Source organism: Zootoca vivipara, chromosome 8, assembly GCF_965207765.1.
Source record: "Zootoca vivipara chromosome 8, rZooViv2.hap1.1, whole genome shotgun sequence".
Classification (NCBI taxonomy): domain Eukaryota; kingdom Metazoa; phylum Chordata; class Lepidosauria; order Squamata; family Lacertidae; genus Zootoca; species Zootoca vivipara.
Genome location: NC_142591.1, coordinates 50,721,817 through 50,841,665, shown reverse-complemented (window position 1 = coordinate 50,841,665; position 119,849 = coordinate 50,721,817). Strand labels below are relative to the sequence as shown.

The window sequence follows — 119,849 nt, the reverse complement described above, 5'->3', positions numbered from 1 at the left end:
AGAGTGACCACCTAAGGGTAAGGTTTGCCTGGCTAGATACAGAACACAATCAAGTATTCTGAGTAAGATTGCCTTCCATTTTTCAAATGACCTCTGTTGTGCAAGCTGGGCAGCAGCATCAATAGTCTCCTGTTTATGCAGCCGCATTTCTAATTCTTTCCACATTGTAAATGCACTCAAGTGATATGAACTGCGCTCATGCTCTAGCAATCTTAGGGTTTAACTTTCTCCATGCATTAAATCCACTTGACTTTCCAAATGAACTTTTCCCTTTAGCCTTCTGAAAAAGCATGCAAGGAAAGCAATATGCAGCATTGTTTACAGGAGAAAACACCAACCATGTCCTTAACATAGTCTCACCATTCTCCAAATGTATGTAGAACCAATCCTTGGAAAATGACCTGCCATTACTGTCTCTTGGAAACCATGCATCCTTATTCTGCAGTTCCTCTGTCCCTCGCCTGACAAGTTCAGTTTTCAAGGTTTCATCCATGGTTTCAGGCCAATAGCCAATATCAGTATAAACTTTTTGGTCAATATTTTCTCGCAGATTTGGCTGAGTATAAACATCCCTAGATGAAACTGTCCCTGCTTCTAATGCAGGAACAGGAATGTCCACTGACACAGGATCAGGATTCCGAGTCTCCTGTGCTGCTGCTGATGGTCCTGCTGTAATTTCAGCAGTACTCACCAAAAAACGGTGAAGGCTTCCAGCTAACTTAGCTTGTTGCTCTGTCTCTATCTTTCTCCTTTTCCTGCCTTGTGCACCAGATTCTTTTTTGTATGGCATGCTATAGGTGTAGTATTCTGCTAAAATTCTTAAAAAAGAAAAAAAAGAAAATCACTTTCTTGCCTTGCTGCACTTTTAGCACCCCTTCATTGTATAACCATTTCTTTACTCTTAACATAATGTTTATTCACCTTCATGCCTATTGCCTTACTCTTTCAGCAAAATAAATAAATAAATTAAAGGTTGCTAGACCCACTGGCTTACATCAACTTATGTTGAGCTGGATCAGCTACATATGGATCGAAAGCGTGCCCCCCTTTCAATGCGGAATGACCAGCGTGCCTCCTTTCAATGCGGAATGACCAGCATGCCCCCTTTCAATGCAGAGAGACCAGCGGGTGGCACTGTGGTCTAAACCATGGAGCCTAGGGCTTGCCGATCAGAAGGTCGGCGGTTCAAATCCCTGCGACAGGGTGAGCTCCCGTTGCTTGGTCTCTGCTCCTGCCAACCTAGCAGTTCGAAAGCACGTCAAAGTGCAAGAAGATAAATAGGGACTGCTCCGGCGGGAAGGTAAACGGCGTTTCCGTGCAGTGCTCTGGTTCGCCAGAAGCGGCTTAGTCATGCTGGCCACATGACCCAGAAGCTGTCTGTGGACAAACGCCGGCTCCCTCTATAGAGCGAGATGAACGCGCAACCCCAGAATCATCTGCGAACTGGACCTAACAGTCCGGGATACCTTTACTTTTTTATTGGCCTCTTTGGACTCTTCTTCGGAGCACAAACTGTCTCCCCACTGGGCACACCCCTCACCATCAATGTCTATGGCTTAAAAAATAAAACCACCATAGGGACAGAAACGCTACAACATGATCTGGGCAACTTAATCCCGTGAGAGAGAGACATTGTTGGTACAGTTAGGAGTGCGTGAATTGGGGGGGGGCACCTCTGGGAGTTGTATTTTTGTAGCCCAATCTGATCTATGCAACTTAACTCAGGAGGAAATCCTTATTGAGCTCTGTGGTGTTTACTTATTATTATTATTTAAATTTCTATACCTACACCTCTAGTTCTAATTGTGGTTCACAACATAAAAAGCCAAGATAAAAACAAAAAATACACGATAAAAAGGCAAGAACAAAATACACAAACCAATCAACCCACCCCCCCCCCCAACACATTTAGAAGGGGTATAAGGTATTATTTAGCCAAAAGCCTGGTTGAAGAGGAACATTTTCGCCTGGTGCCTAAAGGTGAAGGCACCAGGCGAGCCTCCCTTGGGAGAGCATTCCACAAATGGGGAGCTGCTGCAGAAAAGGCCCCTTTTCGTGTTGCCACCCTCTGGACCTCTTGTGGCAGAGGCACACAAAAATGGGCCTCAGAGGATTATCTCTGGGTCTGAGTAGCGGGAATACCAAATTGCCCCTGTGACCATGGGTGGCATGCAGCGTGCATGGCCCTGGCACCGAAATTTGGGGGTGCATAGCATCTTCATGGGGAATTTTGTGGGTGCTCGGGCCCCAGGGAGCTGGCACCTATACTGAGTAGGTTCATATAGGAAGAGGTGGCCCTTGAGGTTTTGCAGTCTTGAGCAGGGGGCCGGTCCACTGTCCCTCAGACATTGTGGGGGGGCAGACTATATTTTGAAAAAAGAAAACCCTAAAAAACCAAAAAATGAATTCCTATGCCCCACAAATAACCTAGAGGTGCATTTTAAATAAAAGCACACATTCTACTCATGTAAAAACACACTGATTCCCGGAAGTTTCCACCTAAACATTAGGAAGAAGAGAGGTTGGAAGTCACATGTGGTGGAGGGGGGTGGGGATAGGGATTTAATTTGGAAGAAGTATGTTCAAATTTATTTTGGGAGGGTAGATTTTGGTTTGTTGTTAATTTGTGTTTATATTTTATTGTTAATTTGGGTTATTGTTAATTTGTGTTTATATTTTGTATTTTCTTTATATTTTGGTCATTTCTGTTTTTTTTTGTTTCATATTTGTTATTGTGTATGTTTTTAATGAATAAATAAACTTTATGTTACACACACACACACACACACACACACACACACACACACACATATATATATATATGGAGTGTGGTGGAGTCTCCTTCTTTGGAGGCCTTAAAGCAGAGGCTTGACAGGCATATGTCAATAATGCTTTGATGGTGTTTCCTGCTTGGCAGGGGGTTGGACTGGATGGCCCTTGTGGTCTCTTCCAGCTCTATGATGCTGATGATTGCTAAAGACTGTTAATGACTGCAATTGGTCTTGCAGGAAAAAGCAAGGGGTGAGGTGCCAAAGAAAGCTTTATCATGTATCAGCAGGTTTGCCACTCCTGTCAGCCAGTCACCCATTCCCACCCCCCTTCTGAGTAATACCCCCACCCCCACCCTCTGACTATACATAAGGGTCTGGTGACCCTCAGTGTATCTGAAGAAGTGTGCATGCATGCACACGAAACCTCATACCTATGACAAACTTAGTTTGTCTCTAAGGTGCTACTGGAAGGATTTTTTTATTTTGTTTTGACCTATTCACTACTGGCCTTTCTTTTGTCTCTGCTAACTATCTCTCGGTGGAAGGAGGTAGAGGGGACATACCCTCTTGCTGTCTGGCAGAATCTCTGCTAATGGCCCATATCTCTTTGCCTTTGTTTGCCTAATAACACAGCCATTCTCGGCAACTGAATCCATTGTAATGCTTTCCTGACTCAAGGGGAATTGGAATTCACCCTAATCAAGGAAATTGCCTACATAATTATACTTTGTCCATAGTAATTTTCACACACCCATCTTAAGAAATCAATCTATGCCTCCTTTAACTTGAACTCCTCACAGAAATCATCACCTAGCTGCCCAAGCAGGTGTCTTGCACAACCAAGCGGAGCTATTGAGTGTGTCTGGAGATCTGTAGTGGAACTCTTATTCTGTTCTGTTACAACCATGCTTCAAGAGCAAGCAAGTTCAAAGGGAAGCCCAGGCTGGTAGCCACGCTAAGTCATTTTCTTTTGGATGCTGTTTGGACAGCAGAAGCAGCCTCCCTGAGATGCACCCTTGAGGGACTCCTGCTCCCTCTCGGACTGAGCCTAGTGTCATACAGACCAGGTTTCAGGGGGTAAAGGGGCATACTCTGGGAGGGTTACAGGAGGCAAAGGGGCATATTCTGGCCAGGTTTCAGGGGGCAAGGGGGCATGGTCTGGGAGGGTTTCAGGGGGTAAGGGGCATATTCTGGGAGATTTTCAGGAGGCAAAGGGGCATACTCTGGCCAGGTTTCAGGGGGTAAGAGGGCATATTCTGGCCAGGTTTCAGGGGGCAAGGGGGCATGTTCTGGCCAGGCTTCAGGGGGTAAGGGGGCATATTCTGGGAGAGTTTCAGGGGGAAGGGGGCATATTCTGGGAGAGTTTCAGGGGGCAAGGGGGCATAATCCGGGGCTGGCTGAAGGGAGAGGGAGCAAAGGATTGGAGCAATTTCTTTTAGGGGGGCTCAGGGGAGAGGGGGATGTTTTGGGGGGAGACCAGCAGGGAGGCGGATATAGTCTGGTTCAAGGACGAGGGGGACATATCCCAGGGTGAAGTCAAGGAGGAAGACGACTGCTTTTGGGGTGGGCTCAGGCCCACATCCCGAAAACATTCCTCCCCATCCCACAAAAACCCCAAAGTGTCCACCCTCTCTGCACCTCTCAAGAACCACCACCACCACCCCGTGCCACATCTGCACCCAGCGGGTCTGTGGAGCCAACTGACTTCTACTCAATAGGAAACTAACTCACAGAAATAAATGGACCTAATTTAGCCATGTTCATTAATGTCAATGGGTTTATGCTGAGTATGACTAACACTGAATACAACCCCCCCCCCCAATTTGGAGAGCCTGAGGTGGCATGAGAGAGGTATTGATTCCTTGGGCCTCATGTTTCTTGGGGGGCGGGCAGCTTCAAAAGATAAGGAAACACACACACACACACAAACACCCCCCAACCCTCTGCAGATCCCCCCTCCCTCACATCCCCTGGGTCCAGCCCAGAGGCGTACGCAGGGGGCAGGGGGGCAGTTGCAGAGGGTTGGGGGTGTTTGTGTGTGTGTTTTGCTTATCTTCCTGCCCCCCCCCAAGAAACTCGAGCCCCAAGGATCAATTGCCAAGCGCATCCATCAGCTTTGAAGGGTGGAAAGGGAGAATATGGAGGGGGAAAGAGCCAGGTCTGGGGGAAAGGCCAGGGATCCAACAGAACACCCAGAGAATGAATCAGGAGCAGGGCAGCTTGTGTCTCACCATGAACTGCAAATGCCCCTCCTGCAACCCCCTCCCTCACTCGGCCAGGCTCCGTCTTCCAGGGCTAGCAGTAGCGGTGGCAGAGAGGGCCCCCTCCAAGCACATGTGGCTCAGACTCACCTGGAGGCCGACAAGGCAGGGATGAGGGTGGATCCAGCCAGGCAGGGAATGGATCCGATTCCAGCCAGGTGAGGCAGGGGGGCCACGACAGCGAAGGAAGGGTCTGGACTCTCTGGAGGTGCCTTGCAAGGGTCTGGAGGCTGGAGCTCTCTGCAGGCGCCTGGCAAGCTGCGTTAGCACGGCGGGTCGGGAAAAGCGCAAGTGGAGAGGGAGACTCCCGGCTCGTGCGCTAGTTTAAAAGTGGCCCGGCCACGCCCCCACCTCCAGCCACCCGATTGGCTGGCTGGCGATGACATGGCCGGGATTCCCCAGGGGGCGTGGCCAATGTCCACACACCCCCAAGGGGAGGGGGCAGTCCTCTGCTCTTTTCACTGCCAAAGAAAGACGGAGGGAAAAAAAAGACGGCAGCTGCTTCAGAGTCTTGGAGGAAAAAAAAAGATGGTAGCTTCTAGGGGTGCATACCCCCCCCTGGGTACGGTAGTGTTCTAGGGGGGGCAACTGCGCCCCTGGGCGTCGTGATCCTTTTTGGAAGTGGGTTTTGCGTGCGTGCGTGAGTGAGCCAGGCAGGGGCAGAGAGCTGCGAGTGCGAGCGCGCCCACCCAGATGTTGCGCCCGGTGCGACGGCCCCCCCAGCCCCCCCACGCTACGCCACTGCCTGTAACATGTTATTAAGGTTTGTGTGTTACATCATGTTCTTATCTCCTAAACATTTTATAGTGGGAGAAGCCAACAGCAAATGGAGATAACACACTTGTCACAATACCTACCTTTAACCCTTAGTCAATAACTGGTTTTCTGTGGTGCAATATATTGTTATGTGATCAGGCTGCTAGTGTAGGTGTGCTTTCATAATCTTTAATTACAAATGGGCACAACCTCTTAGCAGCGGGCTCCCTAGGCTTTCTAACTTTTTCACAATGCTTGGTTTCTTCATGCAAATGGCACACTCATCACAGCCTCTTTAAAGCACCACAGAAAGGGACGTGTCTCCATACAGGTTCAAATTGGCCAATGAAAAAGTGCACCAGACAGGACTGCTGCTGCATCCACAGAAAAGTGACTGAAGCAAAGGCAATTTAGACTTACCAGGAATGTAAGTAAAAAAATATGTTCATAGAATCATAAAGTGTAGAGCTGGAAGGGATACCAAGGGTGATCTAGTCAACCCTCTTCAATGCAGGAATCTCATCAAAATCTCTCATTCAGTTTGAAACCATACTAGACCCTGCTTTGTTTGCAAATGTCCTAGTAGTTGTGTTATTTGTCACTTCCTGTGCAGGAGTCAGCAGAGAGAGAGAAATGCTGTCCGTCTCTCTCTCTCTCTCTCTCTCTCTCTCTCTCTCTCTCTCTCTCTCTCTCTCTCTGTGTGTGTGTGTGTGCGTGTAAAAACTAGTTGTATGAACATCTTAGTCTGTCTCCATACTGTCAACTTAAAACACAGCTAGGATGTTCGTTTCCTTCAGTCAGGGTTGATTTGAAGCTGGGATTGATATGGATGGTAGCTAATGTCAAGAGTATACTACTGTCCAAACCAACAGTGGGAAAGCATTGCATGCAGACTCAAATATATGTGAGAAATTTTTGTTGTTGTAGTTGAAACAGTGCCCCTCTGGAATTCATCATTCCTCAAATACCTGTGATGCAGGCTTCCCTATTCCTAGCAAGGGTTGGAGGAAAGGATCTTTCATAATAATAATAATAATAATAATAATAATAATAATAATAATAATAATTTTTATTAATTTTCCATTAAGAACATCCAATTAATAACCAATCAAATCATAATCCAATTCAAAAATAAAACCAAATTACAATCTGAATTATTAATTATTAAATTTCACATAGACTTCCCATATTCTGGACCTCTGAAGAACTCATCTCACATAATTATATTTCTGCCCTCTTCTTGTTCTCATATTTTCCACATTCTGATCTTAAACTCTCAAAGTCCTCAGTCACTAGCTAATTGATTCCCAATCATGTTAAACAACCATATATCATTTCATCTGTTGGGTACAGTTTAGTGTGTGTGTGTATGTGTGTGTGTGTGTTTGTATGGGGCACGGGTGGCACTGTGGTCAAACCACAGAGCCTTGGGCTTGCCGATCAGAAAGTCAGTGTGGTTCAGTCCCAGCTCCTGCCCACCTAGCAGTTTGAAAGCACATCAAAGTGTAAGTAGATAAATAGGTACCGCTCCAGTGGGAAGATAAACTGCATTTCTGTGCGCTGCTCTGGTTCACCAGAAGCAGCTTAGTAATAGAGAAGCAAGGTTCGTCACACACACTTCTTCAGATACACTGAAACAGAAGACACCAGAAGTCAGAAACAGACTGGAAAAAGAAGTTGCTGAATTGCAACTTATTAGCAAACTTAAAACCATGGAGAGAACTGGTAAAAGACATTGGATTCTTATCTCATTATAGATGATAAGGCTATTTTTAGCCATCTCACCCCTTGCTTTTTCCTGTAAGACCAATTGCAGTCGTTAACAGTCGTCAACAGGTTCACCACACCTATCAGCCAATCACCCATTCCCACCACCCTTCTGAGTAATATCCCTCCCCATCCTCCCACTATATATAAGGGTCTGGTGACTTCTGTTTCAGTGTATCTGAAGAAGTGTGCATGCACACGTAAACTCATACCAATAACAAACATAGTTGGTCTCTAAGGTGCTACTGGAAGGAATTTTTTCATCATATCTTCCAGTCCAGGCTGTTGTCCAAGCCTGCCATTTGAAGTTTTATGTTGCAGTAAATTCCCAAGTTGTTGAGTTGTTAAGCATACTGTTTGCAAATACAGTATATGTAGCAATTAAAATGGAATATATTCCACAGATATAAATCATTTGGCACTTGATCAGCTTTTCCAGCGACCATGCAAGTCTCCCCTCTGGGAGTCTCCACTCTCTCACCCATAAAGAAGAAAAACCTGCAAACAGATGCACTGTATGTTGTGGGATATTTCCCAAATTGTTGTCTCAGATTGTTGGAATCCGCTTTTTCCACCCTGTGTCACAGCTATCAAGTGCCATCTTGTTCCGCTCATTTATCTTTGTCAAGTCTGATTAAAACTGTGCAGCTGAATAATCAATTGCAAATAGAAGTCCATCTGTACTCCGTTTAAATTTTTGTGAGGTCTTTCTTAATGAGGCTTGGCATATAAAAGCAAATGTAGATATAAAAGAAAGAACGTACTGATCACCTCCGTAAATCCAAGCACCATGATGAAAATCTCTTTGAAGTCCAAACTTAGACACCAGCAACTGTGCAATTCCACAGATTGTTTCCCTTATCTCCATCAGTCCAGAATACACTTGTTTTCAGCCAAATCTCATTAATCTTTAAGAAACAGGTGTCCCTGATTGAGAGAATGACTCTGGAAAGTGCCCAGTTTCCGTGCCAAGGCTTGGTATCTTGTTGTGATAACGGACTCCGTGGGTGAGACAGCCCTCTCTTACCCTGGAGAGGTCTGCAGGACTAATTACTCCCATATTAGTCCTGAATTTCTGGCACTACTGGGGGTCCAATCTCATGGGAGGCAGCCATTTCCCTCGGCAGGAAACAGGAAGTCTGAAAGGATCTGGTAAAATCTGAGGCACCTAAATCTCAGGTGAAGCAGTAAGGTTTATAGTTGTACCATGTCTGTTCGACTTCTAAAACATTTGAAAACCAAAGCTCCTGCAGCCAATTGGAAGCCACGGAAGCCCCGTTGGATGTTCGGCTTCCCAGAATGTCTGAGAACTAAGCTGTTTGAAAACCAAGGTGCAACTGAAATGAGACAAACCACAGCAGTGAAATTTAGTTTTTCTTGGCTCTCAGGGGTGAGGAACTGGAGCACTTACGGCTTTTTTCAGGTATTGATTCATCCCTATCACACACCTATTATAGGCAAACCCCCCCCATCAACCTTGTCTATTTTCTCATACTATTAAGTTGAAAGATGTATTGAAGATAGAGTAGAATCAAAAATATACAATTTGAATATGAAAAGCTAATGGATTTTAAGATGATTTAGTAAGATGTAGACAAAAATGCAATGGCATGTATTGTGTATTGTGGCATGATCTTCAATAACCCAACTGGAAAGAAGTTCTAGAGGCAGTGATAACAGGGTTTGGCCATTGGCATCTGTCCTTATATGGCAGCAAAGCTGCTATTCCCCCTCACATCCCCAGAAAGAGGCACTTTGCGGTGAATCCCAAAATGCTGTCACCCATTAGCTCACTGTTTTCCCTACCCTCCCTCTTGTTCGGTGTTGTGTGTGCACCACAGAATTTAAGTCAAGCAGTTAGGCCCAGTATAGGAAACAACTGTGTAGCAAAGATAACTTTTATTTTGGGGGCAGAAACAGAAAAAACCCCAACACTTTACAGTTGCTACAAGAAGTCACCACTCTCTGAGCCCAGAGAGCGTATTGATTTATAAAGTCCTTGCTGAAGCAAAGTCCAGTTGTTAACGAAGACCAGCAACTGCCAGAGTTCTTTCAGTCAAAAGTCTTGCAATGTGTCCAAATTCCTTCCGACAAGATCTTCACAAAGTCCTCCACTTTTTAACCAGATCATTCCAACCATCTCCATGTTTCCAATGTTCCCCAACAGTGAATGCTGTAACTTGAGCTTTTATCTATCCTGAGCTATGTGTCAGTTTGCCCAGTAACTCAAATAAGACAGTCACAAGTTGCATGCAGCTGCATTTTTAGGGGGCAGGGGACCATTTCGCCCGACTCAAAGAGAAGTAACCCTTTCTCACTTTCCCTAATACTTCAGCAGTGGAATGAAACCAGCTTGCTTTATATCAAATAAATGATGGAGTCATACATTTGTAAGGTTGTACATCCCCATGATGGAGGTTGGAAAAACAATACGTCTACTTGGCAAGTTACAGTGGGGAAAACTAGGAAAACATTTAAATCACATGAGATTTCATGTAATCATGAATGCTTCTGGGATGACAGTTCAAACTAATGTACTGCATTTTCTGTTTTCCAGGTAAACAGTTGAAAAAATAACATCACAACAGAGGAAATTTTCACTTCATATATTTCCTTCATTGGCATACACGTGGTGCTTCAGATCAGGAAACCATGAGCTGGTTTTCTCAAATTCTGGAAAACTGGATCAGTTTTCCTTTTTTGGAAGAATATCTGACCTCAGTGGTTCATCCTTTGTGGTTACTTAAGCTTCTGATTTTACTTTATTCACCAGTGATAGCTCTTTTTTTGTTTATCTGGCCTTTCTCATTTCTGTTGCATATTTACAAGAAGATGAATAACCAGCAAGAAAGTGATAGCAAATTTTGGGAGAAACCAAGGAAACTTGTTGCTCTAGTTACTGATATTGTTGGAAAGATATTGTTTGGTGAGTAAAGGTTTCTTTCATTCCAATCATTCAGTCTTATCAGCTACTATACTTTCTTAGGACTAAGCATCAGAATTTCAGACTTGAAGCACTAGAACAATAGTTGCTACAGTGCATCAGGAATGGACCTCTAAACCAGCGTTTCTCAACCGCTGTTCCGCGGCACACAAATCAAAGTTGTGGAGAAACTAAGGAAATTTGTTGCTCTAGCTGTTTCTATAGGTGGAAAGATATGGTTTGGTGAGTAAAGGTTTCTTTCATTCCAATCATTCAGTCTTATCAGCTACTATACTTTCTTAGGACTGAGCATCAGAATTTCAGACTTGAAGCACTGGAACAATAGTTGCTACAGTGCATCAGGAATGGACCTCTAAACCAACTTCAGATTCACAACAGCTACAAGTTGGGGGTCGGCTCCATAAGGATCAAAACAAAGGAATGGAAATTTATGTAGCTAGTAAGCAATCAAAAATAACAACAAAACATTTTATGAGGTATGAAATTAAGATATATTCCAGAAGAAAGGGTCAGCTGGTGGCTGCATAAAACCATACATTTAATCACATTTAAAGTATGTCTCCTCTCCAGAAGAAACCTGGAGAATGCTGTTTACACCTCACAGAGCTATAATTAGCAAAGCTCTTTAAAAATTGTTTCATGGATTGTGGCAAGAGAAGGGAATTGGGTTTAAATGTGTAGTGAGTACGAAGCGAATGTAATGAGAATGTCATCGTGCAGTGAGACCTTGAGGGTGCAATTTTCCTGAGCATGGTAACCACTAAGTAACTCTGAAACATAAACAAACAATGGACACTGCGGGAAACAGGATGATGGGATACAGAGAGTTTTGGCTTGATCAACAGGATCCATCTTATCTTCTCATTGCTTCCCAGAGTGTGATGTTGCTTTAGATGTTGAAGCATAAATCAGAAATTCATTACTGAAACCAAGTTTGGGTGATAAGGATGAAACCCTGTGGTTGCTTATGACATGGTCAAAGTTGCATCTGTCTGGGAAACTGTTTTCTCACTTTGCATAAATTGACTCAGAGAATGGTCTGAAGATATGAGTATTCTAACTCATACAAATGCTTAAAGGAGATTAAAACAGTGTCACAGTTTTAGCTTACTCAAAGACTGGGAAAAAATGTTTCCACCTGCACCCAAAAGTAAGCAAGGAAGGAATATTCCAGCAGAGGACAAATACCATTCATTCTGGGATCATAACAGAGAAAGTTTTGATCCATGTGGATGACAACCTAGCATCCAGAACGCTGCAACATATAGGAGAGCTTTTTAGTTGATCTTAAATTTCAGTTTTTTGAACTGCACTGTTTTCTTCAAATAAAAGATTGCAATATTTCATTTATTTTTCAACAAAGTAATATTTATTTGTTGCATTTTGTATCATTTCCAGGTTATGAAGTTATTAACATGGAACATATCCCTAAAGGACCAGGGGTTATTATTTATTATCACTCAGTCACTTCTACTGACTATTCCTTTTTAGTGGCTAAACTTTTTAAGGAGACACAGAGACACTGCTATTCAGTAGTTGATCATGTCGTATATCACGTACCAGGTAAATTATTCAATTTAAATCATGCTTTTTTTTACAAAAAAGTATGTGAAATATGACATAAAACAATGCTATAAAATATAAAACCATGTTATCAGGCAAACAGGTGAAAAACAACAGACAAATAAAATATCAGCAAGAGGTGAAAGTTGGTAGAGAGGAAGGTTCTTTCTCACCAAGTCTTTACAGCATGAATGCAGGATGAACCATTATTTCAAAAAAAAAAAAAAATTCCTTCCAGCAGCACCTTAGAGACCAACTAAGTTCGTCATTGGTATGAGCATTGGTATGCATGCACACGAAAGCTCATACCAATGACAAACTTAGTTGGTCTCTAAGGTGCTGCTGGAAGGAATTTTTTTATTTTGTTTTGACTACGTCAGATCAACACAGCTACCTAACTATAACTAGCATTATTTCCAAATCATTCCTTAATTATTAAATTTGTATTTTTCCAAACACAGTTCAAAGTGTTGTTCTTTAAAGCCCTAAATGGCCTCAGTCCAGTATACCTGAAGGAGCATCTCCACCCCATCGTTTTGCCCGGACACTAGGTCCAGTATCGAGGGCCTTCTGGCGGTTCCCTCATTGCGAGAAGCCAGGTTGCAGGGAACCAGGCAGAGGGCCTTCTCGCTGGTGGCGCCCGCCCTGTGGAATGCCCTCCCACCAGATGTCAAAGAGAAAAACAACTACCAGATTTTTAGAAGACATCTGAAGGCAGCCCTGTTTAGGGTGGCTTCCAACAGAAAAATGGAATAAAATAATCTATTAATTTTAATCTAATCTATTTTTCTGTTGGAAGCCACCCAGAGTGGCTGGGGAAACCCAGGCAGATGGGCGTGGTACAAATAATATTATTATTATTATTATTATTATTATTATTATTATTATTATTATTATTATGATCATCACCACTATTATTATTATTATTATTATTATTATTATTATTATTTAGCTTGCTTCAAGGGTCTGTAAATCAAATTAAATAAGCCAAATAAAAATATAGTTGGAAAGGAAATTCCCTAAGACAGGAAGAATCAGGTCACCCCATTTTCCTGGCCATGTTTACACTGCCTTAGAATAAAGGACTAGAAGGAATAGTTCTTCCTTGTTCCTAGAATCGTGGGCACTTGACTTGACAAGCACACAATGGCCCAACCAGCTCAGTGTCCATACTAATGTGCATGTCAAGCCCAAATGGTACCGTCAATGACCCAACACAAGACACTGCAAGGGGATCAAAGAATGCCATTAATTGAATACACTATTGTTCTTTACCCCACCATCTCTTGACATGTTTCCTGCCTGGACTAACAGCCACTGGAGGAGAACAGCACCAGCTAGTTCAAATCCAGCCGAGAACAATCATGAGCTCAAAAAGAGCTCTTTGCAGGGCTATTTCGCCCCCGGGACGCTCTACCCAGGGTTCTTGTGGGGATCCGCGTGGCTCCCGCAGAATTCCCCCCCCCCTCCGCGATGCCAGAAACCTCAGAGCTATTGTGACATCACAATAGAAAAGAATGTGTCTGTTTGTGAGCCTGAGACTGAGAGCTGTAGACAAATAAAAGAGGAACTTCTAAAAGCAAACCTCAAGGCTACTCAGTGCTGAATTTGAGTTTCACTGTTAAGAGAAAAATGTAAAGAAATAGAGGTTGGATCCAGTTCAGACCGGAATTTATTCCTTCTCCACTTGGAAAATATAAAACAAGGGCAATAATAACACCACTTCCTGCCTGCTACAATCATGGAAGCAGAGAGCACCAATAGGTTGGAAGAGAAAGTTCTGGACTGTGAGGAGAAGTACTCACAGTGGGACTTGATTCTGACAACAATCTTGGAAATGACAGAACAGATTCGCAACCCTAAAGTTGTTCTAACATGCATGGAAGAGAGGATTGATGAATCTACTGAACTGAATTTTGAAACAGATGATAGCTTTGAACTTAGAGAGGAAGAAAAGGGAGAAGAGGAAAGACCAAAAGAAGACGCATGCTGTGATGTGACTTTTGGGGAAACTTTGGAAATGGTAGAGGAGAACTATAATTTTGAAGGAAATGCAACAATTAAGGGAGAACAGATTGCTGAACCAACAGAATGGATTTTTGAGATAGAAGAGGATGAAGAAGAAACCACTGTTCCACCGGTGGGAGGGGTGAAACAGGGAAAGGTTTCAAAAGCCCCCTCAAAAAGGGAAAAATAAAAAGGTTGTTACCCCAGTGAGAGAGGGGGAGAAGGAAGTAGGAGGGGGGCAGAAAGAGAATGAGATCGAAAATAAAGTATTGGATATACAGCAGGGTGGGGGGGAGGGTTCTGCAAAATTTAGATTGGGACAGAGCAGGAGTAGGATGAGGGGGAATTATGCTAATTTTTATTGGTTGGTAAAACAGGATTTGAACTCGGAATGTATTAGGGAGTTGGCTGAAATCTCTGGAGACACCGATTCCAAGGAAAGGGGGTAGATTTAGTTTTGAGAGTGGGAATAAAAAGGGGGTAAAAGATTTTGAAAATTTGTCTGAATATTTCTGGATAATAGGGTAGAGAATATTGGGTAACTAAGGTAAAGAGAAGCATGAAGGGTTAATGGTTTTAAAAAAGAAATTATAATTTAGAAGAAAAAATGTAATTTTAGAGATGGAAACTGCAATAATTAGTGAATTATAAAGAACTCAAGGAAGGGGAATGAGGAAGTCCGAAATGTTTAGATTTGAAATTGAAAAATATAATTATGTCTTTTTAATATTTCGATGGGTTTTTTCTTTTCATTTTTCTTCACCCTTTTATATAAACTGATTAAGAATTATATATAAATAAGAGAGCTAAGATGTATCTTTATGATGTTTTGTTAAGATTCTAGAAATGCTATGAGTTAACTATAAAAGAATGGTAAGGAAGATAAGTGAAGAACAATAAAGAAACAAGACGTGATGATATTGTTCTAGATCTTTGTATTTGTTTTTTCTTAAAGTTTTTGTATCTTTTTTCTTATTAAACTTTTTTCACTTTTTTCTTGTTTTTTCCCTTTTCTATGAAAAATCCAATAATTTTTTTTTAAGAGCTCTTTGCAGATCAAGCAAGAAAAGATTGCAGGGGCTTCATTTTATAGCGATAAAAATTAGGAAAATCATGATGGATGTGACCATAGGGAATGTAAGCCAAAATAAAACTCTTAACCAGGTGTTGATTTTTCATTGTACCATACCCATGCTGTTGGGGCAATCCAATCAAAGCATGCCTCACTTCATTTCCCAGTGGCAAGTGGCTCTGACAGATTCCCATTTGAGTTACAACAATGGATGAGCCCAGAATGAGATGGAGTGTCCACACAAAAAAGGGAGTTGGGAACTGCAGGCTTGCTTTTGGCCATTTAGAGCCTCAACCTCTTCTTCCAATAATGTTTCAGGCATCTTATTTGAATCAGGCTATGTTTCCAATCCCCTTCATGGATCAATGCCTTGTCGTGGCGAAGGGGCTTGAATAACTGAGAGAAGCTATGAGCTATGCCATGCAGGGCCACCCAAGATGGACAGGTCATAGTGGAGAGTTTTGACTAAACGTGATCCACCTGGAGAAGAAACTGGCAAGCCACTCCAGTATCCCTGCCAAGAAAACTCCATGGACAAAGATAACAGGCATATAAAAGTTATGACGCTGGAAGATGAGCCCCTCAGGTCGGAAGGCGTCCAACATGCTACTGAGGAAGAGCGGAGGACAAGTACAAGTAGATTCAGAGCTGATGAAGCGGCTGGGCCAAAGCCGAAAGGACGCTCAGTTGCGGATATGCCTGGAAGCGAAAGGAAAGTCCGATGCTGTAAAGAAAAATATTGCATAGGAACCTGGAATGTAAGAACCATGAGTGGAGGTAAGCTGGATGTGGTCAAAAATGAGATGACAAGAATAAATATCGACATCCTGGGCATCAGTGAACTAAAATGGAAGGGAATGGGCGAATTCAGTTCGGGTGACTATCATATCTACTACTGTGGGCAAGAATCCTGTAGAAGAAATGGAGTGGCCCTCATAGTCAACAAAAGAGTGGCAAAAGCTGTAATGGGATGCAATCTCAAAAATGACAGAATGATCTCGATACGAATCCAAGGCAGACCTTTTAACATCACAGTAATCCAAGTTTATGCACCAACTACCGGTGCTGAAGAAAGTGAAATTGACCAATTCTATGAAGACCTACAACACCTTCTAGAAATGACACCAAAGAAGGATGCTCTTCTCATTACAGGGGATTGGAATGCTAAAGTAGGGAATCAAGAGATAAAAGGAACAACTGGCAAGTTTGGCCTTGGAGTTCAAAATGAAGCAGGGCAAAGGCTAATAGAGTTCTGTCAAGAGAACAAGCTGGTCATCACAAACACTCTCTTCCAACAACACAAGAGACGACTCTACACATGGATATCACCAAATGGGCAGCATCGAAATCAGATTGATTATATTCTCTGCAGCCAAAGATGGAGAAGCTCTATACAGTCAGCAAAAACAAGACCTGGAGCTGACTGTAACTCAGATCATCAGCTTCTTATAGCAAAATTCCAGCTTAAACTGAAGAAAGTAGGAAAAACCACTGGGCCAGTAAGATACAATCTGAATCAAATCCTTTATGAATACACAGTGGAAGTGAGGAACAGGTTTAAGGATTTAGATTTGGTGGACAGAGTGCCTGAAGAACTATGGATGGAGGCTCGTAACATTATACAGGAGGCAGCAACGAAAACCATCCCAAGGAAAAGGAAATGCAAGAAAGCAAAATGGCTGTCCAACGAGGCCTTACAAATAGCGGAGGAGAGGAGGCAAGCAAAATGCAAGGGAGATAGGGAAAGATACAGGAAACTGAATGCAGATTTCCAAAGAACAGCAAGGAGAGACAAGAGGGTCTTCTTAAATGAGCAATGCAAAGAAATAGATGAAAACAATAGAATGGGGAAAACCAGAGATCTGTTCAAGAAAATTGGAGATATGAAAGGAACATTTCGTACAAAGATTACCATAATAAAGGACAAAAGTGGTAAGGACCTAACAGAAGCAGAAGACATCAAGAAGAGGTGGCAAGAATACACAGAGGAATTATAGCAGAAAGATATGGAGGTCTCGTACAGCCCAGGTAGTGTGGTTGCTGACCTTGAGCCAGACATCTTGGAGAGTGAAGTCAAATGGGCCTTAGAAAGCACTGCTAATAACAAGGCCAGTGGAAGTGATGATATTCCAGCTGAACTATTTAAAATTTTAAAAGATGATGCTGTTAAGGTGCTACACCCAATATGCCAGCAAGTTTGGGAAACTCAGCAATGGCCAGAGGATTGGAGAAGATCAGTCTACATCCCAATTCCAAAGAAGGGCAGTGCCAAAGAATGCTCCAACTACCGCACAATTGCGCTCATTTCACACGCTAGCAAGGTTATGCTTAAAATTCTACAAGGCAGGCTTAGGCAGTATGTGGACCGAGAACTCCCAGAAGTGCAAGCTGGATTTCGAAAGGGCAGAGGAACCAGAGACCAAATAGCAAACATGCGCTGGATTATGGAGAAAGCTAGAGAGTTCCAGAAAAACGTCTACTTCTGCTTCATTGACTATGCAAAAGCCTTTGACTGTGTCGACCACAGCAAACTAAGGCAAGTTCTTAAAGAAATGGGAGTGCCTGATCACCTCATCTGTCTCCTGAGAAATCTCTATGTGGGACAAGAAGCTACAGTTAGAACTGGATATGGAACAACTGATTGGTTCAAAATTGGGAAAGGAGTACAACAAGGTTGTATATTGTCTCCCTGCTTATTTAACTTATATGCAGAATTCATCATGCGAAAGGCTGGACTAGATGAATCCCAAACCGGAATTAAGATTGCCGGAAGAAATATCAACAACCTCAGATATGCAGATGACACAACCTTGATGGCAGAAAGCGAGGAGGAATTAAAGAACCTTTTAATGAGGGTGAAAGAGGAGAGCGCAAAATATGGTCTGAAGCTCAACATCAAAAAAACCAAGATCATGGCCACTGGTCCCATCACCTCCTGGCAAATAGAAGGGGATGAAATGGAGGCAGTGAGAGATTTTACTTCCTTGGGCTCCTTGATCACTGCAGATGGTGACAGCAGTCACGAAATTAAAAGACACCTCCTTCTTGGGAGAAAAGCAATGACAAACCTAGACAAACCTAGCATCTTAAAAAGCAGAGACATCACCTTGCCGACAAAGGTCCGTATAGTTAAAGCTATGGTTTTCCCAGTAGTGATGTATGGAAGTGAGAGCTGGACCATAAAGAAGGCTGATCGCCGAAGAATTGATGCTTTTGAATTATGGTGCTGGAGGAGACTCTTGAGAGTCCCATGGACTGCACGAAGATCAAACCTATCCATTCTTAAGGAAATCAGCCCTGAGTGCTCCCTGGAAGGACAGATCGTGAAGCTGAGGCTCCAATACTTTGGCCACCTCATGAGAAGAGAAGAATCCTTGGAAAAGACCCTGATGTTGGGAAAGATTGAGGGCACTAGGAGAAGGGGACGTCAGAGGACAAGATGGTTGGACAGTGTTCTCGAAGCTACGAACATGAGTTTGACCAAACTGTGGGAGGCAGTGCAAGACAGGAGTGCCTGGCGTGCTATGGTCCATGGGGTCACGAAGAGTCGGACACGACTAAACGACTAAACAACAACAACATGTTTCCAATAAAGCATGTCGACCTAGGTCTTTTGGGCCATGATCACAGATTGCAGGAATACCTTATCTGACCTCAAAACAGCTATGTCTACAGGGATCTAAAAAATGGGGCCATCTAGATATTGTGACATTTGATTTCTGTGCTGTGTTGTTGTTGTTGTTGTTGTTGTTTAGTCGTTTAGTCGTGTCCGACTCTTCATGACCCCATGGACCAGAGCACGCCAGGCACTCCTGTCTTGCACTGCCTCCCACAGTTTGGTCAAACTCATGTTCGTAGCTTCGAGAACACTGTCCACTGTCACTGTATCTGACTGCAACCCAAAAGGCATGACCAAGTAATCGAAACTGCCGTAACTGCAGAATGTTGTCTTCCAATCATCTCCCTCCCTCATACGTACAGTCGCACCTCCGGTTAAAAACGCTTCAGGTTACAAACTCCACTAACCCAGAAATAGTACCTCAGGTTAAGAACTTTGTTTCAGGATGAGAACAGAAATCATGCTCTGACGGCGTGGCAGCAGCAGGAGGCCCCATTAGCTAAAGTGGTGCTTCAGGTTAAGAACAGTTTTAGGTTAAGAATGGACCCCTGGAACTAATTAAGTTCTTAACCAGAGGTACCACTGTATCAAATTGTACGCCCCCCTTAAGTCCAGCTTCGTGAAAATCTTTGCAGACCACAACCTCTCTAGCAAATCCCCAATGGGGTAGCGATTGGGCACTATGATGCGGATAATCTGGTAAAAGTCCACACATCTATGCCAAGAAAAAAAAGGGCTGACAATAATATTTATATTACAAGCAGTCCTTCCAGTGAGCACACAGGGCTAATTTCCTTCAGAATGGATAGGTTTGATCTTCTTGCAGTCCATGGGACTCTCAAGAGTCTCCTCCAGCACCATAATTCAAAAGCATCAATTCTTCGGCGATCAGCCTTCTTTATGGTCCAGCTCTCACTTCCATACATCACTACTGGGAAAACCATAGCTTTAACTATACGGACCTTTGTCGGCAAGGTGATGTCTCTGATTTTTAAGATGCTGTCTAGGTTTCTCATTGCTTTTCTCCCAAGAAGCAGGGGTCTTTTAATTTCATGACTGCTGTCACCATCTGCAGTGATCAAGGAGCCCAAGAAGATAAAATCTCTCACTGCCTCCATTTCTTCCCCTTCTATTTGCCAGGAGGTGATGGGACCAGTGGCCATGATCTTGGTTTTTTTTGATGTTGAGCTTCCAATAAAGCATGTCGACCTGGGTCTTTTGGCCCATTATCACAGATTGCAGGAATTCCTTATCTGACCTCAAAACAGCTATGAGAGTACTTTTTTTTTACTCTTGTAATCACAAGGCATTTCCTGTGCTTCCATGCATAAATTTTGTGTTTAGTTGTATCACTGTCTACAGGGATCCAAAAAATGGCGCAATCTAGATATTGTGACATCTGATTTCTGTGCTGTGACTGCATATAATTGCTGCTGACTTTAATGCCAGAAGAGGACAAGGTGTAGGAAATAGGATCTCTAACTTGATGATTTCTTCAGATACAAAAATACCAGAAAACATGGCCCCACCCGAACACATGGCCAATCAAGCACTTCCGCACCCATCATTTATGCCCCCATGTGACACTGCAATCAAACACATGTGGCACCCTTGCTGTAGTGTTCATGGCCTTCCGCTGCCACTCCCCCCACATCATCTTCCTCTGTATGCACGCAACCACACCAGGAAACCATGGCATCACAGAAAGGTCATTTAAAGAAGGAAGGAAGGACAGAGCCCAAAGAGGCCCAGTAGCACAGAGTGCTCTGTTTGGGGGGCATTCCATTGGGCGAATTAACGCAGCATATAATCTCCACCCACTTATATGTGCATGAAAAGATGGACTTACGTTGGTGTAGGTAGGATTCAACCAGCATGGGCTCATCAGTGCCATGTGTGTGTGTTTGTCTCTCTGTGCATGGCACTGTGGTCTGTATTTTTTATCATAATGCAAGCTTGTATATCATTCTGCTGTACTACAGACTTGACTTGTGGAACACATGTCTAAAAAGGTCACCACCTCAGCACTTCCACGAAATCCTACTTGAAAAGGATTGGCAGAAAACTATGCTTCTGATCTGTAATAGTGCAATATCTTTGGAATAATGACACCTGTATAGCGTCAACAATATTTCCTAAATAAGAGTTATATAAAATGATTTTTTATTATTATTAGGGGCTTATTTTTTCAGGGTTGAAGATATTTTTTGATACCATCGGTTTGAAAGATTTCAGTAAAGCTGAATGTGTCGAAATTTTGAAGAACGGCCATTTAATGGGCATTTCACCTGGTGGAGGTAGAGAAGCAAACTTTAGTAATGACTACAGCTTAATGTGGGGTAAACGCACAGGTTTCGCTCAGATAGCTTTGGAGGCAAAAGTGGTGAGTGATCTTTGGGCAACTTGCATTGTCTTCACAATTATCCTAGATAAGTCATAATGTGCTTACATCCTTGATCTACCGGCAGCATCCTAAATGGTTGATGATGGTAAATGTTTGGGGGTCAAATGATATCTGGAGTTCCAAGTATTTCCCACCCGGTTTTTTTAAGCTATTGATCTCAATTACATTTAAAAAGAAAAAAATAGCTTTCCCCCCCTCTTCAATTCTTGAAAATCTGCATGTGCAATTTGAAGTCAATTACGTCTGGCTTGTCATTGTAATGCCAGGTGCAGAGCACTATTCCTATCCTTAACCAAAATAAAGGTGGGGCGGTTGGGGTGAAGTAATGCTCCAGTTATCAGCTTCCTTTTGATTTTTGATTTTATTCTTTTAGCCCATCATCCCTATATTTACACAAAACGTTTGTGAAGCATACAGGAACATTGGAAAGACAAGTGAGTACCTTGGTTGATCAAGAGATCTGCTTTCAGGCAATAAACATATTAATAATATACAATTTTTTTAAAAAAAACAGAATATCTTTTTACTACCTTCTAGTAGAGTTTATTCAGGGTACGCTGATCTGCAAAGCTGTGCTCCCTGTCTCAGGACTGAGTGAACATGCATTTGCTTAGTTTTTTCATTAGATTTAAAAGATAGCGATAGTCAATATAAGTGGTAGAAACCCCAACATGGAGGGGAACTGAGCAGGAAAAAAACCATATGCTGCAGTCTATTGTACAACTTATGACCTTGATTTATAAATGGCAGAGAAGAGCTGACAGAATATGTTGCTTTTCCTTTTCCAAAGGACTCATTCTATTAAACTCTTCCCCTCTGGGATGGATGGATTGGAATTGCTAAAAACTCAGAATGCCAACTAATTTCAAATTTTGTATGGGGTCGTTCTCTTTCAGACTCTTTTCCCTTTCATACATTATGTACACTTATCTGCAAAAGTTGTGCTTTTCTTAAAAAATATGCACTGAAATTATTTAACCTCAACTCTGGGATGGATTGATTGGAATTGCTAAAATTCAGACTCTTTTCCCTTTCATACATAGGGTTGACAAGATGGTTATATGAGAAAACACGATTTCTCTACCTTCCCTTATATGGACCATTTCCAGTGAAACTGAGAACATATATTGGAGAACCCATCCCATATGATCCAAATATAACAGCTGCAGAGCTGGCTGAAAAAGTAAGTTAACTCTACACTTGGAAATATAAAATCCGAATTTTCCCCCCTGTTGGTTTCTCTCTTTCAGTTCTATAAATTGTATTATGCCTACTGGCTCCTCATTCTATACAACCAGAGATAGGGTTCATCATATAGACTTTTGTGCATCATGTTCATCACTCAGCTTTCCCTCTCTGTAACTTGTTGAGACCATGAAAAACCTGTGCATTTTATGTAGTGCTGCACAAAGAACTGTTCATGCAATAGGACTTCTTCTCCCCACCATGTGCCCCAGAGGGTCCCTCCAAGCCCCCTACCCCAGTGGGGGACCCAGTAAGCACTGTACACTCTTAACCCTCACTAAAACTACTGTATTACTGAAGAACTTCTGATGTTTGTGTGATTTATTGCAACTCCGCAAGTGAATGGGACTCCATGCTACTCTGCTATTTTTACCCCTGCCCTGCTGTGCTGTTTTCAGGCATGGAAGCAGGAGGTGACTGTTTTTTGTCACCAGCCATTGTCATTCTAAGAGAACAAGGGAGGTGTTCATAATGAGTTCAGGCACCTCCTTTTCTGGAAAAATAGCACTGAGTATAGTGAAATATAACTCAATAGCATTTCTGCAGTTTTCCTCATATAGCTGGACGTAACAACTGTGCAGGAAAACTAAGATGTACCAAGCAGCCCAAGGCACTTATGTTTGGTTGTATCTCTGCCATACTCATATAGTGCTCTTCGTGGAAAACAACAACCGTAAAGACAGTGGGCTGGATTCACAGAGAGATGAACAGTTTCCTACTGGAGTTTCCTGGCCCTGGCTGCTCTTGCCCAACCCTCCATGCTGAGGATTGAGGCACAAGGACGGTCATATTGTGTCTGTAACTTGAAAAAATGGGATTCTTTATCCTGCCTGGTTCTGATCCCTTTAGCTTTTTCCTCACAGATATGAATAACTGTGAATATCCATTTTGCAACATATTGATATAACACAATGTATTCCTTTGTACTTCTTTCAACAGACAAAGATTGCAATTGAAAATCTTCGGGATAAATACCAAAAAAGGCCAGGAAATATATTAAGAGCTATCTCAGAACGATTTGATAAGCATTACAAAGCCAACTAGTTCATATAATAATTATGTTATTAAAGCTAAGTTGATATACACAGAATTGTGCTGGATTGTCTATTAATTATCTGGAAGGGACCCTAGCTCAGTAACTCAGCACCTGCTGGGCATACAGAAGGTCCGAGGTTTTCGAAGACATACAAGTCTTGCCCTATCCTGCAATACTCCCAGAATGTCCCTTTTATAATGGGAATACGAGTGCTTAACTGAAACACGAAATAATATTACACATGAAAGAATAATGACTATAATTCACTTGTATTAATACAGTGAACCTCTTTTATGGTTATAAATGGTCGCTCCAAGATTTGAGCCCTATAATGGCTCAACCTTTCTAAACATATAGCAAAAAAAGTAGAGAAAACAAAAAAGTAACCAGAATTGGTGGAAAAAGTGACTGACCTAATGAAAACAGCCAACTAAGCAATGAATCTGGATCTGGGCAATCCAAGTGCCGTTAAACAGCTAAAGTAAGCGTCCTCAATTTTACAGCTTTTCCTTGAGGATTATTCAAATTGGGATCAAGGGACAGAATCTGAGCTGGATGGGGGTCCCAGAGTAAGAAGAGGGGACAGACATGGCTGCGTTCCTTGCAAAATGGCTGAACAGTTTGAAAGTGGAACTCATCCCATATGTAGATGTTCTTGTGCATGCTCATAGAGTCTCAGGACCTAGACAACATAATTATGATACTATATGAAATAGAACATCAGTCAAATTTTACAGCAACGACTTTAGAACACTACTTTTCCAACTGCCAAGTATCACATAGAAAGCATTAATAACATCAGAGAAAGTGCAACTAAAATGCTTTTTCTCAAAGGATAAGCAAAGGATGATGTAGGAAACAATACAGTCAACATTGAACAGTTTTAAGCCCTGTTGACTGTAACAAGAGAGATGAGCTTTCACTTGATATGAACCTGAGGGCTGCACCCAAGGGGTCAACAAAGCAGTTGTGGCTGGCAGGTCCTTGTCAAGGGCCCAGGAACTCAGAGGCCTGTTCTTCTAGCACTCCTTAGCTGGCTTTCTCCCAATAGGATGTCTGCGGAAGAAGGCATGTGGAGCATCTGCTCTCCAAGAGGAGTGATTTGGCTTGAAGCGGGTTGGCCTAGATGACCCTTGTGGTTCCCTCCACTCTATTATTCTATGATTCCCATGAGGCATCCCAAAACAAATCTATATAAATGTTTACTACATTGGGAACAATTCCACATTATCCCAAGGGGTCAACAGTTATCCCAAGGGGTCAACAAAGCAGCCATGGCTGGTATGCTTGGGATCCTTGTTCTGTTAACAGCATGACCCAGTTTTGGTCAAGCTTCAGCTGTCGGGAAAATTGCCTCACATTTGACTCTAGAATACTTCGGTATACAGAAGAGTTCATGGTTGACTCAATGACTACAAGGTTCCCAGCTCCTGTGCTTGCAAAACAAGCCCAAATCACCACCCCAAGCTGCTTGTGCCGATATGCTGTTTGGGTTTTGCCAAAGATGGTGCTGTGCATCAGGGCCAGACATCTCCACTTTGGTCTCATCTGTCCAAAGGACATTGTTCCAGAAGTCTTGTGGTATGTTCAGCTGCAACTTTGCAAACCTAAGCTGTGCTGCCATGTTTTGAATAATAGGATTATCCAGAAGGTATTGAATAATCAGGATCAGGTGCACAACCTTGGGGTCATTTTGAACTCACAGCTGTCCATGGATAATGTTAATTCTGTGCATATGTTGATTCTGTGTTAATTCTGGTAGCTAGATAAGGTAGCTAGATAAGGAGCAGCTGCTGGCTCCATATAACACCCAGCCTGGAAGATATATTAGCTCCCTTTACATTTCTGAGCACAATTCAAAGTGTTGGTGTTGACCTTTAAAGCCCTAAATGGCCCTGCCACTGTATACCTGAGGAGTGTCTCCACCCTCAGCATTCACCCCGGACACTAAGGTCCTGCTCTGAGGGCCTTCTGGCGGTTCCCTCACTACAAGAAGTGATATTACAGGGAACCAGGCAGTAGGGTTGCCAGACTCAATAGAGGACAGGACTTCTCTGCCTTTAATTGCCCTGCTCTCTTTTGAGTCTGGAGAAACCTGCAGACCCTTTGCTTGGAAATTAAAGGCTGCCTTCAAAGTCAGTAGTGGCACCCGCCCTGTTGAACACCCTCTCATCAGATGTTAAATAAACAACTACACAACTTTCTGAAGACATCTGAATGCAACCCTGTATCAGGAAGTTTTTGACTGATGATGTGTTGCTGTGTTTTTATTATGTTCTAAGCTGCCCAGAGTTAATGGAGCAACCAGACTTACACTTACACTTACACTTACACTTACACCCACCCACCCACACACCCCTTTATCTTTTAGCTCTTGAAAGACTCAGGTTTTCATCTTAGCTGATTTCTTTCTGCCATAGCCTCAATCATGAATACAAGAGTAGGCTGATCAGGATTTAAGAATTTGTTAGGCATTTGTTCCTGAAGATGATGTGAACAAAGGCCCAAGCTTTCGATCTGAAAATCATTGAGTGTGTTGGGGAATGTTATTATAGAGATGGGAGGTAGATATTCTCCATGATGCCTGATAGTATTGGTGTCAGGGACTGGAAGGAAGAAGCAGAGGGATGGGAGGAATCTCTCCCCCCCCCTTCCTGGAGCTGACAGGGGGGAGAAAGACAGCTTTGAATTGCAGCCAAACTATGAGGGAGATAACCAGACAGAGATGGGAGAGCAGCCAATCTATGCAGAATTAGGAAATTTAAGAGAGGGGGGAGAGCAAATAGTAGGAGATCCTCCATCCCCTAGGATGCAATGGTGGCTGAGGATACTAGAGCAGCATACGCAACAATGTTTGGCAATGGAAAGCATCTGTAGGAGTCGATACTGCTGGGGGAGGGGAAATGAGGAGGAGTCAGAGTGAATAACTCCATCATGGTGTAAAGACTGGAATTCTTTGTGTTACAGCAGTGACTGAATAAATCATACTTAAAAGCCTTCTTGATTTCTCCTGGCTCCTTGAAAACATCTGGAAGAGAGGGAGAGATTCCTCAGGCCTGACAATTAGAGTCATTTGCAAAGTATCATGAACATAGATTGTGCCATGGAAATAATAATTTGTTGAAAATTTAGTCACAATATGTTGTTTCTTAAATACAACAACAACAACAACAACAACAACAACAACAACAACATCGTTTATTGTGAGGACCATGCCTGTACACAAATATCAACACAACAATAATTAAAAATGTTAAAATTCATTACATACTATCCCAACAAAACCTTCATCCCACAAAACAGAAAGAGAAGGAAAACAAGGCCCTCGAATTGTTTTGCTGTTTGGGAGGATTGGAGTTCGTGAGTAGTGGGAAGAGCGACTCTGAGACCCACTGGAATGTTGAAAAGGGGTCAGAATTAGATAAAATACACTGGTCTCTCAAGGCCAGTAAATCTGATGAATGCAAGTGTTGTTTGATTTTAGATTCCAGATCGCTGTTCCATTTACGCCTACGGAGGGCCAGAATTGGAGGTAGGTCTGCACAGTGATGGTGTTGCAGATCCTCCAAACCAAGGGGAATTAGTGAGATTGCTATAGGAAGATGATCACTCTCAATTCTATTGAAAGTCCTGAAGCCCTGTGACCTCTCCAAAAATTTTGGGGAGACCAGGATATAATCAATAACACTCTCACCTCTAGGCCCAAGAAAAGAAAAGAAACCCCCTGACCTGTCCATATAGGTACCATGCAGATTATACAAATTATGTTTGAAGGCAGTCTCCATTAATGTAATGCCTGCCTTATTCAAGACCTTATCGTCAGAGGACCAGGGAATAAACCAGTCTGCCTCTGGTAGGAACTGAGATTTGGAGCAGTACATATTAATGTCATTTCCTATCCTGGCGTTGAAATCACCTGCCAGCAGGATATCCATGCCAGGGAGTTCTAGTTCAGCCTTCTCCAAACATAGCTCTAAATCTTCCCAGATTTGTGACGACTGGGGAGGGGTGCCCATGGGAGGGATATATATATATTAAAGCAAAGGAAACCTCCTCCATCACTGCTAGAAATGAGTAAGATTTGTAAATTGTTACTCTTCACCCACTGCTGTTGCCGGACCTTGCACTTTAGCTTGGTAGAAATAAAAGTGACTAAACCACCACTAGGTCGGCCTCGGATATTTGGTTTTATCGCAGGGGTAACAAAGGCTTCGTATCCCTGTAAAGAAGGGATATGGAAATCTAGACACCATGTCTCCTGTAAACATATAATCTGAAATTTTGTAAGGAAGTCCAGAAGGTCGACATCACCCTGCTTAGATAACCACCCCGCCACATTCCAAGATAGAATGTGAAAATAGGGTGATGGTGGAAATAGTGGCAGTCAATCTCTTTTCCGATGGTTTGAGGCTCCTGGGTTAGGCTCATCCTCTTTCCGCGCTGCTTGGTGATTCCAGGTTTGAGGTCGCTGGTCCCTAGGTAGGTGTGATAACTTTAACTGAGGGGCCAATAAGTTGATATGGCCCAGGGGATCTTTGATGACACTATTGTAAATATCAAAATGTTCAGCTGATTTTTCCAAAGCATGGGCTTTGCCGACCTGTATAGGTTGTAAAGATAGCAGGTCAACAGCTGTATCTTGCGTCGATGCTGCTAGCAGGTCAGAATTTGACAGATGTTGTGAATCTTGATTGCATATTGGGCTTAAAATAATGGAAGCCTCCAAATCCGGCATCGAGGCATATGAGGACGAGAGCATTTCAGACTAGTCTTGCTTGGGTAGTCCTATGTCAGGCTCGTTGCACGTAGAGACCAGGGTACCAAGTGGGTGTGTGTGTAGGAAATCAATTAAATCATTTGCAGGCAGACTTGCCACTTCCTGTGGGGTAATAGATTTGCCCTTGTTTGGGGTCCCCGGCTCCATTCCCCCGTCTATTTGTTCTCTGTGGCACACAGGCCCAGCATCAACACAGGCAGCGTCTATCCTGGTGCATAGCGGTGTACAGGTCAGATTGGCGAATACCCTTGTAAAATAGATGTACCATTTTCTTGTACGGTTTTTTTATTTTAGAATCTTTACAACGAGATGGACAGATCTAAAGTTAATAACCATACGTCTCATATAAGGTCCAGAGGGCAGCCATGAGATGTCCACGATATCTACGGGGCGTAGTGTCTGCCCCAACAGTTGGGTCAGGGAATTTGTGACCGAGTGTTTATCCACCCATTTGTTATAGTTCAAGGGGTGATTTCCCACCAGTACTGCAAGTTTGCTGTTCTGGAGTTGCAGACTTGAGTTTTGGACTTGGTTGGGCAGGCATCTTACTTGTTTTTGTGCAAGGTTGGCCTGCATACTAGAGCAGGGATGAGTGGAGTTTGCAATATTGTTAAGCTGAGGAAGTGAGGGGGGGGGGGCGACTGAACAAGCCAAAGACTTTTTCAAGCTTCTTTTCGATCCCATCCAGCCTTTTATATAAGTTGGTGATGGTATGTGTTATCAGCTCAATCTGGCAGATTAACAGTTCCAGTGCCTCTCGGTCCTCGTTTAACTGGGCTGGTGACTGGGATAGTTCAGGTGAAGTTTTTTGCAGGGACTCATGAGTCTGTTCCTTCTGTTCCTTCATACACAGGCTCGGGGCTAGTTGTGAGCCATCCACAATGCCGGCAGGCTCCTCATGAGTAGTACTGGGAGCAAGGACATCATAACTGTTTGCAGTAGGAAAGTTTCCACAGATCTCATTTAGGTCATTGTCAGGCAAGAAATCCCTGATGTTTGTCTGTTTTTTGGCAATGCTCGTAGCTTCATTGGAATGCTGCCTGCAGCGTTTCTTCCCTCTCATATCGGCAAAAAAATAAGGAGAAAATTTCTCAAAACCACAGGGTCAGGGCAGGGCAGGTTGTGCTGTTAATGAGCCCTGCTCCCTTTAACAATCTTTATCTATAGCATTTTCTTGCAGATTTATGGGAGAAGTAGGAATAATCTGAACCTTAAAACCATAACTCTTCTAAAATAAACGCCCTAAGGCATCTTAAAGCCCTTAAAAACCCTTCAAAGCAGAAAGTAAAAACAAAAGCTTTACCAAGCATAGAACAAGGCTACTGTTCACGTCGCCATCTTTTCTCTACTGCGTGTAGAAATTCTTGCCGAGACCAATTTAATTTGTTCTGTGAGTCAATTCGTTTTGCTAAAAATTTGTCTTGTGGATCCCATAGGAATGCATTGACCTTTTTTTTGCCGATAGGAACGCATTAATTGAATTTCAATGCATTCCTATGAGAAACCGTGATTCGCTAGATGAATTTTTCACAAAACAAATTCATCTTGCGAGGCAACCTACAATCGCAAAACCCATTCATCTAGCAAAAAATTTGTCTAGCAGGGCATTCGTCTAGTGCAGTACCACTGTATTTAGATCTATATCCTGCTTTTTGACAAACTTTTTCCAAGTGACTACAGTACTAGTTCATTTTACTACCGTAAAATAATGATGCTAGAATAATGGAATCTGCAGAAATATCTACAGAAAATATCCAAGTAAGCAGTCATGGGGGAATCCATCACACTTGTTGCAATTTTTATGAGATATTCATTCAGACGTGGCTCCATTCTTGTCACCCTGTTAGCATCATTGATTGAAGTTCTCACTGCCCACATAGTGAAGAGTTTCCACAATCAAGGGCGGAGATCACCTTAGTGGGGTGTGCCACCCCATTTCAAAACCACACCAGCTTAGTTGGAGGTGTGGGTGTACCTAGCCATTAAGGAGGCACAGCAATTGCAGGACACATTTTCTTACATGCTACTGCATTTCACAATGATGGGTTACGGCAATAGCAGAGTGTGATGGGGCACTGCTGCTCACCTGACCTCTGACTGGTCACATTGCTGCTGCTTAACAGGCGGTAGAGGGGGGAAGGCAAGTTGGGAGTGAGGTCAGCATGGTATAAACAAACAAGCAGGATCACTGGAGTAGCTCCATTGATGTGTTTAAATCACACCCACCTTGCCACCATCTTCCCCACTCTCTCTATACCTCCAGATACGTAGCAGAGATGTGATGTACCAGAGGTCAGATGAGTGATACAGGCGGTAGAGGGGGGAAAGGCAAGCTGGGAGTGAGGTCAGCATGGTATACGTAGACAAGACGAATTGGCTCCATCAATGTATTTGAATCACATCCACCTTGCCACTATCTTGCCTGCTTTCCCTCTACCTCCAGATAAGTGGCAGTGATGTGATTTACTGGGTGAGTGGTGCTCCCCACAAAATCCTCAGCTGCTGAATTACAGAAAGTAACCCCCCTGCCCCAGTCAGATATCTGCTGCATCATGATGAGTACTTTGATCCTGACTTAAAGTAACCAAGTCAAATACCAGGAATGATTTATCCCCCTTGTACAATTTTGAAGCAGTTATTTCCCATATTCTTTCTGTTCCTTTCACAACCATCTTACCTCCATAATGAAGGAGCAACTGGCTTCTCCTGAATAGGCTGCACCAAGGAAAGGAAGGAAAGGGAAAAGGGAAAAAGATAAAAGAAACGTGATCCTTTTGCAAGCCCTCATTTTCTCAGTTGCTTCCCTATACAATGCTACTAGTTCTAGGCATTCAGGTGTGTTGAGATAGACCATTTGGCAATTGGAGCTGTTGCATTAGGATGGATGCGGCAATTTCAGGCTGTGCAATTAAAACTGATAAAATGGCAATCTGCCCTCTGCCAGCCCCTTCACACTTATGCCATGGGGATGCCACTGCCTACCAGTTTCCTCCTCCTCAGTTTCTGTTGCCATTGTAGTACTCAGCATGGATGAAGACTAGGGGCATAACTACAATCAGTGGCTCTGGGTTTTCTTCCGGTTGCCATTCCTGCCTTCTGCACTACCCATCCCAACAGGTGCCTTTTTTATTTCCTCCACCCACATGCCAAAAGAACCTTTACCTAGTCAGCCTTTGCAAGGGCTGGTGGGCTTCTGTGGCACATTTGCCTTGGCTAGTTTCATATCACTTTCATGTGGTGTTTTTTTAAAAAAGAAATAAACATTAATACCTTCTTCCAATGATGTTGTCTTCTTGTTTCTTTAAAGGTGCAAGGAAATTTTTATGTGAGGGGAAACAATACATCTGTCAGCAAGGGTTGTTTGGCTACATTACCCCATGGTGTCACATAATCTTGGTCAGATGCCTCCATCAGCAATCTAGGCACCCTATTCTATGCTGACTGGTGCTTCTTCAGACCCGAGAGCAGCTCCACAAAGAACACATGACAGTAGTACAGACTCAAGTTTCCAACCAACGCATGGACCACAGTGCTCAGGTGAGAAACTGGCCCTGCAGTTGGTTCCTTTTATGATAAAGGTAATTCATCAAGGCAACAAAGGCTGATTCAGGTCTGAATTCTGGTCTGAACCTAGAATTTAATGATTCTAGAAAATAATTTTCATCCAGAAATGCCTACAGTTGCTCCACAACCACACTTTTTCTGGTTTCTTTTACTTTTCTACTACTCCTCGTTATAAACATCTTTTTAATCATCCAATCTGGTATCGACTAAATACCCTATTTCAAATTTTCTGGATTTACACAAGACCTGCTAAGCTATGTATTTGTCTTGAAATAGTTTTCAAGACAAATACATAGCTTTTCAATGGAAAAGTTCGCTTCAGGTGAAGTACGCTTCAGTTTAAGTACTCCACAGACCATCTGCAAGGCATTAATCCACTTTCCATTACTTTCAATGGTAAAGTTCACTTCAGGTTAAGTACAGACTTCCGGAACCAATTGTGTATTTAAACCGAGGTACCACTGTATTCCAACATTTTACACTACCATTCTTTGTTAGCGGGTACTATACTTGTTCTCCAGCTTTGTGTCAATAAGGTTCTAGCTGCAGTAGTGGCATAAAGTAGTAAACTTATTTGTTTTTTTGGGACCTCCGCTGTTACCATCCCCAAGTGTAAAATCTCATGTTTTGGGGATATTTTTGAAGTATCTTTTAAAATTTATTGCGGGACTGACAGTTTCCAGATGGGGGCAGTGAGCAAGTGTGCGCACTCATAGATTCAGGAGCGTCTACAAATTTTATAGACTTGGAGTTTGTGGAGTGGCTGGAGTTGGCCATGCAGAGGTTGAAGCCCCCTCTGGAAGTATAGAGTACCAACGGGCAGACCATGCTAGCTGCGTGTGTCTCTGAGGCCACAATGCCGATAGGCCTGGGGTTGCTAGGCCACCGAGAGACAATCACATTCCACATCAGAAGGTTGGCAACTCCCCCTGTGGTGCTGGGAATGACGTGGCTATCCCAGCATGATCCTGTGATTGCTTTGGGAGAAGAGATCCATAACCTTTGCCTCGGCGTATTGCCGCCTACACTGCCTAGGTGGAAGGGGGCCAGAGAGGGCAGAGGTCGGAGAGGAAAGAGGCTCTGGGACCCCTCACGGGGGACGAAGGACAGTTACCCCCACCCTATCAACCCCTATCAAGATGTGTTCTGTGAGAAGGAAGCTGATAGATTGCCACCCATAGGCCTTATGACTGCAAAATCGAATTGCTGCCCACCAGTCGTCTTTATTCCATGTCAGAAGCAGAGTTGGCTGCACTGAAGGAATTTCTGAAGAAGAATTTGCCGCACAGCTTTATCCATCCTTTTAAGGCTCCTGGGGGTCCACCTGTGCTTTTCATGAAGAAGAGAAACAACTCTGAGCTGCGCCTCTGCAATGATTAGAGGAGGCTGAACCAGCTGATGGTGCCCAATTGCTACCCCTGCTACATATAGGGAACTTGCTGGAGTGGTTGAGGTCAGCAAAGATCTTCACAAAGCTTGACTTGAGGAGGGCCTATAACTTGATAAGGATAAGAGGAGGAAATGAGTGGAAGACCACCTTTTGTACCAGATACGGCAGTTTTGAGTATTTAGTCATGCGTAAGCTAACTCCATTAGAGCAGAACTACAACATTTGGGAGAAGGAATTGCTTGCTATATGGGACAATCTGGAGATGTGGCGACACTTCCTGGAGGGGGCACAACATCAAGTGGAGTTGCGCACCGATCACCATAATTTAGAACACTGGCAGACAGTTTGGCGTCTTAACCTGAGGTAGATACGGTGGGCACAATCCTTTGCCAGATTCAACTTCAGAGTGCAGTATGTGGTGGGCCCTCAGAACCAAAGAGCATATGCTCCTTCACGGAAACTGGAGTATCTGGAAGAGGAGGCTACCCTAGTGCTGAGGCACATCCTCAGACTGGCTACGGATAGCAGCGGTCTCAGCAGCAGATGCTCAATTTCCAGAAACAAACTGCCGAGGATGAGTTTGCAAGGGGGAACATAGAGGCAATACAGAGAGGGGATAGTGCTGCATGTGGGATGCAAAGGGTTAAGTGCAGTCAAGTCACAACAATCCCTAGATAGTCCTCTTGGAGGACTGAGGAGGAACACATGACTAAGCCTAGTTTCCTGTTCCTCCAAATAATAATAATAATAATAATAATAATAATAATAATATTTATACCCCGCCCATCTGGCTGGGTTTCCCCAGCCACTCTGGGCGGCTTCCAACAGAAACATTAAAATACACTAATTTCTTAAACATTAAAAGCCTCCCTAAACAGGGCTGCCTTCAGATGTTTTCTAAAAATCTGGTAGCTGTTTTCCTTTTTGACATCTGATGGGAGGGCGTTCCACAGGGCAGGCGCCACCACCGAGAAGGCCACATGCTAATTGGATGGGAAAGGCGGTAGATAAATTCTGAAGCAAGCAGCCATTTCCCTCTCTTGGACTCTGACTCTCTTACTCTCTCTTACTCTTGGACTCTTGGATTGCAGTTACTCTCTCTCAAGGCTTCCAGCCAACAGAGAGAGATGAGATGGAGTCTCACTTCTTATAAGTGAACTTCACAATGTATATATTACTTTTTACCTAAGCAAGTCTACCTCTTGAGTATGCTGTATCTCAGGAAGATTGTAAGTAAACATCTTTTATACTTTTAAGAGCATTGTGTCGTGTGTTTTCTTTTAAGAGGGACAAAGGGGAAACACCAGGAAAATACACTTTATTTTACAGGCTTAAATCAAGCCTGCACTAATGCTTTTCTGCTGTGCATTTTGCAAAAGGGGAATGTTTTTACTCTGCTAAAGTTTGGTGCTTGCTAGCGCAAGTGGGGATAGGACATATTAAACAATATCTCCTCATCCACATTCCTAAACATTCCCACACTGCAGACGGCTTTCCTGAAAGAGGTGGATTGTTGTATAAGGGAACAGTGCTATATGTCGCAGAGGAGGAGCTCCGTGCCTAGGTTTTGAAGCAGTGTCATGACAGACCCATTGCAGGGCATTTTGGGCAGTACAAAACCTTATTCCGAGTGACGACTGTTTTGGTGACCAATGATGAAGGGGGAAATGAAGGAGTATGTGAAGGCGTTTGAGACTTGAAATAAATGAAAGACAAGAAACTGACAGGAAATTAATATGGGAAACAAGTAAAGCATACATGAGAGGTTATGGGATTCAACAAAATGGGAAGGATTAAAAGGGGAAAAGGGGAAAATATAATGGAGATGAGCAAACAAATAAGAGAGAAAGAGAAAGATCTAATAAAAAAAATCCAAGAAATGAAGAATTATTGCAGCATATTAAAAGATTGCAAGCCCACTTATCTGATTTAATAAATAGTGAAGTTAAAAATAAAATTATTTGGACAAAACAAAGATACTTGGAACAGGCAAATAAACCCGGAAGAATGCTAGCTTGGTTGAATAAAGAAAGGCAAACTGAAAGAGTAATAAATATGATCATAGATGAGGGTAAAGAAATTACAGACGACTGGCAGATGAAGCTGATAGAATTCATGGAATTGTCTGAACTGACTGGGAGAATCCGAGATCGGGGAGAGGAGACGGTGGAAGAAGATTGGAAGAAATTTAAGATTTATCTGGAGAAGAAATATAAGATTAAAAATGGATAATGAGGGAAGTGGAAGTACAAAGAGGCTGTAGAAGCAACTAGATATAGTAAGAAGGGACTATGTTTAAGTGAATCAGAATTACTAAAATTTTCAGATCCAAATAAGATTTTGAAATATCGGGAAGGAGTGTGTAAAATGGATCAATTAATATTTTATAATAAGTATTTTAGAAGAAATGGTATAAGAAGAAGAGAGCGCTATATTAGTCATTAATAGAAATGTGGAGGGGGGGGGGGAGGAAGCCAACAGAATAAGAATTATATATGATATTGTTTTAGAAATACTTTTTTCTTTTTTGTTTTTTGCTGTTGGGGTTTTATTTTTGTATTCCTTTTTTGCATACCCTCCTTTTTCTTTTTGTATCCTTTATAAAATCAATAAAAAATATATATATTTTAAAAAATGATAGCACTGCCGAAAAGTTTGTTTTTATTTTAAAACATCCCTATAATAATTGGAACAAAGTATCTTAAGGACTGGCAAAAAGATCTTGTGGACTTCATATGGCAAGGGAAGAAAGCAAGAATAAAAAATGAAATATTGACAGGCCCAAAAGAAGCCCTTCCAGACCTGAAAAGATAGGTTTCCAGACCTGAAAAGATAGGAAATGAAGGTTTTGCCCTTCCAGACCTGAAAATATACTTTGAGGCAGCCTGCTGGACCTGGTTAAAAGAATGGCTAACATTAAAAACCAAAATTCTAGACAGGGCAGTCTCGAGCAGGTCGGCCGCCCTGGCGCTGAGGGGCAGGGATCACTCCGGCGCCCCCGCCCTCGCAGGGCTCAGCATGGCTTCCGTGCGGCTTCGGCGCGCAGCGCCCTGCCTACCAGCCCGGTGCCCTGGCGCAACCGGGACTCTACCTAGAGCCGGCCCTGATTCTAGAACTGGAAGGATGGAATATAAAATATTTGGTTGGCATGGGTACCTGATATATGAGAAGAACAAAATTCATTAAGATTTTAAAAACCATCTAATAAGGAAAGCCCTAGTTGAAGTATGGGAGAGAACAAAAGAAAAGGTGATAGACAAAGTCCCCTGGTGGATATCTCCCCTAGAAGCAAATTCTACCTTAAAATGTAATAAAAAGGAAGTGTGGTTAACTTATAGAGAGATAATAGAAAGTACAATTGGAAATACTAAATTAAAGGAATATGAAGAATTCAAAACAAAGGGGATAAGTTGGTTGGAGTATTTTCAATTGAAGGCAACATATGAAAAAGACATAAAAACAAGGGGGGTTGGAAATAAAACCACAAGATTTGAAAAAGAGGTTCTTCATAATAATGAAAAAAACCACTCTCTAAAATGTGCAGGCTTTTAGATAATGCAGAGTCAGAACAAGGCTGACGAGAAGTTTCATAGAGAATGGAGTAAATTTGTAGACTATGGTAGGACGAATTACAAAAGAATGAAAATGTTGGCGGTTATGAGTTAAATCCTATATTTGTGATTTTAAGTGAAACCAGAAATATGCGAGAGGACGGAACTAATTTACCTGCAAAGGGGGTGGGGGTGGAGGGAAGTCAGAGCTGGGGAAAGCTATGTACTGTTTTGATCAATGTTTAATGTTTAAGCTGTTAAAAATTGGAAAAATCAATAAAAATTTAATGGTTAAAATAAAATAAAAAATAAAAATAAAATTATACATTTAAACTAAAAAGAAAGAAAGAAAGAAAGAAAGAAAGAAAGAGGGTCAGTTCCGATAGAGGAACACAGTTTACCTCCCAGTTTTGGAGGAAACGAATGTAGCTGCTGAAGGTGTAAGTCTGCCTCGCATCAGTGTGGCACCCACAGACCAATGGAAAGTCGGAAAGGACGAATGCAACCTTGCAATAGTATCTGAGGTGTTATGTGAACTATCAACAGGATGATTGGGTCGACACGCTGGCTCTAGCAGAGTTCGCATATAACAGCGCTGTACACTCATCTACACAACAGTCTCCCTTTGCCTGCCTGGGAAGACACCCCCGCGCTTCTCCAGGACAGGAAGACAACATGTCAGTCCCAGCTGCGGAACATCTGGCAGAGGAATTGGCGGCTCTACACAGCTTACTACGAGAGCAGTTGGAACAGGTGAATGACGCATATAAGAGGGAGGCAGATAGAAAACAAGGCAAGGCGATAAGGGTGGGGGACCAAGTGTGGCTGTCTACAGAAGATTTGCCTACAAAGGGATGGTGCCAGAAGTTGGACCCTCAGAGGGTGGGGCCATTTGAAGTAGTGGAACAAATTAGCCTGTGTCATTCAGGCTTTGTTCGCCCACCTCCATGAAGATACACTCTGCATTCCAAAGGTCCTTATTGTCACCCATGAATCCTGCACACCCGTATCAAGAGCCCAAGGAGAAACCCCCACCCCATAACCAATCATTGTGGAAAGTGAAGAGGAATATGAAGTGGAACAGTTGCTGGACTAGAGGGGAAGGAGACTGCAATATTGAGTATCTTGGAAAGTTTATGGGAAGGAAGAAATTTTTTCAAAAGGTTATGGGAATTAGGAAAATTCTTGGGATGATTCCAAAAATGTGCATGACCCTAGGTTACAGTTAGAATTCCACCGCAGGTACCTCAGCAAGCCCAAACCAAGAAGGGTAGAGGGGGGGGGAGCAGTCGAAGAACATGGCAAAAGTGAGGGTGAGGGGTGGGCATAGTAGGGAACTCTCAAGAGGAGGAAGAGAAATAAAAAAATTCCTTCAGTAGCACCTTAAAGACCAACTAAGTTTATATTTTGGTATGAGCTTTCGTGTGCATGCACACTTCTTCAGGTATCTGCTTCGACTCAGACCAACACAGCTACCTACCTGTAACGAGGAGGAAGAGAGTGAGGATGACTGGTGGGAAAACAGACAGGGAGCCTCTGGAGGAGGGGGGAGCAGGAGCAGGAGCAGGAGGACAATTATAGGGGAGGGGGTAGTGTTGTGAACACACCAGCCCAAAGCAAAGACGTACTGCCTGAAATAGAATGCAGGCAGACGCAGAGAGCAGAGAACCTTGCATACTTCTCAGACAGTTGAACAAGGGGGGTTGTCAACCCCTCCTCTTTCGAGAGCTGGCAGGAATGCAGCTTATCTGCTTCGGCAGAGCGGGCTGGAGAGCAGCCAGCTCTCGCAAGAAGCACAGTCATGCCCAACACAAAGGAGAGTGAGCAGTTCCAAACAGGATGAGGAGGCAACTAAGACCATTATTCCCAAAACTAGTTGAAAAGGGAACTTCAGGATATTCTTCAGAAACTGGAAGGGCTCTTCAGAAGGGTCAACTTGACTGTGATGAACAGATACTCCAATAGAGAGGTTGGAGACTAATTGCTGCTTGCAACAAATCCACCAGTTAAGTAAGTCTTGTGTCCTGTTTTCAAGCTGGATGCTGGTCCACACCTGACAAAGGCACATGGGCACAGCAGCGCTGTAGGAAGGGGGGGGCAGTCTGCCCCGGGTGTCATCTCAGAGGGGGTGACAAAAAGGCACACTGCGGATTGGCCCGCTGCCATGCATGATGGATTGCCCCGCAGCCACACATGGTGGATCATCCCGTCCACCCACCCCCACGCAGCTTGTTCTGCCCATGCAGCTAACTACGCCACTAGGGCACAGATCGCCCATTCCAGTCTTCTTGAAGCAGCACCACTCCCAACGCCCTATTGAAGGTATTGGTCTCCACCACCACCAGCTGCCGGGGGTCGGAATGGGCTAGATCAGGCATCCCGAAACTGCGGCCCTCCATATGTTTTAGTCTACAACTCCCAAGATCCCTAACAAACAGGAACAGTGGTCAGGGAAGATGGGAATTGTAGTCCAAAACATCTGGAGGGCCAAAATTTAGGGATACCTGGGCTAGATACTCCTCTGATGTGAGTACGGCCTTGAGTTGCTCGAATGCCTGCTGACCACTGCTGTCCACAGGAAGGGTTTTATTTTACCCTCAGTCCGTAAGAGGCGCTGTGAGCCTGGAGTAGCCAGACATGAACTTGTGATAGTAGTTCGCGAACCCCAAAAACCTTTGCAAGTCCTTCTTGGTTTTGGGCTCCTTCCACAACACTACCACCTGCACCATGGCCAGATCCATGTGCATTCCACTCACCGTTATACGGTACCTGAAGAACTCTACTTCGTGGAACTGGCATTTCTCCAACTTCATGTAAAGGCAATGCTCTCTCAGCCTTCGTAGCACCTCCGTCATGTGACGTACATGCTGCTCTGGGTTCTCAGAATAGATCAGAAGATAAGAAATGACATGCGTGTCCACCAGATTTCCCAATACGTGGTTGATGAATGCTTGGAATGTCACTGTACCTGACTGCAACCCAAAAGGCATGACCAAGTAATCGAAACTGCCGTAACTGCAGAATGTTGTCTTCCAATCATCTCCCTCCCTCATACGTACAGTCGCACCTCTGGCTAAAAACGCTTCAGGTTACAAACTCCGCTAACCCAGAAATAGCACCTCAGGTTAAGAACTTTGCTTCAGGATGAGAACAGAAATCATGCTCTGACGACGCGGCAGCTGCAGGAGGCCCCATTAGCTAAAGTGGTGCTTCAGGTTAAGAACAGTTTTAGGTTAAGAACGGACCCCTGGAACTAATTAAGTTCTTAACCAGAGGTACCACTGTATCAAATTGTACGCCCCCCCCTTAAGTCCAGCTTTGTGAAAATCTTTGCAGACCACAACCTCTCTAGCAAATCCCCAATGGGGTAGCGATTGGGCACTATGATGCGGATAATCTGGTAAAAGTCCACACATCTATGCCAAGAAAAAAAAGGGCTGACAATAATATTTATATTACAAGCAGTACCCTTAGTTGGGAACCAGGTGGCACTGTGGTTAAACCACTGAGCCTAGGGCTTGCTGATCAGAAGGTCGGCGGTTCGAATCCCTGTGACGGGGTGAGCTCCCGTTGCTTGGTCCCAGCTCCTGCCAACCTAGCAGTTCGAAAGCACATCAAAATGCAAGTAGATAAATAGGAACCGCTACAGCGGGAAGGTAAACGGCGTTTCCATGTGCTGCTCTGGTCTGCCAGAAGCGGCTTTGTCATGCTGGCCACACGACCTGGAAGCTATACGCCGGCTCCCTCGGCCAATAATGCGAGATGAGCGCGCAACCCCAGAGTCGGACACGACTGGACCTAATGGTCAGGGGTCCCTTTACCTTTTTACCCTTAGTTAACCACCAAATGCCGAGGGATCCCTATATAACACCAAGTATTGCTGCTTTTTGTTTTATATATCCTATTGTTTTCTTTTTTAAAAAAGCATTTTATTAAATTTTCAAATAAACACATTAAACAATAACAAAACATTCAACAACATGCAACAACAAACACAACAACACACAATAAACACAAAATTTTCTCCTTTTAACATCTATCTCAAATTCACCTATCTCAAATTCCCTATGTTCTGCCGAGCTTTGACTTCCCTCCCTCCCCTCTTTTGGTTTTCTTGTTGTTGTTGTTTAGTCGTTTAGTCGTGTCTGACTCTTCGTGACCCCATGGACCATAGCACGCCAGGCACTCCTGTCTTGCACTGCCTCCCGCAGTTTGGTCAAACTCATGTTCGTAGCTTCGAGAACACTGTCCAACCATCTTGTCCTCTGTCGTCCCCTTCTCCTAGTGCCCTCAATCTTTCCCAACATCAGGGTCTTTTCCAGGGAGTCTTCACTTCTCATGAGGTGACCAAAGTATTGGAGCCTCAGCTTCACGATCTGTCCTTCCAGTGAGCACACAGGGCTGATTTCCTTCAGAATGGATAGGTTTGATCTTCTTGCAGACCATGGGACTCTCAAGAGTCTCCTCCAGCACCATAATTCAAAAGCATCAATTCTTCGGCGATCAGCCTTCTTTATGGTCCAGCTCTCACTTCCATACATCACTACCGGGAAAACCATAGCTTTAACTATACGGACCTTTGTCGGCAAGGTGATGTCTCTGCTTTTTAAGATGCTGTCTAGGTTTGTCATTGCTTTTCTCCCAAGAAGCAGGTGTCTTTTAATTTTGTGACTGCTATCACCATCTGCAGTGATCAAGGAGCCCAAGAAAGTAAAATCTCTCACTGCCTCCATTTCATCCCCTTCTATTTGCCAGGAGGTGATGGGACCGGTGGCCAGGATCTTGGTTTTTTTTGATGTTGAGCTTCAGACCATAATTTGCGCTCTCCTCTTTCACCCTCATTAAAAGGTTCTTTAATTCCTCCTCACTTTCTGCCACCAAGGTTGTGTCATCTGCATACCTGAGGTTGTTGATATTTCTTCCGGCAATCTTAATTCTGTCTTGGGATTCATCTAGTCCAGCCTTTCGCATGATGAATTCTGCATATAAGTTAAATAAGCAGGGAGACAATATACAACCTTGTCATACTCCTTTCCCAATTTTGAACCAGTCAGTTGTTCCATATCCAGTTCTAACTGTAGCTTCTTGTTCCATATAGAGATTTCTCAGGAGACAGATGAGGTGATCAGGCACTCCCATTTCTTTAAGAACTTGCCATAGTTTGCTGTGGCTTTTGCATGGTCAATGAAGCAGAAGTAGACGTTTTTCTGGAACTCTCTAGCTTTCTCCATAATCCAGCACATGTTTTCCAAACTTGCTGGCATATTGGGTGTAGCACGTTAACAGCATCATCTTTTAAAATTTTAAATAGTTCAGCTGGAATATCATCACTTCCACTGGCCTTGTTATTAGCAGTGCTTCCTAAGGCCCATTTGACTTCACTCTCCAAGATGTCTGGCTCAACCACACTACCTGGGGTGTACGAGACCTCCATATCTTTCTGGTATAATTCCTCTGTGTATTCTTGCCACCTCTTCTTTTTTATTATTATTATTATTTTATATTTTTTTTAAAGTTTTTATTGAATATCCATCATCATACAATTAAACATAAACAATAAGCAAATAATCTATAAACCAATGAACATAAATAAATAATAATCCGTAATAATAATAACAATAAATAATAATAATAATGATGAAAGAAAGAAAGAAAGAAAGAAAGGGAAAAAAGTTCACCAAATACCAATCACCCCCCGCCACCTTTCCCCCCTCCCCCACAAACTTGCCTCCTTTGTTTACTCGACTTCTGTTTTCACTTCTAGTCCAATTTTGTAAGTATAATCAATCACATATATTCTGTGCATGCATTCTGTCTTTCCTATATTCCTCTATCTCTCTTATCTTATACCTCCACTCTTTATCTTTTGTATCCCTTCATATCTTTTTATTCTAAGCATGTGAGTATGCTCTATTTTAAATAATTTTTTAATATATTCATCATAACATTCCCATTCGCTTCTTAATTTTTGTTTCGATTGATTTCTCAAAGCTGCTGTCAGCTTGGCAATTAATAGATACTCACTAAGTTTATTTATCCACTCCTCTTTTGTTGGTGTTTTGGATGTCTTCCAATATGTAGCTATTAGAACCCTGGCTGCTATGCACTCATATAAAAACACTGTCTTATTCTTTAGGGGAATCTCTTCACTTAATAAACCTAATAGATAGATCTCTGGTTTTTTCTTTATCGGTTTTTTCATCATTTTCTTTAATTCTTCATGAATCATTAACCAAAACTTTTTTATATCTTGACAAGTCCACCACATATGTATGAGTGTGCCAGGTTCCCCATTGCATCTCCAGCACAAGTTATTTTTTAATTTATATACTGTGGCCATCTTTACAGGTGTTAAATACCACCTATGATACATTTTGCTGAAATTATCAAAATGTATCATAGGTATAAGAAGCCGTAAATCTTATATCCTGCTTCCACAATTTCTCCCATTGGTCAATTTGTATTACCTGATTGAGATCTTGGGACCATTTAATAATTGATTCTGTCGTATCTTCTTGAATTAAATCCCACCCCAGTAGGAGATTATATGTTCTGGATAACAGATTACTTTTATTTTGAATGACTTCTCTTTCGAATAAAGAATTTTCTTTTGCAAAAGCTATCTTTTTGTCTGCCCTAAATATGCTAATCAACTGTATGTATTGCCAATTGCTCATACTATAACATTTTAATTCCATATCTTTCTGGTATAATTCCTCTGTGTATTCTTGCCACCTCTTCTTGATGTCTTCTGCTTCTGTTAGGTCCTTACCACTTTTGTCCTTTATTATGGTAATCTTTGTACAAAATGTTCCTTTCATATCTCCAATTTTCTTGAACAGCTCTGGTTTTCCCCATTCTGTTGTTTTCCTCTATTTCTTTGCATTGCTCGTTTAAGAAGGCCCTCTTGTCTCCTTGCTATTTTTTGGAAATTTGCATTCAGTTTCCTGTATCTTTCCCTATCTCCCTTGCATTTTGCTTGCCTCCTCTCCCCCGCTATTTGTAAGGCCTCGTTGGACAGCCATTTTGCTTTCTTGCATTTCCGTTTCCTTGGGATGGTTTTCGTTGCTGCCTCCATCCATAGTTCTTCAGGCACTCTGTCCACCAAATCTAAATCCTTAAACCTGTTCCTCACTTCCACAGTGTATTCATAAGGGATTTGATTTAGATTGTATCTTACTGGCCCAGTGGTTTTTCCTACTTTCTTCAGTTTAAGCTGGAATTTTGCTATAAGAAGCTGATGATCTGAGTTACAGTCAGCTCCAGGTCTTGTTTTTGCTGACTGTATAGAGCTTCTCCATCTTTGGCTGCAGAGAATATAATCAATCTGATTTCGATGCTGCCCATTTGGTGATATCCATGTGTAGAGTCGTCTCTTGTGTTGTTGGAAAAGAGTGTTTTCTTTCTGTTGGAAAAGAGTGTTTTCTTTGGTTTTCTTATCCACTCTTATCTCACAGTTACTTTACTCCCTCTACTTAAAGTCATTTCGTAGGATTTATTTCAGTCCTGCAAGTGTCTTTAAACTTCTACAATTCCTCTCCATATAGTCCACAAATTTACTCCAGTCTTTTTGGAACTTTGCCTCTCCCTGGTTTCGGATCCTGCTAGTCAGCCTTGCTAGTTCCGCATAGTCCATCATTTTTGTCTGCCACTCTTCAATCGTCGGTAACTCCTGAGTTTTCCATTTTTGGGCTAACAAAGTCCTAGCTGCGGTTGTCACATACATAAATAATACTTGGTCTCCTTTTACAATCTCCTGTCCTATATGTCCCAATAAAAAAGCCTCCGATTTTTTGGGGAAAGTGTATTTAAAAATCTTTTTCAGTTCATTATATATCATTTCCCAAAATCTTTTAATTTTTTCGCATGTCCACCACATATGATAAAATTCACCATCCTTCTCTTTACATTTCCAGCATGTTTTACTACTCATCCTATACATCTTAGCTAATTTTACTGCTGTTAAATACCATCTATACATCATCTTCAATACATTCTCTTTCAGGGCAGTACATGCAGTAAATTTCAATGTTTGATTCCACAATTTCAACCACGCATCGTATTCAATATTGTACCCAAAATCTTTTGCCCATTTTATCATCACATCTTTTGTCAATTCATCTTTCGTATACCATTCTAACAACAAATCATACATTTTTGACAACAAGTTTGTTCTGCCTTCCAACAATTCTATTTGAAATTTGGACCTTTTATCTTCAAAACCTATTCTTTTTATCATTTGTAAACACATCGTTTACTTGGTGATATTGCAGCTATCCAGTCAGAAATTCTTTAATTTCATCATAGGGGTTCAACTTCCATCCCTTTTCTGATTTCATCAGTATCTCCTCCTAAGTGGCCCTCCTCCCCTCCATATTTATTTTTTTGACTGTTAACACCTCCACTGGTGAAATCCACCATGGGGTCTTCGTTTCTAACAGTGATTTGTTTCTTTCCCACACCTCATATAAAGACCTCCTTATCACATGATTTGTAAAACCTTTATGAACTCTTTTTTTTATCATACCAAAGATATGCGTGCCAACCAAATCTGTTGTCGTATCCTTCGAAATCTAATAAATCTGTATTTCCCAATGTTATCCATTCTCTTAACCAACAGAGACAGGACGCCTCATAATATATCCTCAGGTCTGGCATGGAGAATCCACCTCTTTCTTTTCTATCCACCAAAATTTTATATTTTATTCTTGGCTTCTTCCCCTGCCAGACGAATCTCTGCAAAACTTTTTGCCATTCTCTGAATTGTCCTGTTCCCTTTATTATAGGTATCGTTTGAAATAGGAATAACATTTTGGGTAATACATTCATCTTGATTGCTGCTATTCTTCCAAGGAACGACAACTTCATTCTATTCCAAATTTCTAAATCTTTCTTTATCTCCTTCCACACTAATTCATAATTGTCATTAAATAGATTGATATTTTTTGCTGTCATCCATATTCCCAGATATTGTACTTTTTTCGCCACTACGATTCCATGTTTCTGTTGTAATTCCTCCTTTTCCTCCATCTTCATATTCTTAAACACCATTTTCGTTTTTTGTTTGTTTAACTTAAATCCTGCCAACTGTCCAAATTTCTCCATCTCTTCTATAGCTTCTGCAACGCTTTCATTGGGATTTTCCAAAGTTAAAACTAAATCATCCGCAAAGGCCTTCAATTTAAACTCTTTGGCACCTACTTTAACTCCTTTAATTGTTGAGGTTTCTCTTAATCTATTCAGTAATACTTCCAGGACCGTGATAAATAATATGATAACAGGCATCCTTGTCTAGTACCTTTTGTGATTTCAAAATATTTTGTTAAAACGTTATTTATTATCAGTTTTGCACTTTGCTCAGAATATATTGCTTCGATTCCATTCAGGAAGGATCCTCCCACTCCCATCGATTCCAGGTTCTTCTTCATAAACTGCCAAGAGATATTATCAAACGCTTTTTCTGCATCTATAAACATTAATGCTGCAGGTTTATCTATCCTGGTCTCCAGATATTCTATTACATCTATAATATGTCTAACATTGTCTTTTAGCTGTCGACTAGGGAGAAATCCTGCTTGATCCTTATGTATTATCTCATTCAAAATCTCTTTCAGTCTCCTTGCCATTATGTCTGCAAAAAGCTTGTAATCATTGTTCAATAATGAAATTGGTCTATAATTTTTCACATCACATCTAATCCATCTGAACCTGGTTTTGGAATCAATGTTATGTATGCTTCTTTCCAAGTATTTGGGATCCTTCCTCCTACAAGTATGTTATTCATCACTTCAACTAAAACTGGTATCATTTTTGCCCATTTAACACTTTATAGTATTTTGCTGAAAGTCCATCTGGTCCTGGGGCCTTGCCTTGTTTCATTCTCTTTATTGCATTTTGTATTTCCTGTATTGTTATTGGGGCATTTAGTTTTTTTCTTTCATTTTCTGGAATTTGCTTCAATTTATGTTTATCCAGATATTCTTTAATTTCTCCACCTTCCTTCTTTCCTTTGCTATATAAATTTCTGTAAAATTTTTGAAAAGCTTTACTGATTTCCTTTGGGTCTTCCGTCATTCCATCTTCTGTTTTAATTTTATTAATTGTATTTTGATTTTGATGTTTCCTCAATTGCCAAGCTAACAGTTTTCCTGTTTGCTGATTCAAAGGTTTTTTTTTGTCTCATTTGTTTTATTTTCCATTCTATCTCCTGGTTTACCAACATGGAGAACTGCGTCTGTAGAATCTTTATGTTATTTTTGATTTGCAGATCCTCTGGATTTGCAATCAAATTCTTCTCGTTCTCCATGAGGTATTTCAGGATTTCCTCCTTTTTCTTCTCTCTCTTTCTCCTCAGGAAACTGTTCTTCTGTATTAGAAAGCCCCTCATCACTGCCTTACTTGCATCCCACACCATATCCAATCCGGTATCTTTATGTAAATTCAAGTAAAAATAGTCCTTCAAGATTTCTTTAGCTTTATCCACAACTTCCTTTTCATCAAACAGATCTTCATTCATTCTCCATCTGAAGGAATTTTGATCCTTCCCTCTCATTTCCATGAATGTTGAATTATGATCAGATAATGTTCGTGGCGTAATCTCACTTCGTGCTACCCTGGGCACTAGTTCTTTAGAAATCCACATATAATCAATTCTTCCCGAACTCTGATTTGGTTCTGAGAAAAACGTAAATTGTTTAGTCGTCGGGTGTTTTAACCTCCAAATGTCCACTAGGCCCAGGTTTTCTATTAAATCAAAAAGGACTTGGGCAACTTTCCTTCATTTTCCCTCTTTTTTGCCCTTTCCAATTCTGGTACCGCCACTCCATTAAAATCTCCCATCAACATTATCTTTTGATCCATGAATTCTGTCAATCTTCCAAGTTCTTGAAAAATTCTGCTTTGTTCTCATTTGGTGCATAAATTCCCACAACAATCAGTTTTTCTCCTTGCGATGTTATCTGTACAGCAATCACTCTTCCCTCCTCGTCCTTTGAGATCAGTTTCGGGTCCAATTTCTCTTTTATATACAGAGCTACTCCTCTGTTTTTATTTACAACTGAATTCATGAATTCTCTACCCAACCCTTTATTGATTAAAATATGTCTATGTTTTTTCGCCACATTTGTTTTTTGTAGGCAAATTACATCCAATTTTTTCTTCTTCAATACATGTTCAATCTTATTTCTTTTAACTTTATCGTTTAGTCCATTCACGTTCCATGAAAGCTCTTTAAGTGCCATTTTCAACTTCAACTATCAAAAACTTGATTTAGTCTTGGATGGGTATTTTATTAATATCCTTATTTTCTTCCTCTTCCTCTTCTTCTCCTGATTCTTCTCCTTCTTCTTCTCCTTCCTCCCCTTCTTCTTCTTCCTTATCTTCTTTCTCACCCTTTTTCCTCCTCCTCCCTCTCTGTGGTTTTGGCTCTGCTTCTTCTTCTGCTGTTACTTCCACCAGGACTGCTAGGCTGGGTTCTAGGACTCCAAGATATTTATCATACTTCCTTAGAAATTTCCCAATATCATGCATACTTGTTAAAACAAATTTCTTCTCTTTATAGTAAAACATGGTCCCTTCTGGGTATTCCCATCTGTGTTGGATTCCATTTTTCCTCAATAATGACACCATTGCTTTATATCCATCCCTTTTACGTAAAAATCTTCCTGGGATCTCTTTAAACACGATCATGGGTCTTCCATTGATGATCAATTTATTGGTAAAACTCAGTCTTAATATCTCGTTCCTCATTTCCATTGAATTGAAAATGACCAAGCAGTCTCCAGGCGCTTTCCTTGCTTTGGCCTTGCTGATCTTACTTTAATCCTAAAAGCATTTACAATGGTTTTACTCACTTTGTCATCTGTTTTCTCCATCCATTTCGCCAATTCTCCAATTATTTTTGCTTTAATATCCTTATCTTGCTCTTCAGGTATCTCTCTCAATTTCAAATTCATCTGTTTTTGCTTCATCTCCATCAAAACCAAATTATCAAACATTTGTTCATGTGCCATATCCAATTTTGCGACTTTTTCTTTAACTTTATCTGTTTCTTTTTTAACCTCCTTTATCTCCTTCTGATTCTTCTTCATCGTATCTTCCATTGTTTTGGATCTCACTGATAAATCTTTTATCTTCGTCATGAGTTCTCCCACTGCTCCTTCAATTTTCTTATCAATTGTTTCTTGTACTTCCCCTAATTTTTTCTCCATACGTTGTTCATTTTGCCTAAGTTCATCTTTAATTTTATGCTATAAAACATCCTTGACTTCCTCTTGTTTTGATCCTCTTCTGTCACTTGGTGTACCCATCCCTTTCTTTCCCTCCTTGCCATTTTTGCCTTCCTTTGATGCCATTCTCAAAGTCAAATTATGGCTGTAATTTCAATCCTGGTAAAAAAAAAATACCTAATTGCAATACCAGATTGGCCCCCAGGTGGAGCTCTAATAGAAAATTTCTAGTTTCAAACAATTTTACTTTTTCCCCACTAGATGGCACCAAACCGTTCTTTCTCTCCCTCCCTCAGTCATTTTCGACTTTTAACCCAGCTAAAAGCAAGGAGTCTATTGTTTATTGTCTAGTTTTTAAAACGTTCTCAAAACTTCAGCCACTTATTGGCCTAATCCACAGCATTACCTGTACAAAAAGAAGCCAAGTCCCACAACTCTTCAGCCACTTAAAGTCTTAATCCACAATAATAGGGGGATACTATAATCCAAGCCAAAACAAATCCAATACATATATATATATATATATATAGAGAGAGAGAGAGAGAGAGAGAGAGAGAGAGAGAGAGAGAGAGAGCGCTCTTCATGCAAATATTTCCTATTGTTTTCTTGGCCTAGGGTTTACTTTTGCTATGTCTATAAGCAGCTCATAAGTGTTTCTGCAGCCAGTTTCATTTACAGCTGTACAGTCCTCTGAGTTACCAATAACATAAAATAAATGCCAGAACCACAACTAGGAGGGGAAGGGCAGAAAAAGAGGGTTTCTATTCCAACCATTGAGGAGAACAAAATAGTAGTAGTAGTAGTAGTAGTAGTAATAATAATAAGCAGATCTAGTTTTTATAATTCATAGGTGACATGCTTGGCAGGGGAACAGAAAGTTGTCAGAAGGGAGGAGCAAGAGGGAAAAACAATCTCAATTAAATTGTGCAAGAAACCATTAATTGAGAAAAAGAAGGGGGAGGGGGGAAAGGGAAAATCCAATATATATGAAGCTACACAGTCTGAGCAGGCAACACCTTGTCAGTCAGCCACAGGCACCAAGCCAGAACAATATTTAAATTCTTAAATATGCCACCAGTCCAGAGAGGGAGGGAAAATTCGCTGATACATAAAAAATGAGCAATAATCTGGAGGGGGGCAGTATACAACCTTAATTAAATTGCCCAAGAAACCATTAATTGAGAAAGAGAAGGGGGGAGGAATAAAGGGGGGGAATCTAACTTACTAAATTAATAGCAAAAAAAAAAAATCCAACATGCCCAACAGGAAAATGGGAGGGGGTGGGAAATGTTTCAGAATAAATCTTGTAAAATATAGAAGAGTTGGATTGAGGCTTTGAATCCAGGGGGGAGGTGTATTAAAGTTCGATTTTTTTCTTTAAAAAGAAAGCTTTCAAAGGTCTTATCCCCCTTCTTTTATTTCCAATAACAGACTTTCTTTGTTTCCTTTTGGGGGGTGCTTGTTTCCTACGAGCTGCCCCCAAATGCCAAAAAGCAGCGGCCTCAGGGCAAACCAGGAAATCCTTTTCTCTCCCCCCCCCTTCAATTCCTGAAAATCTGGAGGACAGCTTCTGAAGTTTGTTCATCTGAGATATCTGAATACATGTGTCAGGACTTTTAACGCCAATTACATTATCAATAATAATAATAATAATAATAATAATTTATTATTTATACCCCGCCCATCTGGCCGGGTTCCCCCAGCCACTCTGGGCGGCTTCCAAAAAAAAAACAGAAATTCTAAAATACAGAAATCCATCAAACATTAAAAGCTTCCCTAAACAGGGCTGCCTTGAGATGCCTTCTAAAGGTCTGGTAATTGTTCTCTTTGACCTCTAGTGGGAGGGCATTCCACAGGGTGGGTGCCACTACCGAGAAGGCCCTCTGCCTGGTTCCCTGTAACTTGGCTTCTCGTAATGAGGGAACCGCCAGAAGGCCCTCGGAGCTGGACCTCAGTGTCCGGGCAGAACGATGGGGGTGGAGACGCTCCTTCAGGTATACCGGACCGAGGCCGTTTAGGGCTTTAAAGGTCAACACCAACACTTTGAATTGTGCTCGGAAACGTACTGGGAGCCAATGTAGGTCTTTTAGGACCGGTGTTATGTGATCTCGGCGGCCGCTCCCAGTCACCAGTCTAGCTGCCGCATTCTGGATTAGTTGTAGTTTCCGGGTCACCTTCAAAGGTAGCCCCACGTAGAGCGCATTGCAGTAGTCCAAGCGAGAGATAACTAGAGCATGCACCACTCTGGAGAGACAGTCAGTGGGCAGGTAGGGACTCAGCCTGCGTACCAGATGGAGCTGATAAACAGCTGCCCTGGACACGGAATTGACCTGTGCCTCCATGGACAGCTGTGAGTCTAAAATGACTCCCAGGCTGCGCACCTGGTCTTTCAGGGGCACAGTTACCCCATTCAGGACCAGGGAGTCCTCCACACCCGCTCGCCTCCTGTCCCCCACAAACAGTACTTCTGTCTTGTCAGGATTCAATCTCAATCTGTTAGCCGCCATCCATCCTCCAACCGCCTCCAAGCACTCACACAGGACCTTCACCGCCTTCACTGGTTCTGATTTAAAAGAGAGGTAGAGCTGGGTATCATCAGCATACTGATGGACACCCAGCCCAAACCCCCTGATGATCTCTCCCAGTGGCTGCATATAGATGTTAAAAAGCATGGGGGAGAGGACAGAACCCTGAGGCACCCCACAAGTGAGCGCCCAGGGGTCTGAACACTCATCCCCCACCACCACTTTCTGAACACGGCCCAGGAGGAAGGAGCGGAACCACTGCATGACAGTGCCCCCAGCTCCCAAGCCCTCTAGACGGTCCAGAAGGATGTTATGGTCGATGGTGTCAAAAGCCGCTGAGAGATCCAGCAGAACAAGGAAACAGCTCTTACCTTTGTCCCTAGCCCGCCGGAGATCATCGACCAGTGCGACCAAGGCAGTTTCAGTCCCATGATGAGGCCTGAATCCTGACTGGAAGGGATCCAAATGGTCCGCTTCTTCCAGGCGTGCCTGGAGTTGTTCCGCAACCACTCGCTCAATCACCTTGCCCAAGAATGGAAGATTTGAGACTGGGCGATAGTTGGCCATATTGGCCGGATCTAAAGATGGTTTTTTAAGAAGCGGTTTAATAACCGCCTCTTTCAGCGGGTCTGGGAAGGCTCCCTCATGGAGAGAAGCATTTACCAACCCGCGAAGCCCATCGCCCAGCCCTTCCTGGCTAGCTTTTATAAGCCAGGATGGGCAAGGATCAAGGAGACAGGTGGTTGGTTTCATTCGTCTAAGCAGCCTGTCCACATCCTCGGAGGTAACAGATTGAAATTGATCCCACAAAACTTGACTAGACAGGACTCTAGCACTCCCCCGCCCCGGCCCTGCTCCCACGGTGGAGTCTACCTCTTCCCGAATCTGAGCGACTTTATCTGCAAAAAACTTTGCAAAATCATTGCAGGAGATCATGTGGCCCGTACTGGGCCCGGATGGAGCAGGTGGTTCCGCTAAATTGCGAACCACCTGGAAGAGTCTCCTGCTGCTGTTTTCTGCAGATGCGATGGAGACGGTGAAGAAGGTCCTCTTCGCCGTCGCCATTGCCACTTGGTAGGCTCGAAGTTGAGCTCTAGCCCGTGTCCGGTCTGATTCAAAATGAGTTTTCCGCCACCGGCGCTCTAGCCGTCTCAACGACTGTTTCATTGCCCTCAGCGCCGGGGAAAACCACGGGGCTGTCCGGGCTCCATGCAATCTGAGAGGGCGCTTCGGAGCCAGACAGTCAATAGCGCTGGTTAACTCCGCATTCCAGCGGGCCACCAGGGAATCAGCTGAAAGGCCATCGACATGGGATAAAACATCCCCTACCACTCTTTGGAAGCCAATTGGATCCATTAAGTAGCGGGGGCGGACCATCCGAATCGGTCCCACCTCCCTGCAGAGGGAAAGGGTTGCGGAGAAGTCCAGTTGCACCAGAAAGTGATCTGACCATGGCACTTCTTTTGTTTCGCTTTTACTTAATGTCAGATCACCAACATCCATAGAGGTAAACACCAAGTCCAAGGCATGTCCGCGGCTATGAGTTGGGCCAGACTTATTCAGGGACAGCCCCATGGTGGCCATGCTTTCCACGAAGTCCCGAGCGGCTCCTTGTAAGGTCGTGTCGGCATGGATGTTAAAATCCCCTAAGACAACCAAGCTAGGTGTCTCCAGGAGCACATCCGACACGACCTGAAGCAGCTCGGGCAGGGAATCCTTGGTGCAGCGGGGAGGTCGGTACACCAAAAGGAATCCTGTACTGCCTCTATTGCCCAACTTCCAGAACATGCACTCAGAGAACTGGGTCTTCCCAATAGGACGCCTGGTGCAAACTAATGACTTCCTAAAAATCACTGCAACCCCCCCTCCCCGCCCAGATGGCCTGGGTTGCTGTGCATAAGAGAAACCTGGTGGGCAAGCAGCGCCAAGAACGGGCCCATCGGCTTCCTCCAACCAGGTCTCTGTCACACATGCCAGGTCAAATCCTCCATCCACAATCAGGTCGTGAATGGCGGTGGTCTTATTCATCATCGACCTGGCATTGCACAACAGCACCTTCAGGTCATGTGGGTATCCCTTGCTGATTCCAATATCCGTCCGGTCAGGACCAGACCTGGAGGCAGGGATAGTCCTCAGACAACGACTAAGTCTGCCTCCTCGGTAATGACATGGTCTGGTCTTAGCGTAACTCCTCCTCCTACCCGTGACCACTGAGATCGGTTGTTCCAGTGCACACCCCCCTGTGGAATCTGCCCCAGCCATTTTGCTTGCTGGGACCCCCTCCCGGGCAGCCCTGACCCCTCCCCTTAAAAACAAAATAAAACCTCTGTAAAAAACAGCAAAGAACTCAACAAAAGAAGAACACAACAAAAGAAGAAGGAGTTGCTTCTCATTATAATCCTAGATGTGAAGCATTCTTTGTAGTCCATAACAAAAATAAAGGTGGGTTGTTTGGGACAAAATAAATATCCAGTCCTCACCTTTCTTTTCATGTTTGCTTCATCTTTTATTCTGTTAGCCCATCATCCCTATTTTTACACAAAACAGCATACAGGACCATTGGAAAGACAAGTAAGTTAAATACCGGTACCTTGGTTGATATCAGGCAATAAACATTTTAATAATATAGAATGATATTTTTAAAAGAATATGTATTGTACAAAACTTATGAATCTGATTGCAAAGAGTTGAGAAGAGCTGACTGAATATCTTGTACTGTATCTCTTTACCCAAGCCCACATATATACTTCCTCTTTGGGGTGTATTTATTGCAATTGCTAAACACTGAGAATGTCAACTAATTTCAAATTTGATATGGTGTCGCTTTCCTTCGGAATCTTCTTCCATTTCATACACAGGGCTGACAAAATGGCTGTATGATAAAACTCGATGTATATTCCTTCCCATTTACGGAGGGTTTCCAGTGAAATTGAGGACATTTATTGGAGAACCTATCCCATATGATCCAAATATAACCGCTGTAGAGCTGGCTGAAAGAGTAAGTCAACTCTAAACTTGGAAGTTTAAAAGCAGAATATTTCTTTTCCACTTCATTTTTCTCTCTCTTTCAGCTCTAAATTGTATTGTACATATTGATTTCCTCATTCTATATGACCAGATATAGGGTTCATTATATATACTTTTGTGCATTATTCCCATCACTCAATTTTCCCTCTCCTTAACTTGTTGAGACAAATTAAAGGGGACAAACTATGCAGCACAGAGAGAGATCTGCTCATGCAATGGGACTTCTTCCCACTATGTTAGGGTTGACTATACAAAAGACATTCTGGATGTTTATATCAATAATCAAATAATAGATCTTATTCTAATTCCTACTGATGAAAATGTTGGTTTATTGCATGAAAAGTTGTTGAGCTGAGCTTCTGTGGGGCCATTGGTCAACTGTCCTCTTGCGCTTTCTCCAAACTGTCCACATGTGTGAAACAGAGCCCACGCCACAAGGACAGAAGCCGAGCGGCCCCGCCCACACACAGAGGAAGACTTGGGAAGCTGACTCCCAAAGGGAGGGGGCTAAGGGGAGGAGCATGTAGGGTCCTGGTGGCTATTGGGAACGGGGTTGGAACATGGTTTAGTTAGTATGCCTGGTCCTCCCCCAAGCACTTTCTGGTTGTTTTCTTGCTGCTTTTGATTGCCTGTTTAAAGGGGCAGATAAATAATTTCTTTCTGCAAGGGATTATGCCTTTGTTGTCATGAGGTTCCATCCTTTTATTTTACATTGTAACAACCATGCAAGGTAACTACAGTGGAACCTCGGATTATGAACACCTCGGTTTACGAATTTTCGGTTTACGAACGCCGCGGACCCATCTGGAACGGATTAATCCACTTTCCATTACTTTCAATGGGAAAGTTCGCTTCAGTTTATGAACGCTTCAGTTTATGAACAGACTTCCGGAACCAATTGTGTTCATAAACCTTCGTGCAACACATCTCAGGAGGCCTATACAAAGTCATTTGTGTATCCCAGAAAGAAGTTGCATATTGTGCTTCTATGGCTGGAATAAATCGGTTGCCTCTGGTTCTGATCCCCTTAGCTTTTTCCTCACAAATATTAATAACTGTGCATAACTATTTTGCAATCTATTCCTATAACACAATGTATTCCTCTGGTTTTCTTTCAACAGGCAAAGACTGCACTTGAAAATCTTCGGGATAAACACCAAAAAAGGCCCGGAAATATATTAAGAGCTCTTTCAGAATGATTTGATAAGCATTACAAAGCTAACTAGTCCATATAAAACAGTTGCAGTGTTTCTGACAAGATGTCTGTAATAGGAACATTAATCATTATGTTATTAAAGCTAGTTACAGGTAGGTAGCCGTGTTGGTCTGAGTCGAAGCAAAATAAAAAAATTCCTTCAGTAGCACCTTAAAGACCAACTAAGTGTATATTTTGGTATGAGCTTTCGTGTGCATGCACACTTCTTCAGATACACTAGGTCGAAGCAAAATAAAAAAATTCCTTCAGTAGCACCTTAAAGACCAACTAAGTTTATATTTTGGTATGAGCTTTCGTGTGCATGCACACTTCTTCAGATACACTAGCGCATCTTCAGATACACTAGCGCATTCCTAGTGTATCTGAAGAAGTGTGCATGCACACGAAAGCTCATACCAAAATATAAACTTAGTTGGTCTTTAAGGTGCTACTGAAGGAATTTTTTTATTTTATTAAAGCTAAATTGATATATACAGAATGGTGCTGGATTGTTTATTAATGATCTGGAAGGGACTCTAGCTCAGTAACTCAGCACCTGCTGTGTGTGCAGAAGGTCCTAGGTTTTCGAAGACGTACACGTGCTTTCCTGCCCTATCCTGCAATACACCCAGAATTCCTCTTTTGGGGGAACTTGCCACTAGTAGAGGCAGAATCAAAGAGTATAACGGGAAGGCGAATGTTTAACTGAAACATGAAATAATATTACATGTGAAAGAGTAATGTCTATAAATCACCTGTATTAAAACAGTGGAGCTTCTTTTATGTTTATAAAAGGGTGCTCCAAGATTTGAGCCCTATTATACAATTCATTTTAAACTTATAGAAAGAAAAGTCGAGAAAACAAAAATATAGCCAGAATTTGGTGAAAAAAAGTGACTGATCTAATGAAAACAGCCAACTCAGCTATGAATCTGGGTTTGGCGCCCACCCCGTAGTAGCAGCGCCCACCCTGCGGAACACCCTCTCTTCAGATGTCAAATAGATAAACAACTACACAACATTCTGAAGACATCTGAAGGCAACCCTGAATCAGGAAGTTTTTAATTGATTATGTGTTGCTGCGGCGTTTTTTTATGTTCTAAGCTGCCCAGAGTAACTGGAGCAACCAGGCTTTTACACACACACTATCATCTTTATCTTTTAGCTGATTTTTTTCTTCCATAGTGTAAGGGTGACTCCCTACAGGGAGCCAGCCCCCATCATCCTATCGTCCACCTCGCCAAGCACAGGCAGCAGCAGTGGGTCTGAAGCAGCCAGGGGGGAGGGGGGAGACTCGGAGGGAGAGAGAAACCAGCATGCAGAACGATTGGAAAGCTCAGGGGAGGAGAGATGCAGGCAAGGGCTCCAGGATGCTGGAGAGCCCTTACATCGCTTTGGCCAGGAGGAGGCTGAGATGGCATCGCTCCTTCCGGCGCAAGAGATAAGGGGAGCACTGCGACGCAGGTCAAGGGGGAGGCGTTTTGGGGTGCCCCGACTACTTTGCTGGTGTAGGAACAGATGTACGCCATTGCCACTGCACTGTTGGGCATTTGTTTTTGAACATGATGTATGCCCTGTGAACAAAGGCCAGGTTTTAGATCTGAAAATCGTTGGGTGTGTAATTAAAGAGCTGGGAGGTAGATATTCTTTATGACGCCTCACAGTATTATCATCACTTGCATGGTGCCATGGATGTAGATTGTGCCATGGAAATAATTTGGTGAAAGTTTTGTCACAGTGTGTTTCTTAGTCTCTAAACGGTTTATTCAATTTATTTAGATTTATATCCTGCTTTTTTACAAAATTCCTCAAAGTGACTAGGTCCTTTTACTAAAATAATGATGCTAGAATAATGGAATCTGCAGAAATGTCTACAGAAAATATCCAAATAAGCAGTCATGGGAAATCAATCACATATGTTGCAACTTTTATGTGGTATTTATTCTGAAGTGGCTCCATTCTTGTCACCCTGCTAGCATTGTCATTGATTGAAGTTCTCACTGCCCACATAGTGAGAGTTTCCACAATCAAGGGTGGAGATCACCTTAGTGGGGTGTACCACCCCATTTCAAAACCACGCCAGCTTAGTTGGAGGTGTGGGTGTACCTAGCTATTAAGGAGGCACAGCAACTGCAGGACACAATTTCTTACATGCCACTGCATTGCACAATGATGGGTTACGGCAATGGCAGAGTGTGATGGGGCACTGCTGCCCACCTGACCTGGTGACATTGCTGCTGCTTAACAGAAGGTAGAGGGGAAAGGCAAGTTGGGAGTGAGGTCAGCATGGTATAAACATACAAAGCAGGCACACTGGATTGGCTCCATCAACGTCTTTCAAAAATACCCACTCTGCCAATATCTTCCCCACTGTCCCTCTACCTCCAGATATGTAGAAGTGATGCAAAATGAAAAAAAGAGAAAAGAGAATTGATCCTTCTAGTCCTTTGCAATCTCTCATTTTCTCAGTTGCTTCCCTGTCCAAAGCCACTAGTTCTAAAACAGGCATCCTCAGACTTCGGCCCTCCAGATGTTTTGGACCACAATTCCCATCTTTCCCGACCACTGGTCCTGTTAGCTAGGGATCATGGGAGTTGTAGGCCAAAACACATATGACATGTATGACATGGGGATGCCACTGCCTGCCAGTTTCCTCCTCCTCAGTTCCTGTTGCCATTGTAGTACTCAGCATGGACGAGGACTAGGGGCATAACTACAATCAGTGGCTCTGGGTTTTCTTCCTGTTGCCATTCCTGCCTTCTGCACTACCCATCCCAACAGGTGCCTTTTTATTTCCTCCACCCACATGCCAAAAGAACCCTTACCTAGTTGGGCTTTGCAAGAGTTGGTGGGCTTCTGTGGCACATTTGTCTTAGCTACTTTCATATCACTTCCATGTTTTGTTTTGTTTTGAGAAATAAAGGTTAATACCTTCTCCCAATGATGTTGTCTTCTTGTTTCTTTAAAGGTGCAAGGAAATTTCTTTATCAGGCCCAAGGGCAGTTCCACATCGAACACATTACAGAGAGCATTATTGGCTGCTCACTCTCCACGTTAGAACAAATCTATACCACCAGGTAACATAGAAAAGCACTAGACATATCAAGAGATCCAACACACCCTGGTCACCATTTCTTCGAGCTCCTGCCATTGGGATGGAGATATAGAACAATGCAAGCAAGAACGAGCCGTCTCAGGAACAGTTTCTTCTCTAGAGAGATTTTGGCCTGGAATGGAAATTCTGGACTTTGAAGTCATCTTATTTTATTTGTTATATTGAATCGTATTGCACTGTTTTAATTAAGGTTTTGAATTATTTTGGATTATGTGGAATGCTTTATCTGAGTGGATGTGGTAACCAAGTAATTGCATTGTTCCCGCAAGAGGACAATGACAGTAAAAATTATCTTATCTTATCTTATCTTACTTATCATCTTATCTTAGAAATACAGCCTCATGTTACCAACCAACACCTGGAGCACAGTGCTCAAGCGGTAACCTGGCCTTGCAGTTGGTTCATTTTATGATAAAGGTGACCAAGGCTGATTCAGTTCTGAATGCAGGTCTGAACCTAGAATTTAATGAATCTAGAAAATAATTTTCATCCAGAAATGCCTACAGTTGCTCCACAACCACCCTTTCCATCTCCTTCGACAAAAAAGAGGCATCAGTGACCAGTCTATAGTTCTTGCACTCTGTTAGGTCTAGAGTGGGCTTTAAAATAATTTTTAAAAACTATAACAGAGACCATATTTAACCCCCTCCCCTTCCCTTATGCCAGGCATTCCCAACCTGCGACCCTCCAGATGTTTTGGCCTACATCTCCCATGATCCCTAGCTAACAGGACCAGTGGTCGGGGAAGATGGGAATTGTAGTCCAAAACATCTGGAGGGCCGAAGTTTGGGGATGACTGCCTTATGCTCTTTATCAGACCAGCCAGTTCAGTATACAGTCATACCTCGGTTTAAGAACGCTCCGGTTTGAGTACTTTCAGTTTAAGTACTCTGTGGACCTGTCTGGAACGGATTAATCCATTTTCTATTACTTTCAATGGGAAAGTTCACTTCAGGTTAAGTACGCTTCAGGTTAAGTACGGACTTCCAGAACCAATTACACTCATACTTTCAGTTAAGTACGCTTCAGGTTGAGTACTCCGCAGACCCATCTGGAATGGATTAATCCACTTTCCATTACTTTCAATGGGAAAGTTCACTTCAGGTGAAGTACGCTTCAGGTTAAGTACTCCATGGACCATCTGCAAGGCATTAATCCACTTTCCATTACTTTCAATGGGAAAGTTCACTTCAGCTTAAGTACAGACTTCCGGAACCAATTGTGTACTTAAACCGAGGTACCACTGTATTCCAACATTTTACACTACCATTCTTTGTTAGTGGGTACTATACTTGTTCTCCAGCTTTGTGTCAATAAGGTTCTAGCTGCAGTAGTGGCATAAAGTAGTAAACTCTTTTGTTTTTGGGACCTCGTGTTTTGGGAATTTTTTTAAGTCTCTTTCCAAATTTATTCTGGGACTGACAGCGCACGCCACGCTAGTTTCCGGATGGGGGCAGTGAGCAAGTGTGCACACTCATAGATTCAGGAGCATCTACAAATTTTATAGACTTGGACTTTGTGGAGAGGCTGGTGTTGGCCATGCAGAGGTTGGAGCCCCCTCTGAAAGTATAGAATATTGATGGGCGGCCCTTGCTCGCTGCGCATGTCTCTGAGGCCACAATGCCGATAGGCCTGGGGTTGCTGGGCCACCAAGAGACAATCACACTCCGCATCAGAAGGTTGGCAACTCACCCTGTGGTACTGGGAATGACGGGGCTATCCCGGCATGATCCTGTGATTGCTTTCGGGGCAGAGATCCATAATCTTTGCTTCAGCCTATTGCCGCCTACACTGCCTAGGTGGAAGGGGGCCAGAGAGGTCAGAGGTCAGAGAGGAAAGAGGCCCTAAGACCCCTTACAGGGGACAAAGGACAATTACCCCCGCCCTACAACGCCTATCGAGATGTGTTCTGTGAGAAGGAAGCTGATAGATTGCCAACCATAGGCCTTATGACTGCAAAATCGAATTGCTCCCAGGGGCCCAGTTGCCCACCAGTCGTCTTTATTCCATGTCAGAAGCAGAGTTGGCCACACTGAAGGAGTTTCTGGAGAATAATTTGACTTCCGGATTATTCATCCTTCTAAGGGTCCTGGGGGTGCACCTGTGCTTTTTGTGAAGTAGAGGAACTACTCTGAGCTGCTCCTCTGCAATGATTAGAGGAGGCTGAACCAGGTGATGGTGCCCAATCGCTACCCCCTGCTACATATAGGGAACTTGCTGGAGTGGTTGAGGTCGGCAAAGATCTTCACAAAGCTTGACTTGAGGAGGGCCTATAACTTGATAAGGATAAGAGAAGGAAATGAGTGGAAGACCACCTTTTGTACCAGATATGGCAGTTTTGAGTACTGTATTTAGTCATGCGTAAGCTAAATCCATTAGAGCAGAACTACACCATCTGGGAGAAAGAATTGCTTGCTATTTGGGACACTCTGGAGATGTGGCGACACTTCCTGGAGGGGGCACAACATCAAGTGGAGTTGCGCACCGATCACCATAATTTAGAACACTGGCAGACAGCTTGGCGTCTTAACCAGAGGCAGATACGGTGGGCACAATCCTTTGCCAGATTCAACTTCAGAGTGCAGTATGTGGTGGGCCCTCAGAACCAAAGAGCATATGCTCCTTCACGGAAACTGGAGTATCTGGAAGAGGAGCCTACCCTAGTGCTGAGGCACATCCTCAGACTGGCTACAGGTAGCAGCAGTCTCAGCAGCAGATACTCGACTTCCAGAAACAAACTGCGGAGGATGAAGGGGAACATAGAGGCAATACAGAGAGGGGATAGTGCGGCAGATAGCTTTGCTGAAAGAGGTGGATTGTTGTATGATATAATATATATAGATTGTTCTATCTAAGATGGTGCCGATAAGGGCAGCCTCGGCTCTTGCTCTGTAAAGTACTTGTCCTTTTTACGAGCTTAAGAATGTTTTTAGTGTATTGTTTCACTGTTTTATTGTTTTAAGGTGTTTAGGAGTTTATGGTTTTATGGCTTTTATTGCCTCTTATGACAGCGTTGTAGACAAGGATTGGAGATAAGGCCTGCTAAGGAGTGAGCTTGAGAGTCCCGTGGACTGCAAGAAATCAAACTTATCCATTCTTAAGGAAGTCAGCCCCGAGTGCTCACTGGAAGGACAGATCCTGAAGCTGAGGCTCCAATACTTTGGCCACCACATGAGAAGAGAAGACTCCCTGGAAAAGACCCTGATGTTGGGAAAGATGGAGGGCACTAGGAGAAGGGGACGACAGAGGACGAGCTGGTTGGATAGTGTTCTTGAAGCTACAAACATGAGTTTGACCAAACTGTGGGAGGCAGTGTGAGACAGGAGTGCCTGGCATGCTATGGTCCATGGGGTCACGAAGAGTCGGACACGACTAAATGACTAAACAACAACAAGGAGTGAGCTTAACTGCCAATTGCCTAACAGAACTGTTGGAGTGGAAAAGGATTTTTTTAACATTTATTATCATTCCTTATGGCTTCTTACAAACCACCTGGATTACATTTTCCTGGGATGAGATTTTAAATATCAGAGAAGCCTTTTCGGGTACTTACCCTCCAACCTTAGAGGAAAATTGCGAAGATGTTTTCGATGGAGGAGTTGTGGCTCCTTGCAGGATCTGGAGACGGCGTCAAAGAGGGAGGTATGCTGGCACTTTGTTTAAGATATGAAGGCATGGAATGAGATCAGCTTTACCATCTATTCACCTCTCAAATCTTCACTCACTTGCCAATAAAATGGATGAACTGCATCTTGAGAAAACTCAAGAAACTCAGTTCTCAAACAGGGACTCGGCTACTCTTTGGAAGAATTTACAGAACATTACTGAATATAAAAGAACATATTCTGCTCCAGAGAGTCAAAAAATTGGCAAACGACCTGAATCAGTTTTATAGCAGGACAAAAGTCAAGCATTATCAACTAGTGCCATTCAGTTGGCGCCAGAGGCACCAACAACCACCTCAACCTGTTCTGAAGTAACTCCGCTTGTGATCTTGAAATAGTGTTTTGCACACTTTGTTCAAAGTACTTTTACATTGCAATGTAACTGAAACAAAATTCCAATTATGTTAGTACTTGGCCAATAAATTATTCTATTCTATTCTATTCTATTCTATTCTATTCTATTCTATTCTATTCTATTCTATAAGGGACCAGGGCTATATGTCCCAGAGGAGGAGCTCTGGGCCAAGGTCTTGAAGCAGTGTTATGACAGACCCATTGCGGGGCATTTGGGGCAGTACAAAACCTTATTCTGAGTGATGAGAACATTTTGGTGACCAAAGATGAAGGAGGAAACGAGGGAGTATGTGAAGGCATTGGAGACTTGTCAGCAGGCAGAGAGACCCCATGAAGGGCCTGCAGGACTACTCTAACCGCTTCCTAGGTCTCAAAGACCATGGGAGGTGATAGTTATGGACTTTATCACCATAGGTGCCAAGTTATCCCTTTTTTTAAGGGATTTTCCCTTATGCTGAATAGGCTTCCTTGCGAGAAAAGGGAAAACTTGGCAGCTATGTTTATCACTGACCTGCCTGAGTCACAGAAGCAGCCGGTGATATGGGTGGAGGAGGATTTTGTGCCCTGTAAGAAGTTTCCCTTGGCTCAGGAGACGGCTCAACTCTTCATGGAGCATGTGTTTAAGCAGCATGGATTGCTCTAAGGGTCATTTCCAATAGAGGAACACAGTTTACCTCCCAGTTTTGGAGGAAACTAAAGCAGCTGCTGAAGGTGTAAGAAGGAAGACAACATGTCAGTCCCAGTTGCGGAACACACAAATTAGCCCTGTGTCATTCAGGCTTTGTTTGCCCACCTCCATGAAGATACACTCTGTATTCCATAGGTCCTTATTGTCCCCCATGAACCCTGTGATGGGATTTCACCATTGGGAGGTCCAGCCGGCAGCTCCCTCTTCGTCTCAGTCCCGGTGATTCCCATGGAACACGACTCAGGGTCTCAGCAACCTGAGCACGCAATCAGCAGAGATGCCCACGCAGTTTCAGCAGAGATGATAAGGCAGCAGCAGAGAGGCATTTTAAAGTGGTTTATTTACAGCTATATTACAGCATGAAGAGAGAGCGAACGATGCTTTCTCTCTTCCATCAGATCAAACAGTTCAGAACAGAACTCAGAACAGAACCAGTACAGAACTGAAAGTAAGAGTCCATAAAAGGATATACCTAGACATGTGACATATATCAGCAGCAACATGCCTAAGTCTTAAGGTGGAACTGAATCTCCTGACATCACTCCCCCATTCTGTGAAACCTTAAGCTCAGCAGTTCCAAACTGTAGCTTTTGCATATAACTGTGCAACTGTTCTTTATTTACAACCTTGGACAACATATCAGCTGGAATTTCATTACCTGGCATGTATGATATTTGGACCAGTCCTTTCTTTATGCATTCCCTTGCACGATGTAATTTTATCTGCAAATATTTGGTCCTCTGCTTGCAACTCTCGGATGCTAGCAAAGCTAAACAGGACTGATTGTCTTGATATACCTGAATAGGACAAGACACATTAACTCCAATATCCTTGAACAGTTGCAACAACCATTCACAATCCATTAAGGAGAGTGAGAGAGCGTTGAGCTCTGCTTCACAGGAACTCTGACAAACGGTTGTCTGTTTCCTGCACATCCAATCAAAAAGACAATGGTTGTATACATAACAAACACCTGAAGTGCTTTTGCTATCTGTGACATCACTACCAAAACTTGCATCTGCGAAGATTTCCAGACCTCCAGTCTTTTGACTTGTGAAACGCAATCTGTAGTGCATGGTTCCTTTTAAGTACCTACAAATGCGTTTCAAAGCACGCCAATCCTGAACAGTAGGATTGTTGGCACGTCTGCTCAGCAAATTACAGCTAACAGCAATGTCAGGTCTTGAAACTCTTGCGATGAAGTTTAACTTACCTAACACACATCTATACAGTGTGGTGTCGGCAAATGGTTCTGCATCATCATCAACTTTATAACCTTGTACCATAGGTGTGTCAACAGGATTTGCATCAATTAAATTCAGTTGGTTCAGCACATCAGTAATCTTTTGAGTTTGGTGTACCAGAAAAGTACCTTCTTTGTTTCTCTCAACCTGTAGAGAAAGATAATTGGAAACCTCACCTAGGTCTTTCATATTGAAGTGTTCCTTCAACTGAGCAAGTGTACTCTGGTACAACTCTTTGTTCTTCCGGAAGAACAGCAAATCATCAACAAAACAAATACAGTACAGTTTTTGCTCCCCCTCTTGTTTGACAAATACACACGGATCAGCGATACCTTGCTTAAATCCTAAGGAAAGCAATGTTTCTGTAAGTTTGGTGTTCCAACACCTGGCGCTCTGCTTGAGCCCATACAGTGATTTCTTTAGTTTGCATACCATTCCCTTTGGTACATCCACACCAGCAGGGGGCAGTAAAAATATATCTTCCTGCAAAACCCCGTATAAAAAAGCTGTATCGATATCATGATGGGCGACCTGAAACTTTTGTTCAGACGCAAATTTAAGCATGAGTCTCACCGTCTCGTATTTCACGGTAGGAGCAAAGACTTGGTGAAAGTCCTCCCCCGGTACCTGCGAAAATCCTCTGGCGACCAACCTTGCTTTGTGTCTCATAATCTTTCCATTCTGGTTAGTCTTGGCTTTAAACACCCACTTGCTGTCAACAAGTCTCATTCCCGGGACAACTGGAACTAGCTCCCAGGTTTGATTTCTATCTAAGGAGTCAATTTCAGCCTTCATGGCTTCCAGCCATGGCTGAGCCTGCTTTGGGTTCAATTCCTGAACCTCTTGGAAACTAGCAGGTTCAAAGATTTTTTCAGAGGTACCAAGAACAGCAACAGCTGTCTTTGCATATTCATCAGCATATCTCTTGGGCGGTTTCCCCTTTGTGGCCCTCTCGGACCTTCGAACAGTCCGTTCTTCATCTTTACTTAACTCCTCCTTTTTAGGAGAAAAGCGACCAATGGTGAACAGAGGTTCTTCTAGTTCAGTGTCAGACGCATCTGATGGTCTGATTGAGGCTTTTGCACTTAAATAATCTGCAGTGTCACTATCAGATGCTGATAGTGCACCTGCGCCTCTTACTGAATCAGAATCAGAACCAGAATCCTGCTCATCATCATCCTCAGCTTGTGCTTCTTCTTCATCATCATCATCAACAGGATGAATCTGAAAAATCCCCACATTTTCCCCCCATTTGGGATTGCACTGGACACTCTTGGTGATTCTTACAGTTTGAGTGTTTTTCATTAACACTCTGTACGCTCCATTTTCGTATCCCAAAAATATACCAGGTTCACCTCGTGTCCCCAGCTTACCACTTTGTGGGGTGTTTACCCACATGTCAGATCCAAAGATCCTCATGTGTTTGATGTAAGGCTGTTTGCCAAACATCTTCTCATAAGGGGTACACTCAATCGCTGAATGCCACCTGCGATTAAGAGTGTAAACAAAATTAGATAGTGCTTCGGCCCAATACTGCTCAGGTAAATTGGCATCATGCAGCAAGGTTTTAAGTCCCTGCTGTAAGGTTTGTCCTGCCCTTTCACACAGACCATTTTCCCAAGGACTTCTGGGGCATGCCAGATCGTGTTGAATTCCCTTCTCAGACAGAAAAGCTTTAAATTCATGAGAAGTGAACTCCCCTCCATTGTCACTGAATAGGCACTTTATCTTTTGGCCCCTGGCATTTTCAAGCCATGCACAGAAACCCTTGAACTTTAAAAAGGCATCTGATTTCTGTTTTAGCACAAACACGTGAACATATCTGGTGTAGGAGTCTATTAGGATCATAAAATACCTAGATCCACTCACAGATGGTGAAAGTGGACCTACCAGGTCTGCATGGACCACCTGATAAGGCTGGGTTGCCTTCCTCCCAGACACTTTCCCTTTGGGTGCAACTTTCACCTTATGTTGTGCACAGGAAACACACTTCATATGATACTTGCAGGGTTTAAGCTTCAAGCCCTGCACAACCTTGGGCATCTTGGACACTGCTTGCCAGCCTAAGTGTCCAAAAATGCGATGGTATTCGTGAATACAACCTGCATGAAGAGGCCTATTAGTTGTGTTAGCAACATAAGCAACATTTTCATCAGGTTCACCCTCAGACACTTTTACATCATCAAAAGTCATCAAAAACAGTTCATCAACCTTTTCAGCACGTACGTATTCTTCATTGTTCTTAGTGATAATGGCAATGCCATTCCTGAAAGAGATGTGAAAACCCTTTCTGTCCAGCTGTGGAACTGAAAGTAAATTATCCTTTGCTTTTGGCACATAAAGCACATCAGCAATCTCTAGGTTTAGAGATTCTAACACAATTGTCCCAGTTCCTTGAATGTCCAAAGATGATCCACCTGCCTGTAAAATCTTCCCCTTAAAGGCTTGAAATGAAACAAAAAGATGTCGGTCTCGGCAGATGTGGTTCGTGGCACCAGAATCGACAACAAAGAAGTTATTAGCCTTTGAAGTTGCTGTTATCTTAGCCAGCATAGCTTTACGCTGTCCACTTGGCTGCTTTCCACCGCTGCCACCCCCCTTTCCTTGCTTGCCTTTGAAATTTGCAGCAGCTATCGGTCTTTGCTTATCTTGCTTCTTTCTGCAGTTTCGCTTTACGTGACCCTGACCTCCGCAACCATAGCATCTGATCGTGAAGGCTCTAGCGTTATCAGCTTGAGATTGGCACGTAGCAGCTGGCTCCTGTGATTTGCAACTGGCGCCCTCAGCTCTCCTCCGATCCCACTCATTTTGCAATACAGCAATTACTCTAGCTGCTGTTAAATCTCTTGTGGGGAGGGCTGCTAACTGGCTAGCAATGGCATCAAAGCTGTGGTCTAAAGAGTCCAGAATCAACACTGCAAACACAGCTTCTGGCAAAACAAATTCACGATTCACCAGTTCCTCCCTCAGCCGCTGCATTTCAAGAATGTGGGCACGTAAATCACCTCCCGGCTGGAGTTTCATGTTGTGCAGAGTCCGAAAAAACAATAGAACTGACCCTGCCTGTTTGCGTTCATGGGCTTCACGTAGTCCCTCCCACATTTGTCTCGCAGACGCTCTGTTAGCAAGGGTAATTAATTCTGTAGCTGAGACACATCCAATAATCAAACCGCGAGCTTGTGAGTCACATTGAGTCCAAGCATTCGTTACAGGCGCGGGGGGGTTCTCTTCAATCACATGCCAGAGCTTTGCAAGTCTTAACTTGCCTTCTACATATATTTTCCATGTATGATAATTAGTCCCATCCAGAAGAATTATCTGGTTAGAGCTTCCAAGCATATTCTCCATTTTTCCAGCCACCCGTTACAGGCAATCACTTTGGAAAAATGCCTCCGCTCCAGCTCTATCTCACAGTCAATTAATCACTGGGACAGGTTTACGACTGTCTGTTTCAAAGCTTTCTCCGGCAGCAGCCAGCAGCTTGCTGAATAAACATTTTGCTGCCTCTCGCTCTCCACACATACCTCTCAATTGCTCCGATGTTTTCAGCACTGATCAAAGCCGCATTCGGAACACACTGCCTGCTCCTGGATCCATAACTGGCTGGTCCAGAGACCACCAACCATCTCCTCTGGGCTTGACGACCCTTGTACTTCTGGGCCCGGAACCCTTTTGATGGGATTTCACCATTGGGAGGTCCAGCCGGCAGCTCCCTCTTCGTCTCAGTCCCGGTGATTCCCATGGAACACGACTCAGGGTCTCAGCAACCTGAGCACGCAATCAGCAGAGATGCCCACGCAGTTTCAGCAGAGATGATAAGGCAGCAGCAGAGAGGCATTTTAAAGTGGTTTATTTACAGCTATATTACAGCATGAAGAGAGAGCGAACGATGCTTTCTCTCTTCCATCAGATCAAACAGTTCAGAACAGAACTCAGAACAGAACCAGTACAGAACTGAAAGTAAGAGTCCATAAAAGGATATACCTAGACATGTGACATATATCAGCAGCAGCATGCCTAAGTCTTAAGGTGGAACTGAATCTCCTGACACCCTGCACACCCGTATCAAGAGCCCAAGAAGGAAACCTCACCCCATAACCAATCATTGTGGAAAGTGAAGGGGAATATGAAGTGGAACAGTTGCTGGACTAGAGGGGAAGGAGACTGCAATATTTAGTATCTTGGAAAGTTTATGGGAAAGAAGAAAATTCTTCGAAAGGTTATGGGAATGAGGAAAATTCTTGGGAGGATTCCAAAAATGTGCATGACCCTAGGTTACAGGTAGAATTCCACCACAGGTACCTCAGGAAGCCCAAACCAAGAAGGGTAGAGGGAAGAGGAGGAAGCAGTCGAAGAACATGGCAAAAGTGAGGATGAGGGGGGGCATAGTTGGGAACTCTCAAGAGGAGGAAGAGAGTGAGGATGACTGGTGGTAAAACATAGACAGGGAGCCTGAGGAGGAGGGGGAGCAGGAGGAGGACGACGATTATAGGGGAGGGGTGGTGTTGTGAACACACCAGCCCAAAGCAAAGACGTATTGCCTGAAATAGAATGCAGGCAGATGCAGAGAGAGCTTGGATGCTCTCTAGGCTTGGATACTTCTTAGATAGTTGAAACAGGGGGGTTGTCAACCCCTCCTCTTTTGAGAGCTGGCAGGAATGCAGCTTATCTGCTTCGGCAGAGCGGGCTGGAGAGCAGCCCGCTCTCGCAAGAAGCACAGTCATGCCCAGCACAAAGGAGAGTGAGCGGTTCCACATAGGATGAGGAGGCAACTAAGATCATTATTCCCAAAACTAGGTGAATAGGGAAAGTCCTAGAAAGAAAACAAGCCCCAAAACGTAAGGGTTGGAAGTTCAGGATATTCTGTAGAAACTGGAAGGACTCTTCAGAAGGGTCAACTTGACTGTGAAGAACAGGTTCTCCAATAGAGAGGTCAGAGACTAATTGCTGCTTGCAATAAATCTACCAGTTAATTAAGTCTTGTGTGCTGTTATCAAGCTGGATGCTGGCCCACGCCTGACAAAGGCACCCGAGCACAGCAGGGGCGTAGGAAGGGGGGGTCTGCAGCGGGTATCATCTCTGAGGGGGTGACAAAAAGGCACACAGCGGGGGCTCACCTTGCACCGCACACTGTTGATTGGCCTGCTGCACCGTGTGATGGATTGCCCCGCAGCCACACACGGTGGACCACTCCCATCACCCTATTGGAGGCGTTGGTCTTCACCACCACCGGCCGCTGGAGGTCGGCATGGGCTAGATACTCCTCTGAGGTGAGTACTGCCTTGAGTTGCTTGAATGTCTGCAGAGCCACCGCTGTTCACAGGAAGGGTTTTATTTTACCCTCAAGCAGTCCGTAAGAGGGGCCGTGAGCCTGGAGTAGCTGGACACGAACTTGTGATAGTTGTTCGCGAACCCCAAAAACCTTTGCAAGTCCTTCTTGGTTTTGGGCTCCTTCCACGACACTACCACCTGCACCTTGGCCAGATCCATGTGCATTCCACTCACCGTTATACGGTACCCGAAGAACTCTACTTCTGAGACGTGGAACTGGAATTTCTCCAACTTCGTGTAAAGACAATGCTCTCTCAGCCTTCGTAGCGCCTCCGTCATGTGATGTACATTCTGCTCTGGGTTCTCAGAATAGATCAGAAGATAAGAAATGACATGCGTGTCCACCAGATTCCCCAACACTTGGTCGATGAATGCTTGGAACGTCACCGTTCTTGACTGCAACCCAAAAGGCATGACCAAGTAATTGAAACTGCCATAACTGCAGAACGTTGTCTTCCACTCATCTCTCTCCCTCATACGTACAGTGATACCTCGCAAGACGAAATTAATTCGTTCTTCAAATTGTTTCATGTCGCGATAATTTTGTCTTGCGAAGCCCGGTTTCCCATAGGAATGCATTGAAATTTAATTCATGTGTTCCTATGGAGGGGGAAAAGCGCAAAAAAGGGTACCGACTTACCAACCACAGCTGGAAGTTTTTCATATTTTAAGGGGAGGGGGAAGCAGGAGGAGGGCCAGGGAGAGACTCCCTTCCTCCTTTCCCAGCAGCCGTTCGTGTGCCGACCCAGTCGGTTGCTCCGGAAGCCCCACGACTTCTGCTTGGCGCCTCCACACAGCCATGCTCCCTCCTTCCTTCCCCAGCAGCCGTTTGCGCCCAACCAGACATCTGCTCCGGAGGTTTTAAGGCTCTGGGGAGGGGGAAGCAAGAGGGCCCTCCCTTCTTCCCCAGCAGCTGGACCCTCGCGCCCAACCAGACAGCTCTCCCGTTCGTGTGCTTAAGGTGAGAGTGAGGGGGGATCCGGCTGCTGTTCAGCTGCCGGCGGCCATTTTGGTGGATTAAAGTCACCTCTTCGCAGCGCCCTGCTTCATCTTGCGAAGTTTTCTATGGCATGGCCATAGAAAACTTCGTCTTGCGAGTCTGCAAAAAAATTGCAAAACGTTTTCGTCTTGCGATTTTTTCGTGCTGTGAGGCATTTGTCTAGTGAGGTACTTGGGTTACAAATGCTTCAAGTTACAAATGCTTCAGGTTACAAATTCCGCTAACCCAGAAATAGCACCTCAGGTTAAGAACTTTGCTTCAGGATGAGAACAGAAATCATGCTCTGGCGGCGTGGCGGCAGCAGGAGGCCCCATTAGCTAAAGTGGTGCTTCAGGTTAAGAACAGTTTCAGGTTAAGAATGGACCTCTGGAACTAATTAAGTTCTTAACCAGAGGTACCAGTGTATCAAATTGTACGCCCCCCCTTAAGTCCAGCTTTGTGAAAATCTTTGCAGACCACAACCTCTCTAGCAAATCCCCAATGCACAGTAAGGGGTAGTGATTGGGCACCATGATGAGGATAATCTGGTGAAAGTCCACACAGAGACACAGTTCGGGTGTGTCTTTTCCTTTACAAACAGCATGGGAGAGCCCTCTGGCGCCTTGGATGGCCGGCTAAAACCCCATGCCAGGTTCTTCTTGAGAAACTCCTTGAGGGCGGTCAGCTCGTTCTCAGACATCAAACAGGCATCGACTTCTGGGCATCTGAGTCCTCAATAGGAAGTCTATTTTATAGTGATAAGGTTGATGCGGAGGCAAAGTGTCTGCCTCCTTCTCAAAGAACACGTCCCAGTAGGCCTTGTATTGGGATGGCAACTGCCCTTCCTCTCCTGTCAGGGGTCCCAAAACTTCCACCCACCTTGCGGTGGCTGCTACTGGGGCTTCAGTACCAAAGCAGTAGGTATTTTCATTGTTTTTATTTTCTGGGAAATCTGTTGCTCGCTGGGAAGGCAATTTGAGGCAGCCTGCTGCAGGAGTGCATTCGAGTCCAGAGATCACAGTTTGACAGCCGGGTCAGCTCAGCAACAAATGGAACCTGTTGGGGACTCGCTTTTGAACTCTATAGGAACCTTCGATGTCCTGGTCATCCCCAAGATGCAACACTAGGATTCAATATTGTAAACAGAATATTGTATGTTATTAAGGTTTATATATTGCAAGGTGATCCTATTGCATACATATCTTGTACTTTACTGGAAAGGGGAGAAGCTACCAGGAAAGGGAGGTAACACACTTGTCACAATACCTACCTTTACTCCTTAGTCAATAACTGGTTTTCTGTGACACAGTATGTTATTGTGCAATATGACTGCCATTGTAGATGTGGAAGATTTTTAAAAAAAAGTTAGAGCAAACTAATCATGTCAAACAAATTAAACAAGGCAAGGCTATCAAATTATTTCTCCCCTGTTTATCAAACCCCTTAATGCAGGAAAGTACTACTACACTTTCACAACAATAGCTCTCCCCTTAAAAATAGAGTAAAACAGACCACCATATGTGTATGTGATTATTGCTCTGAATTAAAGAGAATTAAAGAGACAGGTCCAATGGGAATTTAATAATAATAATAATAATAATAATAATAACAATAATAAATTTTTATTTATACCCCTCCCTCCCAATTCAAAACCGGGCTCAGGGCGGCTGACACAGTAAAATTACAATAAGACATAAAAGGAAAAAAACACAATTAAATAAAATACAGGTTAAGATACAATTTAAGATTTAAAATTTAAAAAATGCAGCCTCATTTTAAAATAGCCCATAGAGACAGATTCAATGGGAAAGCTTTTCCTGATGCAGCACTAGGATTCAATATTGCAAACATAACATGTTATTAAGGTTTCCATATTGCATGATATCTTGCATACACATCTTGACCCCGTAAATTTAGATTTAATTACAAATGGCAGGTAGCAGGCACCATAAGCCTTGCCTCTTTTTCACAATGCTTCGTTTCCTCATACAGAGGGCACATACATAAAGGGACATGTCTCCATAGGTGTGGAAATTAGCCTACAAAAATATGGACCAGACAAGACTTCTGCTGCTCCCAGAGAGAGGTGACTGAATTAAAAGAAATTTAGGCTTACCAGGAACGTAAGTAAAAGTTTTTGTTCCCTGAATCATAGAGTGTAGAGTTGGAAGGGATCCCAAAGGTTATCTAGTCATCCCTTCAATGCAGGAATCTCAACAAACAGACTCATCCAGTTTGAAAAGAGAGAGAGAGAGAGAGAGAGAGAGAGAGAGAGAGAGAGAGAGAGAGAGAGAGAGAGAGAGAGAGAGAGAGGGAGATGCTGGCTGGCTGTCTTTCAGTGTGCTTTAGGGCTGGGCAATATCAGGTTTAGAACATCACAATATACTTACCAGCTAAATACCACAATATCTCAATACCTCACATGATATATCTGCAGCTGCAGAGCGCCTTGCCGGGCTCTTGGAGAAGCGACCCTTTCTCACTTTCCTTAATACTCCAGCAGTGCGGTTGGATGAGACCTTTATAAAAAGTATAAAATCAATCTATAATGAGCAGACGGCCAATATAATTGTAAACAACATATCAGAAAAATGTATGATGTATAAAGGGATGAGGCAAGGTTGCTCAATGTCCCCGCTGTTATTTATATTATTATTAGCAGTAGTGACTCAAAATATAATAATAAAATCAATGGAATAGCAGTGGGCCAGCAAAATTACAAATTAAAAGCCTTTGCAGATGACATAGTATTAACTTTAGAACAACCAAGAATGAGCATACTGGAGGTGATAGAAGAGATACGAAGAATTGTAATATTGGCTGGCTGCAAACAAAATAAAGGGAAAATCAAGATGCTGCTAAAAAAAAATCATCAAACTAAAAAAGACATCGAATCAGAATGTGGGTGGAAAATAGGAAGAAAAAAATATATCTGGGGATTTGGTGAACAATAAAAAACATAATATCTATCAAGACAACTTGGAAAGAAAGAAAGATTTGGAAATATGGGAGAGAATGAAGCTATCACTTTTTTGGCCATCAAAATGAATGTCCTTCCAAAAATGCTATTTCTATTTCAAAATGTCCAAATTATAAATAATATTTGATGTTTAAAAGAGTGGCAGAAAAAAGTATGAATGTTCATATGGCAGGAAAAGAAGCCCAGAGTAAAATATAAAATTATGATTGATGGAAAAGACAGAGGAGGTTTGCCATGCCAGACCTTCAACCTTGAGGCATCATTCCTGTAATGGATAAAACATGCTCTCTGTTCCTGTTTTTAAAACTGCAAAAAACAAAACAAAACAAACAAAAACTTCAGCAGTGGAATGAAAACAGCTTGCTTTACAACAGATAAATGATGGAGTCAAATACCGTATTTGTCATTTGGTAAATCTCCATGATGGACGTTGGAAAAACAATATGGGAACTTGGCAAGTTACAATGGGGAAAACTAGGAAAATATTAAATAGCATGAGATTTTTATGTAATCATGAATGCTTCTGGGATGGCAGATCAAACCGATGTACTGCATTTTCTGTTTTCCAGGTAAACAGTGGGGAAAATAGCATCACAACTGAAGAAAACTTCACTTCATATATTTATTTCATTGGCATAAACTTGGTGCTTCAGATCAGGAAACAATGAGCTGGTTTACTCAAATGCTGCAAAACCTGATTAGTTTTCCTTACTTAGAAGAATACCTGAGCTCAGTGGTTCACCCTTGGTGGTTTCGTAAGCTGCTGGTTTTGCTTTGTTCAATAATGATAGATATATATTTGGCTGGCTGTGCTTGCTCATTTTGGCTATATGTTTACAAGAAGATGAATAAGGACCAAGAAACTGATTTTGATAGCAAACTTTGGGAAAAGCCAAGGAGATTTTTCTCTCTTATTATAGATACATATGGAAGGATATGGCATGGTGAGTAAATGTTTCTTTCATAGTAATAATTCTTTCTTATGAGTCACTATAATTTCAAAGGACTGAGGATCAGAATTTCAGGCTTGAAGCACTGGAACAATACCGGTAGTTGCCACAGTGAATCAGGACTGGACCTCTGAACCCACCTCAGAGTCACAACAGCTACAAGTTTGGGTTGGCTGTATAAGGATCAAAACAAAGGCATGGTTATTTATTTATGAAATAAGAACAACAAAACATTTTATGAAACTAAGGCATTTCTGTGAACCGCCCTGAGACCTCCAGGTATAGGGTGGTAAGTAAATTCAATAAATTAATAAGACAGAAGAAACGGTCAACTGGTGGCTGCATAAACACCATACATTTAACAAAATGGCAGAAGGAAATCTCTCAATTTATTTGGCAGGGGTGCAGGCCAAGGATTAAATATACCCTAATTATTGATATCAAGAAAAGGAGGGGATTTGGCCGTCCTGATCTAAAATTATATTATGAAGCCCCATGCCTCTCTTGGATAAAAGACTAGTTTCAACTTAAAAATGCAGATGTACTGAATCTCGAGGGGCATGATCTATGTTTTGGTTGGCATGCCCATCTAAATTATGATAAGTCAAAAATACATAAAAGTTTTACTAACCACATAATAAGAAATTTGTTGTTCAAAGTATGGGTAAAACATAAAGCCCTGTTGGAACCACCCCCCCCCAAAAAAAACCCCTAATGGATCTCTCGCTTAGATACCAAGGTAGTAAAAGATAAAAAGAAAATAAAAATATGAAAGGAAATTGGTTGACCTATAATTCGTTATTAATACAAGAAGACAATCAAATAAAACTAAAGCGATATGAAGAAATAAAAGACCAATTATCAGGATGACTAGAATACCACCAACTCTTTGAGACATTTAAACAAGATAAATAAAATGGATTTAACAATGAGCCCTCAAAATTAGAAAAAGAACTGCTAAATAACAACACCACAATTATTTCCAGAAGGTACCGACTCCTCCTTGACTGGGAAGTCAAGGAGGAGGAGGTGAAGGTGGTAATGATTAAATGGGTGCAAGACATTGGACGCAGCATTATGATGAGTGAATGGGAAAACCTCTGGAAAACTATCGTGAACTTTACAGCATTTTTCACAATTAAAGAAAATATGATGAAGATGCAGTTCAGGTGGTACCTTACACCATCAAAACTCTCCAAGATGTACAAAAACATCTCAGACAAATGTTGGCGGTGTGGAGAAACAAAAGGAGTTATGTACCATATGTGGTGGACCTGCTGAAAAATTAAAGAGTTTTTGAATCACATCTATGATGAGATGAAAAAGATCTTTAAACCATCATTTGCAAAGAAGCCAAAGGCATTTCTACTTGGAATCTTAGGCAGTGATATCCCGAAAAGTATAAGAGAAATCTTCTTATACGCAACAGCCACTGCCCAGTTACTAATTGCATCGAACTGGAAAGGGGGGAAAGTAACAAATGTAAGGGAATGGCAGAATAAGTTATTAGACTATGCAGAACTGGCTCAACTGACAGATAGATTAAGGGGAAATACAAAACAATCAGTCACACAAAAATGGGTTATGTTCAAGAAAATGTAACAGTGACATAATATCTATGAAAGCGTTTGAATGACCCTTGTGTAAATTATATACTATTAACCAAGGAAATACGGTATGATATATTATAAGAAAATACTAGAAATTATAGTAAGAGTAAGGTAAGAAGTATAAGTATGTTCAATGTCGTAAATGTAACTCACATCAGGAAATGACAGGAAGTCTGTTTTTATATGATTTAGTTTATTGGAATTTAGTTCATTGGATTTAATATTCTGATATATTTTTGTTTAGTTTAAAATTATAAGAAAAGAGCATGTACATATACAAGTGTAAATTAATATCTAATGGTTTAAGTATTTAAGGCTGTACATGTACCAAAGACTATGTATGGATGTAAATTAACGAATAAAATTAATAAAACCAAAAACAATCAATCAATCAATCAATAAGACAGATTACAGAAGAAAGGGTCAACTGGTGGCTGCATAAACACCATACATTTAAACCACATTTTAAGTACGCTTCTTCTCCAAAAGAAACCTGGAGAATGGTCTAATACAGGATGGTCTAATACAGAAGCCTTGCCCGAATCATAAGACTCTTTATAAGTTCTCAATGCTTCCCACAGGTCTCATGTTACTGTAAGTGTTGAAAATTAAATCAGAAATACACTACTAAAACCAGGTTTGGGCCATAAGGATGAGACCCTGTAGCTACTTAGGAAATGGTCAAGGGCATGTCTTTCTAAGAAACAGCTTTCTCACTTGGTATACAGTGATACAGAGAATCAGGGCAGTCTCAAGCAGGTCGGGTGCCCTGGCGCCCAACGCGCGGAGATCGCTCCGACGCCCCCACCCTTGTGGGCAGGTGCCGCGCCACACAGCACCCCGCCTGCCAGCCCGGCGCCCTGGCACCCCACGTCACCGGGACTCCCCCTAGAGCCGGGCCTTCAGAGAATGGTCTGAAGATGCCTGAAGATGCCTGAAGTTGAAGCTCTTAGGGATGGGGAAGAAATATACTCCAAGCCCTGGATAGCTCTCATACAAAGCAACACTCTGCACAGAAGGGTGGTGATACTACTCTTTAAATAAAAAAAAAGTACCAGTACCAGAAAAACTTAGTATAACAACATATTAAACCATCTCAAGGGTTCAACCCCATAGAAAAGCTTAAAGTAGACAAAAACAGCAAAACACAGTTTTAGCTCACTCAAAGACTGGGCAAAAATGTTTTCCCCTGTGCTCAAAAGGAAGCAAGGAAGGAACATTCCGGAAAGGAGAAATCCCTTCATTCATTAAGGGACCACAACAGAGAAAGTCTTGATCCGTGTGAATGACAACCTAGCATCCAGAATGCTAGAGCATATAACAGAGCTTTTAACCTGATCTTAAATTTCATTTTTTTTCTGAACCACACTGATTTCCTCCAATAATGGTTGTGATATTTCTTTGTTGCATTTTGTATTATTTTCAGGTTATGAAGTTGCTGGCATGGAAAATCTCCCTAAAGGACCAGGGATTGTTATCTATCATCATGGAGTTGCTCCTCTCGGCTATGTCTTATTTGCTGTTAGATATTTCTTAGAGACGGGGAGACTGTGCTTTTCATTAATTCATCGTATGGGGAGTTGGATGCCAGGTAAATTATTTAAATTTAAATCATGCTTTTTTACATAAAACATGTAAAATATGACATAAAACAATGCTATAAGCTATGAAACAATGCTATAAAATATAAAACTATTTATCAGGTGAAAAACTAATAAACAAAATAGCAACAGGTGAAATTGTATAGTTAGTGATGAAGGTGTAAGAATAAGAATAATTTATTATTTATACCCCACCCATCTGGCTGGGTTTCCCTGGCCACTCTGGGCACCTTCCAAAAATAGATTAAAAATACTTTCTCACCAAGTATTTACAAGTAAAACAGAATGAATGCAGGATGAATAATTATTTCCAATTCACATCAGCAGAAATGGTCTCCATGAAGAAATGCCATGCTTTTCTGTCTACATTCTTCCTCAGAGATCTAAAAGCTGAGGGAATCCGGATAAAGTGTCATCTGATTCCTATGCTATAACTACTAGCTCTCATGTAACAATTGCTGCTCACTTTAATGCCAGAATAGGACAAGGCGTTGAAGGTCTAAGTTGAATATTTCCTCAAGTACAAAGTGTTTTGTAAAGTTCAGTCATTAGTAAAGATGGAATATTTCTTACTGGAAAGAACAATGCAAAGTATGGGATTCTGCTTAGGAGCATCTTCACTAGCAAACCACCTGTGCAAAATCCTCTGTATTCAAACACCACTGGGTGGCAGCTGGGACGGGGTGGGAGCTACAGCTAAGGAAAAGGGCAGAAGCCCAAGTGAAGCCCCAAAGACATGTCCGTGGCAAGTCCAACCTATCACCAAAACTGCACACAGATCCCAGAAAACATGGCCCCACCCAAACACATGGCCAATCAAACACTCCCACACACAGCTTTTATGCCCCCATGTGACACTGCAATCGAACACATGTGGCACCCTTGCTGTAGTGTTCATGGCCTTCCACTGCCACTCCCCCCACATCATCTTCCTCTGCATTCACAAAGCAGCCACACTAGGAAACTATGACATCATAGAATGGTTATTTAAAGAAGGCAGGAAGGCAGGAAGGAAGGAAGGGAGGAAGGACAGAGCCCATAGAGACCCAGTAGCACAGAGTGCCGTTTCGAGTTTTTCCACTAGGTCAATTAATGCAGCATATAATCCCCACCCATATATCTGTGGACCAATCTCTGTGGGTGGAGGCAGTTTTCCATCAGCATAGCCTCCTCTGTGCCATGTGTGTATCTCTCTCCCTCTCCCTCTCCCTCTCCCTCCCTCTCCCCCCCCCTCTCTCTCTGTGTGTATGTGTCTACTGTATCCAAAAGCTCTGCAGCCAAATGGGATTGAAGGTTTGGGTGGTGCAGCAAGGCACTGTGAGCAGGGGCGTAGGAAGGGTGTGTGTGGAGGGTGCAGTCCGACCCAGGTGCCACTCTGGGAGAGGTGACAAGATGACCCCTGCCCCCCCCAGCTGTAGAGCGGCCGAGGGCGCGCACAGTCAATACGGAATACATATGTGCGGCAGCCCGTACGGAGTGTGCATATGCGGCATCCCAGTCGCTGCACATGTGCAGCCCAAACGGACTACGCCACCCCGGGTGCCTGAGAGGGTTCCTCCACCACTGATTGTGAGCTGTATTTTTATCATAATGCAAACTTGAATGCCATTCTGTTGTACCTTGTTTTCCCTATGTTAAGATACCATCTTATATTAATTTTACTTGGGGTTTATTATTATTATTATTATTATTATTATTATTATTATTATTATTGTCACAGTGGCTGGAGCGGACTACTTCAGAGTAACGACTCTACCAAGCTCTGCATTTTATTCTTTTATTGGTGCTGCGTATTTACAGTGCTGAAGTCATTGCTATTTACACTGAGCGATGTGATCAGTCGGGTTCAGAACCTCCGAATGGCTTTTGGCGCGTCTTTCTCCAACACAAAAGCTTTGGCAGACCCATCCTCTTTCCTCTCCTCTTTCTGCGTAATTCCGGAGTTGGGGGGATGGGTCTCCCCCCCTTATTTGCCCCTTCCTGTCCCACCTGGGACCCTGGCTCCGCTACCTTGCCTGAGCCTCGGACACGACTTCCTGCTTCCCCACTGGAATCGGAACTCTCTCTGCTTTCCCCTGTGCTCGGGGATGGGCTTGAACTCAGGAGGGGAGGGACTTCGCGATATCCTCTGTCCCTCACAATTATTATTATTATCATTATCATCATTATCATTATTATTACCATAAGTACCTCCTTACCACAGCCAGCGTTGCTGCTGCTGGGTTGCGCTGGGTTGGGGCTAGTGGCTCGCGGCAAGCCTCCTCCTCCTCCTCCCGTGTTGCTACTGCTGGATACTGCAGGCGGCGTCCTGGGTCAGTGCTCAGCAGCGCCGCACGGAGTGCCAGATCGAGGAGGTGGCCTGCCGGGTCGGTGTCTAGCAGCGCCACGCAGAGCGCCGGATCAAGGAGGTGGTCTGCCGGTTCGGCGCCCAGCAGCACTGCGCGGAGCACCGGATTGAGGACGCGGTCTGCAGTGTCGGTGCCCAGCAGCGCCATGCGGAGCACCCTGAGCCTCCGGGAACCAGCAACAGCAACGCTCCCAGAGGCTTGGAGCGCTCCACGGGGCTCTGCTGGGCACTGACCAGGCAGGCCACCTCCTTGATCCGGCACGGCACTGCTGGGCGCTGACTCTGCAGGCCGCCTCCTCGATTTGGCGCTGGGCGCCGACCCTGCAGGCCACCTCCTTGATCCGGTGTTCTGCGTGGCACTGTTGGGCGCCAACCTGGCAGGCCACCTCCTCAAGCCGGCGCGGCACTGCTGGCCGCCGACTCTGCAAGCCGTCTCCTCGATCCGGAACTCCATGCTGTGCTGCTAGGCGCCGACCCTGCAGGCTGCCTCCTCCTCCTGCCGCGGCCGATGTGCTGGGTCCCGTGGCTGGCTGGGGCGCTCAGCGGTCTCGCTCCGCACGGCACGGAGGTATGGCTTATTTTTGGGGTATGGCTTATATTTCACAAATGCTTAAAAATCCTGCTACGGCTTATTTTATGACATCTTAAAATAGGGGAAACATGGTACTAAATACTTGACTTGAGGAACACGTCTAAAAAGGTGGCCACCTCATTACTCAACCCCACTAAATGTGCTTTCAAAAAAAGAGAGAGAAAGCCTACTGTCAGAACATCTGAGCAAAAGAGGAATTAGCATAAAGTTCCCCTCCATGAAATCCTAGTTGAAATGGATTGGCAGAGAACTATGCAATACCTTTGCACTAAAGACACTTGTATTGTATCTACGCTATTTCCTAAATAAGTTTCACATAAAATGCATTCTTCTATTTGGGACTTATTTTTTCAGGACTGCAGATGTTTTTTTATGTGATCGGGTTGAAATTTTACAAGCAAGCTGAAATTGTGCAAATTATGAAGAAAGGCCATTTACTGGGCATTTCACCTGGTGGAGCTAGAGAAGGACTGTATAGTCATGATTACTGCATAATGTGGGGTAAACGCACAGGTTTTGCTCGGGCAGCTTTGGAGGCGAAAGTGGTGAGTGATCTTTGTGCAATTTGCATTGCCTTCAAAAATATCCTAGATAAGACATAATGCGTTGACATCCTTGATCCAGCATCCGAAATAGCTGAGGATGGCAAATATCCTGTGTGGGGGTTAAATGATATCTGGAGTTCCAAGTATTTCCCACCCCTGCTTTAAAATCACCCTTCTGAAATTGGTGACATTTAAAAAGAAAACCTGCATTTTCCTTTTTTCCTTCTTTTTATATTTTTATTTTAAAAAATTGTTATACTTTTTAAAATACTCATTTTACATCCTTAAGATATCAATGAATTCCCTTCTTCTCCTTCCATGGTTCATTTTACATATCATAAATCCCTGCATATTTTACAAAAATGATACCATTCAGTATTCCATTATTGCATCCATTAAAACGTATTTAGACTGAATTTATCTTAATGAGTTTTCAGCTTTAGACAATTATTTCGCATATATTCAATAAACGTTTTCCAATCTTTTAGGATTATAATCCTCTCATCATCTATTTCAAAACCTTTCTCGTAATATGTCTGGAGCACTGAGTCTTTGATATTTCTGGAATAAAAAAGAACCCAACCATCTCCTTGAAATGTTTTCTTCTTAGAATACGGGGATTTAATCCTGAAAGCATGATCAATAGCTTGATGTACCTCCTGCTTTTGAGTCTCCAGCTTATTTGCAAGTGCCTCAGTTATTTTATCCTTATTGGTTCACCAGATTGCTGAGCAATGAATCTAAATCTTAAAAGCATCTCTTTTTGCCTTAATTCAATTAAAGCCAAATTGTCTGCCAATAGTTCCTGAGATGCTATAGCCTCCTGCATCTTTTGCTGTTCCCTCCTTATTTGTACAGATTTCTCCAAATTGCCTGTTTGCTTCTTTTGCTGTTCCCTCATTTGTTTCTTTTCCTCTTTATTCTTTTGAACAGCCGCTTGGAGAGTTTGTAAAGTTTTCTCCAAATTGCCTGTTTGCTTGTGTCAGGGCATTGTTGCGGCTACTCTCGAGTAAAGACGCTCCAGTCCGCTCTGTCTTTCAGAGATTTATTGTGCATATAATTTACAGTGCAGAGATATCAGAAAAGATGACTGCCTAGTCCGATTCAGAACCCGGCAATGGCTGCTTCCGGCTCTTCGGCCAGCATAAAAGTCTGGGCACCCCAAAGCCCAGTGTGTGGGCGCACACCTCAATTCAGGTGCCAGAAAGGGCTGCGTTCCTTCTCCTGTCCTCTGGCTGGAGCGTTGCAGAGGCTCTGGCACCTCGTGGCGCTGCCCTTCCCTCTCTGGCCAGCTGGGTCGGTGCCTTGGCTCTGACATGTCTGAGAGCCCTCCCTCCACCCCGCTCCATTCATCATTCCCTCCTCCTGACCCGCTGCTAGTGCTGTCACTGGGCGAAGTGGTGGTCAGGATGACTGGGGGAGGGTCCTTGTAAGGAGTCCCCCTGACAGCTCTCAAGTGCTTTATTTCTGTAGATAATTTCCCTACCAGTTTAGTGTGGCTTTGGAGGTCTTCCCGCATTTCCACCATTGCCTCCACAAGGTCCATATTTGGCTCACCCTCCAGAAGGGGGACCTTCCTTGCTTGGCTAGGTGTCTGTATCGGATTTTTCTCTTGTGAGGCCATTCTTATTTTAATTGTGCCAAGAAAAAAAGGGCTGACAATAATATTTGTATTACAAGCAGTACCTTGTTATTTTTGTTATGTCTATAAGCAGCTCATAAGTGTTTCTGCAGCCAGTTTCATTTACAGCTGTACAGTCCTCTGAGTTACCAATAACATAAATTAAATGCCAGAACCACAACTAGGAGGGGAAGGGCAGAAAAAAGGGGTTTCTATTCCAAGCATCAAGGAGAACAAAATAATAGTAATAATAATAAAAAGCAGATCTAGTTTTTATAATTCATAGGTGACATGCTTGGCAGGGGAACAGAAAGCCTGTCAGAAGGGAGAAGCAAGAGGGAAAAACAATCTCAATTAAATTGCACAAGAAGCCATTAATTGAGAAAGAGAAGGGGGGAGGGGGAGGGGAAATCTAACTTACTAAATTAATAGCAATAAAATTTCCAACATGCCCAACAGCAAAAAGGGAGGGGGTGGGAAATGTTTCAGAATAAAGAAAGTTTTCAAAGGTCTTATCCCCCTCCTTTTATTTCCAATGACAGACTTTCTTTGTTTCCTTTTGGGGGGTGCTTGTTCCCTACAGCTCCCCCCAAACTCCAAAAGGCAGCGGCTGGTTTGCTGAACCTGGCTTTCTTTCTCCCTCAGGGCAAACCAGGAAATCCTTTTTTTTCCCCACCCCCTTCAATTCCTGAAAATCTGGAGGACAACAATTTTAAAGCCAATTACATTATCATTTATTATTGTATTTTTCCCCAAATTTTTTATTCATTTTATAATAAAACACAGTAAAACAACACACCAAAGACAATACAACTACCACCCCCCCAAAAAAAAAACCACAGCAAACAAACAAGATTCCAAAAAAGAAAACAGAAAAACAGAAAAATTCTAAAGCCAATAAATCATATTTTCCTAAACATTACTATCTGGACTTCCTCGGTCCCACCCTACTGAACTTCATTTTAAATCAATCTTTAGCAATTTTCATCAATCATAACTTAAAATATAGCATTAACAATTATCTTTTTTTATTCTAAACTATCATCTTTGACCCTACAGCCAGTAGCGTAGAAAGATGTGGGGGGCGCAGCTCCCGGGCGGCGCGATCCCAGGGGCGCCATCGTGTCTGCCCACCCCGCCCCCAGAACGTGCGCCATGTCCGTGGGGGCAGCGTGCCTGCTCTCTGCCCCCAGAGAGCTTCATGCTCCGCCACTGCCTACACCCTATATCCACCTCCTCTGATATCCAGAATCCCAAAATTTCCATATTTTAAAAATCAAATTTAATTATTCCCATTTTCTAGCATTCCCCCTTCAAATCAGTTCCCACTAAAATTTAACATCTTTAAACACTGTTATTTCTCTCTCCATCCTGTTCATTTTCAATCCAAATTTATCCTTTAAAGATAGCAAATTTTAATTTCAACCCACTCCCAATCTAGAATATTTTCCAACCCCCAAACCAACTTTTCTCCCCTGCTGCCCCCCAAACAGCTCCAGTTCCCTTTTCATCCAGCCTCTACCAGTAGCAATTTCAATTTCAAAATCCACACTCCATCTCCGATATATTCCTTGCTCTCCCTTCTGGGTGAAAACAGAATCCATTGCTGCTTTTCGACCGATTTTTGTTTCCTCCTGATCTTCTCCATCTTCATAAATTATTGCTTCATCAACAACACTTAAGTCCTCAATTTTCTTCATCTCCTCTTTAATCATTGCTCCATTCTGTATTTCTTTTTCTGAGTCCTCAAAGCAGTCTTAAAATTTTTGATTCTCTTCTTTAAATGCTTTCACCATCTCTCTAGTTTCCTGCATCAAGCTGATAAGTGTCTCATAAAAGTCTGGTGTTACGTTATTTTTTTGAAATCTCTCCGTATTGAAAGTCACACAGCGGGTTTAAAAGAAAGGGAATGTTAAAAACTTGCATTTCCCAACTTGTAAAAACAAAAGCTGATTGTCAATTTCAATCGCCACAATGGCTTCAGAGCCTCCAGCTGAGAAATGAAATTTAACAATCTCCCCCTATTGTGATGTCATAATAGCCTCTCACCAATCTGAATAGGGTGCCTCTTTCAATCTAATTTACATAGGTTTGCAGGGATTTAAATGCAGTTAACCCTTTCCCCCTTACCCTGCCTCTGGGGAAAAGTTTAAAGTTCGATCTTAGGAGGTTAATTATTTCTAAATAGTTTTTCTGGCTTCGGTACACGCAATTGCCTTCCAATTAATTCAGTGGGTAGAGATCGACTTCCATTTTTTACCTTTCCCGTGGCCAGATTCCTAAAGTTTAATCCAATAACCAAAGAGTACTCACAGTACAGTCCTTTTTTGGCAATTCCAATTAGAAGAATCCCAGATGTGAAGAAGTCTCCATAGTCCATAACAAAAATAAGGGCAGGATGATTGGGACAAAATAATTATCCAGTCCTCACCTTTCTTTTCATGTTTGTTTCATCTTTTATTTTTTTAGCCCATCATCCCTATTTTTACACAAAACAGTTGTGAAGCATACAGGACCATTGGAAAGACAAGTAAGTTAAATACCGGTACCTTGGTTGATATCAGGCAATATATATTTTAATAATATAGAATGAGATTTTTAAAAGAATATCTATTTACTACTCACTAATAGAATTTATTCCATATACACTTGTCTGGAAAAACCGTGCTGCCTGCCTCAGTACTGAGTGAACATGCCTTTGCTTGGTTTTCTATTAGATTTAACAGAAAGCTATAATCAAAAAATGTGGGAGCAACCCTAACATTGAAGGGGAATTGAACAGGAAACAAACCATATTCTGCAGTCTATTGTACAAAACTGATGAATCTGATTGCAAAGAGCTGAGAAGAGCTGACTGAATATCTTGTACTGTATCTCTTTTCCCAAGCCCACATATATACTTCCTCTTTGGGGTGTATTTATTGGAATTGCTAAACACTGAGAATGTCAACTAATTTCAAATTTGATATGGTGTCACTTTCCTTCAGAATCTTCTTCCATTTCATACACAGGGCTGACAAAATGGCTGTATGATAAAACTCGATGTATATTCCTTCCCGTTTACGGAGGGTTTCCAGTGAAATTGAGGACATTTATTGGAGAACCCATCCCATATGATCCAAATATAACAGCTGTGGAGCTGGCTGAAAGAGTAAGTCAACTGTAAACTTGGAAGTTTAAAAGCAGAATATTTCTTTTCCTCTTCGTTTTTCTCTCTCTTTCAGCTCTAAATTGTATTGTACATATTGATTTCTTCATTTTATATGACCAGATATAGGGTTCATTATATATACTTTTGTGCATTATTCCCATCACTCAATTTTCCCTCTCCTTACCTTCTTGATACAAATCAAAGGGGACAAACTATGCGGCACAAAGAGAGATCCGCTCATGCAATGGAACTTCTTCTTCCCACTATGTTAGGGTTGACTATACAAAAGACATTCTGGATGTTTATATCAATAATCAAATAATATATCTTATTCTAATTCCTACTGATGAAAATGTTGGTCAATTGCATGAAAAGTTGTTGAGCTGAGCTTCTGTGGGGCCATTGGTCAACTGCCCTCTTGCGCTTTCTCCAAACTGTCCACATGTGTGAAACAGAGCCCACGCCACAAGGACAGAAGCCGAGCGGCCCCGCCCACACACAGAGGAAGACTTGGGAAGCTGACTCCCAAAGGGAGGGGGCTAAGTGGAGGAGCATGTAGGGTCCTGGTGGCTATTGGGAACGGGGTTGGAACATGGTTTAGTATGCTTGGTCCTCCCCCAACAACTTTCTGGTTGTTTTCTTGCTGCTTTTGATTGCCTGTTTAAAGGGGCAGATAAATAATTTCTTTCTGCAAGGGATTATGCCTTTGTTGTCGTGAGGTTCCATCCTTTTATTTTACATTGTAACAACCATGCAAGGTAACTACAGTGGAACCTCGGTTTATGAACACCTCGGTTTACGAATTTTCGGTTTACGAACGCCACGGACCCATCTGGAACGGATTAATCCACTTTCCATTACTTTCAATGGGAAAGTTTGCTTCAGTTTATGAACGCTTCAGTTTATGAACAGACTTCCGGAACCAGTTGTGTTCATAAACCCTCGTGCAACACATCTCAGTAGGCCTATACAAAGTCATTTGTGTATCCCAGAAAGAAGTTGCATGTTGTGCTTCTATGGCTGGAATAAATGGGTTGCCTCTGGTTCTGATCCCCTTAGCTTTTTCCTCACAAATATTAATAACTGTGCATAACTATTTTGCAATCTATTCCTATAACACAATGTATTCCTCTGGTTTTCTTTCAACAGGCAAAGACTGCACTTGAAAATCTTCGGGATAAACACCAAAAAAGGCCCGGAAATATATTAAGAGCTCTTTCAGAACGATTTGATAAGCATTACAAAGCTGCCTAGTCCATATAAAACAGTTGCAGTGTTTCTGACAAGATGTCTGTAATAGGAACATTAATCATTATGTTATTAAAGCTAAATTGATATATACAGAATGGTGCTGGATTGTTTATTAATGATCTGGAAGGGACTCTAGCTCAGTAACTCAGCACCTGCTGTGTGTGCAGAAGGTCCTAGGTTTTCGAAGACGTACACGTGCTTTGCTGCCCTATCCTGCAATACACCCAGAATTCCTCTTTTGGGGGAACTTGCCACTAGTAGAGGCAGAATCAAAGAGTATAACGGGAAGGCGAATGTTTAACTGAAACATGAAATAATATTACATGTGAAAGAGTAATGTCTATAAATCACCTGTATTAAAACAGTGGAGCTTCTTTTATGTTTATAAAAGGGTGCTCCAAGATTTGAGCCCTATTATACAATTCATTTTAAACTTATAGAAAGAAAAGTAGAGAAAACAAAAATATAGCCAGAATTGGTGGAAAAAGTGACTTATCTAATGAAAACAGCCAACTCAGCTATGAATCTGGGTTTGACGCCCGCCCCGTAGTAGCAGCGCCCACCCTGCGGAACACCCTCTCTTCAGATGTCAAATAGATAAACAACTACACAACATTCTGAAGACATCTGAAGGCAACCCTGAATCAGGAAGTTTTATTTATTTTTTTATTCATTCATTTTATAATATTTTTATTGATTTTCTGAGCATTTACAAAGAAAAAAGACAAAGAACAAGAAGAAAAATACAAAAAAGAACAATTGAAAAAAAAATTAAAAGAAAAAGAAAATACACCCAAACTCACTTTTTGGGGAACCATATTCTTCTACCTTAACAATATAATACCCCTTAACCAGATTTTGCTCCCCTGTAATTCCTTTACTCTGTTGACTTCCTCCATCCCCCCCCTTCCACGTTTCTATTTATAACTAATATGGCACTTTCTGCTTCATTCCTCCAGTCTTCATTCTAATTCACTTATTACATTACTATTCCAAATCTATTTTTACATACAAACATAAAATAATTAAAGAATCTCCTTAGAATCTGGAATCTATAATAACTATTTAACATACAGTCATTTCTCTCCTTTAATTTACTTCTCGCCTCTTCAGGCTCTTATACTTCAGCCTCCCTTGTTCCTTTGACCTTGTAGTTTTTCTCCAAATAAATCTTAAACTTCTTCCAATCTTCTTCCACTGTCTCCTCTCACCGGTCTCAGTTCAGACTGTTCCATAAATTCTATCAGCTTCATCTGCCAGTCGTCAATTGTAGGTAGATCTTCAGTTTTCCAGTTCTTTGCCAAGACTATCCTAGCTGCTGCTGTAGCATACAGAAAAAAAGTAATATCTTTCTTTGGTAACTCTTGTCTTGTTATTCCAAGTAAAAAAGCTTCTGGTTTTTTAACAAAGGTGTTTTTAAACACTTTTTAAAACTCATTATAAATCTTGTCCCAGAAGCCCTTTACTCGGGGACAAGTCCACCACATATGATAGAAAGTCCCTTCCGATTCTTTACGTTTCTGTGTTTAAATTCCTGTTGAAGTAGTCTTTCAATGTCTCTTGAGCTTTATGTACTATTCCTTCAAATCAGGAATTTTTAAATGATGATATGTTGCTGTCCGCCCCCCCCCCCGAGTTCAGCCCCGCCCATCCCAGGCGGCGCCAGGGAGCCGGTCCGGGGCGGGCTGGCCAGCCCGCCCGGAAGGGGCCGGACCAGCTAGCCGTTTGAATGCTTGGCGGGCGCCGCTGGACTACAGCCGCACAGAGGTGGTGGGCACCCTCAGCAACGCCGTCTTCCTGGCCGCGCTCTCCTTCACCATCCTTGTGGAGGCCGCGCAGTGCCTGGCCTGCCCCCAGGCCATCCGCGACACTGAACTCATCCTTATCGTTGGCGCGCTCGGCCTTGCCGTCAACCTGGTGGGGCTCCTTGTCTTCCAAGACAAGTAGTAGTACTTTCCTGCATTAAGGGGTTTGATAAGCAGCAGAGAAATAATTTGATAGCCTTGCCTTATGTGGGAATACCACATGGAAACAAAAGACAAAGGACAGAGATTCAACCAGCAAATCTCTGGGAGGGAAAGTGCCTCTCTCTTTCCCTTCGCCAGATCTTTTTATTACAATATCAAAAGGTTACAAAAATTCAAATCATCCAATAGAATTCATCCTAAGTTCTAAAACCCCTCCCAGGTTTCCTCCCACCTTGAATCTGATACTGTTGGGAAGATCTGGAACTAACACCAAGATGCTAAAAAAGCTTCCTGGACTTCAAAGAGACTACTACTAAAGACAGGAAAGAGGGGCCCAGGAATTCTTGCATAGATTAACAGTGTCTTGTCAGAAAACAGGTTTGTCAGCTTTTCAAAGACCAGCAGAAAGAAGAAGATTAACAGATGCCCTTTCACCCAGATCTGCTTGAGCCAAATGTTTTCAGCCAAATGGCTAACTCAATTTACACTAACTTGCAATGTGCTTGTTTACCACTTGTAGCAAGGCCTGTAGATCTGTGTATCAGATACGTGTCAGCAACCTGGTTTGGACTGAGAACACCCTACTCACTGAATTCTTTAATCCAGGAATATCCTGCTCAATCAGTCTTTATCCCAGGGTCTTCCATGTATCCTTTTTATCACTGTACAGATCCCTACAGCCTTAATTTTTTTTTTTTTAAAAAAAACTTCCACAAGACCTGGAGACTTGCAGCGTGGACTGAGCAGGTGCCTCTCGGTTTCCTCCTTCATTGATTCCTCTCCTCCTTTCCTCTCTTCACCACTTTCTTTCTCCTCCTTTGCCCTTTTCTAATGTTTTCTCTCTTTCTCTCTTTTTTCTTAATTTCTGCATCTTTTCTTCTTTGGGGGCAGATTTTTTGCATCAGTTTTCATCAGTGTAACTCGTATCCCACCCACCCCCTTTCCTTAACTTGAACATTTCTCCACCTAAATATATTTATCCGGCCCTATATGCTTTCTTCCCTCTTGTTTTTCAGTGCCACCTCATCACACACCCCATTCTTATATTGGTACATTCTTATATTGGTACATTACATTTATACCACACCTTTTCTCTGGAGAGTGGAACGCACTTATCCTCGTCTCACTGACTACACAGAGAGAGACATGCATTTTGATTCTGGGAAGATATCGGTATGTTTTTCACTTTAAAAAGTGGACCACACACACACACACACACACACACAATCTTCATAGCTCCATTCCCAGTTCAGCTGTTGACTTGTTGACTGCTACTTTAGTCACAGGTAGAACTTCCTTGAGGTATAAATTCTGCTTGACCCTTTTACAGGGAGGGCGTCCCAAAAAAATATTGTTAGGCAGCTGGGAGTGGGTAGCAGCAAGCATTATAAATATCAAGAACTAATTCATCTTCCAACTTTCAAAGGGGAAAATTAAATCACTTAAGAATGCCAAAGCCTTCAAAGAATTGGACTTGCTTGCATGACTGCAGGGTTTCCTTTGCAGTTAGCAAAACAGCACAGATAAATTAGCTTGGATTGGTTTTCACTTGATTTAAAAATGGCATTTACCATTTTGCCACCAGTGGGGCAAAAAAGGATTCCAGCTAACCACAGTAAGATCATGAGGAACTGGTGTGTTTTTTAAAAATTGTTTACTTCTTAAATCCATAATTAGAAAGCAGGTCATTAATGCCTAGTGATCATCATAGTACCTTTCTATTCTACACAGTGATTTCAATTCTCAGTGGAGATGGCGAACAAAAGAACACTATGCATTATATTTCTCTAATGCAACTTAGCCTTATTCGTTTTGTTCTTCCTTTTTTTTTCTTTTGAAAGCATGATTGCTGCTAAGAATGATTCTACCAAGAAACTGTGGTTGTTAGCAGAGCAAACCTAAATGAAGGAATTTATTTCATGGGCTTTGATGCACGTAAGGTGCCAGGCAAAACCATTACTCTTCTCCAAGGCCTTTGGTTAGTTAAAACAATCTATGGCCTTTTAAGGAGGGTGGGGGAGAAGGAAAGGGGGAGAGAGATGTTTTTGTTATTATGGTATGCATTTTTGTGATTTTGTGATCTTCAGAGGAAGGGTGGTATAGGAAGAAGAGGAGGAGGAGGAGAGTTTGGATTTGATATCCCGCTTTAACACTACCCAAAGGAGTCTCAAAGCGCGGGGGGAGGGGGCGCCAGAAGGTGATTTTGCCTAGGGCGCAAAAAACCCTAGCACCGGCCCAACAACCAATCATTGTGGAAAGTGAAGAGGAATATGAAGTGGCACAGTTGCTGGACTCTGGCTAGAGGGGAAGGAGACTGCAATATTTAGTATCTTGGAAAGTTTATGGGAATGAATAAAAATCTTCGAAAGGTTATGGGAATGAGGAAAATTCTTGGGAGGATTCCAAAAATGTCCATGACCCTAGGTTACAGGTAGAATTCCACTGCAGGTACCTCAGCAAGCCTAATCCAAGAAGGGTTGAGGGAGGAGGAGGAGGAAGCAGTGGAAGAAGATGGCAAAAGTGAGGCTGAAGTAGGGAACTCTCAAGAGGAGGAAGATGAGAGTGAGGATGACTGGTGGGAAAACATAGACAGGGAGCCTCAGGAGGAGGGGGGAGCAGGAGAAGCAGGACGATTATAGGAGAGGGGGTGGTGTTGTGAGCACACCAGCCCAAAGCAAAGACGTACTGCCTGAAATAGAATGCAGGCAGACGCAGAGAGAGTAAAGAGGCTTGCATACTTCTCAGACAGTTGAACAAGGGGGGTTGTCAACCCCTCCTCTTTCGAGAGCTGGCAGGAATGCAGCTTATCTGCTTCGACAGAGTGGGCTGGAGAGCAGCCAGCTCTCGCAAGAAGCACAATCATGCCCAGCACAGAGGAGAGTGAGCAGTTCCTCACAGGAATAGGAGGCAACTAAGACCATTATTCCCAAAACTAGGTGAATAGGGAAAGTCCTAGAAAGAAAACAAGCCCCAAAACGTAAAGGTTGGAAGTTCAGGATATTCTGCAGAAACTGGAAGGGCTCTTCAGAAGGGTCAACTTGACTGTGATGAACAGATACTCCAATAGAGAGGTTGGGGACTAATTGCTGCTTGCAATAAATCCACCAGTTAATTAAGTCTTGTGTGCTGTCTTCAAGTTGGATGCTGGCCCACGCCTGACAAAGGCACGCGGGCACAGCAGGGGTGTAGGAAGGGGGGTGGGGCGGTCTGCTGCAGCGGGTGTCATCTCTGAGGGGGTGACAAAAAGGCACAAAATGGGGGTCTCACCTCGCCGCCGCACACTGTTGATTGGCCTGCTGCCACACGTGATGGATTGCCCCGCAGCAACACAGGGTGGATTACCCCCCCCCCCATGCACCTTGTCCCGTCCATGCAGCTAACTACACCACTGGAGCCATTCCAATCTTCTTGAAGCAGCACCACTCCCATCGCCCTATTGGAGGCGTTGGTCTCCACCACCACTGGCCGCTGGCGGTCGGCATGGGCTAGATACTCCTCTGAGGTGAGTACGGCCTTGAGTTGCTCAAATGCCTGCTGAGCCTCTGCTGTTCACAGTAAGGGTTTTATTTTACCATCAAGCAGTCCTTAAGAGGCACTGTGAGCCTGGAGTAGCCAGACACGAAATTGTGATAGTAGTTCGCGAACCCCAAAAACCTTTGCAAGTCCTTCTTGGTTTTGGGCTCCTTCCATGACACTACCACCTGCATTTTGGCCAGATCCATGTGCATTCCACTCGGCGTTATATGGTACCCCAAGAACTCTACATCTGAGACGTGGAACTGGCATTTCTCCAACTTTGTGTAAAAGCAATGCTCTCGCAGCCTTCGTAGCACCTCCGTCATGTGACGTACATGCTGCTCTGGGTTCTCAGAATAGATTGGAAGGTAAGAAATTAAATGCGTTTCCACCAGATTCCCCAACACATGGTTGGTGAATGTGGAACGTCGCTGTCCCTGACTGCAGCGCAAAAGGCATGACCAAGTAATCGAAACTGCAGAATGTTGCCTTCCACTCCCTCATACGTATCAAATTGTATGCCCCCGTTAAGTCCAGACTTGTGAAAATCTTTGCAGACCTCAACCTCTCTAGCAAATGCGCAAAGCACGATAAGGGGTAGCAATTGGGCACCATGATGCTGATAATCTGGTGAAAATCAACACAGGGACGCAGTTCAGGCATGTCCTTTTCCTTTACAAACAGCATGGGAGAGCCCTCCGGCGCCTTGGATGGCCGGGTAAAACCCTGTGCCAGGTTCTTCTAAAAAAACTCATGGAGGACGGTGAGCTACTTCTCAGACATCGAATAGGCATCGGCTTCTGGGCATCTGAACCCCCGATAGGAAGTCTATTCTACAGTGATAATGTTGATGCGGAGGCAAACTGTCTGCCTCCTTCTCACAGAACACGTCCCAGTAGGCCTTGTATTTGGATGGCAACTGTTAGGGGTCCCAAAATTCAACCCACCTTGCAGCGGCTGCTACTGGGGCTTCAGTACCAAAGCAGTAGGTATTTTCATTGTTTTTATTTTCTGGGAAATCTGTTGCTCGCTGAAGAAGCCACTGTTGAGGGTTGAGAGACAAGGACTCTCGTGCAACACATCTCAGTATACAAAATTATTTGCGTATCCCAGAAAGAAGTTACATATTGTGCTTCTATGGCTGGAATAAATGGGTTGCCTATTGTTCTGATCCCCTTAGCTTTCTCCTCACAAATATTAATACAGTGGTACCTCGGTTTAAGTACACAATTGGTTCCGGAAGTCTGTACTTAACCTGAAGCGTACTTCACCTGAAGCATACTTATCCCAAAGATTTTCAAGTGCAGTCTTTGCCTGTTGAAAGAAAACCAGAGGAATACGTTGTTTTATAGGAATAGATTGCAAAATAGTTATGCACAGTTATTAATATTTGTGAGGAAAAAGCTAAGGGGATCAGAACCAGAGGCAACCCATTTATTCCAGCCATAGAAGCACAATATGCAACTTCTTTCTGGGATACACAAATGACTTTGTTTAGGCCTACTGAGATGTGTTGCACGAGGGTTTATGAACACAATTGGTTCCGGAAGTCTGTTCATAAACTGAAGCGTTCATAAACTGAAGTGAACTTTCCCATTGAAAGTAATGGAAAGTGGATTAATCTGTTCCAGACGGGTCCGCGGAGTACTTAAACTGAAAGTACTCAAACTGAAGTGTACTTAAACCGAGGTATGACTGTAACTGTGAATACCTACTTTGCAATCGATTCCTATAACACAATGTATCCCTCTGGTTTTCTTTCAACAGGCAAAGACTGCACTTGATAATCTTCGGGACAAACACCAAAAAAGGCCCGGAAATATATTAAATGCTCTTTCAGAACGATTTGATAAGCATTACAAAGCTAACTAGTCCGTATAAAACAGTTGCAGTGTTTCTGACAAGATGTCTGTAATAGGAACATTAATAATTATGTTATTAAAGCTAAATTGATATATACAGAATGGTGCTGGATTGTTTATTAATGATCTGGAAGGGACTCTAGCTCAGTAACTCAGCACCTGCTGTGTGTGCAGAAGGTCCTAGGTTTTCGAAGACGTACAAGTGCTTTGCTGCCCTATCCTGCAATACACCCAGAATTCCTCTTTTGGGGGAACTTGCCACTAGTAGAGGCAGAATCAAAGAGTATAACGGGAAGGCGAATGTTTAACTGAAACATGAAATAATATTACATGTGAAAGAGTAATGTCTATAAATCACCTGTATTAAAACAGTTGTTGTTGTTTAGTCGTTTAGTCGTGTCCGACTCTTCGTGACCCCATGGACCATAGCACGCCAGGCACTCCTGTCTTGCACTGCCTCCCGCAGTTTGGTCAAACTCATGTTCGTAGCTTCGAGAACACTGTCCAACCATCTCGTCTTCTGTCGTCCCCTTCTCCTAGTGCCCTCAATCTTTCCCAACATCAGGGTCTTTTCCAAGGATTCTTCTCTTCTCATGAGGTGGCCAAAGTATTGGAGCCTCAGCTTCACAATTTGTCCTTCCAGGGAGCACTCAGGGCTGATTTCTTAAGAATGGATAGGTTTGATCTTCTTGCAGTCCATGGGACTCTCAAGAGTCTCCTCCAGCACCATAATTCAAAAGCATCAATTCGTCGGCGACCAGCCTTCTTTATGGTCCAGCTCTCACTTCCATACATCACTACTGGGAAAACCATAGCTTTAACTATACGGACCTTTGTCGGCAAGGTGATGTCTCTGCTTTTTAAGATGCTGTCTAGGTTTGTCATTGCTTTTCTCCCAAGAAGCAGGCGTCTTTTAATTTCGTGATTGCTGTCACCATCTGCAGTGATCAAGGAGCCCAAGAAAGTAAAATCTCTCACTGCCTCCATTTCTTCCCCTTCTATTTGCCAGGAGGTGATGGGACCAGTGGCCATGATCTTGGTTTTTTTGATGTTGAGCTTCAGACCATATTTTGCGCTCTCCTCTTTCACCCTCATTAAAAGGTTCTTTAATTCCTCCTCACTTTCTGCCATCAAGGTTGTGTCATCTGCATATCTGAGGTTGTTGATATTTCTTCCGGCAATCTTAATTCCGGCTTGGGATTCATCTTGTCCAGCCTTTCGCATGATGAATTCTGCATATAAGTTAAATAAGCAGGGAGACAATATACAACCTTGTCGTACTCCTTTCCCAATTTTGAACCAATCAGTTGTTCCATATCCAGTTCTAACTGTAGCTTCTTGTCCCACATAGAGATTTCTCAGGAGACAGATGAGGTGATCAGGCACTCCCATTTCTTTAAGAACTTGCCATAGTTTGCTGTGGTCGACACAGTCAAAGGCTTTTGCATAGTCAATGAAGCAGAAGTAGACGTTTCTTCCAATGATATTGTCTTCTCGTTTCTTTAAAGGGGCAAGGAAATCTTTATGGGAGAGGAAACAATGCTTCGGTCAAGAAGGGTGCTTGACCAAATTACCCCATGGTGTCACATCACCTCGGTCAGATGCCTCCATAGAATAGTCACCCTATTCTATGCTGACTGGTGCTTCTTCAGGAGAGAGAGCAGCTCCACAAAGAACACATGACAGTAATACAGCCTCAAGTTACCAACCAACGAATAGTGCACAGTGCTCAGGTGGGAACCTGGACTTGTTGTTGGTTCTATTTATGATAAAGGAATCCACCATGGCAACAAAGGCTGATTCAATTCTGAATTCAGGTCTGAACCTAGATATTAATGAACCTAGATAACATGGAAGGGATTCAACAGACTGGAAGATAACATCCCTGTAACCCAGTATGTTATTGTGCAATATGACTGCAATTGTAGATATGACCCTATAAATTTCCCTTAATTACAAATGGCCACAATTTCCAAGTAGCAGGCACTCTAAGACTTCCCTCTTTTTTTACAATGCTTCATTTCTTCATACAGATGGCACACCCATCACAGTCACTTTAAACCACCACATAAAGGGGCATGTCTCTATAGGGATGGGGATTAGCCAACGAAAAAGTGCACAGGACAAGACTTCTGCTGCTCCCAGAGAGAGGTGACTGAATTAAAGGCAATTTAGACTTTCCAGGAATGTAAGTAAAAGTTTTTGTTCATAGAATCATAAAGTGTAGAGTTGGAAGGGGCTCCAAGGGTCATCTAGTGCTTCAAATTTACTTTGAGGCATCCTGCCTATGTTGTATAAAAGATTGGATTTTGTTGAAAAAACGAAAATTGTTAAACTTAGAAGGACATGATAAACAGTTTGCGTGGCAAATTAATAGGAAAATTAATAGGAAAAATGGCTTTGCAGAACAAAAGTCTCAGTTTATCAAAGACCAAATACAGTAAATACAAATATAAAAGTATTATCAAAAATATACAAACGGCGGTTGGAGTGGGAAACTAAAGATGAATTTGTGAAATCGAGCATGATTAAGTGAGCATAAGATGTGGGTCACAACATTGATTATAAATTATAGAAAAAGTTGGGGAAAATAAATTTGAGTTTTATGGCATGTTATGCAATAAAAGAAAATAAGATCAAAATGGCCCAGAAAGAATATTACACCCACCAGATTGGCAAAGATATCTAAAAAAAGAAAAAGGTATATGTTGCAAGGGAACTTGAGGGATTTTTAATTCACATGTGGTGGTCCTGTAAAACAATTAAGGAATATTAGGAAACTATATATAATGAATTTAAAAAGATACTTTAAAAACTTTCCCCCAAACACTTGAGATTTTCCTCTTGGGGATGGTAATAACGGAGGTCCCAAAAAACAAGAGAGTTTACTACTTTATGAAAATTTTGGGAAATAATCGCACAGGGAGCCTCTTTAAAATGAAAACTTGTAACCAACAGTATCTCACCTGACCTTTGGTACCAGCATTTTTCACAGCTTTATACTACTGGAACTTCAAAAATTGTGAATTTGAGTCTGGTCCCTCCATTCAAAAATGATCTATTAATTAGCTGGGATCCCGTCACTGATTCTGAATGCCTTCAATTAATTAAAACACTTAGAGAGGGTAAAACTCCTGGTGAAGATATGCTCCCCCCTGAGGTGTTCAAATCAAACGCCCAATGGCGGGCCATAATTTTGGCTCACCTTTTCACTGCAATAAACGATATCTGTAAAATCCCGGCAAATTGGAAATTGAGCTTGGTGGTCCCTATTTATAAGGAGGGACATATTCAAGATCCGCCAAACTACTGCCCTATAAGCCTTTTGGATATTGTTTATAAACTTTATACCCATTATTTGTTAAATAAACTGGAAGTTTGGGCCAACCAATCAAACCTATTTAATCTAGAACAGGCAGGGTTTAGGAAGGGTCACAGCACAATATGCATGGTATTACAGGCCATAATAGACAGGTATGTGAAGGCACAAAAGCACAAGCTTTTTGCAGAGATAAATTGTGGCTAAAACTTCATAATCTATATTTTTATAAATGTAAATTGGCCATGTCCATTAGTATCCAATTTTCACCAAACCGTTTGACCGATTGCGTTCAAATTTTGACACAATGTCACATGTGAATATGAGAGTGATCCCATACCATTTTCAAAGACAGATGTCACACCTGTGCCAGGTAAAAGCAAAAAAAAATCAGTGTTTCAGAAAACACCACTCAGACAAAAATGCATGCTGGGAAAAGAACCAGGTTGCAAACCAGCGCCCTCTTGCGGCAGCTACACTGGTACTGCACCTATAAAACCTTCCCTCTCAACAGCACCTTGGCTCCCCTTTACATACTAGGCCGAATGGAGGTACTGACTCTCCTGGGTGGGGGTTGGGGGAAGGAGGGGACGGGATAGGTCAGAACATAGTGGGACCAGTCACAGGGATTAACCGGGGAGTGGGGGAGGAGGTGACCTGATACATCATGGGTCAGCACAGGGTGGGGAGAATCACACGGATGAGCCACAGCAACGCGTGGCCAGGCCAACTAGTATAGATATAGACAGACGATTATTTAAGCTACTTAGAGTAATTCATTCAGATACTATAGTTAAAATTAGAACTGGGCTGATAGGCAACTATACTGATCCACTGCCATTGGGGAAAGGGGTAAAACAGCGTTGCCTGTTAGCTCCATTTCTATTTAATTTCTATATTAATGACATCGTCCAACATATGACGAAGTTTAGGACTTCTGCCCCTGCTCTTGAGGGCAGACATCTGAATACTCTGCTATATGCCGATGATATGGCTGTTATGGCCCTTACTAGAGGGGGTCTACATAGCATGTTGGAGGGGCTCTCAGATTATTGTTGGCAATTCATTAAAGATAAACTACACCAAAACAAAAATCCTAATTGTTACCAGAGCTCGCCACAGTTTTAGATGGTCTTTAAATGATCGTACAATTGAACAATGTCCTTATTTTAAATATCTTGGTGTCACTTTCTAGGCTACATCCAGCTGGCTTGCACATATTAGGCTTTAATCCTTTTAACTCGCAGGACTTTTGGTGCACTGCTCAATTATTTTTTATACGAGGGGAGGTCAATTAGTGATCCAAGCAATTAAAGCCTTTGTTGGTCAGGCGATTCCTCAGATACGGGGTAGAACTCTGGAGGTGGATCCAGAAGCTGTTAGATCGGCTCAAAATTCTACAGAATTCTTTCCTAAAAGAATTCTGAAAAGAATTTTTTGATTTAAATCGATTTTTTTTATTTAAATCGGATTTTTTTTTTAAAAAAAATGCTTTTTGAGGAAAATATATTACCATCCAAAGGTTGTTCCATCATGAAATAAAGATTAGTTTTTTAATTATGTAGAATAAGGTTGTATATGTTTAATTTTTGGGGTAAATAATTCCATTAATCCATTCACAATGTCATGCTCTTCCAGAGGTTTTTGTAAGATTATTGGGCAGTTTCTCTGCCTACAAGATATTATCACAGATGCTTGGTTTACTTTTGCAGTTCTCAAAACTGAATTTGACTCAACAGAGATCACATGCCTCTTCTTCACAGCAAAAATGTGCCCTTAAGGCAGGATCTGTGAGCAGAGAGACAAAGGGGAGGTCCGCCCCCCATTTCCTCCCTCCTCATAGAGAAACATTTGGTCAGTTTGGGAGTCAAAATGGTTTTCAGGCCTGTCTTCCTGTACTGTTTGCTTGGTACATTTATGAACATTTATTATATATGTGTGAGCTGAAAATTCTTACAACAGCCTCTGGCTGAGGGGGTGGGGGAGAAAGAGAGAGAGGTGGACTTCCAGGCAAATCAAGCACCAATATTTCCTGCAACCATCAAATAAATTGCCACCCTATTTGTTATATAATTATTACTTTACTTCAAATCAGGCACCAAACCCTGTCTGCAAATGAACTGAAATAACAAGCCTCTACCACAGATATAAATTCAAATTGCTAACCAACTCAGATTAAATTACCTTAATCTACTAACAAATCAAAGATAATTCACCTCTGCTCACCAGTGCACTAATGTTTTTTTGCCCTGATTAACATGAGCCAAGCTCAGGTCTAAAGGGGGGGGGGGGGTTTGACCAAATTCAGAAAAAAGAACACTACCGGGCCACATCATGGGATAATTCCCAAGTTTTTTATTTATTTAGATTATTAACAGTATCAACTATTTATCTATCAACTTCAAATCCAGACTGGAAAACAGTTTATTTATTTTAAACCCCCGTAGGCCGCTAGAAAGAGTTCAACAGGTAAAACTTCCCACATGGTGCACACGTGGCACCAACAAAAATGGTGGCTATCGGGTAGGGCAAACCTCCCTGCGCCCACATGGATTGCTGCCCCTTTCCAGCGCGGAGAGGCTTTTCCTCGCAGCCCAGCCCTGCACGCACATACGGAGGGAGGATCCGACCCGAAACACAGTTTGGCACACACACCCGAGGGCATAAAAATAAGCAATATATTATTTGAATACAAAGGAATCCTAAGAAGTATTATGACTATGATCAAAAGGAAAATGAGCATCCCTTCCGGTAAAAGCAAACTGTTTATCAAAAGTAGAACTTCTATCTGCAGCAATTGTCTATCTGAAGTCAGGTTTTGAATTGGATTTATTTGGTCACAGGATCATTAAAAAACTGCATTTTCATAAGATCAGCTAAGAGGCTGTCTCTGAGGCTTTTTGCCACCCATCCCTCTTCTTGGTTCTGTGCAAACCCTTTCAAGGAGTTTTGACATGTAAATTTACTCCCAGGTAGGCTCTGTGGGTTAAACCACTGAGCCTAGGGCTTGCTGATCAGAAGGTCAGCGGTTCAAATCCCTGCAACAGGGTGAGCTCCCGTTGCTCGGTCCCAGCTCCTGCCAACCTAGCAGTTCGAAAGCACATCAAAATGCAAGTAGATAAATAGGAACCGCTACAGCGGGAAGGTAAACGGTGTTTCCATGTGCTGCTCTGGTTCACCAGAAGCAGCTTTGTCATGCTGGCCCCATGACCTGGAAGCTGTACGCCGGCTCCCTCGGCCAATAATGCAAGATGAGCGCGCAACCCCAGAGTCGGTCACGACTGGACCTAATGGTCAGGGGTCCCTTTACCTTTACCTTTAAGCTTCAACAAGATTCCTTTCCAGAGCAAACTGCTGTTATTTATTTTATTAATACTAGTAAATTTACCAACTTATCACATGGAGGCTTATTCTAACAACAGGCCTCTCAACAAACAACAAGAGCATAAGAGACAGCAGATTGCATAAAAACAAAAAATCCTCTTCTTATAGGCTGTTAATGATTCAGGTAAGCAACACTGTTCCACATATTATTAAGAAAACAAGAAAACAGAAGCCGCACGAGGGGAGGGTGGTGGTGGGGAGATCATGGAAGAAGCATTCAGAGGAAGTACACAGGCTTCTTAGACGGGATGCCTCAAGATCTATCAGCAAAGGGCAGCAATAAAATTCAATTAAAAAATAAATGAAATAAAAGATAGAGGGGAAAATGTTTAAATTAATAGGCAGTGAGAGCTTTAAAGGCTTTCCCCCCCCCCCCCACCCAGAAGAGAGATCAAAGATAGCAGACGTGCACCAAAGAAAAGAACAGAAATGATGGAAAATTAGATAAGGTGGAGAAGATTTCAATGGGTGGGAATGACTGCAATCCTCAACACAAGTCCTACTGAAGAGGACATAAATAATGCCCTATTATTTACTTATCCCTACTCGCTGGCAAATCCACACTGTGATGAACTCCTGCCTGGAAACCAATGTCCCCACTGTGGAAGGACGTGTGGATCCAGAATTGACCTCCACAGTCACTTACGGACCCATTGTTAAAATCGTGTTTATGGAAGACGCTTGGCTACGAGTAATCGCCAAAGAAGAAGAAGATTTACTTATCATGTCTCTAACCTTGCTCTCCTGCAAGGAGCTCAAGGCGGGCGACATTGCCTCCTCACCCCCAATTCCTCCTCTCAACAACCCTGCAAGGTAGGCCAGTCTGAGAGGAGGGGGTATCCAAAGGCTGACCACTGAACTTCATGTCTGAGTGGGGCTTTGAACCCAGGTCTCCTCGCTCCTAATTGAGCCCTCTAACCACGACACAGAACCGTTTACGGGGGGGGGGGGGGCGGACGGACACAGAAACCCTCTTGCAAGGCAACCCTGCAAAAGGGAAAAATCCACTTGGCTACCTGAGTACACAACCCTCTGCAGCTCCCCCCCTCCCTCACATCCCCTGGCTCCAGCCCAGGGGCATACACAGGGGGAGCAGGGGGGCAGTTGCAGAGTGTTGGGGTGTTTATGTGTGTTTTTTTGCTTATCTTTTGAAGCTGCCCCCCTCCCAAGAAACTTGAGCCCCAATGAATCAATTGCCAAGCACATCCACCCTCGCTCCATCAGCTTTGAAGGGTGGAAAGGGAGAATATGGAGGGGGGAAAGAGCCAGGTCTGGGGGGAAAGGCCAGGGATCAAACAGAAGAGTTTCCTGAACACCCAGAGAATGAATCGGAAGCAGGGCAGCCAGCTGCGTTGGCAACGTGGAAGGGGGGTGGAATCCAGGCACTTGCTCCCAAGGAGTGTTTAAACCGGGGGAGCAGCTCTGCGCACCTCAGTATCCCATGGGGGGCGCAGAAGTGGGGTGGTGGGGAGGCAGCGGGAAATTCCTCAATTGTTCAGAGAGGCGGGATGCTGGCGCTGAAAGGAGGGTGGTCGCCTGCGGTTTGTACCTCCTTCCCCCAAAGGCCGCCTGCCTGCCTGGGGCTTGTGTCTCACCATGAACCGCAAACGCACCTCCTGCAGCCCCCTCCCTCACTCGGCCAGGCTCCGTCTTCCAGGGCTAGCAGCAGCAGCGGCAGAAGCCCCCCGAAGCACACACGCTCACAATCCTGGTGCGTGGTGGAGGCCGACAAGGCAGGGATCCAGCCAGGCAGGGAAGGCAGGGCGGCGGTGACAGCGAAGTGAGGGCGGAGGGCCCGATCCCCTGCATGACCGACAAGGGTCTGGAGGGACTCTGGAGCTCTGGAGGCAAGGCACCGGCCCGGCCAGCATTAGCGTGATGGGTCGGGAAGTCTCTGTAAAGTGCGGGCTGAGAGGGAGCCTCCCGCTCGCGTGCTAGTTTAAAAGGGGCCCAGCCACGCCCCCCACCTCCAGCCACCCAATTGTAAAGTTCAGTTATTAGTAAAAATGGGATATTCCTTACTGGAAAGAACAACGCAAAGTATGGGATTCTGCTTGGGAGCATCTGCACTAGCAAACCACCTGTGAAAAATCCTCTGTATTCAAACACCACTGGGTGGCAGCGGGGACGGGGTGGGAGCTACAGCTAAGGAAAAGGGCAGAAGCCCAAGTGAAGCCCCAAAGACATGTCCGTGGCTGTCATGGCAAGTCCAACCTATCACCAAAACTGCACACAGATCAGAAAAACATGGCCCCACACGAACACATGGCCAATCAAACACTCCCACACCCATCCTTTATGCCCCCATGTGACACTGCCATCGAACACATGTGGAACCCTTGCTGTAGTGTTCATGGCCCTCCACTGCCACCCCCTCCCACATCATCTTCCTCTGTATGCACACAGCAGCCACACCAGGAAACTATGACATCACAGAAAGGTCATTTAAAGAAGGAAGGAAGGAAGGAAGGAAGGAAGGAAGGAAGGAAGGAAGGAAGGAAGGAAGGAAGGAAGGAAGGAAGGAAGGAAGGAAGGAGGCCAAAGAGACCCAGTAGCACAGAGTGCTGCTTGGAGTTTTTCCACTGGGTTAATTAATGCATCATATAATCCCCACCCATATATCTGTGGATCAATCTCTGCTGGTGGAGGCAGTTTTCCATAAGCCTCCTCTGTGCCGTGTGTGTGTGTGTGTGTGTGTGTGTGTGTGTGTGTGTGTGTGTGTGTCTACCGTATCCAAAAGCTCTGCAGCCAAAAGGGATTGAAGGTTTGGGTGGTGCAGCAAGGCACTGTGAGCTTGGCGTAGGAAGGGGGGGCGTGGAGGGGGCAGTTCGACCCAGGTGCCACTCTGGGAGAGGTGACAAGCTGTAGAGACAGCTGTAGAGCGGCCGAGGGCGTGCACAGTCCATACGGAATGCACATGCGCGCCAGCCCATATGGAGTGTGCATGTGCGACAACCCAGTCGCTGCACATGTGCAGCCCAAACGGACTGCACCACCACGGGTGCCGGACAGGGTTCCTCCACTACTGACTGTGAGCTGTATTTTTATCATAATGCAAACTTGAATGCCATTCTGTTGTACCGTGTTTCCCCTATTTTAAGACACCGTCTTATATTAATTTAACTTAAGTAAATAAGCCTATGGCTTATTTTCGGGGTGTATTATTATTATTATTATTATTATTATTATTATTATTATTATTATTATTACCGTAAGTACCTCCTTACCACAGCCAGCATTGCTGCTGCTGGATCCCGCAGGCGGTGTGTCGGGTCAGTACCCAGCAGCGCTGCACGGAGCGCCGGATCAAGGAGGTGGCCTGCCGGGTCGGTGTCTAGCAGCGCCGCACAGAGTGCCGGATCAAGGAGGCGGCCTGCTGGGTTGGTGTCTAGCAGCGCAGCGCGGATCAAGGAGGCGGTCTGCCAGATCAAGGAGGCAGTCTGCCGCGATGCTGCTGCTGGTTCCCGCAGGTGGCATCCCAGGTCGGTGCACAGCAGCGCCGCACAGAGTGCCGGATCAAGCCTGCCGGGTTGGTGTCTAGCAGCACCATGCGGAGCGCCGGATCAAGGAGGCGGTCTGCCGGTTCGGCGCCCAGCAGCGCCGCGCGGAGCACCGGATCAAGGATGCGGCCTGCCAGGTCGGCACCCAACAGCACCGCACGGAGTGCCGGATCAAGGAGGCGGCCTGCAGGGCCGGTGCTAGAGTTTTTGGCACCCTAGGCAAGATCACCTTCTGGCGCCCCCCCCCCCCCCCCGGCCAATCATATTTCAAACACAGATGTATTATACTGTAGGAAGAATGAAAAGCACAGAATTTGAAATTGTTAATTTATTTTTTAAAAATTGTGAAAACAAGTCATAAAACAATTTCTGATTTATTTTCTCAAACAGAACACAGTTTTAGCACAGAGATCACTTTCAAAAATGTTAAATGTGATGCTGAAATTTAAGTCTCTTTAAGGGAAGTTTTTAATCTGTGATATTTTAATGTATTTTGGCATTTGTTGGAAGCCGCCCAGAGTGGCGGGGGAAACCCAGCCAGATCGGCGGTGTATAAATAATTAATAATAAAAATAAATAATAACATTTCAATTTCAAACAAATCAAGATCTTATTTTACGTGCCTTTTCCTTTGCAAATTTTGTTAACTGTTCCTTCAGGTCAAGTGCTGATGCTTCAGCATGTTCGACTGATATAGTTGCCAAACCAATTAGTCTCTTTTGGAGCATAGTTGAGTGTATGTGTGTTTTTATAATAATAAATATAATATATAATAATAATAATAATAATAATAATAATAATAATAATAATAATAATATATTATGCAGATTAGTTCTCTAGCCCTCCGAAATACTAGAGTGCCTTCATTTGTTTTCATTCATAGCTGCAGAGACAGTTTACAAATACATGAATAAAAATATGTAGGATTATGATGAGCCTCAATTCAACACTTTGCAGATTTCATGCATCAGAGGATTAATTTAATAAAATTAATTTAATTTGTATACTGCCCTATAGCCGCAGGTCTCAGGGTGCTCACAGCATAAAATCACAATACTAAAAACACAAAATATACTTCTTAAGCTTGGTTGTGTTGCAAGCCAGTGCTCCGGTTTGCTAATTTCTTGCAGATTACATTGCGGCATAATACATCTGCGTGAACTCTAAAGAGTAGCATTGTAGAATTGTGAGGTAAACTACAGTTCTGGCATGCTCTGGTCCATGGGGTCATGAAGAGTTGGACACGACTGAATGACTAAAAAACAACAAAAACTACAGTTCCCAGGATTCAGCCGGGTGCCATGTGCTTTAAGCATATATATGATTAGAGTGTGCTTCTGTATGATCTCTAATACTATGGTCACATCCACGCCATACATTTAAAGCACATTTTTGGAGGGGCTTGTTTAGCCTGATTGGAAACTTCTGACCCCTTTGGACGTGGCGGCACTGCCTGTTGCCTCCTGCCCTTTGGGTTCTGTTGGAAAATAGCCCCCTTTTCCTCGTTTACTTGGGGCAGTTGCTGAAGGAGGATCTGCATTGCAGGATCCTGGTCTGAGTGAGCGGGGGGGGGGGAGAAGGAAGGAGAGAGAAAGAAGAGGACCGAGGGCCCCACAGAGCCTCGGGGTGGCCGCCAAGAGCTGCAGCGAGGCTCCCGTCCCTTGCCCGATGGCCGGGAGGAGGCGGCTCTGAGGCGCCCTCCACTTCACGGCTGGGGCAGGAGCATAGTTGTCAAGTTTCGGATTTGAAAATAAGGGATCAGCACCCTCACCTGTCCCGGGGACAGTCTATGATTCTCAGGGACAGTCCACGCCGCGGTAATCCCCCCAGGCTACAAATTAATTTACACCAGGCTACACACCATCTGTCCCTCCTCCCAACTCGCTGTCAACCCTAACCCCTATTACTCCTTGCTGGCTGTCACACACAACTGTGCTATTCTGTTAAGGGTATTTGTAGCCTTCTTGTGGTTTATGGGATTCTATAATCTTTATGTTTTGCTGCCCTGAGACTTACGAGTATAGGCCGCTATACAAATTTAATATATAATAATTTAATAATAATAAATAACCTGTTTGCTTTATTGGGCTTTTGGAAGCCACACATAGCTTCTAGTCTCTATTTGTATTGTGGAACTGATGCTTATCATTCCTGTTTTCTTGCTCATATTTTAATTGCCCTGTAAGTATTTTATTGATACGGATTTCCATATCCATATAAAAACCTTAAGCAAGCAAATACTGTGGAGCAACTGCATGGTGACTAGCGCTGCATGTGGGGGGGACTAGCGCTGCATGTACAGAAAAGCCATAATGAAGAACCTACCGGTACCTCCAGCTTCTTACTTTCTGTGAGGATGCTGTGTCACCGAGTTTCCCAGATCACCTTTAACTGCTGTATCAATAAACAACAGTAACATCTCTGACCTGAGACAATTCTCTGATCTGTGACTTTTGACGGCTAGTCCCAGTTATTATTTTCTAATAGGGGGAGAGATGCACTCCATATGGTCCCAAATGCATGTATCCTTTGCTGTTTTTGATGCCCCATACAAAACCCTCTCATATTCAGAGCAAGCAATAATCGGGGAGGGGGGGAGTATACAACCTTAATTAAATTGCGCAAGAAACCATTAATTGAGAAAGAGAAGGGGGGGAAGGGGAAATCTAACTTACTAAATTAATAGCAAAACAAATTCTAAATGTTTCAGAATAAAGAAAGTTTTCAAAGATCTTATCCCCCTCCTTTTATTTCCAATGACAGGCTTTCTTTGTTTCCTTTTGGGGGGTGCTTGTTGCCTACGAGCTCCCTCCCCCAAACTCCAAAAGGCAGCAGCTGGTTTGCTGAACCCGGCTTTCTTTCCTTTTTTCTCTCCCCCCCCCTTTCAATTCCTGAAAATCTGGAGGACAGCTTCTGCAGTTTTGTCATCTGAGATATATGAATAGATGTGTCAGCAATTTTAAAGCCAATTACATTATCATTTATGAGTTGCTTCTCATTATATTTTCCCAAAAATTTTTTTATTCATTTTATAATAAAACACAGTAAAACAACACACCAAAGACAATACAACTACCACCCAAAAAAACCCACAGCAAACAAACAAGAAACCAAAAAAGAAAACAGAAAACGTCTAAAGCCAATAAATCATATTTTCCTAAACATTACTATCTGGACTTCCTCAGTCCCACCCTTTTAAACTTATTTTTAAATCATCTTTAGCAATTTTCATAAATAATGACTTAAAATATTCTCAAAATTCTGTCCTTTACTATAAATTTCTCACATCATAGCATTAACAATTGTCTTTTTTTAAAATTCTAAACTATCACCTTTGGCCCTACAGCCAGTAGCGTAGGAAGATGGGGGGGGGGCAGCACCCGGGCAACGCGATCCCAGGGGCGCCATCGTGTCTGCCCAACCCGCCCCCAGAACGTGTGCCACGTCCGTGGGGGCAGCGGGCCTGCTCTCCGCCCCCGGAGAGCTTCATGCTCCACCACTGCCTACTGTTGGGATATCACCATTGGGAGGTCCAGCCGGCAGCCTCCTCTTCTCCTCAGTCCCGGTGATTCCCATGGAACACGACTCAAGGTCTTTGTGACCTGAGCACGCAATCAGCAGAGCTCATTTCCAGCGTTAGCGTGGTGTGGTAGCAGCAGCAGCAGCAGCAGAAGGAATACTCAGAGAGAAGTCCTTGCATATTTACAAGCGTTTATTACAAAGCATCTAAAGCATCTCGGAAGATAGACCAAACGTGTCTGTCTCCATCCTCAAAGCGAAAGCAAGACTAACTAACAGTATTACAATAGTACAACCCACGGAAATATATATCATGTGACATACATATTCAACATCCTCTTCCAAGTCTGTTCCTGTTTAAGGTGGAACAGAATCTACTATGAAATCCTAACAAAACTCCCCCATTCTGTGTAACCTTAAACTTCAGTAATCCCAACTGTAGCTTTGGCACATCCATCTGTAGTTGTTCTCTGTTAACAACCTTGGACAACACATTAGCAGGAATATCATTACCTGGCATGTAGGACACTTGACCTGGTCCCTTCCTGATACATTCTCTTGCATGACGTACCCTCATTTGCAAGAACTTAGACCTTTGCTTGCAACCTTCTGAAGCTAGCAAATTCAAACAGGAAATGTTGTCCTGATACACCTGTGCCGGACAAGTCACCTTGACTTTGACATCCTGAAACAGTTGCATCAACCACTCGCAATCTGTGAGCGAGAATGAGAGAGTGTTGAGTTCCGCTGCATAGGAACTCAAACTCACTATTGTTTGCTCCTTGCACATCCAGCCAATCAGACAGTGGTTGTACAAGTAGCAAACCCCAGAAGAGCTTGTGCCACCTGTGGCATCACTTCTGAAACTTGCATTTACAAAAATCTCAAGACCTCCAGTCTTCTGACTTGTCAACTTCAGCCTGTAGTGCATAGTGCTTCGAAGATAGCGACCTATGCGCTGCAGAGCTTGCCAATCCTTAACAGTAGGATTGTCAGCATGCCTGCCAAGCAAATCACAGCTTGCAGCAATGTCAGGTCTTGAACATTTAGCAATGAAGCATAGCTTGCCTAGAACACATCTATACAATGTGGTGTCAGAAAATGCTTCTGCGTTATCATCTCTCCGATAACCTGGCACCATAGGTGTGTCTACAGGATTTGTATCACCCAAATCCATCCTGTTCAATACCTCTGTAATTTTCTGGGTCTGGTGCACCAGAAAATTACCTTCTATGTCTTTCTTAACTTCCAGAGAAAGATAGTTGGAAACTTCACCAAGATCCTCCATGGTGTAGTGTTCCTGCAACTGAGCAAGTGTACGCTGGTACAAATCCTTGTGTTTCCAGAAGATAAACAATTCAGCATCAAAACAAAAGCAATACAGTTTGTGCTCCCCCTCTTCCTTGACAAACACACATGAATCAGCAATACTTTGGTGAAAACCTAGAGAAAGCAACATCTCTGTTAGTGTTGTGTCCCAACACCTGGCACTCTTCTTGAGACCAAACAGGGATTTCTTCAGCTTGCAGACCATCCTCTGTGGTACATGCACTCCTGCAGGTGGAAGTAAAAACAGATCCTCCTGCAAAATCCCAGTCAAAACATTTTCATCATTAGTATCCAATACAAAATGCGATACGTGCATTTTCTCCTCCGAAGCAATCTTGAGCAAAAGCTTTAAGCATTCATACTTCACATCGGGTGCAATAGTCTCAATGTTGTTTTCATCTTGAACCTGTGAAAACCCTGTTGCGACCAGTTTGGCTGTGTACCCCACTACCTTGCCATGTTGGTCAGCTTCGGTCTTAAAGACCCACTTGCTGTTTACCAGCTTCATTCCTGGGACCATTTTGACCAGTTCCCAGGTCTGATTCCTATCTAAGGAATCAATCTCTGCTTTCATGGCAGCTAGCCATGGTTGAGCATCTTTTGAGGTCATTTCCTGAACCTCCTTGAAACTTTCAGGTTCAAAAACCTTTTCTGAGCTACTAAGACCAGCATCAGCAGTTTTAGCAAACTCATCAGCAAATCTCTCAGGCTGTTTGCCTGTTGTGGCTCCTCCAGATTTGCAAACACTCATTTCCTCTTTCTCAAGAGAAAAATGATCATTGGTGAGCAGTGGTTCTCCCAATTCAGTGTCAGACTCAAATGCATAGCTGCCAAGTTATCCCTTATTTTAAGGGATTTTCCCTTATGCTGAATAGGCTTCCTCGTGAGAAAAGGGAAAACTTGGCAGCTATGCTCAAATGCAGGTCTGAGTGAGGTTTCAACACCTTTGTAGCCTGCTGCATCACCAGCTACAGCAGTACCACTACCTCCCACTGAATTAGAACCATCCTGACCATCATCTGCAGCTGGTGCTGCTCCATCCTCACCTGGAATAATTTCATTCTCACTTGGGTGAATCACATCATTTGCATGAACCAGGAAAATTCCCCCACCTTCCTCCCACTTGGGATTGGTAGCACCACCTAGGTGAACCAGGGAAATTTCCTCCTTTACCACCCCCTTGGGATTGTCATCACCATCTGGGTGAACCATGGAAATACCTTCCATTTGCACCTTCTCTGGATTGGCACTGTGCAACAAGGGTGTTAGTCCCTGCTGCATTGATTTTCCAGAATTCCCAACTCCCTCACACAAATCACCCTCCAAAGAACTTTTGGGACGTGAGAGATCCTCTTGAATTCGCTTCTCATCCAGGAAAGCATCTAGCTCCTGAGAAGTGAATTCACCTTCACTGGGATGGGAGCATTTCACTCCAATGGGATCAGCATTATCATCACTCCTGATGTACCCCTCTTCACTCTCCGAGGGAGTCAGTTGACCATCTTGGCCATTTGCAACTTCATCCCCTGAAAGTGTCATTTGATCAGCTAGATCAATATGAATCACTTCACAGGGTGTGGAAGTCTGTCTGCTAGACAGCTTCCCACCATCAGCAATTTCATCATTGCAATCAGCAAAAGAATCACAGGGTTGAACCTTTAATCCCTGAACCCTTCCAGGCTCCTCCTTGGACACCTCCTGCAAACTCAGGTGACCATTGGTGTGACGAAAACCACCTGTAAGAAGAAGCTGATTAATGTTAGCATCACAGTCATCTTCAGGCATATAAACCACATTTTCATCAACATAATCAAAAGTAAACACATATTGATTATCAACTCTTGGAGCATTCAGAAATTCCTCATCGCCTTTCTTGATGAGACAACTTCCATTTTCAAAAGAAACTCCATACCCTTCTTCAGACATCTGTGAAATGGAAAGCAAATTATTTTGTGCATCTTGCACATACAAAACATCACATAGTGTCAAGTTCAGTCCTTTTATGTAAACATGTCCAGCTCCCTGCACATTTAAAAGTCCTTCACTAGACTTCACAAAACCATCCTGTGAAGAAAAACAAGTAAACAAACTTTTGTCATTGCAAATGTGCTTCTGTATTGTGGAACTGACAAAAAACTTGTGTTGAACTCTTCGAGCCAGCAAAGTCCCGTTTTGATGCTGTGTGGGCTTCTGCTTCTGGCCGCCCCCCTTCTTCTTTCCAGCCGAAGACTTTTTCTCTTTGCCAGCTGCAGCTGTGGGCTTCAACTCTCTGCCCCCCTGCTCCTAGCCTTGTGACACTGTTGTCGGCTGCAATTCTTCCCCCTTCGGCTGGGCCTTAGCAACAAGCTTCACATTTGTGGGCTTCTCCTCGCCCCTCCTCAGCGACAAAGCTGCTGCACCTGCAAGCTTCTGTATACGTGTCGGCTTCTGGAAAAACTTTGAAGACTGACCTTCGTTCCCATGGGACTGCACGTCTGTGTGGGATGATGACGCCATCTCCCCCTGAGATTTGCAACTGGCGCCCTCAGCAATTTCAATTGAAGCACTCTGTGCAGCCACTTGCTCCAGGTCTGACGCGACAGCCAGCTCCTGCTGCAATTCCCAAGTGGCGCCCTCAGCTCTTGCATTCACTGGAGACTGCACCCCCACCAGGTCTGACATCTCAGCCAGCTCCTCCTGTGGTTTGCAACCGGGTGCCCCAGCACTCCAGCAATCATTTGGGGAATTGCCACCACAGCTTCCTCCCCCTCCAAGAGCTAGTTTCAATGTTTCCCACATCTCGCAAGCTGAATTGCATGCACCAACATAAATCAATTGTCCCGGACACAAACTTGTAATAATCAATCCTCTCGCAAAAGAATCATCTTCCCTCCAGCTGGGGAATTGGTCTGGGGTATTATCTCTCCCCCTTTTTGCGACAATTGTGTACCACACTCCGGCATCCTGCAGCCTCTTCTGTGTACATTTTCCCCATTTCTGATAATTTTCTCCTTGAAGGAAAATTACCTGTTCAGAGCCAGAGCTGTGCAAAAACTCCATTTTTCCCTTCTCTCTTACTAACTGGGAAAAATGCTTGCAGCTCTCTCACAGTCCACTGTCCTCACAGTCATTAATCACTGTGAAAGTTTTACTGCGTGCCATAAAACTTCAGGCTGCGCAGATCAAAGTCTCTTGCTTGCGTGCCTGCCGCGGCATGCTTGTAAAAGCACCGGCTTTTACATACCTTCTCTCTTCTTTCTCCGAAGTTTGCCAGCATTCCAGCTGCTTTCGGAACACACTGCCTTTTCCTGCTGCCTCCTGGGCGATTAGCCATTCCATTACTGGGCATGGAACCCTTTTGCCCAGCAATCCATAGTCTGGCGCCCATGACTCTTTGTTCACCGTCTGCACTGGGCCCGTTAACCCTTTGACCCAGCAATCCTTAGTCTGGCGCCCATAACCCTTTGTTGGGATATCACCATTGGGAGGTCCAGCCGGCAGCCTCCTCTTCTCCTCAGTCCCGGTGATTCCCATGGAACACGACTCAAGGTCTTTGTGACCTGAGCACGCAATCAGCAGAGCTCATTTCCAGCGTTAGCGTGGTGTGGTAGCAGCAGCAGCAGCAGCAGAAGGAATACTCAGAGAGAAGTCCTTGCATATTTACAAGCGTTTATTACAAAGCATCTAAAGCATCTCGGAAGATAGACCAAACGTGTCTGTCTCCATCCTCAAAGCGATAGCAAGACTAACTAACAGTATTACAATAGTACAACCCACGGAAATATATATCATGTGACATACATATTCAACATCCTCTTCCAAGTCTGTTCCTGTTTAAGGTGGAACAGAATCTACTATGAAATCCTAACACCTACACCCTATATCCACCTCCTCTGATATCCAGAATCCCAATATTTCCATATTTTAAAAATCAAATTTAATTGTTCCCATTTTCTAGCATTCCCCCTTAAAACCACTTCCCATTAAAATTTAACACGTTTAAACATTGTTATTTCTCTGTCCATCCTGTTCATTTTCAATCCAAATTTATCCTTTAAAGACAGCATAATATTAATTTCAACCCACTCCCAATCTAGAATATTTACCAACCCCCAAACCAACTTTTCTCCCCTGCTGCCCCCCAAACAGCTCCAATTCCCTTTTCATCCAGCCTCTACCAGTAGCAATTTCAATTTCAAAATCCACTCTCCATCTCCAATATATTCCTTGCTCTCCCTTCTTGGTGAAAACAGAATCCATTGCTGCTTTTCGACCGATTTTTCTTTCCTCCTGATCTTCTCCATCTTCATAAATTATTGCTTCATCAACAGTACTTAAGTCCTCAATTTTCTTCACCTCCTCTTTAATCATTGCTCCATTTCTTTTTCTGAGTCCTCAAAGCAGTCTTTAAATTTTTGATTTTCTCCACACTGAAAGTCACACAGCAGGGTTTAAAAGAAAGGGAATTCCAATCCCCACAATAGCTTCAGAGCCTCCAGCTGAGAAACGAAATTTAACAATCTCCCCCTATTGTGATGTCATAATGGCCTCTCACCAATCTGAATAGGGTGCCTCTTTCAGTCTAATTTACATAGCTTTGCAGGGATATAAATGCAGTTAACCCTTTCCCCCTTACCCTGCCTCTGGGGGAAAGTTTAAAGTTCAATCTTAGGAGGTTTAATTATTTCTAAATCGTTTTTAGAAGTACAATTGCCTTCCAATTAATACAATTGTACCTGTAATTGCCTTCCAATTAATTCAGTGGGTAGAGATCGACATCCGTTTTTTACCTCTCCCGTGGCCAGATTCCTAAAAGTTAATCCAATAACAAAAGAGTACTCATGGTACAGTCCTTATTTTGCAATTCCAATTAGAATAATTGACAGCTGTTGCCACTCAAGCCTGCAGATTCCGATGCTCTTTAGGGAATTGCTTCTCATTATAATCCCAGATGTGAAGCATTCCCCGTAGTCCATAACAAAAATAAGGGTGGGATGATTGGAACAAAATAATTATCCAGTCCTCACCTTTCTTTTCATGTTTGTTTCATCTTTTATTCTTTTAGCCCATCATCCCTATTTTTACACAAAACAGTTGTGAAGCATACAGGACCATTGGAAAGACAAGTAAGTTAAATACCGGTTCCTTGGTTGATATCAGGCAATACAGTGCTACCTCTACTTACGAATAACTCTACTTACGAATGGAGCTCCGTCCGCCATCTTGGATGCGGTTTAGATTTTTTCTACTTACGAATTTTTAGATAGGGTTGCTTCTACTTACAAATTTTTTCTCCCAATGCATTCCTATGGAATTCGACTTACAAATTTTTTCGACTTACAAATGTGCGTTCGGAACGCATTAAATCCGTAAGTAGAGGTACCTCTGTATACATTTTAATAATATAGAATGAAATTTTAAAAAAAATATCTATTTACTACTAACTCAGCGTTTCCCAACCTTGTGCCTCCAGCTGTTTTTGGACTACAACTCCCATCATCCCTAGCTAGCAAGACCAGTGGTCAGGAATGATGGGAATTGTAGTCACAAATCATCTGGAGGCACAAGGTTGGGAAACACTGTACTAACTAATAGAGTTTATTCCATGTACACTTATCTGCAAAAGCCGTGCTGACTGCCTGAACATCCCTTTGCTTGGTTTTCTATTAGATTTAACAGAAAGCTATAATTGATAAATGTGGGAGCAACCCTAACATTGAAGGGGAATTGAACAGGAAACAAGCCATATTCTGCAGTCTATTGTACAAAACTGATGAATCTGATTGCAAAGAGCTGAGAAGAGCTGACTGAATATCTTGTACTGTATCTCTTTACCCAAGCACACATTTATGCTTCCTCTTTTGGGTGTATTTATTGGAATTGCTAAACACTGAGAATGTCAACTAATTTCAAATTTGATATGGTGTCGCTTTCCTTCAGAATCTTCTTCCATTTCATACACAGGGCTGACAAAATGGCTGTATGATAAAATACGATGTATGTACCTTCCCATTTACGGAGGGTTTCCAGTGAAATTGAGGACATTTATTGGAGAACCCATCCCATATGATCCAAATATAACAGCTGTGGAGCTGGCTGAAAGAGTAAGTTAACTCTAAACTTGGAAGTTTAAAAGCAGAATATTTTTTCCCCAATTGGTTTCTCTCTCTTTAAGCTCTAAATTGTATTGTACATATTGATTTCCTCATTCTATATGACCAGATATAGGGTTCATTATATATACTTTTGGGCATTATGCCCATCACTCAATCCCACTCCTTAACTTCTTGATACAAATTAAAGGGGACAAACTATGCGGCACAGAGAGAGATCTGCTCATGCAATAGAACTTCTTCTTCCCACTACGTTAGGGTTGACTATACAAAATACATTCTGGATGTTTATATCAATAATCAAATAATAGATCTTATTCTAATTTCTACTGATGAAAATGTTGGTCAATTGCATAAAAAGTTGTTGAGCTGAGCTTCTTTGGGGCCATTGGTCAACTGCCCTCTTGCGCTTTCTCCAAACTGTCCACATGTGTGGAACAGAGCCCACGCCACAAGGACAGAAGCCGAGCGGCCCCACCCACACACAGAGGAAGACTTGGGAAGCTGACTCCCAAAGGGAGGGGGCTAAGGGGAGGAGCATGTAGGCTCCTGGTGGCTAATGGGAAGGGGTTGGAACATGGTTTAGTTGTGCCTGGTCCTCCCCCAAGCACTTTCTGGTTGTTTTCTTGCTGCTTTTGATTGCCTCTTTAAAGGGGCAGATAAATAATTTCTTTCTGCACGGGGTTATGCCTTTGTTGTCGTGAGGTTCCATCCTTTTATTTTACATTGTAACAACCATGCAAGGTAACTACGGTGCAACACATCTCAGTATACAAAGTCATTTGCGTGTCCCAGGAAGAAGTTGCATATTGTGCTTCTATGGCTGGAATAAATGGGTTGCCTCTGGTTCTGATCCCCTTAGCTTTTTCCTCACAAATATTAATAACTGTGCATAACTATTTTGCAATCTATTCCTATAACACAATGTATTCTTCTGGTTTTCTTTCAACAGGTAAAGACTGCACTTGAAAATCTTCGGGATAAACACCAAAAAAGGCCCGGAAATATATTAAGAGCTCTTTCAGAACGATTTGATAAGCATTACAAAGCTGACTAGTCCATATAAAACAGTTGCAGTGTTTCTGACAAGATGCCTGTAATAGAAAAATTAATAATTATCTTATTAAAGCTAAATTGATATATACAGAATGGTGCTGGATTGTTTATTAATCATCTGGAAGGGACCCTAGCTCAGAAACTCAGCACCTGCTGTGTGTGCAGAAGGTCGTAGGTTTTCGAAGACGTACAAGTGCTTTGCTGCCCTATTCTGCAATACACCCAGAATTCCTCTTTTGGGGGAACTTGCCCCTAGTGGAGGCAGAATCAAAGAGTATAACAGGAAGCCCTATAATGCAAATCCTTTTAAACTTATAGCAAGAGAAGTAGAGAAAGCAAAAATATAGCCAGAATTGGTGAAAAAAGTAACTGATGTAATGAAAACAGCCAACTCTGGCATGTCTGGTGCCTGCCCTGTAGCAGCACACACACACTGTGTGTGTGTGTGTGGGTGGGTGGTTGGAGGAGGGCAAACGAGGGCTGAGAGCAAATCTAAAAAGGATGGGACAGCTGCATATTCCTGCAATGCAGAGGGTTGGACTAGATGATCCTCATAGTCCCTTCCAACCCTACAATACTATAATTCTAGGGCAGGCATGTCCAATATGTGAATCCTGAGGTCCATCGCAGGCTCCTCCTCCTCCCTCCTTCTGAAGCTGGCTTGCCTTGGGGGTTAGAGCTCATGGGGAAAACATGGGGGAAAGCCCCCTTAGTGCTCCATGAGTTTGAGGGAAAGGCTTTAAAGTACAGTGTACGTGTGTGTGTTGGTAAAACAACATAGGAAGGCGATTAGGGGGAACAATGTAAAGAGCAATTTAGCCAGCAGAGTTTAATCATTATCTAGAGAGCCATTCGGCCAGCAGATTTTGTTGCAAATTCAACACAAAAGGGCAAGGTGAGGCTAATCAAGCTGCTGGCATGGCAAGTGTTGTTGTTGTTTAGTCATTTAGTCGTGTCCGACTCTTCGTGACGCCATGGACCAGAGCACGCCAGGCACTCCTGTCTTCCAGGGGCGTAGCCAGGATCAAAACTAGGGGGGAGGGCAAGCCATGGTCGTTCAGGGGCGGGGCCAAGACACGGGAGGGGAGGGGCCACGAAGTGGGAATGTGGGCGGGGCTACAGGGCCAGTGGGCCCAATGACATTGTGGCGGCTGCGGCAGCGGCCACCTTGTGCTTCTGGGGCTGGCAGCGTTGGCAGCTACCCTGCTTGGCTGGAGAGGATGGGAGTGTCGGGCAGGCGAGAGGGGGTGGCAGGGCGGGCGAGGGCGAGGCAAGGCACGGCCGCAGCCACGACGGCTCCAAGGCGTTGCTGCATATCAGCATAATATTTCAACCATGTCGTGGGTTCAAGCCCCACCTTAGGAAAAAATTCCTGCATTGCAGGGGGTTGGACTAGATGACCCTTGTGTTGCCTTCCGACTATAATTCTATGATTCTATTGATATATTACCATAGCATATGCATCATTCTGCTTTCTTGAATTGTCCTACTCCTAGGCATAGCAGCCAACTCCTAGAGGCCTAGGTGCCTCTCCCCTCCCCCCCCCCCAATTACTGGTAAATACCATATTTGAAAGAGGCACCCCCCCATGTTGATGGGCTTTCTATGTGGGGCTTATCTGCCCCCCCCCAGTATTTTATTAAGGATGGAAGAGGGAGGGAAGGAAGAAATAGAGAGAGGGATAACTCATATTTTTGGGTGCCTCTGGGTGACGCTGTGATGCTGGAACTCTGCAGCAAGAGGAGTCTTGTAAGCAGCTTTCTCTCTGCTTGATTTACAGCAGGCACGTCCAACAGGTAGATTGTGATCTACCAGTAGATCACTGGATGTCTGTGGTAGATCACTGGTAGGTCACTGGCACCCCTAAAAAAAGCTCACCCAAAATTTTCCTCCTCCCTAAAAAAAGTTGAACTATGACCTGAAGCCCTAAACAAAAATGGGCCTCCCTCCCTCCTAAAAGAAGCTCAACAAGTTTGACCTAAACCCAAAAAAACAGGGCTTCCCTTCCTTAAAAAAACTCAACAGCTTTGACCTGAACCCCCCAAAAGGGGGTAGATCACTCCCAGTTTTTAACTCTGTGAGTAGATCAGAGTCTCTTGGGAGGTGGCCACCCCTGATTTACAGTATACAGATGCAGGAGGAGGGGCAGGCTGGAACACCTGTGCTTTTTATAAACATCACTGTGTCTGTCAAAGCTACAGCCCCCCTTTCTTATTCACTTCCTTTTAGCCTTGCAGAGCCACCTTAGTCAAATTGAATCCTCTGCACCCTCATTAAATCATCAATAGAACTCTTAATGTGATTCCTGAATGCTCATTAACAACTCCCACTCAAGAACAATAGGGTGAATTGGTCAGCTATCGAAACTTGCCTGGGGATATCTGCTCCATTGTCTTAACTGCTTAACTACTGGTAGCCACTTTGCTTTATTTATTTGATGTGTTTTTGTTACAGCTGTGTGTCCCCCCCCCCCAGCAAGCGGAGAGTTAGCTGCTCTTGCTAAAGCAAAGCCCTTTCCACTTCAGTTTTTGGAGGGGGAAAGTGCTGGTTATGGTCTGTAAAATACATTAATTTTTTGCT

General features: G+C 43.2%; 3 protein-coding genes across 12 annotated transcripts; all 3 read left to right on the top strand.

The window, feature by feature from the left end:
• The first annotated feature begins 6,013 nt into the window (after positions 1–6,013).
• LOC118078329 (DGAT1/2-independent enzyme synthesizing storage lipids) lies at positions 6,014–23,926 on the top strand. Of its 4 annotated transcripts, none has more exons than XM_060277818.2 (7): positions 6,014–6,215; positions 10,113–10,481; positions 11,898–12,062; positions 20,953–21,143; positions 21,538–21,598; positions 22,208–22,347; positions 23,349–23,916. In XM_060277818.2, the coding sequence occupies exons 2-7, from the start codon at positions 10,208–10,210 to the stop codon at positions 23,451–23,453; spliced, it is 936 nt and encodes a 311-aa protein (XP_060133801.1). In that variant the 5' UTR covers positions 6,014–6,215; positions 10,113–10,207; the 3' UTR covers positions 23,454–23,916. The 4 variants fall into 4 exon arrangements, with proteins under 4 accessions (XP_060133801.1, XP_088531635.1, XP_088531637.1 ...); XM_088675509.1 differs by having other exon boundaries at positions 6,016–6,215; positions 10,385–10,481; positions 23,349–23,518; XM_088675511.1 differs by lacking the exons at positions 6,014–6,215; positions 10,113–10,481 and adding an exon at positions 10,501–10,721 and having other exon boundaries at positions 23,349–23,926.
• A 9,993-nt stretch (positions 23,927–33,919) lies between these two features.
• Positions 33,920–117,362, top strand: LOC132592581 (uncharacterized). Of its 6 annotated transcripts, none has more exons than XM_088675508.1 (5): positions 33,920–34,405; positions 37,274–37,480; positions 53,998–54,050; positions 54,338–54,477; positions 117,166–117,362. In XM_088675508.1, exons 1-4 carry the CDS (start codon positions 34,385–34,387, stop codon positions 54,357–54,359), a joined length of 303 nt encoding a protein of 100 aa, XP_088531634.1. In that variant the 5' UTR covers positions 33,920–34,384; the 3' UTR covers positions 54,360–54,477; positions 117,166–117,362. The 6 variants fall into 6 exon arrangements, 2 of the variants coding, with proteins under 2 accessions (XP_088531634.1, XP_088531633.1); XM_088675507.1 differs by lacking the exon at positions 117,166–117,362 and adding an exon at positions 55,628–55,801; XR_015951494.1 differs by lacking the exons at positions 53,998–54,050; positions 117,166–117,362 and adding an exon at positions 55,628–55,801.
• LOC118090033 (DGAT1/2-independent enzyme synthesizing storage lipids) lies at positions 73,048–87,820 on the top strand. Of its 2 annotated transcripts, XM_035125324.3 has the most exons (7): positions 73,048–73,200; positions 74,627–75,001; positions 78,044–78,208; positions 81,512–81,702; positions 85,793–85,853; positions 86,335–86,474; positions 87,624–87,820. In XM_035125324.3, exons 2-7 carry the CDS (start codon positions 74,722–74,724, stop codon positions 87,726–87,728), a joined length of 942 nt encoding a protein of 313 aa, XP_034981215.3. In that variant the 5' UTR covers positions 73,048–73,200; positions 74,627–74,721; the 3' UTR covers positions 87,729–87,820. The 2 variants fall into 2 exon arrangements, with proteins under 2 accessions (XP_034981215.3, XP_088531632.1); XM_088675506.1 differs by lacking the exon at positions 74,627–75,001 and having other exon boundaries at positions 73,120–73,200.
• Positions 117,363–119,849: the final 2,487 nt, after the last annotated feature.

Excerpts from the sequence above, each read along its gene's own strand:
- LOC132592581 (XM_088675508.1), top strand. The coding sequence starts at position 34,385 with ATGCTGTATCTCAGGAAGATT. Across the intron at positions 34,406-37,273 it reads TGCTGTATCTCAGGAAGATT|GATGATTGGGTCGACACGCT; the intron begins GTAAGTAAACAT and ends AACTATCAACAG. Across the intron at positions 37,481-53,997 it reads TACGAGAGCAGTTGGAACAG|CCCATCATCCCTATTTTTAC; the intron begins GTGAATGACGCA and ends TTATTCTGTTAG.
- LOC118090033 (XM_035125324.3), top strand. The coding sequence starts at position 74,722 with ATGAGCTGGTTTACTCAAATGCTGCAAAACCTGATTAGTTTTCCTTAC. Across the intron at positions 85,854-86,334 it reads CAGGACCATTGGAAAGACAA|GGCTGACAAAATGGCTGTAT; the intron begins GTAAGTTAAATA and ends TTTCATACACAG. Across the intron at positions 86,475-87,623 it reads CTGTGGAGCTGGCTGAAAGA|GCAAAGACTGCACTTGAAAA; the intron begins GTAAGTCAACTG and ends TTCTTTCAACAG.
- LOC118078329 (XM_060277818.2), top strand. The coding sequence starts at position 10,208 with ATGAGCTGGTTTTCTCAAATTCTGGAAAACTGGATCAGTTTTCCTTTT. Across the intron at positions 10,482-11,897 it reads TGTTGGAAAGATATTGTTTG|GTTATGAAGTTATTAACATG; the intron begins GTGAGTAAAGGT and ends TATCATTTCCAG. Across the intron at positions 21,599-22,207 it reads CAGGAACATTGGAAAGACAA|GGTTGACAAGATGGTTATAT; the intron begins GTGAGTACCTTG and ends TTTCATACATAG.